Source organism: Pygocentrus nattereri, chromosome 24 (genome assembly GCF_015220715.1).
Source record: "Pygocentrus nattereri isolate fPygNat1 chromosome 24, fPygNat1.pri, whole genome shotgun sequence".
Classification (NCBI taxonomy): Eukaryota; Metazoa; Chordata; class Actinopteri; order Characiformes; family Serrasalmidae; genus Pygocentrus; species Pygocentrus nattereri.
The window spans coordinates 12,099,142-12,211,093 of record NC_051234.1 but is presented as its reverse complement, the minus strand read 5'-3'; the positions used below and the strand labels follow the sequence as shown (position 1 = coordinate 12,211,093).

The window sequence follows — 111,952 nt, the reverse complement described above, 5'->3', positions numbered from 1 at the left end:
GTCGCTGCATCCGAGGTTTAATCTAAAAACAACGCTTGTCCAAGAGTGTTAGGTTTATAAAATGGCAAACAAATAAAATACAACAAACTGCATACTTGGAGGTTAATTTTAGTTCATTTTAATTTAGATTTCATCGTACAGCACTTTCACCAACACTCACCTAGCTTGACTTGACAATGTTTGATATATTATCTAATTAATTAATATCATCATAGCCAGGTTTGGGCAAAATACTTTAAAAGGTAGTGATGGCTGAATACTAAGTACACTGTACTACATATATTTAGTTACCTACTAAGTTTCAATACATAAAAAAGTAATATATTTACAACCCCAATTCCAATGAAGTTGGGACGGTGTGTAAAACATTAATAAAAACAGAATGCGATGATTTGCAAATGCTTTTCAACCTAAATTCAATTGCATACACTACAAAGACAAGATATTTAATGTTCAAATAGATAAACTTTATTGTTTTTTATAAACTTTATTGTGTGAAAATATTCACGCATTTTGAATTTCATGCCTGCAACATGTTCCAAAGACGTTGGGACAGGGGCAACAAAAGACTAGGAAAGTTGAGGAATGCTCAAAAACCACCTCTTTGGAACATTCCACAGGTTAATTGGAAACAGGTGAGTGTCATGATTGGGTATAAAGGGAGCATCCCTGAAAGGCTCAGTCGTTCACAAGCAAGGATGGGGTGAGGTTCACGACTTTGTGAACAACTGCGTGAGCAAATAGTCCAACAGTTTAAGAAAAACATTTCTCAACATGCAATTGGAAGGAATTTAGGGATTTCATCATATATAGTCCATAATATCATCAAAAGATTCAGAGAATCTAGAGAAATCTCAAGTGGCAAGGTAGAAAACCAACATTGAATGCCTGTGACCTTCGATCCCTCAGTCGGCACTGCATTAAAAATCAACATCATTCTGTAATGGATATTACCACATGGGCTCAGGAACACTTCAGAAAACCACTGTCAGTGAACACAGTTTGTCGCTCCATCTACGAATGCAAGTTAAAACTGCCATGCAATGCGAAAACCAAATATCAACAACACCCAGAAACACTGCCGGCTTCTCTGGGCCCGAGCTCATCTGAGATGGACTGACACAAAGTGGAAAGGTGTCCTGTGGTCTGACGAGTCCACATTTCAAATTGTTTTTGGAAATCATGGACGTTGTGTCCTCCAGGCCAAAGAGGAAAAGGACTGTCCGGATTGTTATCAGTGCGAAGTTCAAAAGTCAGCATCTCTGATGGCTTTTGACAATGCCGAACCACATTCTGCACGTGTTACAACAGTGTGACTTCGTAGTAAAAGAGTGTGGGTACTAGACTGGCCTGCCTGCAGTCCAGACCTGTTTCCCATTGAAAATGTGCGGCACATTATGAAGCACAAAATACGACAACGGAGACCCTGGACTGTTGTATACCAAGCAAGAATGGGAAAGAATTCCACCTACAAAGCTTCAACAATTAGAGTCCTCAGTTCCCAAATGCTTATTGAGTGTTGTTAAAAAGGAAAGGTGATGTAACACAGTGGTAAACAAGCCCCTGTCCCAACGTCTTTGGAATGTGTTGCAGGCATCAAATTCAAAATGAGTGAATATTTGCAAAAAACAAAGTTTATCTGTTTGAACATTAAATATCTTGTCCTTGTAGTGTACTCAATTGAACATAGGTTGAAAAGGATTTGCAAATCATATTCTGTTATGTTTTAAACGTCCAAACTTCATTGGAATAGGGGTTGTAGAATACATTTATGCAAGGATCAGTTATTAATCTGCGTTACTGAGCTCTGCTAAATCCTGAGTAGACTGATAAATCAATGTGCTCAGTTATTATTCTGTATTACTGAGCTCTGCTAAAGCCTGAGTAGACTGATAAATCAATGTGATCGGGCAGTCGTGGGTTGGAGGTTGGGGAGCTGGCCCTCTCACTGGAAGGTTGCCGGTTCGATCCCCACTGCCGACGGTCCATGAGCAAGACACCTAACCCCTAACTGCTCCACGGGCGCCGTGGATAGGGCTGCCCACAGCTCCGGGCAAGAGTGCTCACTGTCCCCTAGTGTATGTGTATTCACTAGTGTGTATGTGGTGTTTCACTTCACGGATGGGTTAAATGCAGAGGTGGAATCTCCCCGTTTGTGGCATTAAAAAGTATCACTTAACTTAATCTGTTATTGATCTCTGCTAAAGCCTGAGTAGACTAATAACTTCCCCTTGTGATAGGTTATTAATCTCAGTGTTACTGAGGTCTGCTAAAGCCAGAATAGACTGATAAATCAATGTGATCTGTTATTAATCTGTGTTACTGAGCTCTGCTACAGCCTGAGTAGACTGATGAATCACTACATAACAGTACAAATGTAATAATTATTATAGTGTTTTCTATTAGCTGGGCTGATTTTGATGTAACTGATGTAAATCTGATCCAGTGTGCGCCTCACAATCACTAACAATGTACACAGAACAAACCCTCTCTGTGCAGTAAACGCCTCCACCCACAAACTAATCAACCCCTCAGATTAATTACAGCAGGAGAGAGTGCGTGTCCACATACACAGAACAATGAGTGCAGATAAAAGACCACGGTGCACATCTACGATCTAAAAAGCCTCCATTTTAATCAACATCTAAATAACAGGACGAACACAAAAGCCCTAACGGCACATAAAATCATAACACACAGCAGGGCAGAGTCATAACAATACTGCAATATGATAAAAAAAAAAAAAAAAAAAACATGTTCAGATCCAAATCTACTATTTAATCATTAAAAAAAGAAAAAAAATTATGAATTATCTACATGAATTATCTCTACAGGAATTAAACGGATAGTCCACCTAATTTCTGTCTACGCTCTCTGTCGCGCACAGATGATCACCACAGACAATTTTCAGAGAGTAAACTGCTGAGTCAGTAAACACTTAGAACAGATGTCAACAGGCAGGTGCTAAAAGTGTTTTGAGTTAGCGGTTTTCTAATTTCTAGGAAATATGCTGGGATTATCGTCTGTGGCGATATAGCGTTTGCTGCAGACACAGCAGGAAGAGATCAGGCTGAAAAACTCTGAACTATCACTTTAAGTTAGATCCAGAATAAACAGAAAGGTTCTCCGTCAGCACTTCGTTATAAACAACACGTATGGACTCAGCGCCGCGCCCTCGGCGGGACCGCTGAACTCATACGGACATATAAATAATGACATATCCTGAGGAAACAGCCAAGATGACTCTGACTCTAATGATGCAGCTTCAGCCTCACTAACGCTCCAGCACACCAACACACCTAATACACACACACAGAGAGAGAGAGAGAGAGAGAGAGAGAGAGAGAGAGAGAGAGAGAGAGAGAGAGAGAGAGAGAGAGAGAGAGAGAGAGAGAGAGAGAGAGAGAGAGAGAATGAGAGAATGAGAGAATATGAGAATATGAGAATATGTGTGTATATTAAAGACGAAAGTGGGGAGAAAAAAAAAAGTAAAAAGGAAAGAGAGGGGAAAAAGAGAAAAAGAAATGAGAGAAGAAATGAGAAAGCAACGAGGAGGGAAAGAAAGGGAATGTGAATGAAAGGCTGGGGAAGAGAAAGTAAAAAGAGAAAAAGTATCAATACAAGCGTGTATATTGATGAGAAACGGGGAGAAAAGAAAGAAAGAAAACGGATAAAGAGAGAGAGAGAATAAAGTAAAGAGAAAAATGGGAAAGGATATGAATGCAAGTGTGTATATTGAAGAGTAAGATGTGGACAAAAAGAAAAGGCTTAAAGAGAGAGGAAAGAGAATAAAGAGGAAGAAATGAAAAGAAAAATGAGAAGAAAGAGAAAAAGAAAGTAGAGGGAGAGAGACACAGATAGACATAAAAGAACAACAGAAATAGGAATAGACTATAACTGACAGTAACACCCACAACAAGGGGAGAAGCAGCTTAACCCCCTGAAGGGAGAAGACCCCCGGGGGTCCGCCGTAAGGCCAGAAAACCATATTAAAAGTCTTTCGCTGTAGTCTGGCTGTAATTAGGGAACCACAGTGTATGGTTGATATGGCAGCATCTTCTGCCGGTCATTAATCGCAAAAATCCATGATGGCTTCACGAAGCTTAGATTACCGTTCTCCATCAGAGCCTGAGAGAGCAAAAGAGCGAGAGTGCAAGCAAGAGAGAGCAAGGGTTATGTTACATACATACATACTCACATTATATATATATATATATATATATATATATATATATATATATATATATATATATAAAAACATGACATAATTGTTATACTTCATAGTTAAAACATGTCTGCTGTTAGCTAGAATACTAATATATATATATATATATATATATATATATATATATAAAATAATACATAAATACATACATACATACATACATACATGCAGGCATTAATATGGAGTTCTAACAGCTTCCACTCTTTTGGGAATCTTTCTACAAGATTTGAGAGTGTCTGTAGGAATTTCTGCCTGTTCATCCAGAAGAGCATTGGTGAGGTCAGACACTGATGCTGGATGAGAGGGTCTGGCTGACAATCTCTGTTCTAGTTCAGGTGTTGGATGGGGTTGAGGTCAGGGCTGTGTGAGGGCCAGTCAAGTTCTTCCACCCCAAACTCACCCACCCATGACTTTATGGGTGCCGTGTTGGTCACTGGGGCTCATGCTGGAACAGAAAAGGTCTTCCACAAGCTGTTCCACAAAGTTGGAAGAGTACAATTGTCCAAAATGTCTTGTTCTGCTGATGCAGTAAGACTTCCCATCACTGGAACTAAGGGTTATACACAAACCCCTGAAAAACAGCCCCATAGCATCATCCCTCCTTCACCAAACTTTACAGCTGGCACAGTGCAATTAGGGGGTAACATTCTCTTTGCATTCGCCAAACCCTGAAATGTATATAATTTTAATAATAATTAAGAGTAGATCTCTCAATCATTATTGTAAAATTGGCCTCTTTGCAGTGCTGATATCTGCAAACAGGCTGCAATATGCAAATGAGCCTGTGCGCTGTGAGCATTCTAACTAATCACAGATCAGCAGACTTGTTTTAACTATGAAGTGTAACAATTACATCATGTTTAGTCATCAACTAATCACATCAAAGTAATCACAACATAAACGTAATATGGAAAAGTTCAGTCATTTTCTCCAAAAGCTCCAAAGCGTTTTCCCCCCTGATTGCATGAACGCACAACTCTCAGCTAAACGCCACTGAATATAAAATAAAAATAAAAAAAAAAAAGAGTTCCTACATCCTCAAAAGAGTCGTCCCAACCCTGACTGGTGATGACAAACTGAACCTTCTCACTCATGTAGTCCTCCACAGCCCTGAGACAAGGGGGGGAGCGAGAGAGACAGACAGAAACAGAGCGAGATAAAGAGACAGAAACACAGAGAGAGAGAGAGAGAGAGAGAGAGAGAGAGAGAGAGAGAGAGAGAGAGAGAGAGAGAGAGAGAGAGAGAGAGAGAGAGAGAGAGAGAGAGAGAGAGAGAGAGACAAAAACAGAGTGAGATTAAATCAGATAAACTCTACACTTATTAAAAATTAATTAAAGAATCAAAAGACAAGCACTCAAAATAGAGATTAAGGATCTGAGACTTAAAGGGAAAGTCCTCCAATTAAAAAATTCTGCATGATTTTCTTACCCGTTAAAGGCAACGATGTAGCGCTGGAGTAGACGTCTCTGATTCTCTGGAAACTTCCCATACAGATAAAACCACTTCCCTGTCAGGAAATCTGACAGAGAAGATGGACACGGTCAGTGGAACGCCGTTTTATACTTAAGGACTCAAAAAATACAACAGCAGTGTTAAAATGTTTTATGCTGTTCTGTGCTCAGGAAATAAATGTATTCTTTTATATTAAAAATGTTTAAGCATTTATAAACTGATTTTGCTCAGATGCTCAAGATTAACTCAGGAACGCCCTCTGGTGTTTGATAAACCCAGAAGACACTACAGTGAGGCGATTCTCCACTCTGAACTCACTAAGGTGAAGAAGCTAACTTTTAACCCCCACCATCCAACCTAAAACCTGTTTATTTTAAAGGAGCAGTACAAATCCCTCCAAGCAGGAGCTGCTTCTTGTCAGCCTGGACTGTCCACGGCTGCGTCCATAACCCTGAAAGTTCCTGCTTTTTCCTACCAATTTTTCCTCCCCTCTGGGATTTTGTGAAATCTTACCAGCTGTCCGAATACTGGCACAGTCAAGACGCTTAAAACTTCAAGCGGAGGACACACAGGAGTACACTACCCAAGAACCTTTAGAGCGACAGCACCAAAGATACACCCAGAGATCTATATTTCAGACTCTGTGCTTTATTTGGGTTTATATAATTATGTATTGTGTTTTATACAAAATAAACTATAAATCTATGAAATATGAATGTATTAGAAATAAATATTTTAATCTATTTGAATAACATAAATAATAATAACTTAACTAGATCATTGGGAGATAAAGATAAATTATTGATTATATTAGGAGAGGGTACATCAGCACTGCAGCAAGATATGTGTACAAGTATCATTCACTCTGGGACAGTGAGTAACCACCACACCACAGTCTTTTCTTTTACTCACTGTTGTATATGCATATGGGTGATAGAGGTGTTTTTATCCTTTACTATTATACCCTTCTTAATTACAAAAACATATTCGATAATTAATCTACATACACATATCAAATATATCTTGTTGTATTATTATATATTAATATATGTAATATATATGTAATATATTTTTATATTATTGATATTATTGAGTTTTATATAGTTGATAATTAACCCATAACTTCTTAATTGTTGTATTGTTATATACGAATCTGTTTTTTAAATTTAATTTTACATAATATAATTTTTGTTGTGCTTGGACTACATAAATATAAATTTGTCATGTTAATAAAGCAAACTTGAACTAAACTAAATATGGAGCAGAAAACCACACAAACGTGAGCAGGCAGCTCTGTGTAGCAGCTTTCGAGCGAGTGTGATGATTGGCTCAGTTCATTAACACTCAGCATCAAATGTAATGACATTTAAAGGACCAATTTCCCTGATTTCTGCCTGTCCTCTCAGTTCCTCCAGCTCCTCGATCCATCTACACTCTTGCGGGGTTGGAGAGGAGCGGGACAAAGGGAGGGACAAGAGCAGCAGTAGGATCTGGGATTTCCGGAACATCCTCATCCCTGTGGAGCTGCAGTCAGGTGCTGCAGGAGTGAGTGAGAGTGCAGAGGAGGAGCTGATGGACAGACCTGGTAGTTCTGGGATGGGTTTATCTTCCTCCTCCTCAGCGTCCGTATTCTCGTCTGTAGATCCTCCATACGGGTCATTCTCTTTCTCTCCTGGCCCCTCACTCTTTCTCTCCTCCCGTCCTCCTCCTCTCTGTCTCACTCCTGCGCTCTCTCCTCTTTTCTTCTTCTGCATCTCCACCCTAAGAAGAGCCCAACACCTCAATCTCAAACAGATGCTAACAGGAAAACTCAATGAGAGAAACAAAAACATACTGCTTTAAAAGTAATGATAGTAATAGTAATAATAACAGTAATAATTATCATTTTAATAATAATAATAATAATAATAATAATAATAATAATAATAATAATAATAATAATAATAATGTAGTGCCTTTGCCAAGAACTTAAAGCACTTTTAAGCTTTCAGACTTGAGCTAGGAGATAGTTTCAACAGCTTTTTCATGCTGTTATAAAAACGACAGAAACCTCAGTTTATCAGATATAATAATAAATCAGATTATATTAATTCTGCACTATAAAAGAACTGCAGAAATGACTGCAGGTTATATTAATCCCAAGAAAAGAGAAAGACAGAGAAAAAAAGAGAAAGAAAGACAGAAAGAGAGAGAAGAAAAATGAGAAAGGAAAGAGAGAGCAAGAAAGAAAGAGAAAAGAGAGAGTCACAGGCTCGGTGGGAGAGCTAATACCCCATTGAAATCCTCCAGAGCTCAGACTCTAAACTCTACCTGCCGTCTGGCCAGAGAAACAATAACATTACTGTAATGTTATCTTTCACAGTGGAAGCAGAGCACAGCGGGTGACGAGGATCTGTCCAGAGCAGTTTTGGAGAGCAGTTTTGGAATTATCAATTAAACACAGCTCACAGTTCTGGCTGTGATCAATAAGAGCCCTAATTAATCAGATCTGATCAGTTTCAGTAATGATTAACAGCCCAGTTGCTCAGGGACCTCAATGCTATCTGATCAGAAACATCAAAGCACATATATTAGATCTATATCAGAGCATAATCCACTTGTAGATGCACAGACTTAAATGAAAGATGTAAATGGAGTCATTCATGGTGGTTTGGTGTGAAATGCTTTATTCTTTCTGCCTCACAGAAAGTTATTACATTTATGATAGTTTAGAGAACTTAAACTCCAATCATGGTGGAGGGATACATGCAGGGCACTGTGAGATAAAATAGTCCCCAAAACTTTTCAGATTTTCCACTATTTTCTATCATCAACATTCAGTATAAACGCAGAAGACTCGTGTAGGTTCACTGGTGGTTTTGGATGGTAAATAAAATGTCTATATTTGTGTTGTAATCATGGTGACTCATAGTTCCTATCACCACCACTGTAAAGATATCTGAGGCCTTGCTCAGTTGGTCAGCCCAAATCTGATTATGAGATTTAAGAAAATAAAAGCATTAAATATGATTTTTCCAAATCAGATACAAAATTAATTTGGCAGTGGTTTAAAATGCGACTCCAGTTGGATTTTTACAGATGTCTACTAGTACATTAACATATATTTACCTCCAAGATGGTAAAACTTTACTTCAATAAAATGGACATAAAATGTGGCTCCCAAAGTGGTTCGATTTTTGTTGAAACGGGACAAAATGGCTCTTCTTAACATTTGGGATGTGACCCCTAAAGTAGTCCAACAAAAGGATATTACTGTGATTGAAATGTCACAGATGTTCAGTCATTTCACTTTACTGATTCACCAGTGTTTATGATGTATTGCAGAGATATTAGAACTGCAATATGCAGTAATATAAGTCTTGATACTGATAATGCAGCCTCTTTACCTCCTGAGCTCATCCTCAGTGTCCATGCCTGACTCATCTTCATTATCTGTGGGGAGAAAACATGAGTGAGTGGATTACAGCGGTAGGGCAAGATGTAGTACAGTGTCAGAGCAGTTTATATGGTGTTTCAATCAGAATATCATAAATAGGCAGATATATGAAGAGTTTTGTTCTAAAATGCATTATAAACTGCTTTCAAGAATTTCTTATTTTTTAATGATACACGTTGTTGGCAGTTTTACATAAACAACAATTATCAGTGCTATATTTTGATTAATATTGCCTTTTTTAAAGAAATCAAATTGTGGTTGTAGTTATGCAGCAGATTTTATTCTTTAAAATAACTTATTACAGACCTCAGAACAGGCTGTAGGTTAGTTTCCAAGCATGGACTAGAGGGTAAGTCACCCTCATTTCAAAAAAGGTGGGGAAAATTTGGTTTACCATGATATCGGCCCTTTAAACAAAGCGTGCTTCAGGTTGGGGGGATTTTGGTTTACCTGGCAACATTGGCTGTGTGCGTGTTGTCTTGCAGACGGTTTGTTTGGCTGAATAAAGATCAGCCGGACGTTCAGCTCCACATTAACATAGAAATGAGGAACATGACCGAGTATGTTCAGTGTCGACTGCAGGACCACACACACACACACGCACACACACACATACACACAGACACAACATTATCAGCCCCGACCTAAAACACACTCCTCTCACACTATTCATTAAAACACACCCCCAACTGAAGTAAACACACTCAATATTAAATGTAGTAGTGACATTTCAAGAGATAAATTTGGTGAAAATCGTCCACAGTGGCCACCGCAGCCACGATTTGGGATGGAAAGTGCAAAATAATTGCTTGTTAAAATTACTGTCAGTCATTTTTTACCAACTTTTAAAGATTCCAGGATCTTTTACCTTCTATAAACAAGCTACAAAAACAACCTCAAAATATATGAATCATGTGCGAATCAACGAGACGGTAAAATTGCTCTCATATCCTGGGGAAAATAAGTTTTTGAAGCATGGAGCCTTTATGAAGTGCCTACTCGTTGTTCTCTATGGCTACAAATATGAAACCTTACTGTCCTGTCTCACAGTTACATCTCAGGATTGTAAAATTACAGAAAAGTTTGATTCTATGGGGTGAATTAGGCTGTCTGCTGTAAATTCCCAACCTATTGGTGATGCTAATGATGCACTACATTCACTTAAGACAGAAAGGTGGGCTAAATGTTCAGGGCAAATAATAGCTAAATAATGTTTTAACATGTTGTCTATTGTTTTCTGGAGTGAAGATGGTGTATTAATCAATCCGCCCTTCCATTTCTGTAATTTTTACTGAAATTTGTCCTGTGCAATCACCTGAACATTACAGACGGCTGAGGTAGTCCAGCATCACCCACCTCCTCTATGGAGAACTAATCACGTACGAACAAGACTTAAGCTGCACAAACACTCTGCTGTGAATTCACTGCTTTTGTCACTAAAATTACCCCTTACACACAACCTGCTCTTCATTCTACAGAAGAGTGTCCCCAACAAAAACAGCTTGCTTGATTTTAAAGGATTAAGAGACGCTGGAAAACGGTCAGGTAAAAATCAATTAAGACAAGAAAAATGTATGATATAGGCCCTTCAAATGACTACACACCTCCTCAAAATTCATAGGTTATGTAGAATCACAATTAAAAGCGAAAGCCATTGGCTTTTGACTTAAACGGTGAAATTTACATTCTTTAAACTGCAGAGGAAATTTTTTTTGTGATGCATCTAAATTTAACCGCTGTCGTCGTGAGTGAATCAGGACACCACTAGAACATCAAAAAGCACTTCAACCATTCCTCCTTCCTCCACTCATCCGTCCCTCCTCCACTCATCCCTCCTTTTGTCTGTCTTTCGTCCCATTGCATCACACGAGTGCTGAGCAGGTGGACGAGGGAACGGGCAGCCGTGGAACTCTCCCTTGGCCAGGCTAATCTCAGCAAGATAATGAACTGCATAAGCAAATTCTTCTGTTTTCTGTGCATCTGAGCACAATAGAGTGTTTGCAAACCATTTTCTGCCTCTTCGGGTTTAGAATGTGAGCTGAAGCAGCTCCGTCTAGCAGCTAGAGTAGGGTACTGCATGCTAGCTAACAACCTAGCAGAGTAAAATGCATCATGAATATCAGATGGAGATGTTCACTGCATACGGCCCTATTTCAATTTGTCCAAGTGGCCCTAAATTCAAAAACTATTCAGTGAACATTTATAGAGATTTAAGAATATGCATTATTATGCAACTGAACCATTCAAACCTTGCCGCTTCACCACCAGTTGCCCAGTTACACTATGCTGTTAGCTTCAGCAAGTGCAGTTTTAAATAGTTGTAATTCTTAAAAATGAGCTAATTCACTTAGAGGTGTACCACACTTTTATAACACCTTTTCCCCTTCCCATACTGATATTTGATCCTCACCGTGAGATGCAGCAAAACACTTTTGGAGCGATGCTGAGCCCAAATAGATACTCGATGAAATGAAGGATTAAAATATTCTTCATGTTCATATTTTCAGGTGTGAGGCTTTAAAAAAAACGTTCACGAAGTTTGAGTTTTACGTTATGTTCACGTCACGCCTGATTCTGAGTTTACTGGCTGGTTGTACAGCAGAAATCTGATTACTGTCTGACTCACGTAGACCTGGAGTTTCCCCATTATCTGATTACTCAAGTGCATGTGTTGGATTGGATTGCTACAAAATCTGGTTTTTCTACAGTTATCAGATTATTAAGTGCATGTAAATACACTCACTAATACTGACAGCATGAACGACTGTGATATTTACTGAACTGAGTCTGACTGAGATGCAGTGTGAGTGAACGAGACGCATGTTTTAGGCAAACGACTGAATAAATTCGGATGTGAAACCTGATAGCTAACAACAGCTAACTGCATGTTTAGCTATAAGTGGTATAAACAGTCGCTCATCAGTTGTTTGTTTTTTTTATCAAAATTATTTAAACATTAAATCTTGTTCTATTCTGGCAGAGTTGCTTCAACTATTTTTATTTTTAACTGTTTAAAATAAAGTTCACATTTAATCTGGTCTTTTTTGGCTGGTTTCCTTTGTTTTACCTTTTTATTTGTGTTTATTACTCTTTTTTAAACCCTTTGTTCTCTGTTCTAAGGCTCAGCTACTGCTCTGTTCTAAGGCTCAGTGTATCCAGACTTTAAATGAAGGCTGACTGATTGACTGATTGATTGATTTATGCTGACTCGATACCTCACCTCTCAAAAGAGCTAGAGCTAATGCACAAACGAACAGCCCTTTTAAAGGGGGGGTGACAGACGGGGGTGACAGACGGGGAGGGAGGTGCAGGTCAGCCACAGCAGGTCAAATCTGTACCTTGATCATCTGTCGATCCTCCGTATTCGTCCTCCACACTTGCTGCCTTTCTCTCTGGAGTTTTCTTTGGAGTGATCTGCCTTTTCTCTGGAGTCTTTGGGGAGGGAGAGACAGAGCGAGAGAGCAAGAGAGCGAGAGCGAGAGCGAGAGAGAGAGAGAGAGAGAGAGAGAGAAATAAGGATATGAGATCTGTTAACACACAAAGACTGTGTGACAGGAAGCCAACAACTATATGAGATGTTTCTATGGTAACATTGTGAGTTCAAGGCTGGATCTGTGTCTTAATTCAGAGCTCAAGATGCTGAGAAATTTTACAGCATCTATTACATATTACATACATATATAACTATTTAGTGTCCACTATGTATTATTCAGGATCTACTCTGAATTGTTCAGCATCTACTACAAATCATTCAGTGTCTATTATAAACTATTCAGTATTTAACATTTAATTATTTTTAATAATTAAATTACTATACATTTATTCAGTATGCTCTAAGAAACTAACATGCAAGTTCTTTGTTGGTGAGAAAGAACATCTGCTTCACTTAACCTTTACATTACTGCACATCATATATGTGTGTATAAAGACAAAGAAATAAAAATAAACACTTTTTTCTTCTCCTCATCGCTTCTGTCATCGTCTTCTGGGGTGCTCTCCTCCGAGCTGGACTCGGCACCGTCCATCAGATATCTGCAAAACAAAACATGGCGCGCACACACACACACACACACACACATTATATATACACTACATTGTGCATGTGTGTGTAGAAAAGAGCGAATGGAGGGAGAAAACCCAGAGAGCCCCTCGTTATTGTGTGACTGAGTGAGTGATTCATTCTCCACTTCAAAGCAAGTGTCTGCTTTAATTACTGACTACAGATCCAGCTTTTAAATACAGAATACATCACCATCACAATCATACTGACACAGAGAGAGAGAGAGAGAGAGAGAGAGAGAGAGAGAGAGAGAGAGAGAGAGAGAGAGAGAGAGAGAGAGAGAGAGAGAGAGAGAGAGAGAGAGAGAGAGAGAGAGACAGAATGATAGACATAGACAGGAAAAAAGGAAAACGCCTGCAGGCCCCTCTTTTCAATTAGGAAACAAATCCACAAGATTAACATCCCAATTAGAATCTGGACAAGGATATTTGACAGTGTAGTCCTGCCCATTGTGCTGTATGGTAGGGAAGTCTGGGGACCGCTCAGTCATTGTGACTACACTAGATGGGACAAGCATCCCACTGAAGTCCTGCATGCAGAATTTTGCAGAATGATTTTAAATGTCCAAAGAAAAACACCAACAAATGTATGCAGGGCTGAATTAGGCAGATTCCCTCTAATCATGAACACTTAAATTTTGAATGCACCTTAAATCAAGTCCCAAAACAACACTGCAGTTTCAGGCACTCCGATCTCAGGAGCTGAACCCTGAAAAGAGTCCCCTGTGTCAGCTGGTACAGAGATTGACCAGCTGACTGACCCACAACAACCCAACTCTCTGCCAGCACTGCTTGCCAAACACCAATCAGAATAAAGCAAATTATTAAACAAAGAGCAGAATTAGGTCAATACCCATAAATGATAAAAATACAAAAAAGAGCAATCAAATTTTGGACGCACTTAAAAAATAGCGACCCCGACTCATATCATTATAAAATTCTGCAGTGTCAGGAGTTGAGCAAAGACAACAGTCCCCTCACTCAGCTGGTCCTGAACTACACACTAATACTCACTAACACAAATTCACAGACACGAACACTCAACAGACTCAAAATCAGAAAAACACAACCAATCTGATCAGAATCAACCAAATTACAGAACATCTGAGAGAAAAAGACAGAGACTATTGAAAACCTCAAAGTAAAATGCAGTGATATCTGGCCCTAAAAAGACACTATAAAAGTACACTATGGCAGAGAACCTGAGCACAGTGACTGATGTGAGACCAAAGACCACCCTGACGAGGTACAGACTCAGTCAACACAGTCTAGCTGTCGAGACCGGCAGGCACAGGAGATCTTGGTTGCCTCAGGAACATGCCAGCAGTGCGAACTGAATAAAACAGAGACAGAGCTGCACTTCCTGACTGAATGTCTGAAATTCACTGAGATCCACAAAGGCTCGGACTCGCACCTCAGAGACCTGAGACTCGAGGCTCGGACTCGCACCTCAGAGACTTGAAACTTGAAATGTGCCTCGACCCCACAGCTACAGTGAGGAAATATAATATTACACCAAATGCGTTTGTGACTCAGAGCTGCAGTTGGAACAACCACGTCAGACAGAATCTCTAGCACGTCTGCATTCAGAATCAGAATAAACGCCCTCAGCCTGTGACTGACTCAGTCTGGCATACAGTAACTCAGAACTGGGCTCAGAGGAAACGGCACTGATCAGGGAATAGCCAATGACTTTCAGCACAGTTATCTACAAATAATCAATAAAAACACGATCGGAAAGAGCTGGAATACAATAGAGAGAGAAAGAGGCTCACTGCCCCCTCCTCCTCCTCCTCCTCCTGACGCTCAGTCCTTCATTACTCTACTTATTTTTTCTTTCGGTCTCAGATGCGTCTGAAATGACACCGTAATCAGGGGCCATTAGCAAAACAAACACTGTCATCAGCATTCTTGCTCTCAGTTGATCATAAAACTGCCTGAATTTTCCTTCACTTTCCATCATTAAAACATGTCATTTCTATGACATTTCTGCATTTGACTTTTTCCATTTAAGTCCCCTAATTAAATGTTTTATTGCGTATTTCTATTAGATTTTTAAAAATATTGTTTAACTAAAGTTAAATCATTATGAGAATCACAGGAAAACAGCTACATGACTGAAATAAAAAAAAGAATTGACTGAGGACTAAAATTTAATCAATATTGTCATCAGTTATATCATTTTGTTGATAAAATCTTGTGTATTTATTGATTTATGTATTTATTTATTTATTTGTGGAGAAAAAACATTGCACATATTTGCTAAAATACACACAATTCCTTTAAGTTTTAAAAATTCCACTCCAAAATTTAAATTTCCAGAAATACATTAATCTAATAACCTAATGAAGCAGCTCTGTGGTATGGTGGGGTCAGGGGTCACAAACCAAACATTAAAAAGAGCCATTTTGTCCTTTTGGCGAAAAATCACATAACCTAAGGAGCTACATTTGATGTTCATCTTTGCTGTAAATAAGTCTCAGTATGTAATATATAATATGTAATATATATATATATATATATATATATATATATATATATATATATATATATAAAACATATAATATATAAATATATAATATGTAATATACAAAAAACGCAGACTTATTTTGCCCCTCTTTAAACTTCAGCTCAGCTATAGCTGCGTTTCTCGCATCTCTGACAGGAAACTTTTCCACAAACATAGAACAGTTTCTTGTAAAATGTCTCTCAGAGTCGCTTCTCATTCACCAGCTTCTTGTTTGTGACTTTAGTGTTTGTCAGTTTCTCTTTGCAGATTAAAAATATCAGGAAACAAGCTGGACTGATTATAAACACAAATAACTCCATTTGTCTTGAAATTGTCAATGTTCTTAAATCTCTCTCTTTGCTGTTTCGTTAGCTACTAGCTAGGCGATATTGTCTGTGTTGCTATGGTGACCAACAGTCTGTGCTGATCTTCAGGGCTAAAGGGTGAATTAGCAGTCCTACATTAAATCCAGCATTTAAGACCATTATTGTTAAACTGTGTTGAACGATCAGCAGAGCTTTATTTTACTGTAAAGGAGGATTCTTTTATTTTTACCTACAAATCTAATTCTGCTGTAGAGTGGCAACAGGACAGTAAGAGCTGCAGGTTGCCAACCCCTGCTCTGGGTGAAGGTTGTAGAAAATAAATTCATTAAAGTCAGTATCAGTAGCAGTGCAGCGGCTGTACTGTTCGAGTTTGTCTGCTGATGTGGACAGTCACTCACCTTTTGTAAGAGATTTTCTGTTTCCTCTTGTGGCAGTCCAGCACCCACTCCTTCCGCACAATCAGACCCCCCGCTGCCTTCACCTGCCCGTATTTAGGGGTGTTAGCAAACGCACAGCTGCAGAAAACAGGAGAGAGAGTGATTCAAAATGTGCAACAATACAACAATTTGTATCAATACAACAGACTAATGTACAAATGAGACATGTTACTTAACACGTTAATCTAACTACGAATTTTCTTACAGCATTGTAAATGTGATTTTAAATGTCATTATTTTCTATAAATTAAGCACTTAGGCCTTTTTTGTCACCTGATGACTTGGGGCTTGAGTCCTGAATGTAGTTTGCAAGACTGCCAGTTTATAAGCTCTGCTCTATTGTGGTATTTCTGTACTTAAATGTAATTTAGTAGTTTAGTTTAATTTAAGAAATAATTCAATTTGCACTCTTTCAAATCAATCACACACACATATATATATATATATATATATATATATATATATATATATATATATCAAATATGTTTATGTACACACATAGTACATAAACAATATGCAAATAATATAAATGATGGGCAATATGAGTTGGGGGAGCTCCACCAATTTTTATACCTTACACATAATTACAGCGTTAAACTGTAAACAAAGAAAAACTTACTGAGTCAGCATTGTTCACAGTGGTGGTTATAGGAACCAGACATCTAAAAGCTCCCTCACAGAAAGTTCCTACATGAAATGGTTATGAATTCACTGCCTGATGACTGAGACACTGTATTTTGATAGTTTTGGGATAAGGTTTTGGCTTAAAACATTTTTATTATCCATAATTCATGGTGCAGAGTGCTGTGTGGCAAAATAGTCCTCAAAGAAAACGTATCATTTCAGTCCTTTCCACTATTTTCCATCATCAACACTCCATATAAACTCAGAAGACTCGTGTAGGTTTACTGGTGGTTTTGATTGTAAATAAAATGTCTATACTTGTGTTGTAGTCCTGGTGACCCCTGGCTCCCATCACCACCACCAAAGACATCTGAGTCTGTAATTTTCTCTACATTAAACCACTATTAATGATGTTGTGAACTGCACCAAAATTGGTGGAATTCCCCTTGAAGTATAGTTCAATATAATACAATATAATATAAAAAACACATTAGCAAAACATGTATATTAACATTGAGCGCTTTAGCATAAGCTCTCTGTCTCACACAGCAGGATTTCTTGCTTATACAGCTAATCTAATCTTGGAATTTGTCTCACGACGGTGGACCAGTTGTTATTGGGATGCATCACTACAGCAGCTTATGCTCATGTGTCCTACATGAGGTGTGTGGAGTCGGGGGTCCAGTCGGGTCGGTATTTTGCCCCCATGACCAGTGCCTTCTCCCTCAGCTCCCCACGAAACGGGTTCTGGAACCCACTCAGCACAAACACCACCCCCTCCAAGATCTTGTTAAGTGGAACCGTCTCTGCAGTTTTTGGCCGGGCTTTGGGTTTGGGTTTACTATCCGGCTTCTTCTCTGGAGTCTTCTGGTCAGAAAAGGCTGGAAAAAGACAAAAACAACCAGTCTATAGTAACTGCATACTATACAGAATCAACCGAAACCACAATACAAATATCCTTGATACACCTCCTTGTGCCAACCTGCCAGGGGGTAAGAAATATGTTCAGTGTTCAATGCGGAACATTAAGAATGGTCATATTTTCCTTTTTGTGTTTTGATTAAAAATGTGATGATTTTCTGTGTGAACAGCTGTTCAAAACAGTATTTGCTAGACATGTACTGGTTTTTGAGCTCAAAATGAGAGAAAATTGTTGAAAAACAGTCATGTAAACAAACATCTGGTAAAGTACAGGACTGTTTTGGTAGTGACAGAATGAAAGGTTCAATTACATATATATTTTTTTTTATTTAAGTTTAATACACACAAGGCATAACATAATGACCAGCTCCTTGTTTCTAAACTCCAGCAGCACTGCTGTGTCTGATCCACTAGTACCAGCACAATAACACACCACCCCCACGTCAGTGTTAGTGCAGTGCTGAGAAATGGCCCATCACTCAATAGTACCTGCTCTCTGAGGGTCCATGGGGGTCCTGACCAATGAAGGACAGGGTAAAAGGGGGCTAACAAAGTATGCAGAGAAACAGATGGACTACAGTCTGTAATTGTGGAACTAAAGTGCACCTATATAGTAAGTGGAGCTGATAAAATGGACAAGGAGCATGAACAAGGTCATAATGTTATGCCTGATCAGTGTGTGTGTGTGTGTGTGTGTGTGTGTGTGTGTGTGTAAAGTTTCAAAAAAATCTATGGTTTTTAACTTCATAACTAGCCGTCCTCTCCCCAGACTGTGAGTTAGAGACTGACCTGTTTTCTCCCTGGCCGTATTGGGGCTGGGTGTGTGTGCACTACTGGGTTTGGTTCTTGGTGTTCCTGAGCTGGCCTGTGAAGAACCCACTGGGCTCGGCTTCTTGGCTGGAGGAGCTGGAGAGTCCTGTCGTTCTTTACTGAACTCAAACTTCCTCTTAACCGGCGGCTGTTGGGAGGGAATATAGGACAACGGCTCTGCTCAGCTCCTGTTTCTAAACCTACTTTCAGCTCAACATCAGCAGGACAGAACTTGTAAATAACAAAGTAAACTATGTACATTTAGAATAAAACAGTAATCCTTCATATGTGACACGCATTTGCAGCATCAGCACAAAACCATCTTCCTTTACTTTACATAAAAAGGAAGGCTGAGCTCGCACTCCACACTCCTGCCCTCATTAGCCAGATGAGTTATGAGGGAGTGAAAATGGAAAACAGAGAAACAGAGCCCCCTACAGAACAGAAATCACACTGTAGCTCATCCCCCCCACAGCAGGACTGTTGGGTGGGTACCTGTGGTGAGCTGGTGGTCGGTGGGGTCGGGGTGGAGGACTCTGACTGGAGTGCAGCTGCTGCATAGCTCAGTTTGGCATTCTGAGGAGAAACTGAGGACAAAGGAGAATCAGACTATTACTGTTGCAGACACATCAGCATGATATATGTTACTATTACAGTCACAACTCAATAAACACTGTATTACTGTTAGAATAATTAAACATGGCATTTCTTACATTAAAACTTGCATTAAACATATTTTAACATTAATTTCATCATTAAACTAGGGCCACAAATAGCACTGGCTAAAATCTTACCACAATATATTGCTCCATAACATTCGACAAAGATAATTATTGATAATGATAATTAATGATAATTATATTGTGCGTTTTATGATGCTAAATTTTAAGTCTGAATGTTAAGTCATGATGAATAATTTAACAAATAAACTCATTATTATGAGAATCTTTGTCAAAATTATGAAATGTTCAATTATAGGTTTGAGATGGTAAGTCATATTTATGAGAAACTAAGTCATATTAAGAGCTGTAAAATCATTATTACATACTAAAGTTTCTACAATTATAAGACATTAAGAGATAATTATGAAATATGAAAAGTGATATGTGGGTGAGATGGTAAAAACATTACAATACTTTAAATGATTTACTTCAAGATATTTCTATTCATACTCTTTATTCAAACAATAGAAGCCATATCGCCCCCCTACACCTCCTGTACTGTATTACAGTCTGTCAGAATGACTGTGTGGATCATATGAACATTATAGAGGCTTTTTAAATGAAATAGTAGAAACCATATCACCCCCTACACTTCCTGTAGTGTATTACAGTCTGTCCGAGTGACTGTGTGGATCATATGAACATTATAGAGGCTTTTTAAATGAAACAGTGGCCATATCACCCCCTACACTTCCTGTAGTGTATTACCAGTTGGATGCTGAGAATGAGTGCAGGTGATTTTACCCTTCAGCCCTGGACTGCTTTTAGTCGTGGTGTCTCTGCTGAAAAAGAGGCTGCCAGGCTGAAGGCTGGGTCCAGAGGATGGACACTCATCTTTCACTCGGAACTGACCCAGTTTAGTCAGTTTCTACAACAAACAGAGACAGAGAGAGAGAGAGAGAGAGAGAGAGAGAGAGAGAGAGAGAGAGAGAGAGAGAGAGAGAGAGAGAGAGATTCAGAACTTAATCTTGTGGCTGAATATGGGCTCTATGTATAACAGCTGGAGATATGCTTTGTGTATGACAGCTAGAGATCGTTATATTGTATTATGTGGATGTGTAAGTGACACCAGTATGAGCATATATGCAGACAGAATGACTTACAGGCGGAGTGGCAGCAGGAGCTTCGCTGTTATCTGGCGGGGAGTGGAACTTTATAAAGGCTATTCCATACGCTATGGTCTAAGATTCAGAATCAGACAAATAACTCAAGTCACATTCTTATATTTACAGAATTCAGATCACAGAATATATGAGAGTGAGAGAGAGAGCGAGAGAGAGAGTGAGCGAGTGAGGGAAAGAGACCAACCTTACTGTACGGCTGACTGCATACGATCTTCACCCGGTCCCATCTCTCCTGAGCCTGGGCCTTCACCAGCTGCTGGGGGCCGAAGAAGCGAACTCTATTCATGTTGGTTCCTCCTCGACTCTCGGTGGGGGACATGAACGATGACGTCACCAACAGCACCTTCAGAGGGGGCAGACAGTGAGACCAAGAGCACAGACAAGTAATACTCCCAAATCTACAAGGCGGGAGGGCAAAGCCATACCTCAAAATCCTGGTCTTTGACGGATGTCGAGTGTCCAACCAGAACCTCAACGAAGGCGGATCCTTCATTTCCGATGTCTATACTGTGGACCTGCTCCTCTTTGTCAAACTAAAGGAATGAACAGTCAACACGAAGGAGCATATTGTCACTGTCCAAAGGAAAACAAGCGTCTCCAAAACAGCAACTTCACACGAGAGGGCAAAAACATCAACTTTCATGAAAGTTAAGAGATTCTATTCCAAGAAATTCTCAAGCATTTTTACTGAAATTTGCACGCAATGCTGAGCTCAAATGATGTGGAAAGGTAAAAATAAAGACGATCCAAGACAAATTAAATTACAACTGGGATGTTTTTTCAGCTTTATTTCTATATTTGAACTGCACGCATGGTACATTTTGAAACTTCGACAAAGCTCACATACTAGATGAATCTTATATTTTGGGGAAAAAATTTAATTGGCTTTTCTCTAATATGGGTCACGATACCATCCTGTAAAGCTGCTTTAAATGATTATTCCTACCCCCAATTCTGGGAAAAATGTGCGAAGCAGTAATGGCTACTTTCATAAAAAACTTGCATTACCATAAGAACCTTTATGAGGATGCATATGCATATATCTTTTTCAGTTTTTGTATGCCTATGTAGACAAAGCTGTTCATGAAATGCTTACTGCCTTACATTACACAAAAAATGTGTGATTGCAAGTTTGATGATGTTAGACATTAGAGAAAAAAAAATATTTTTAATTTAATTTTTTATAGAATTTTAGAGAATATATTCACATATTGTTTCTCATACCATCATTGTTATATTCAACAGCTTTACCAAAATCATTTTAAATCCACAGTGCAACAGTATCTATAGGACATATAGTACAGATGACTTAGTATTTTACACAATCATGCTATTAGTTTCTCATAATTATGACCCAATATCTCATAATTACTTCCTATCTCATAATAAGATGTTAACTTAATTATGAATAAGTCATAACTATGAGATGCTAAGTCATGATGAGATATAAGATGATAAGTTATAAGATGAGTCATAATTATAAGTATGCAAACCATATTTAGAGATGTTAAGTCATAATCATTAGAGGCAATTATTAGACACTTAGGCATAATTATGATAGTAAGTCATAACTATGAGTGAAAATTATGAGATATTAAGTCAAAGTTATGAGATGCTAGTGAGTTTTAATTACTAGACTATAAGTCTATGTCACATAAGATTTGTGAGATACTAAGTCATAATTATGGAAAACTCTTGACTTATAATGACTTTTCCAGTGGTGGAAACAGGCTTCCACAGTAGTCTCCAAACCTGTAAAATAACTGAGGTCTGCTTCTCTCCTGGTCTCGCAGCTTTCCATTTCCTGTAAGTGTCAGAGCTCAGCAGGTTGTCCGCCTTGTGAGTCTGTGCAAAAACATCAGGAGTTTCCCAAAAGATAAATCCCAGAGAAACGTTACAGGGCAGTTTTATAACTACCAACACACCCATTTTTCTGTCTGTTTACTCACAGAATCCTCGCTGCTGCAGGACACAACGTGTCTGAGTTTAATCTCAGGCATTCTGGCTCTCAGCTGATAATGACCTCAGCAAACCTTTGACAGAAAAACAGCTGTATTAGTCATGTGTGTAACCAGATAAAACAATGAAACCTGTCAAATCTGGACTTTAATTATCTATTGAGGGAAAGCTGGTCAAAATCTGCACATAAACAATGAAACTGAGACTAGTCTAAGAACCTGGCTCTCTTCACAGCTAAAATATCTTAGTATTTGAATTTGTCCGTTCCACCTTAAATGGTACAGCAGTTGCATTCTGCCGCCTGAAGCGCCGGTATGCAACTGCTGCACTATTTAAGGTGGAACGGACAAATTCAAATAAGAGGTTTGGAGTTGAAAGCCAACCGGGGTCATTTACTCTAAAGAGGCAACACAACTCTAATAAAATACAATATAGCCTATAACGCAGGGCAGAACATAGAGATAATGGAAACATGCAACTACAGCTAATCTAACGTTAAACAAAGCTAACGTTACAGCAGCACAAAACCCATTCATTTAAGTGACCATGCTAACATGCTAACTAGCCAACAGCAGCTAACAATAGGGACTATCATAACAAAGGGCTTAAAAGTACTCAATTAGCATTTAACAGCTGAAATTTCTACACACGTAGAGACGCGTGAGGCTCCAAATTTCACTTATAGTGCACTACAATAATGTAATAAAGTGAATTAAACTCCTTAAACCGCTAAAGGAGGGAAAATCAACACTCACAAGCCGTGGCGTCATATCCGTTTCTCCGCCGCGGTGGCGCTCCAATTCGCGCAGAATGACTAACTAGTGCACACTAACGGTTAAGGCGTAGAGCGCAATCGGAACAACGGAGATTCGTCGCCATCTAGTGGTGAGAGGCTGCAGTGCACGACAGCACTGGACACTCGAAAGAAATGAGATGGAACAAAAACAACAGTTAAAAGGAATTATAATGACTACAAAAAGCACAACTAACTGATTTACTTATTAATGATGGTAAATATGGATGCAGAAGCAGCATGATCGGAACTTCTGAGTTTAAAATTATGTTTCACAAAGCTTATAACACTGTGAAGGGCCCGTTTGCTGTATTTTTCCATATATGCACTATATGTACCGGAGAACTGGTGTACATTGTGAAACAATGAGTGCGTTTACACGCACTAAATAATCATTATTAGATTTCTGCATGATCTGAGTGATCAGATTATTAAGTGCATGTAAAAACACTCACTGTTTTATCGCCTTGACAAAGATGGGTCTTCAAGGGATGCTTAGTAAAGAAAACGGTTCAAACCCCACTTGCATGATTAAAGGATTCTTTAATGTGCTAAAAGTGGTTCTCAATAGATCCTTTTTGAAAAGGGTTCTATTAGCAACCAAAAACAGTTCTACTGTTGTTAGAAGCTTGACATATACTCTCGGAGATGGTTCCTCAAGCGTTCTTTTTTCTCAACGATAGTTCTTCAAGGGCTCTTTAGCAAAGAAAATCATTATGTATATTACCATGAACACTCAAAGATCCCCTTGCATGATTACAACATTATTTGCATTATGAAAATGTTCTTAAGGATGTGCTGTAGATGGTCCTATATAGAACCCCCCCTTTAAAAAATAAAAAAAAGGGTTCTGAATAGCTCCAAAAAGGGTTCTTCTATTGTTATGATGTCAAGCTTGTAACAGTAGGAGAACCCTATTGGGTAGTACATAGAACCCTTTTCTAATTTTCTAAGATTCAATTTAGAACCATCTACAGTATATTTTCCATCAATCAGAAGAACCCTTACACGATGCAAAGAACCCTTTGATCATGTGTTGTGAAACGGTTCTTCAGATTGATGGAGAGTTTGTTGCATATGACATTGTAAGCTTGACACTGTAATGATAGCAAGAACCCTTTTGGTGCTATATAGAACCATATACAACAATTTCCATCAATCTGAAGAACTGTTACACCATGCAGAGAACCATTTAATCAAGCAAAGGGTTCTTTGAGTGCTCATGGATAAGTAAGGAACCATTGTCTTTACTAAATAACCCTTGAAGAATCGTCTTCTTTCTACTGTATGAAACTCCAGCTAGGAAGCTTTGGTTTTCTGTGATGTGTCCCTTTAAACGCCAGTGGGCTTTATTGGAGAAGATGGTTGTGATGTCAGAGAGTCGTGTGATCTCTGCCTCCGAGAGGAACCGTGTTGAAAGTGATGTGAGGTTATCTGATGGCACGTTTGCGCTGACTCTGCCTTTTCACTCTCTTTCTCTCTGTTCCCTTTTCCTCTATGACTGTCAGGCTTCCAGTGAAAGACACAGAGAGAGAGACTGTATATAAACAGTAAGGCAGGGTCTCCTGCCCATGATTCTTCTCTTAGCTCCCCAGCCAACACATTCAGACTCACACACACACACAGACACACACACAACTTTACAGGTACATTTAACTTCAGTGAATCCTCCTGTTTGAGCACCACTGAGCTCACCTGTCCTCAGGGTCTTCAGGTGACAAGGATGATGATGATGATGATGATGATGATGAAGATCTGGTCCAGCTGGGTTCCTCCACAGCATTTGGCGGCGATGGCGTTGTCATGCGGATCTGTGATCATCTTGCTCTGCGTGCGCGGTGAGTGGCTTTAGTTAAACCACTTTAATCACGTTAATGTACAGCTGCATGCAAAAGTTTGTGCACCCCGGGGCCCTAATGTTAACATTGGAACTTCAGGGGTTATTTAGTAAAGACAATGGTTAATATTTAGAACCATGAACACCTAAGAACCCCTTGCATGGTGAAACGGTTCTTCAGACTGATGGCGAATGTGTTTTACATGGATCTATGTAGCACTAAAAAGGGTTCTGCTGTTGTGACAATGTCAAGCTTGTGTACAATAGCAGAACCATTTTTGGTCTTACATAGAGCTCTTTTCCAAAAGGTTCCACATAAAAGCGTATACAACACATTCCCAGTCAATCTGAAGAACCGTTTCACCATGCAGAGAACTATTTAACCACGGAAGGGGTTCTTTGAGTGTTCACGATTACATATAGAACCGTTTTCTTTACTACAGAACCCCTGAAGAACCATCTTTGTAAAGAGTGATACAGAGACGCACCTCTACACAGTTTAATGCAGAATTACTGTTTATTTCCATCCATCCATCCAACCATTTTCTAAGCCGCTTCTCCGTCAGGGTCGCGGGGGGGTGCTGGAGCCTATCCCAGCAGTCTTCGGGCGGAAGGCAGGATACACCCTGGACAGGTCGCCAGACCATCGCAGGGCAGACAGACAGACACAGACTGTTTATTTATTAGGAAAAAATATAAATATAGAATATATAAAAGGTGGCCTAATGGTACAAATTTATAATTCAATTTCTATTTATTTCTCAGAAAATAAATAGGAATCCTAATGAAAAGTGCTGTATTTGGTCTCCATAGAGGACGTGTTCACTTATTTACACATGAAAAATCAACAAAATATGACATTTGATGTCGGATATTTTACATGACTGCGTCTTAGTTATATATAATGTAGAAATAGTATAATTAATTATGTCAAAACTCATTTTTAGACCTTTATATATATATATATATATATATATATATATATATATATATATATATAGATAGATAGATAGATAGATAGATAGATAGATAGATAGATAGATAGATAGATAGATATTTGTATACAATATTTATAGTATTTTATGAACAATAAACTGTAATTATGTTTAGTAATGTTTTATTTTTTGAGCAGTTCTCGAACAAGTAAACAGAATGTTCTGCAGACAATACAACAATCTGAGCTTGCATGAGATCATATACTGTACAACTAATGTGGCTACACTCTTAAAGATGGTTCAAGGGTTCTTTAGTAAAGGGAATGGTTCCATACTGAACCATGAGAACTATAAAGAACCATCTTACATGCTAAAATGGTTCTCTGCATGATGAGTAGGTTCTTCAGATCGATGGAGTTATGATTCTATGTGGTAGCTAGCACCAAAAGGGTTCTTATATTGTTACAAGCTGGAACCGTAACTATAGCAGAACCCTATTTTGGCATGTGTCTAAAGAACCATTGCTGGGCTTTGGAGGGAGCACTGAAAGGAGGGGCTATATTTGTTTTGGGGATGCGGCTTTGGGAGGAGCACTGAAAGGAGGGGCTATTTGTTTGGGGCAGGGCTTTGGAGAGAACGCTGAAGGGAGGGGCTGTGTTTGTTTGGGGGCGGGACTTTGGAGCGACCATTGAATGAAGTGTCTGTATTTTGTGGGCGGGGCATTGGACAGAACAATTAAGGAAGTGTGTGTATTTTGGAGGCAGGGCTTTGATGGGACCACTGAAGGGAAGGGCTGCATTTGTTTGGGGGTGGGGCTTTGGAGGGAACACTGAAGGGAGGGGCTGTATCACATCTCTAAGTTTGCCTGTAAATCACTTCTGGTTTCTCCTGTGTTGTGTGCAGATGTTTGTTGCAGTGACTGGTCGGCTAACGTTCCCTCCTCTGTCAGTGGCGTGTCTGGGCTCTGTGTCCACATTCCCTGCAGCTTCACCTACCCTGGAGCGAAAGCACCGGCTGATAAGTTGACAGGGATTTGGTTCCAGGGCAACATGGAGCTTCAGGTTTATAACAGCAAGCACTGGGAGCTGGTGGACGTCCTGTTTCTGAATAGAACCAGACTGCTGGGTTCTCTGGACAGGAATGACTGCTCCCTGAAGATCGGCCTGCTGGGGTCCAGGGACGCCCACAAGTACACATTCCGAATTGAGATAGAAGGCCGAGACCAATACACATACAAGGACCAGCCTGTCACCCTCAGTGTTAGCGGTCAGTTTACAGTTTTTCTACCCCGGAAAACGAGGATGTGTCGTGTTAAGTTGTAGTGCCCACAAAAACAATGAGCACAGCACTCAGTACCACTGTACACAGTACAGTACACAGTAGTAGTTCCCAGTGTCTTCAGTGTTTAGAGGGAACATTGAAAGGGGGGGCTGTACTTCTTTGGGGGAGAGCTATTGGGGGAACACTGGAGGGAGGGGTGCTTTGTTTGGGGGAGGGGCTTTGGAGGCAACACTGTATCAATGCTCAGTATGTGCTAAAATAGCATATAAATAAAATGTTCAGGCTATTTTCAAAATAAAAGATCCAAAAATGTGGTGTATACACTCTTAAGGATTCTTTAGCAAAGAAAGTGGTTCTACGTAGAACCCTGAACACTGAAAGAACCCTTTGCGTGATTAAAGAGTACTTCGCATAGTGAAATGGTTTGCCCAATTGATGGAGAATGTGTTGTATATGGTTCTACACAGCACCAGGGTTCTGCTGTTGTTACAATACAAGTTTGTAACAATAGAACAACTAGTTTTGGTGCTCCATTGAACCATTTTCAAAAAAAGTTCAATATAGAACCATACATTACACATTCTCCATCAATCTGAAGAGCCATTTCACCACACAGAGAACCATTTAATCATGCAGACGATTTATGCACTGGGTGGAACCATTTTGCTTTTGCTCAAGAACCCTCAGAGAAGCATCTTTTTAAAAAGGTGTCCTATAGGATATGCATACATTTAAGCTATAACTAGCTACATTGACACTATGTTACTTGGCACAACCAGTTAAACTCTAGTAGCTTGTAAATTTGAACGTAGCGGCAGTTTATGTTCAAACGAGGGAGCGATCGAGCTTGTGATGTAACTGGCTGCTGATTTATGTTTGTTTTGAGTGGACTGAATTGTACATTCAAGCATATTTGTGTTTTCCTGTCTTTTCTGCTCCTGTAAATTCTAAAATTGTCCTCTTCCTCTGACAGACAGTCCCCAGGCTCCCTCCATGCACTGTCCCGGGGTCCTGGCCGAGGGAGTTGCCGTCTCTCTGGTGTGTGCTGTGGTACACAACTGCCCCGACACGGCTCCTGTGCTCCGATGGAACCCCGTTAAGGCCGAGGAGGCAGTAACTCAGTCGCAGGGCTGGCGACGGGTTGAGCAGGGCTGGCAGGAGAGAGCGGTGCTGAATCTGCTACCCTCTGCTGGAACTCATGGAGAACTGCTGCGCTGCTCCGCGGTGTTCCCAAATGGGCTGATTCAGCACGGGCCCGAGTGCAGGCTGGTGGTCAACTGTACGTCAAACCAGAGCTGGACGATATGATGCCATTTATTGTTATCGTGATAAATTATGTCAAATTGTATCACAATTTGCTTTGAATGTTCATAAACATGAACATTGGCTGTACTTCTGGGTGGATAGCACATCCAGTCAGCAGTAGGGAAAAGTATACACTCTCTGTTTTAAGACAATTAAAAGCCTTTTTTGTCATAACAAGTTTCGGGACCAACCTTCATCAAGAAGTCAAAACAGATCTCATGGACAACCTGACTCTGTCCTAAGGGGATTCCACCAACAGTAATCTTCCATTTGAACTTGATTTTGTGGCCTAGAAAAGGGTGCAAACTTATAAACACTCCAGCAGCTGGTGCTGTTTTGGCCCAAACTATTAATTGTCCCCAACATCAGGTTGTTGCTGAGTTTTTAAAGGTGTAATAAGACTACGTCATGACAATAAAGGCTTTCAAGCTATTTTAAAAAAGAGACTGCATTAGAGTTTTCCTGTATTTTTGATGTGTAATATGAATCATTTTATTAAAATATCTTAACCGCGTATCATCGTTTTTTAAAAAAAGTCAGCACCTCCACAACCCAGGAAGATAAGTGGCTTAGAAGAGGAATGAATGAATTCTGTAATTAATCATAAACATTTCATCGCCCAGACCTGAGCTCATTTTCTCACTTACCGTAAACATTTCTAATCTTTATAATCTCTGTTTCACTTCTCCGCTTCCAGATGCTCCCAAAAACGTGGTGTTGAACATCCTGTCACCACTGGGCTCGGTTTCAGAAGGTGGCACTGTGAATCTGTCCTGCCAGGCAGACAGTCATCCAGTGCCACACCTGTTCTCCTGGTTCCAGGGTCCGGAGGGCAGGGAGCAGCTGGTGAAGGATCAGAGAGGGCAGGAACTCTCAGTGGAGAAGATAGCAAGGGATGCTGGCCCTTTCTGGTGTGAAGTGGAGAACTCTATGGGTTCTACTCGCTCTCAGATGCTCACACTGAATGTTCTATGTAAGCACACACACACACACACACACACATTTTCTAAGGCGCTTCTCCCTCAGGGTCGCAGGGTGGGGGCTGGGGTGGTGGTGCTGGAGTCTCTCCCAGCGGTCATTGGGAAGGCAGGATACACCCTGGACAGGTCGCCAGTCTATCGCAGGACAGACAGACATACACAATCACACGCACACCTAGGGCAATGTAGCATGTCCAGTTGGACAAATTGCATGTCTTTGGACCGTGGGAGGAAACCAGAGAACCCGGAGGAAACCCACACAGACACGGGGAGAAAAGCAAACTCCACACAGAGAGGACCCCCGCCGGGGAATCAAACCCAGGCCCCCCCTTGCTGTGAGGCAACGCTACCCACCGTGCCGCCCTTTAAACACTAAATATTTAGAAATAATGAACATTGTAGTAGAGCCGCCACAAAAGTCGGTCACTCATCAGTGACATTGATTATTGAAAAAATTGGATGTATTATAATTTATAATGTTCATATGATCCCTCACAGTTATTCTGACAGACTGTAATATACTACAGGAAGTATAGGGGGCAATATGGCTTCTACTGTTTCATTTAAAAAGCCTCTATAATGTTCATATGATCCACACAGTCATTCTGACACTGTAATTACACTACAGTGCAGGGGTGGTATGACTTTTACTGTTTACTGTTAGTGTTCTATAACATATAACATCTTAGTTGAATGAAAAGTCCTATTTTGAATGACTTAATCGTCATTTACTACCTTGCTACATTATGGTGCATAAACTTTTCATCAATGCTTAGTTAATCATTATTAATATATAAATTAAAAACATTTATAATCATTAACTGGGCCCCAATCATAAAGTTTATAATGTATTCATGAAAATATACCACACTACTTGTTGCAATTAAAGTAATGATTAAAGTCATGAAGTAAGTGGTTTGTAATTCAAAAGACAGCACTTATTTATGCACAAGAAACAATTGAATAAGTATTAGTTGGTGATTAGTTGGTGAAGTAATTATTTATAAGAACCTGTCATTAAAAACTGGCACTGTTAGTTTTGTTTGTGTTTCATTCTTTTTATTTTTTTCAGATGAGCCAAAGATCATGAAGGAAAGCTGGTGCTCAGTGACCTCTGATCAGGAGGCGAAGCTAAACTGTGAATGTGTCGCTTATGGCAACCCACTGCCCTCCATATACTGGACTGTCTTACATTCAGATGGGTCGATAATTGGTGAGAGTTACTTTCTCAATGTGGGCTGGTTCAGAGGATCAATGAGAAATAACTGTCTATTAAACAGATTTCCTGTAAATCTCTCCACAAACATACAGAACTGACTGAGACTCTTTAAGGTAAATAACGAGTCTGCATGTATTTGCAGGTCACATAAACGTATCTCAGTCAGGAGGACATAAATCTGTGGTGAACCTCAGCGCTTCACCATCGTGGAACCACACAACCACAGAGCTGGTCATACTGTGCGTGGCTGAAAACAGCTTGGCGTCTACCTCCAGGGCTTTCACACTGACCCGCAACAGTAAGCTTCAAATCTACTATTACCTACTGCAGATCTGATATTCTGTATGTGTTGATATTCTGTATGAGTTATCCAGACATCCTTTATATTTAGTGAATTTGGGATGGAGTTTGGGATGAGTTGGAGAGATGAAGCAACTGAACATGTTAGAGATGAGTTGGAGTGATGGAACTCCTCAGACCGCCTTTAGTATGAGTCTTCCATCCAATACCTTGAAAAGCTCCATCACTGGGGACAATATGGAGTGATGAAGCAACGCTGAAAATGTTTGGGATAAATTGGATACATGGAGCTTGAGTGAATATGTTTGGAATGAGTTGGAATGATGGAGCTCCGCTGAACATGTTTAGGATGAGTTGAAGTGATGAAGCTCCACTGAACATGTTTGGAATGAGTTGGAGTGATGGAGCTCTACTGAACATGTTTGGGATGATTTGGAGTCATGGAGCTTCACTGAACATGTTTGGGATGAGTTGGAGTGATGGAGCTCTACTGAACATGTTTGGAATGAGTTGGAATGATGGAGCTCCACTGGACATACTTGGGACAAGTTGGAATGATGGCGCTCCACTGTACATGTTTGGGATTAATTGGAATGATGGAGCACCACTGAAAATGTTTAGGATGAGTTGGAATGATGGAGCTCCACTGGACATGTTTAGATGAGTTGGAGTGATGGAGCTCCACTGAACATGTTTGGGACGAGTTGGAGTGATGAAGCTCTATTGAACATGTTTGGGATGAGTTGGAGTGTTGGAGTTCCACTGGACATGTTTGGGATGAATTGGAATGATAGAGCTCCACTGAACATGTTTGGAGTGAGTTGCAGTGATGGAGATCCACTGAACATGGTTGGGATGAATTGGAATGATGGAACTCGACTAAACATGTTTGGGATGAGTTGGAGAGATGGAGCACTACTGAACATGTTTGAAATGAATTGGACTGATGGAGCTCCACTGAACATGTTTGGGATGAGTTGGAGTGATGAAGCTCTATTGAACATGTTAGGGATGAGTTGGAGTGTTGGAGCTCCACTGGATATGTTTGGGATGAGTTGGAGTGATGGAGCTCCACTGGACATATTTGGGATGAATTATAATGATGGAGCTCCACTGAACATGTTTGGGATGAATTGGAATGATGGAGCTCCACTGGACATGTTTGGGGTGAATTGGAATGATGGAACTCGACTAAACATGTTTGGGATGAGTTGGAGTGTTGGAGTTCCACTGGACATATTTGGGATGAATTATAACGATGGAGCTCCACTGAACATGTTTGGGATGAATTGGAATGATGGAGCTCTATTGAACATGTTTGGGATGAGTTGGAGTGTTGGAGTTCCACTGGACATGTTTGGGATGAATTGGAGTGATAGTGCTCTACTGAACATGCTTGAAATGATTTGGTATGATGGAACTCGACTAAACATGTTTGGGATGAGTTGGAGTGATGGAGCTCCACTGGACATATTTGGGATGAATTATCATGATGGAGCTCCTCTGAACATGTTTGGGATGAATTGGAATGATGGAGCTCCACTGGACATGTTTGTGATGAGTTGGAGTGATGAAGCTCTATTGAACATGTTTGGGATGAGTTGGAATGATGGAGCTCTACTGAACATGTTTGGAATGAGTTGGAGTGATGGAGCTCCAATGAACATGTTTGGGATGATTTGGAGTGATGGAGGTCCACTGAACATGTTTGGACTGAGTTGGAGTGATGGAGCTCCACTAAACATGTTTGAGATGAGTTGGAGTGATGGAGCTCTACTGAACATGTTTGAAATCAGTTGGAATGATGGAGCTCCACTGAACATGTTTGGGATGAGTTAGAGTGATGAAGCTTCACTGAACATGTTTGGGATGTGTTGGAGAGATGGAGGTCCACTGAACATGTTTGGAATGAATTGGAGTGATGGAGCTCCACTGGACATATTTGGGATGAATTATAATGATGGAGCTCCTCTGAACTTGTTTGGGATGAATTGGAATGATGGAGCTCCACTGGACATGTTTGTGATACATTGGAGTAATGGAGGTCCACTGAACATGTTTGGAATGAATTTCAGTGATGGAGCTCGACTGAACATATTTGGGATGAGTTGGAGTGATGAAGCTCTATTGAACATGTTTGGGATGAGTTGGAATGATGGAGCTCTACTGAACATGTTTGGGATACGTTGGAGTGATGGAGGTCCACTGAACATGTTTGGAATGAATTTCAGTGATGGAGCTCGACTGAACATGTTTAGGATGAGTTGGAGTGATGAAGCTCCACTGAACATGTTTGGGATGAGTTGGAGTGATGGAGCTCCAGTGAACATGTTTGGGATGATTTGGAGTGATGGAGGTCCACTGAACATGTTTGGACTGAGTTGGAGTGATGGAGCTCTACTGAACATGTTTGAAATCAGTTGGAATGATGGAGCTCCACTGAACATGTTTGGGATGAGCTGGAGTGCTGGAGCTCCACCAAATATGTTTGGGATGATTTGGAGTGATAGACCTCGACTGAACATGTTTGGAATGAGTTGGAGTGATTCCATTAAACACATTTGGGATGAGCTGGCATCATGTATATGATCTAGAACTGATCTGACCTCACCAACGTTCATTTTTGCGTGTCTGAATACTTTTGGATATATAGTGTAGATTAGGATGGATGGTTTGAGGGAAACCCCTTTTAGCATAGCATAGAACTTTACAATATGTGGAGGGTCCTTAAACTTTAACTCCTACAGTTTGACAATGTCGTGCACAACATCACAGGACATCATGCATGAAAGAGTAAATCTTGGGAGTGCTGCATGCTGCATACATCACTTATGCAGCCATTTAAGTGCATCTAGGTCGATGTTTATATTTAGAATTAGACAGGACTCTTATTGTGGTAGCATTATCATTCCTCCTGAAGGCTTTGGTGAGGAGTGTGCTGACAAAACAAGCAGTTATTTATTTATAGTAATTATTCTTTTTTTAATTCTGTTGCATTACTTGTGGCTAAATTACTGTCATGCACTGCAAATAAATTGTGTCTTGTTAAGTGAAATGATCTAAAATCAAGTTGATATTGCTATTTCTATATCTTTTTCTCATTTTGCGATTGCTGTTAAGCTCACTAGAAAATTATTTAACTTGTTTCTAGACACTTTTTACTTGTTTTCAATGATTTTACTCAGTCATTTTTTCTCAATATACTGCCAGATAACTTGGTGTGACTTATTTTAAACATATTTCTTCCAACAAGCAAAGTTATCTGTCAAATAATTTGAGACAATTTGACTTAAAACAAGTACAAAAAAGGTTAAATCATCTTATAACAAGTGTACAACAGTCTTACAATGAGAAATATTAGACTAGATACATTGAATAGATTTAAGATAACTTCACTTGCCAAGATATAAGTTTGCATCACGCAGAGTCTTTTAACATCATAATCATTCTGATCTGATTTTGTAGGGCCTATGTTGGGCAATTAGACAGTGTCAGGTGGGTGAAACAGATGGAGATATTTGGACTTCTGATACACAGCATCACTCCAGAAGACTTTTATTTTGAAGGCACCTTTATTTTGAAGAGTAAAGCAGATGTTTCTTCTTTGTTTGTGTGTTAATGTTCTCAGCCACATCAGAAGCTTCACCTGTGTCCAGTCACAGAAGCTTGTGGTCAGTGTGGGGTCCTCTGATGTGTTTGGGTTTGACCGTCATGGTCGTATTCATCGGCTTTTGGGTGCGCTCCCGCAGAGCTGGTAAGTACCCTGTGTAAGAGCTGGAGTCAAACCATTAGAGGAGTTTATCACAATTAGTCTCAATACTGGGCAGCTAATCATGATGAATGGCTTTGTTTGAATATACCATAAAATAATTATTAAGCAGTGCATTTTGTTATAGATATGTGGGCTAAATAAACTTCATCAGAAAGTATTTATTACCTTCAATAACTTGTTTTTTTGAGGTTTTGAACACAAAACCTGAAGAGGAAGATCATGTGATTTTCATCACAGACTGAACACAAATTTTTATCAAAAAACATCCAGTGAGAGCAACAGTGTCTGCATGTTCCAACTAATGAGTGTATATATTATACATATCATATGGCATAATGCCCAGATAATGTTTGAAGTTGGTTATTCTTATTTTCACTGAGTTACAGTTCACTAAATTTCTTTGCCTCTCTGGAACTCTGCCGTGGACAAGCATCTCAGCAAGGCCGCCTAAGGTGCACCTAAGTCAGATACAAAATAAAAAGATTCCTGCATCCGTATCTCCGGTTCACTGAAGGCTATCAATGCAGTCCAGGGCTCGTTGGAAGCTGCAATCAAGATGCAGAATACATCGGGTCCTGGGGAGTCCGGTACCCCCTAAGTAATTTTGAACACTGAATGTTTGGGATGAGTTGGAGAGATGGAGCACTACTGAACATGTTTGAAATGAATTGGACTGATGGAGCTCCACTGAACATGTTTGTGATGAATTGGAGTGATGAAGCTCTATTGAACATGTTTGGGATGAGTTGGAGTGTTGGAGGCTATCAATGCAGTCCAGGGCTCGTTGGAAGCTCCAATCAAGATGCAGAATACATCGGGTCCTGGGGAGTCCGGTACCCCCTAAGTAATTTTTTGGACCACCAAATGTGTCAAAATCAAAATTCTGGGGGTCCCTGAAAATAAACTTATTATGACGTTATGCTGTAATGCAAAACAGATGCTCAAATCCAGACTCAATGAAGCTGATTATTAATCTGCTTCCCCCACAATCAGCTTCTGTCTCTGATGATCTTAACTAACTAGAGCTGCAGCACTGCTCTGCCTCAGGGTGGCTCTGGAGCAGACTGGTTCACCCAGTTGGTCCTCCATAGCTTAGAAACTGTAACTCTGCCCAGATTCCTCTGAGAAACTTTACAATGTGCTGCAGCAGATCTGTAAATCTGAAAACTCGCCCAGTTTCCCAAGAGTTTGGAGTGAAGACTGACTCTTCGTCATTTCTCACAATGAACACAGAAGAGGAGACAAGGAAGATCTCAGTTAATGTGAGGAAGAGCTCAGAACCTTTCTAGAACAGAGACTGTACAGAAGAACAGCTGATAAAACAAAGATTTTAGCAGCGCTATGGTGAGAGAGTTAGCTGGAGTAGCCACACAACATGGGAGCCTCCAAAAACCAAACAGTATTTCACACACAGCCCACAACCACAGATTCAGGCCACAAAGCCAAAAACAGCACTGAAAGTGAAAAGGGGGAACAGAAACACACACACATATAAAAAACACTGCACAAGACACTAAAAAGCTTACAATAATTCATTTTGACTAAGATTTTTCAGAAAAGTTTTAAATGAATCGTGAAATTTTAAATTTCACCAAAATTCTGTTCTGTTTGCTGTAATGGTGAAAGTAGCCAAACTTTCTTTAACAAAACTCTTAAACTTAAAGCACTGAAGTACAACAACACATCACTGTCTGATCCCAATTACAAACACAGTGCCCACTGGTGGTGCTTTAAATAAACATTCCAGACAAACCCAGTGGAATTTGTACCATTTATAGGTACAATTCAGTGTGATGTAATATAGTATATAAATATGCCTGCATGAGCTTTTTACACAGAGACAAATAAAACCACACCAAGCTTTTTAATGTTTGAAAATGGCCTGAAAATTAGATTTGGTCAAAATATTTGTGCACACTGGAATTGTATTATAGTCTAATCAATTAAGCCACGTTTTCTCTGTAAATTTTAAAAGATTTTGGAAACTCCTGTTCTTTGAATTTATGCACGTGGATCATTGTATATCTAATCTCACAAATGTCTCCTGATTAATAATTGAAGAGTGGACACTGTACAGAGAAAGGATCTTTAAACACAGTAATGTAAATGACTGAAGGTCCAGTTATAAAAAATAAACTGTTGTTCTTGTTTGATTAGCGTGTCTGATGAAAATGGAGCCAATTCAGCCTGAGATGCTCTAAACTTCACTGTTGTGACCTGTTTGCACTGTGAGTACACAAACAGAATTAATATATTTAAAACTCAGTTTTAGTGATTCATAAACAGAAGTATGTCTGTATTATGTCTAACATTTGTGCATAAAAATGAAAATTGACATTGGCCAAAATGTAACAGTGCTTAGAGACTTAAATATGTAAATTTAATGATTAGTTATTAATGAGAATGTCAGTCTGATGTTATGATGTGTTTTTACAAAGCAACTGTGATATTTGAACACGCAAATACACCCATCAGGCATAACATTATGACCACCTCCTTGTTTCTACACTCATTGTCCATTTTATCAGCTCCACTTACTATATAGGTTCACTTTGTAGTTCTACAGTTACAGACTGTAGTCCATCTGTTTCTCTGCATACTTTGTTAGCCCCCTTTTACCCTCTGCTTCAGTGGTCTGAATGGACCTTCAGAGGTGTTTAAAAACTCCAGCAGCCCTGCTGTGTCTGATCCACTCGTACTAGCGCAACACACACTAAAACACCACCACCACGTCAGTGTTACTGCAGTACTGAGAATGATCCACCCACCAAATAGTACCTGCTCTGTGAGGGTCCAAGGGGGCAAACAGATGGACAAACAGATGGTCTGTAACTGTAGAACTACAAAATGCACCTATGTAGTAAGTGGAGCTGATAAAATGGACAATGAGTGTAGAAACAAGGCGGTGGTCATAATGTTATGCCTGATCAGTGTATATCAGAATACAACAGCACTCCAAATATAATAAATGCACATATTTTGTGTTTTCTGCATTTTTTATTGCACTTTATGATGTGGCAATAATTGTTTGTTACAGGAAACTCATCATAAGTTGCAACATAATGCCGACTGCTGCAGACAGAAGAATGTAATTATAAAAGAATTCTTTTATGCAAATTACACAAACAAAATGTAATTGAGCAATTTGAACTAACTGTTTCTACCTTTTCTCTCTTTTTGTAACATGAATAACACTGTTTGGAGACATTCTTTAAAAAATATAAAATAAAAACATTGATAATAATACAAAGTGTGTTTTTTTTCCAGTGTGATGAAATGTGAGATATGCTGTAAACATTGAAGCCATCCGAACACAGTCAATCAGCAAAGACATCTCTAGTTTTAGCACTGGAGCTACAAGGCTAATGTAGCTAACAAGTAATAGAATGCCCCACCAATTAGTGCTGTGCTGACTTCAGGCCTACATTGTCACTCTCTCTCAGAGACCCCTCTGTCTCAGCTGTCTTGGCTGATTGAGTTCATTCAGGGTGAGGGCTGTACATTAGATCAGATGGTTGTGTTCAGATGACCTCCACGTAGATGGCCGTGTCTGGATCGGTGATCTCAGGTGTGCGAATGTCTCTCACTCTCTGATCCACAGCATGGTCTCGGCCTCTCTCTCTCTGGGCTTTCAGTCTGCGGGCTCCTCTCCTCTGTCTCTTATAGGTCTGAAAGTGAAAGAGAGGCAGGTACTTCAGCCAGATGTGGGAACAAGTCACTCAGACCAGAGTGACTTTAGTTTGCACTAAAGTGTGTAGTGTTACTGTGGAAATGGGTGTAGTTAAATAATGGAAATGATTGTAGTGTAACCATAGAAAAGGGTGTAGTGTAGTGTAACCATGGAAATGGGTAGGATGTACCCATGTCAATGATGTAGAGTCACCATGGAAATGGGTATGATGTAACCATGGAAATTAGTGTAACCTTGGAGATAAGTGTAGCATAACAATGGAAATGAGTGTAGGATAACTGTGGAAATGAGTGTAGTGTACTTATCGAAGTAGGTGTAGTGTTACTTTTGAAATAAGTGTAGTGAAACCCCTGGAAATGGGTAGGATGTAACCATGTAAATGATATAGAGTAACCATGGAAATGGGTGTGATGTAACCATAGAGATAAGTGTAGTGTAGCCATGGAAATGTGTGTAGCATAATCATGGAAGTGGGTGTAGTGTATGCAAATGCAAATGGGCTTGGCACAACAATGTAAATTTATAAAATGTAATTAATAAATGTAAATTTATCAATTTAAAAAATATTTTCCCAATGTGAGCATTTGCATACCTGTTTGGTGCGGACGAAGCAAGGTGTGCAGTTCTGGTAAATGAGCTGGTAGCTGCCGTTGGTGTAGATGTTTGTGACCTCAGCGCAGTTGATGTAGAGCGGCAGGCGGTCCTGATAAACACTGTCCTCAAACACGGGGGGCCTGCAGCTCATCAGCCGCCGCCGTCTAACAAGATTAGGAGAAGTCAGAAATGGTCAGGATAACGTTTCTGTAGCAGCAGAGTGATCAGACTAGAGGAGCTCTTACCTTCCTGCTCTTCTGCAGTGGCACAGCAGCAGAACCAAGAGGAGGAGAAGGAGGAGGAAGAGGAAGACTACACACACCGCAGACATCAGCGTCCACAGACTGCCTACAGGACACATACATGTACACGATACATTCAGGCAAAGCGCTACTATGATAAATCACAACAAATCTGTAGTCAAAATGGACTGTAAAAATGATTGACAGTCACAGCTGGGCTACTTCTTCCATCACTCAACAAAACTCCTCAGGACAGTCTTAACAGTGGCAGTAGTGAATTAGTCAGAATTATTAGAGAGGTTCACAAGTGTTATTGGGAAGGTTCGAAATCAGATGCAGTTTTCATTTTACATCTTCAAGGGTGAATATTCCGTGGTTCCTCACAAAACACTGACATTGGGCTGTATTTCAGGGGTTGGTCTAGAACCCTTAGTTCCAGTGAAGGGAAATCTTAATGCTTCAGGAGAACAAGACATTTTGGACAATTGTACACTTCTAACTTTGTGGGAACAGTTTGGGGAAGAACCTTTACTGCTCCAGCCTGACTGAGCCTCAGTGCACAAAGCAGCTCCATAAAGTCATGGCTGGGTGAGTTTGGTGTGGAAGAACTTGACTGGCCCTCACAGAGTTCTGACCTCAACCCCATCCAACATTTGGGATGATGTAGAACAGAAACTGTGAGCCAGACCCTCTCGTCCAACACAAGTGTCTGACCTCACACTTCTTCTTAATGAATGGGTAGAAATTCCCACAGACACTCTCCAAAATCTTGTAGAGAGATTCCCAGAAGAGTGGAAGCTATTACTGCTGCAAAGGGGGGACCAACTCCATATTAATACGTATGAATTTAGAATGGGATTCATAAAAGCTCCCACAGGTGTGATGTGGAGGTGTCCCAATACTTTTGTCTATATTTAATCTATAGAACAAATAAATCATGCTCAGTGTGTAAACGCCTTTACAGCTCAATGACATAAGTAATAAAATCTAGAGGAAAAACTTTGCTGGCTACTGAGCTGAACCCTGGCTTTCTGTATTTGTAAGCACTCATTTTAACATGATTACAATGACATTAAATAACTTTAGAAAACAATGCTGACATCAGTTAGCTAATTATGTTAGCTTTTCTTTGATTCAGCTGGTATATTTGGTCAGAATGAAGAGGATTATACAACGCTTATGCCTGGGAACAAAACATTCAAAATGAACATGATTTATATTTATCTTTATATTAATATTCATCTTTACATGGAGTTTTAACTACTGTATTATGCAAGAGTTAGTTCCAGCCACGCAAGCTGATTGGTTGAGAAGCGTTCTAACTGTGCTGTTATTTCACTATAACATCACGGCTTTTTCACAAACACTGTATCACTGCACTGAGATGCCGTTGCTAAGGAATGACTTTGACAGCTGTAGGAGACGCTCAAGCACGCTTTTAGTTCTTACTTTGCCACAAACAGAAAATGGACAATTTTAAGATCACATTTGACCGACAGCCAATTTGACTCTAAAGTTGATACTACACTAAATTTACATTGTATAAAAACAATACAACACTTGAGGAGTGTGTTATCACCCATATTTATTTTGTTATAGTACCCTCTCGGGTTCTACTTCTTAAATATTTACTGTTATTTTACTTCCACTTCCATCTCACTGCAGGTCTGTTTAGATGAATTCTCAGTCATAATCATGCAAACACTCAAATAAACACTATTATAAGTGAGTTTGTTCAGACAAACACTCAGAGCTCAGACCCACCTTCCCCCGCCTGCAGCAGCGTGTGCGAGTCATTTCCGATGCTGTTGAAGGCGTAGCAGATGACAGTGAGGGGTACGAGCATCGGACCCTGGAGGGTTTCCTGCAGGGTGTGTGTGGAGTAAGTGTGTGCAGTGTGTGTGGACGAGGTGTTGTAGTCCTGCGGCGGGACGCTGCCGTTGACGCTCCAGGTGACGGCGGGACGGGGGTTGGAGTCCACAGTACACCTGCAGACCATCAGAAAACCGTCCCACTCACACGAGGAGGAGTGTTCCAGGATGGCAGGAGAGTCTGAGGATACACATATTCACAAATACTCATCAACAAGAGCCGCTATGGACTAAACAGTGGTCAGAAGGAATCTACATCTCCCAGCAACAGATTTCAAGTAAAACGAGAACCCATATCTTAGCATATCTTCCATGTTCTCTAAGAAGCAGCAGGTGCATCGTTCAAAACCATGGTCATGGCCCAAATGTTAAAAAGAGCCATTTTGTTCTTTCAACAAAATCAAACCACTTTGGGAGCCACAAAATTTTACGGCCATTTTACCTTCTTGGCTGTAAAAATGTCTCAGTACGTGCTGATGTACTAGTATATGCTAAAAATATAATATAGAATGCAGAACCATTTGTCACTGTGTTTGCACATTGTGAAATTAGACCTCTGCATTTAACCCATCCATGCAGTGAAACACCAACATACATGCACATTAGTGAACATACACACTAGGGGGCAGTGAGCACACTTGCCCGGAGCAGTGTGCAGCCCTATCCATGGCACCTGGGGAGCAATTGGGGGTTAGGTGCCTTACTCAAGGGCACTTCAGTCACAGACTGTCAGCTGAGGGGATTGAACCGTCAATCTTCCGGTCACAGGGCTGATTCCCTAACCTCCAGCTCACGACTGCCCCTGAATAAATATCAACAAATATAAACAGAAACACAGACTTACTTTGCTCCGCTTTAAGCTTTAGCTCAGCTATCGCCACTTTTCTCGGCAGGTAACTTTTCCTCAAAAGTAGAAGTCTCTCAACATTACATTTTTTTACAAGGCTGAAGTCGCATTTCATTCGCCAGCTTCCACCATAAATTGTGACTGAGGTGCCAAATTGTAACTACTGCACTTTTTAGGGTGGAACAGGACAATTTCAACAAGAAGCTGAGAATGAAAAACTGACTTGAGCTTCACGACTTTTTAGTGTTTCAGTTTTTCGTTGCAGATTAAACGTATCAGGAAACCAGCTGGAGTGATTATAAACACAAATCAGTCCATTTATCTCCAAATTTTCCATGTTTGTCTTAAATCTCTCTCTTTGCCGTTTCGTTAGCTACTAGCTGGGCGAGACTGTTGTCTGTGTTGCTATGGTGACCACTGATCTTCAGGGTTAAACAGTGTTGAACGATCAGCAGAGCTTTATTTTACTGTAAATGAGGATTGTTTTATTTTTACCTACATATCTAATTCATCTGTGGAGCCACAACAGGGCAGTAAAAGAGTCACATGTTGCTGACTGCTGTATTAGATAAACGCTCTGGTTATATCACGCACGTAAAATGTCAGATTCCAGAAAGAACAGTCCAGTTCCTAGGTTCCTTGGCACAGTCGGAACCCATTATGACAGGAAATCACCAACCTTTCACCCTGATGATCAGTGCAGACTGCTAGTCACCATAGCAACACACACAATGCCTAGCTAGTAACCAACAAAAAAAGGCAAAGAGAAGATTTAAGATGAGCATCGATAAGTTAGAGACAAATGGTTTTATGTGCAAAAAAGTTGCAAAGCCAAAGCGTCTTATTTAAATTTTGCTGTTCTACCTTAAATGATGCAGCAGTTATTCAAACAAGAAGCTGGTGAATGAGAAGTGACTTCCCCCTCATAAAAAGTCGAACGGTGAGAGACATTTTACAAGAAACTGTTCTACTTTTGAGGAAAGTAAATACAAGAAAAGCGGCTACAGCTGAGCTAAAGCTTAAAGCAGTGCAAAGTAAGTCTGTGTTTTGTTTATCTAATTTTTTGTCTATTCTAGAACATCAGCATATACTGAGACATACAAACCAAGATAGTAAAAGATGGTAAAATGTTACTCCAATGACATGGGCACAAAATGTTGCGGCTGCCAAGGTGGCTTGATTAATGCTGAAATAGGACAAAAACATTTGGCTTGCTGACCTCTGACCTAAGGCATTCAGTTTTAGATGTTTTTAGATGGTCACTGGAATTCAATAAATTTGACAAAAACACAATATTCTCAATGCTTATTGCTAGGCCGAGCTTGGTGATGGAACAACACCAGCACACTGTTACATTTACTGCTGAAAATTCCCCTCCCTGCCTGCAGAGGTCACCATCACCTGAACACTAGCCTAGACCTGAACCTGAGTTTAATCAGAGGACATTCTGTACAATATTTAAGCTCTGAGCTCTTAGCCACATGTTGTGAAGTCTTGTTTGGTGATCCTGTTTGCAATTCTGAGCAGGTCATGTTCTGTTGTTTTGGTATTTGCCTTTTCATTCTTGTTTGTCATTTATTGAACTTGCTCCTGTCTCCTACGTTATGTGAAGACCCGGGTTACACACACATTGCCTATTTTTGATAACATCTTGGACAACAATGAAACTCAGAAAGGGTCTCCTTGAACCTGTTTTGTTCAGAAGGAAAGATGCCTGTGCTGCCAGAGTAAGATCTTTGCCCAACTATTAAGGCGGTCCTGACTTCTGGACCCTCAATAATATCAAAAGTATATGGTAGATATTAGAGTAAATATCTGTCAGAATGACCATGTATATCATAAGAACATTTTGTTTTAAGTATGTGATGCATCAACCTTTTTCCAGAAGGAACATCTTTAACAACTAATCAACCTATCATTGCAGCCCAAGTGTAGACAACACTGTGTATTCCTTATGCAGACAGTCAGAAGGTACTGCATGTACTTATCACTCACACTGGACGTTGAGGTTGGTTAGAGGACTGCTGGCCTGGCCAAGGGCATTCCTTGCACTGCACTGGACCATCGTGTCCCGGGTGATGTTATAGATGCGGATGGTGGATGAGCGGCTGGACTGTTTGTGAGTAATGCCTGACTGTGTGTAAGTCCAGTGGTACTCAGAGACTGGTGGGTCAGCCTTGCATACACAGGCCAGCTGGGCGCTGCCCCCCTCCCTCACTACCACAGTGTGGACCTCCACAGACACATCTTTTGGTGGAACTGGAACAGAAAAAACATGAACCATGTTTTGCTCTTTTTCATCTCTCAACACTGAATTAAGCCGTTAAGAATACCTGGTACAGGTGGACTGAGACTAGAGCAAGAGGACCATCTGGTGGGAAACACTGTTCAAGTGTGAGGTCAAATTTACCGAAGCAGGAATTTTCAAACCTGCAGTTTCCACCTTGCTAGGCATCTGCCTTTGAAATCCATGTCACCAGCATAGCTATGTAGTTACTGATGCCTACGTTGTTACTATGGTAACCCGTGCAGATAGATTGGTAATGACTGGACACACAAATCTGATCTGATTCTGGGGCCGGATTCACGAAAGTGTTCCTAAGGAAAACTTAGGAAGGATCTTAAGACATACACTAAGAAGTTTGTGAAAAAGTTTTGAAATGCAGTTCTAATAAAACATTTAAGTTCTCAAATATTCCCTTAAGAAAGTCTTGTTTTCTTAAGAAAATTGTAATTGTTTTTGGACGTAGGCTATAGGTTGTCATATAACTATGTTAGGATGTTATGTAGATTATCAAAATCTTATTATATTTTATAGATTACCAGATTTTTAAAGTTTATTTTATCAATTAGACACTGGTTAGAAGTTACTGTTTAAGAGGTTTACCATCGGTTTGTGCAGTCTAAGACCCGTGTCAGGCCAGATCAGGCCCGCGACACAATCCGATCCAGCCTGCAAAAGTATTTTAATTTCCTGTTCATATTAACCTGTTTCACACTGGGCTGCACTACAGCCCCCAGCATGCACTGCAATGTAATGTGCACTCTGTTCTCTTCTACACCAACAACAGTCTATAAGACGGCGGTTACACCTCAATTCTACACGGTTCTACACAATTCCACACCTGTCATATTATCTAACACACCAGCTGCATTAAAAGCAAACGTCAGCACAGCAGCTCAGAAACTGAGCCCAAGTCTTAATGAACATGCAGCAAAGAAAGGACATCAGGAGTTTAGTTCAAGCAGGCAGGTAGGTTTAACAGACTGAACTCCCAGGGACGTTTACATTTAGAATATTTCAAGTCTTTAGGTAATATTTCAAGGTCTTCTACATGTGTCTGTAATTTATTGTTGACGTTTTTGCGAGAGGAGTTTAAGAAAGAGAGGAGTTTTTAAGAGTGGAGTGAAGAAAGAAATGAAGAAAATTCTGAGGAAGTGTTTTGAAGAAGAATAACTTCTTTCTTGATGCACTTTTGTAAATCCAGTCCTGGATTTGGGAAAAAACTCCAGTTTGCTTGCAGTCTGAACATCCCGCCAGAGCTGTGTTGCTCCTCTAAGGCACCTTAATAACTTCATGATTATGCATGTATTGTATTATTTTGGGAATGATAAATAAAATATTTTGACAATTTTAAGGCCGTTGCACCCTTAATGCATATGAATAAACATGAAAGTATGAAATGTTCAGTAAAAACAAAATTATGCACTTGGATGAAACTTTTTTGGAGTTCTGCCCTGTCATTCATGCTGCAGATGAATGTAAATGACTAAGACATCATTTTGTCTAAAAAAGTGAATTTCTGACATCAAACCTGCTGCATTTAATAAAGTGTGATGTGTAAACAGACTCACAGTTGACGTGGAGCTCAGTGGTAGCGGTGGTCTTCCTGCTTCCCGAGTAAAGGGCTTCACACCTGAGCCGAGGTTTCACCAGGTAAGAGGGGGTGAAGGAAAGGGATGACACCAGCAGGGACATCTGACCTTTGATCTTCACTGTGTCCATCACTCCATACACACTGCTGCCTTCCTTGCCACCCCTCTCCCACACCCACTGCAGCCGGGGGAGCTGGGAGGGGCAGCTGATCGGAACAGAGCAGTTTACCACTGCCACCTGCCCCACCGTTACTGCCGCAGGGGCAGAGATGACTGGACGCTCAGGGAAGTCTGCAGGAAGAGGAAAACATTGTCTGAGTTTAATCTCAAGTCTCTGAGGAGACTCATGATGGCCAGTCATGTTTCATGTAAAAACTTAAAGGGCCGTCCATGTTTCACAGGAAAAATGAAGGGCCTGTCATGTTCTATAAGAAACTTAAGGGCCATTGATGTTTCACAGGAAAAATGAAGGGCCTGTCATGTATCAGAGGAAAAAATAATGGCCAATCATGTATCACAGGAAAAATTAAGGGCCAATCATGAATCACAGGAAAAATTAAGGGCCAGTCATGAATCACAGGAAAAATTAAGGGCCAATCATGAATCACAGGAAAAATTAAAGGCCAGTCATGAATCACAGGAAAAATTAAGGGCCAATCATGTATTACAGGAAAAATTAAGGGCCAATCATGAATCCAGGAAAAAATTAAGGGCCAATCATGAATTACAGGAAAAATTAAGGGCCAATCATGAATCACAGGAAAAATTTAGGGCCAATCATGTATCACAGGAAAAATGAAGGGCCAATCATAAATCACAGGAAAAATGAAGGGCCAATCATGTATCACAGGAAAAATGAAGGGCCAATCATGTATCACAGGAAGAATTAAGGGCCAATCATGTATCAGAGGAAACATTAAGGGCCAATCATGAATGACAGGTAAAATTAAGGGCCAATCATGAATCCAGGAAAAAATTAAGGGCCAATCATGAATTACAGGAAAAATTAAGAGCCAATCATGTATCGTAGCAAAAACTAACGGCCAGTCATGAACCACAGGAAAAATGTACAAATCACCTATCTGAAGAAAAACAAGGGCCAATTATGTTTCACAGAAAAAAAGTAAGGGCCAAATATATTCCACTTAAAAAATAAGGGCTAATTGTATGTTCCATAGGAAAAAGTTAGGGTGAATCATATTTCACAGGAAAAATAAAGAGCCAATCATATTTCACAGGAAAAATTAAGGGCCAATCATGTATCACAGAAAAAAACTGAAGGCCAATCACGTTTCACAGGAATGTTTAAGTACAAATCATTTTTTACAGGAAAAATAAGGGGTCAATCATGAATTGTGTGTGAATTAGAGAGATAAAGTAACTCACAGGTGATGGTCAGTTTGGTGCTCCTGGTACTCCCCCATGATCCTCTCTTCTCCCTTAGCTGAATCTCGTATGTGGTGGGGTCTGCTGAGCTAATGTTAGCGATGGTCAGCGAGCAGTCGCCAGAGCTCAGGTCTCCAGCCAGAGCCACTCGGGTTTTAAGCTCCCTCTGACTCCTGCTGACAGGTTCTGTGGGGTTGCTGTTGAAGGCCGTTGACATCAGTAAGGTGGAACGAACCCTCAGCCTGACCTCTAATCCCAGGGTGGGGGAAGAAGAGCATGGCAGCAGAGCACATGACCCAGCCAGAGCAAACACCTTGTCTGGCATGGAGGGGGGCGGAGCACCACTACACACACACACTAACACACACAAACACACAGAGCAGGTTAGACTTGCAGTGTGGACAGATACAGTGTGATAGGATGCAATATGATCAGATACAATGTGATCAGATCCAACGTGATCAGATACAGTGTGATCAAATACAGCGCGATCAGATACAGTGTGATCAGATACAACATGATCAGATAAAGTGTAGACAGATACAGTGGGATGAAATACTGTGTGATGAAATACTGTGTGAACAGATACTGTGTGATGAGATACAGTGTGGTCAGATACAGTGTGGACAGATATAATATGGACAGATACAATGTGTTGATATACAGCGTGATCAGATACAGTGTAGACAAATGCAGTGTGACAAGAAACAGTGTGATCAGATACACTATGAACAGATACAGTGTGGACAGATATAGAGTGATCAGATACAGTGTGGACAGACACAGTGTTATGAGATACCATGAAGCTAGATATAATGTGGACAAATACAGTGTGATCAGATACAGATACAATGTGATAAGATACAGTGTAGATGGATACAGTGTGATCAGATATAGTGTGGACTGACATAGTGTGATCGGATACATTTTGATGAGGTAAGTAGACAGGCAGACAGACAGAAAGATAGACAGACAGATAGACAGGAAGACAGAGAGACAGGCAGATAGATAGATAGACAGACAGACAGATAGACAGATTTTAACTGAACTGCTAAAATAGCCACAGACTGTTAAATAATGGGCAGATCAGCAGATGAGAAGTGGAATCTCAGCATGTATGAGACACTATGACGAAGGTGTTTCACAACACTTAAATCAGGAACAAAGGGGACAAAACGACTGCCCAGCGCACATGGTCTCTGTCTCCTGACCATCCAACAGACAAACCAAGTATTTGTGGTGAGAACTTAATATCAGTAAACAACAGAATCACCAATAACAATACATTGGGTTATAGTTAACTTTACACATTTTTGCATCAGAGTAAAATATTCATTGGAATTATAAATCAGAAAGTAATATTAGGACGGCTTTATTGTAGCAGGTGTGACTTTGTTATTATTTCATATTTAAATATTTATTAGTTTAATGAAACTTTATGACCATCAGTTAGCATCATCTTTAGAAACCACATCTATTAGAGATATGGAACATCTCCAGGTGAGTGAAGAGAAGATGAGGTGATCCAAGAGTTCACCGGTGGAGAATATTATATTATTTATTAGCTGCTGACAGAATGCAGAGTGGACTTACCGAACACCACAGCAGAGATGAGCTTCATGCTGAGCTTTGTTCGTGTCTGCGCGTGAGATGCAGGGATTCAGTGACCTAAACACATGCTCGGTAATGGAAGATCCCCCCACCGCCAACCAAAGAGGAACTGAGTTTAAAAGCTTGGCTAGTTTCCTCTGTCTGATTCATCCCACCCCCACAATTCCCCTCAAGTCCCTCCATAGCATCAGTGGCTGAATTCACATTATAATCATACAGTCATTTTGGATCGCTGTCCACTTTATACGAAAACCATTACTTTGTGCTTTCACTTAGGACCCTCACAATTATTACATAATTACACCTTATCACAGTTATATGAACTGAATGTGATTACTTTTTCACAGCAAAACCTGTGAAAGCTGCAGCAAAGCAGGATTTCTCAGTTTAGCCAGATAAGCCTGTCCAATAAGAAAAGAGCCGAGGGACATTCCTACTGGACAATTCCCAACTTTGGGCTTAAGTTATTCATGTTGGGGGGGGAGTGTTATTATTTTATAGGGTCCAAAACTAAAATTACTGTGTTTTTTTTAACTAAAAAGAGTTTGATATGGGACATAAATGTTGTGAAAGTTTTAAAACATACCATTCACTCTCACTCCATGCAGTCCATATATGGAAAATATACTGCAAAAAAAGCCCATTTTCATGGGCCACCAATCACAACAGAGATCATTTACATATATGAATCTTAAAGGAACCAAAACAGTTTTTGCTTTGAAAAACAACACCAATGTCATAAATGGACCAGAGGGGAAACATAATATGCAAAAATAATGTAGGATATGAGCTCTTTAAATATTATGTAATTATATTACATTTATTTAATAAGTAAGTAAGTGATACTTTTTTGATCCCACAACTGGGGAAATTCTACCTCCAGATTTAACCCATCTGTGAAGTGAAACACCACATACACACTAGAGGGCAGTGAGCACTATATATATATTTTATATATACTATATATATATATAAAATCATATATTCAAGGGATATTTATTTATCTAATTTTTGCATCTGTAGTAGACTGTCCTCTCTTGGATCTGCCACAAAAAGGGCCCCCCAAAGCAGGACCCCTGGATGCTGTCCCCACTGGCTTGGTCAGTAATCCATTCCAGTATTTCTCAGCACACAAGAGACACTTACATGAAACTGGGCTTTTACAGATGATCTACAGTCTCTGGCTGTAAGCCAGCAAGGTGGAGCTACAGAGGAGGTGTTTCTGATAAACTGGCCAGGTTCTAATAAGGTGACCCAGTCCTGCACTCTACTAAATGCAGACCCGGTCAGAGTGTGTTGTGTAAGACTGCATGTGAGTGCGTATGAATCAGCCTCATGAGCATCATGCCTTCACTCAGTTCCTCTAAACCCCTTGGCTAGTTCCCCTCTAACGCTGTACCGTTGTTAAAGAGGCTCATCATGGAAAATTAACTTTTTTTAGAACTTAGATTGCTTAAAGAGTTCTCTGCAGGGTGAAATGGTTCTTTAGATTGATGGAGAATGTCCTGGATATGTTTCTATATAGAACCTTTTTGAAAAGGGTAGCAAAAAAGTAGCAAAAAAGGTTCTTCTATCTTTACAAGCTTGTCATCATAACAAGAGAAGAACCATTAATGGCACTAATGAGTTTTCAACCCTTTTAAAAAAGGCTCTATATAGAACCATATACAGCACATTCTCTATCAATCTGAAGAACCATTCGTTAAAGAGCCCATTTTAATGGATGATGTTTTTGTTTGTTTTTTTTTTTTTTAAAGTTCTATATAGAGTCATGAACAATTAAGGAACCATTTGCATGCTTAAATGGTTTTGTGCAAAGTGAAATGGTTCTTGTATGAGGTTCTGTATAGCACCAAAAAGGGTTCTACTATTGTTACAAGCTTGACATCATAATAATAGAAGAACCCTATGTAGAACCTATGTAGATTTTATGTAGAACTGTCAAGTGAAAGAAACAATTCACCATGCAAAGCACCATTTAAGCATGCAAATTATTTCAAAGTTCATAGTTCTATGTAGAACTATGGTCTTCACTAAAGAATCCTATGCAAGCATTATTAAAACCTGCCAGTCTATATAGCCCAAATATGGAAACTAATCTGCAAAAGGAGCCCATTTTAATTGTTTTTGTGATGTCACAAACATCCTCACATTTACAAATACCCATTCAGCATACAACAGTTTAGCCCCGCCCACTCATGGTGAAGTTATGGTGGGTTTCAGCCTGGATTGCTTTTTTGAATGAGGCACAATAGAGGACAGCCAATCAGAACAGAACTAGTTTGCATGTGTTAATTCTAAGGGGAAAAATAGTCACATAACATGAATGTATTATGAATTATGACTACTTTTGGTGCAGAATAAAGATTAGCACCTGACTGATTTCCTCATTAATCAAGATAAAATATGAACACATCAGGCTTTTTCTACAAGCAACATTGAATATGTTTTAAAATACGGGGCCCCCTGGTGGCATGGACCGCTTACAGAAAGAAACCACCCAGATACTTAAAATAGATTAGTAAGAAACATAGTTAAAGGCAGATTTATTGTGCTAATGTTTTTTCTGCTGTTTAAGAGCTTCACACGGCTGATAATATATTTTATTGGTTTTGTCACTGAGAGTGAACACAGACGAGACTCAACATTGAAATAAATACACATTAAATGACATAACTGTAGAAAGTTTAGAGTCTACATTGCAGACACTGAAGTATAAACACACTGAATTACTGCACAGCAGACTGACATGTTTTTCAGTCAGCTAATAATAATTATTACGATCCTTCATACAGGACATGTAAAAGTAATTAGCTTATATAAATCTGCCCTGCTTTGACTTTGGACTTTCCACAGGGAGAGAGAGAGAGAGAGAGAGAGAGAGAGAGAGAGAGAGCTGATAGTAGCTGATAGTAGCTGGTGGTTAAAGCTAAGACGTACAAACAGCTCTGTAAAGTAAAAGAAACGTCAACACAGGTAAGAACTTTTCCAGCTCCAGCTTGTCCTAATAAGTGACTGGACAATAGAAGAGTGTATGAGAAGTTTTAATTTAGCTCTGTGTGCATCTTTATTTAAAGTACTTCCAGCAGAAACAATGCATTTTCATTTAGATTTTGCATGTCTGTTCACTCAACTGCTGTACTCGGTGGTGTCCAGTCCTGGTTCTGATGTCCTGCACATGCTGGTGTTTTTCCTGCCCTGTCGCTGCTTTGCATTACTATAAGGAGTATCTTAATATCTATTATCAAATCAAACACTGTATTTCTTCTCCGAAGGTTAAACTGGGCCAGTTTGTCTAATCAGATTAGACGACACCTACAAAAAACTAGTATGAATGGATAAAAAACACTACATTGGAAGTCACTTCATTTCTCGCTATGCAGCGTCTGAACAAGGCCTGTCACAATTATTACATACTTGCTTGATTGCACTTATTGTAAACTGACTCCAGTCATTTTTCACAGACTTTAGATTTCTACAGCCATGTTACGCTACAACAAACTAAATGTGGATTGCACTGAACACAAGGCCCCACAAACAAACAAAATACACAATCTAACGTTCTGATTTCCATGTGAGGGGAGAGTAATCTTTCTTTATTTATTAGCTCTGCGCTAACTTTAATGTTTTTAGCATGAATGTTAGCAGAGTGAGTGTTTATATTCCCACTCTGGTGAGCAAAGAATGGCTCTGCTTAACTCAACACACCATTCTGTGTGACTAAATGTGTGTGTGAGTGTGTATGATTGTGTGTAAAGTATTGATTCTGCACGTCAGCCAATGTAGCTACAGTAAGCACAGCCAGCAGTTAAAGATCAGCCAATTTGCCCAATTAAGGTTTGTATTTAAAACAGTTTTAAAAAGTAGACAAAGAAAAGTAGTCAAGAAAAGGCAATTAAATCCTTAATTGCAATTATTTGTATGATAATTTGTCAGCTAAAATTGTGTAATTATGACAGCCTCTCAATTTAGTGCTCTACTGTAGGACAAAAGCTGAAGTGTATTATTTAGTTAGCCCTGCATAAGCTGTGATATAGACAGTCCCAATAAAGACATTATCCCTACCCCACTATAGACTATTCATTATAATGTGATAAATTTCCCACCTCTTCTAAAGCTACACTAGTTTTTTGCTGCGGCATGTAATCTTTAAGCAGTAGAAGACGAAAGGGAGTGTTTTATTGCAAATCACGGCTGTGATTTGGTCACCGTAGATCATCGCAGCCATCACTCTGTGAGCATTCTATTGCTTTTATACAACAGTTAAATGAATAAATTACGAAATTCATAAACTTGTCCCTGTTTAATATGTTTTAATGTTCGAAGTTCCTTCCACCAAATTATAGTTCTTTAACAAGCAGCTTGTCGCTATGTTAGAGTGGCGAGCTCCGCCCACTTGCTGCACAGCCGGCAATTTGTTGTCCAGCTCCACACAGACCAACTGACAGTTTGGGAATTTAATGTCTCATCTTCAGAGTCGGACCAAATCGGCTGTCAGTCAAATGTGATCTTTAAAGTGTCCATTTTCTGTTTGTGGCAAAGTAAGAAGTAAACCGTTCAAATGGTTTGTGCGTCTCCTACAGCTGTCAAAGTCGTTGCTTAGCAACGGTGTCTTAGTGGAGTGATACAGTGTTTGTGAACAACCTGTGATGGTATGATGAAATAACAGCATAGTTAGAACACCTCTAAACCAATCAGCTTGCATGGGTGGAACTAATTGATTTTCTTAGTATAAATAATATAAAAATCCTCTGCAGAGACACACCTCTGCACATTTTAATGCACAACTGGAAAAAATAAGCATAAAATATGACTTGTGCAAAAGTGAATTTTTCTCAATATTCAAGTAATAAATTGAAAGTCCATTAGTACCAGTCTATTAACCATATGGAGAACAACAGAAAACACCTAGCAACACCCTAGCAACCACCTAGCAACACCCTGGCAACCACTTGGGATAACAATGCAGCCACTTAGCAACACCTTGGGAACCACCTTTAATATTACAGTAAATGGTGAAACTATGTGCACCCCACATATATCGTGATGATAAAAGTAGAGTAGCAACTCCCTTTTAACCATGTGTACAGCTTAGCAACCACCTGCGATACCATAGCTACCATTTAGCAACATCCTAGTAACCATCCAGGATACTTTAGCAACCATACAGCAAAACTCTAGTAATCACCTGGAACAGTATTGCAACCACCATAGTAACCACCAAGGATGCCATAGCAACCATCCAAACAACACAGTAGTGACCACCTGGGATACTTTATCAACCAGCTATCAACACCAGATAATTGAATAAGCAGCTCAGTCAATTTTCTAGTTGAAATAGTAAAATTATTAATCGATCATGTATGCAAAAGGCACATTTTATCACATTTTAATTTGTCACTGTTGTATTAAAGCAGTATGTTACAGTGTTACAGTGTTACAGTGTTGTATGTTACAGTGATTTTGCCATGGTCAAAAATGTATTATTGATTTATTAACTCCTCCTCTACAGAGTAGGCAGGTTGCCATGGTTTCAGCCCAGGAGCTCCTGCACTCCCACCGGGAGGTCCTACTGGACTGGCTGAGTGTAAATCCCACCCCACTCCTGCGCTGGCTTGCAGACGCCGGCGTCCTGACAGCAGAACAGTACAGGGCTGTGCTTGAGCGCTCCCCCACCAACAAGGTGGCCAACGTCCTGGAGCAGGTGTGTGCGAATGAGCAGAACAGCCAAGGGTTCCTGCAGGTGCTGCAGCAGGTTCAGGGTTATTACTGCACACAGCTGCATGAGTGGATCCACCAGCACTGCACAGAAACACCACCAGAACCACCATCAGAACCACAACCCAACCCACCAGGAGGTGAGGGAACACAACACTGCAGCTACAGACTCACATTAAAGCAATAGTTTACATCAATTTTTCCCCCTTAACCCAAATATATACACCTTGTGCCTTGATGAATAAAAATGTTCCTGCACAGAACCTTTATTTCTTACAGTGGTACTGTGAAAAGGTCAGCGATCATCATTTATTTTATTTCCAGTCAAAACAGCTGTCTGTTAAATTCACACATTTAACAGCAAAGTCCACAGAACCCTCAACAGCTAACTCTAATCTCAGCTATTTAGTGTTCAGTGAGTCACTCTTCACCTTCATTCCAGCTTCCATTCTTTTCAGGAGACTCACTTTCAGTTCCTCAGAGAATCTGCAGACACACCTCCAAAGCTCAGTCTTAGAAGCTGGTTGATGATTTTCTGAAGTAATCAAACACATTCAGTGGTGTTGAGGTCTGGCCTCTGGGCTGGTCAGTCCATCGTTCAGCTTCTTTGTTTGATGTGTCCGTCTCCTTTTCTCAGTGAGGTTCTTCTTGAACAGCTACACATCCTTTCAGACCCACAGCGCTGAGTCATCTTCTCACAGTGGAAGGATGGACAGAAACACCTGTGGATGATTTCAGATCTGAAGCAGCTTGATTTTCTCCTTTCTCTCAAAGATGAAAGCTTTAAGTGCTGTTAATCTGATGGGGGCAGTTTTGGGCTCTACCAGCTCTTCCAGGTGGTTGTTAGGAGCTGCATGTTCTTTGTAGGTAACTCCAGTTTTGGAAACACCAGATCTTTGACTTTCTCCTTTCTTATACAAATGGAATATTTGACATCTAATCTCCTCACAAATATCTCCTGAAAAATCAATAACTTGTACCTAAAGACTGTTTTGATGGAAATTAAAGAAATGAAGGGCAGATTCTTACTCTGATGTTACTTGGGGTCTGAAGTTTACTTCTACAGTTTTAGTGGTAGAGCAACAAGGCTATTATGGTTAATATGTAAAGGAATGTCTGCTAACTGCAGGCACATGATTACATTTCAGATAACAAGTGTGTGATGATTTAGCCATGAGGTATAAACTTCCATTACTGCTAAAACTAAAAGAGCAAACTTCAGATGCCAAACATGTCTGGGGTGATTGAGCACATTTAGTACAAGGAGTGGATTTAGATTTTTCAGCACACTATCAAACACTTATCAGTTATTAGTAAATAATTAACCAAGAAATTTCAATTGCAGTGTTTGTTTGATCTCCCTGAGCTGTGAAAGGAACCTTAGCCCTCAACAGCTTTTCATCTTTTATGAGTTTATTCTCTGAGAGTTTGGCAGCAACTCAATGCCAGCATTAATGTGCTGATTAGTTATGATGTGTTTATATCAAACACAACATCAAAGATAATACCGAAGCCTGTCAGAGTTGGCAATTCTCTGTTTACAGCTTGATTGTTTCTTTATTGTTGTAGGAAAAAAGAAAACAAAAAGTCTATTGTCTAAGTGGTTTCCCAAAGGTAAATCTCAGGAGTTCACCTTACCTCAGAAGGACGAAGGTAATCAAATGAATAGCAAAATTAACTGCTTAACTGCACTTCAATATGCACAACATAAAAAGACAGCAGATTGACTTCAATTTATGAAGCTAAATATTCTTTGTAAATAACGTATTGTCTGATGTAATTATTCAAGCAGTAAACAACACGAAGAACCTGAAATCAGTCGGCATGAAAGGTGAGTTTCTAAAAGGATTCATTTGATAGTCATTCAAAGACTCAGGGAAGCTAAATCTGAGTTTTCTTTCTAATCAGGTTAATCTTGTTCTTGCACGCAAACAGTAAACATGCACTAAGTTCACCCTTCGAACAAAGTTCCACTGATCACCATATCTCTCTCCTCTCAATGTAAACTGGGTGGGCCCTATCTTGGTGACGCCTCTGTGAGCATTCCCCTGACAAATCACAAGGCTACATCTCTGGCCCCGCCCACACAGAACAGTTTCAGAGTCAGAGAAACTTAGTGAGCTAAAGCTAACCCAGCATATCCAAAAGCTAGCAAGCTAGCTCACCTGTCTGTCGCCTGTTCACTTGTTTATCAACACCAACATTGTTCACTCATCTGTTCATTCATTCACATGTTGCTCCGTGCGTCCATCTGAAAGCTTGCTCACCTTTTTTAGTCCAGTTAGCGTCATGTAAAAGCTGTACAATGATGTTAGTTCTGTCTATTTTAGCCTTATCTTTGATTGTTTTGCATGTAGAAAGTGCCGTTGGACTGCTGCTCAATTTCGTTGTACACTGTGCAATGACAATAAAGGCATCTTATCTTATCTATAAGGGGCGGAGCAATCTAGGAGTGCTGGACAGAGAGCTTTCAATCAAGCTTCTCTTTAGCCACACCCACACAGATCTCAGACTGGGCTGATTGGCAGCTTTTAAGCCGTGTTTCAAGTCAAGTCAAATTTTATTTATGCAGTGCTTTTTAAAACAGACGTTTTCCCAAAGCAGCTTTACAGAAAATCCAAGTTCGAGCTCCAAACCTTGAGAGGAACCAAGACTCAAAAGCAGAACCCATCCTCTTCTGGTCATATTTATCATATTTAACATATTCAACTGTCATATTTATATCTTATATTTTTCATCCAAGCATTGTTGGGTGTTAAATATAACATCATACAAGCACTTTTTATATTTTTCTCTGTGACTTTAAAAACAAGAGCTGACCCATCAGAACCGCACACAACACAACCAAAAATAACAATATACCATTCAAAACTTCCTTGCAATAACACATTTCCACCAGAGAGGTCTCTTATTTAGTTGGTGAGATGGTTGACATGTACCATCAAGGTAATTGTTTTTTGCTATGGTGCTAGTAACCTTGTCCAAAATTTGTTTAAAAATAGTCAATCTGACATGGACATGCTATGACCATTAATGAATGTAAAAACTCTCTTCTTTGGCAGCCTATTAAACACCAGTAGTTGACCAAAATCTGTTTATAATAGTCATGGTACAATAACAACGAGAAGTCATTGTACATATGTAATGTAATGTAAAATGATTTTTAATACTGAAATCGTGAATTTTCCACATCACCTTTGCCTGAGGTCACTACATATGTGGCAGATGGGGACTATGTTTAAAGAATGTTCCCTGAACTCCTAGTGGAAATTACATCATTTTAGAAATTATTTTATTCCGTTTTGACCCAAACCTAAATCATTATTAATTAATATTTTATAGATTTTGTTTATTGAAATATTTACACTTTTCTCAGCAAATAAACACATACCACACAAGTAAATAGATTTTGAAAATGTGTCTTGGGTGCCTAAGACTTTCACACAGTACAGTATGTCATGTACAATACAACATTGATTCAAAGGCCAAATGTTCACTAGAAATATCTCAGTTACATCACTAAGTGGTCCTGTATATAATTTGTTCTTTCTCTTTTTTTGTAGTCCCTCTAAATGCTCACAAGAACACTCTTCTCCGTCAGACTGAGAGACTCATGAGTTATTCTGAAGGAGAAGGACAGGACTCTAGCTCCCACGCCCACATCGACATCCGCTACACCGAGCTGTTTGTCACTGAAGATGACGAAGGGGTAACCCATGGCCAGCACGAATATTTCACACTTGCCAGCCGTCGGTCTCCAATCTACCCCCACCAGACCTGCAGATTAATCCAGCCCCGTGACCTACTAAACCCTGGATCTCAAACGGGATGTTCCCCACAGCGGGTGAAGGTAAAGGGCATCGCTGGGATTGGTAAAAGTGTGGCTATGCAGAGGCTTCTGTATGAATGGGCTTTGGGAAAACACCTCCAGAATTTCTCCTGTGTGTTTGACCTTCGTTTCCGTGAGCTCAATCTGATAGACGGCCCTATAAGCTTGCATGAGTTGCTAGCATCCCGATTCCTGTACCTGCAAGACATTCTGCTAGACTTGTTCAAGCACGCCAAATCTTTGCTCTTCATCCTGGATGGACTGGATGAGTTTAGACACCGTCTGGACTGGAATAGTAAAGACAGGGACTTAACTGTAGAATCAAAAATTCCTGTTCCAGAGCTGCTAGTTGCCCTAGTTGGAGGAAACCTCCTTCCGGAGTGCTCGGTCATCCTGACTACAAGACCATCCACAGATGCACCCAAGCGGTTCTTTCCACGTTGCTGCGTGGTCCTGGGGTTTCAAGAGAAGCATGTTGAAGAGTACACAATGAAATTCTACAAGGATCCTTTAGTGGCTGAGAAGGTCTTTAGCTACATAGTGAGGAATGACAACTTGTTTGCCTTGTCCTTCATTCCCCTCTATTGCTACATCATATGTTCTGCCCTAGCCGAGTTCTTCTCCACAGACCACAACAATGAGGAAGAGTCCCTCGACCTCAATCCCCCGAGAACAGTCAGTGAGGTTTACTACTTTTACCTCTACACCACCATAAAGCATCATGCACTGAAGGACAAAGCTGAGACAAACTCACGGCCACAGATTCTGGCGGTAGTGAAAGAGCAGCTCATGAACCTGGGAAGGATGGCGTATGAAAACCTGCTGAGGAACAGGATCCTGTTTGACAGGGAAGATTTGGAGAAATTTGGCCTTGATCCCCGAGGTATCCGGAGCACCTTCCTTAGTCAGATCCTTGTGTCCGTGAAGGAGGAGAAGGTGGAAATGTTTGCTTTCTTCCACTTGACAATCCAGGAGTACCTTGCTGCCTTATTCTGTGTGGTCAGCTTCTCCAGTTACACAGAAATCCTGACAGGACTTGATTACTGGTGTTTTGGAGAACTTCGACCACCGGCTGAGAACCCTCCCCTCACTCTCAACCCTTTGCCTGCTGGAGATGATCTAGAGTGTCCTCGTGTGGAGAACCTGCAGATGTTTACCCGATTCTTTTCTGGGCTGTTGAGGGCTCGGCTCTCAAGGCTACTAGAGGGGATGGTGGAAAACAGTTTTGGGGGTGATGATGGGGAATTGCCCTACCAGCTTGGTGATTGGTTTCAGTGCCAGTTTAAAAACAGGAATCTCCCCAATCAGATGACTCTGAACCTCCTCCACTGCCTGATGGAGCTGCACTTGCAGGAGACCACCGGCAGGGCAGCACCAGAGATTAGCAGGCTGAACCTGTTTAAGATGAAGCTGAGTGTGGTGGACTGTGCCGCTGTGCATTATGTACTGCAGTTCTCTAAACACCTCCTGAAGGAGCTAAACCTTGGCTACTCCAACATCGGTAACAAGGGCTTCAGCCGGCTCGGGCCAATCCTTCATCGCTGCGAGTCACTGTAGTGAGTGTATTTGGAGAATTCTCCAAAAAATATAACTCATTTCATTTCAACAAAAAGTGCCCAGTAAATGGCTGGTGTTTCAAATAAAGTGACCAGTGAATGGCAGGTTTTTCTAATAAAGGGAGCAGTGAATGGCAGGTGTTTCTAATGAGCTGGCAAGTAAATTGTAGATGTTTCTAATAAATTGGCCAGTGAGTCATAGGTGTTTCTATTAAAGTGGCCAGTGAGTGGTACATGTTTCTAATAAAGTGACCAGTTAGCAGAAGCACAAGGTGTGGATTTTAAATAATGTGGAGATGTAATGTTCTGTGTTTTTCCCTCCAGCATACGCTACAATTGCTTGGGGACAGATGCTGCAATCTTGGAGTCCACAGTTCTGAAGTCGGAGGACTGTCAGGTGAAAAAGCTCTTGTAAGTACACCTGTGTTGAGTTCCATAATTGATCCACTCAAGCAGAAACACTCACATTTGTGAGTATATTAGCTCTATATTGAGTTGGAATGTAATGGTACAATCAATCACTTATCTGGAGCCTGCGTTGTTCCTGTTATGTTCTTATCCAGCATGTGTGGGAATAAGTTGGGTCCAGAGGGTGCTCGGGTGTTGTGGGAAGCACTAGAACACAACAACAGTGTGGAAGAGGTTTATCTGGACATCACCGGCATCACAGAGTCAGGCACGGAGAACCTGGTCCAGTGCCTCAGCAAGAACACAGCACTGAAGAGTTTAACGTAAGACAGAGAGAGTGTGAGAGAACCCCATGGTAGCATAATAATTTAACAACACCTTCCTCACATCCAGTTCCAGTTTCAGACTGCAAGCCTTTATGAAAGAAATTGATTAATTGTGTCTGATGAGTTTGGAAAAGTAAACATACTGTGGCCATTCAAGACAGTAACTTCCTTTCTGCAGTTCACATTTCATATCACTGTTGTTGGAAGAAAATCTTGTATCTCCAAAATGGTAACTTTACAGGAGAAGGAAAAAACATACTTTACTTTTAATGTAAGCAGTGGCCCATTCACCATGAAATTTATATACAATGTAAAGGACAACAGGCTTTTTTAAATTATATCAAAAACTGAAAGATGGGGTTAATTGGTTAATGTAATTATTCTGCCTTCTCTGGTTTCTTTCTCTTTGCTTCTGCTATTGTTCTGTCTTTTTAAAGGCAGTGAAACAATAGATTCCATGCCGCCCCCTACACTTCCTGTAGCGTAGTGTGACATGATCTTGTGTTCTTGCAGTGTTGTGGGGAATGACCTTGGCGAGGTTGGCTGGGAGCGGCTAAGGGACCTGGGCCGGGTGAGGCCGGACCTCCGCATCATCAGCCACTTCGTGGATGACTTGGGGCTGCTGGAGGCCTACCTGGGCTGGGTGGAGGAGATGCGGGCAGACCATGACCAGATGGAGTCAGTGAAGAACGCAGATGCTCTCCAGTCTGTCCTGAAAGGCCTGTGGCTCAGCGAAGGAACCGGAGAGAACACAGTCAAAGCCAAAGAACTGGAGACCAAAATCCTGCAGCTGCTGGAGAACAGTGAACTGTCAGCATTGAGCGCAAAATGAGGAAACTACAAACTGAATTAACATTTCAGTCAAACTAATTTACATGGAAAAAAGAAATGACACAAGACAAAGGTTTCACTATCATTGTCAATTTGTACATGTGTATATTTTTTGTATCTGCAGCAGAAATAAACAAGTACAATTACACTATTGCAATAATTTCATTATTTCATCCATCCATCCATTTTCTAAGCCGCTTCTCCGTCAGGGTCGCGGGGGGTGCTGGAGCCTATCCCAGCAGTCTTCGGGCGGAAGGCAGGATACACCCTGGACAGGTCGCCAGTTCATTATTTCATATCCATAAAAATTACATCTATCTATCTATCTATCTATCTATCTATGTATATACAATTTCAGAAGTTTGGAATCACTTTCCACTGTAATAAATTTTTTTTAACATTTTTGTTATTTTATAGACAATAATTACTTATATAGTGTGGACTTAAATATCACTATTCATCAAAAGGTATTTTTAGAAGTTTTATTAATTTCTGTGAATTCTGTTATCCATCCATCCATCCATCCATCCATCCATCCATCCATCCATCCATCCATCTTCTAAGATGCTTATCTTTCTGGGCTGGGGACAGGCTGGTGGAGCCTTCCCCAGCGTTCATCGGGCAGAAGTCATGAAACACCCTAGACAGGTCACCCATCCATCACAGGACAGACACATAAATATATCCAATGAATTCTGTTCCAAAATATTCATTATATTTCCATTATATTAGTATTAACTCACCCATACAAATTGAATTCAGCTGTTCCAATCACTTCCATGGCCACCGGTGTATAAAACCAAGCACCTAGGCCTGCAGACTGCTTCTACAAATTTGTGAAATAATGTGTAATTCTCAGGAGCTCAGTGAATTGCAGCATGTCACCGTGATAGGATGACACCAGTAGTCGTGAAATTTCCTCGCTACTAAATATTCCACAGTTAACTGTTAGTGATATTATAACAAAGTAGAAGCGATTGGGAATGACGGCAACTCAGCCATGAGCAGTGGGCCACGTAAAAACGACTGTAGTAGGCCACGTAAAAAGAGTGAGGTCAGCGGATGCTGAGGCGCATAGTGTGCAGAGGTCGCCAACTTTCTGCAGACTCAATCACTGCAGACCTCCAAACTTCATGTGGCCTTCAGATCAGCTCAAGAACAGCGTAGAGAGCTTCATGGAACAGGTTTCCATGGCCAAGCAGCTGCATCCAAGCCTTACATCACCAAGCGCAATGCATCATGGAACGGGTTTCCAATGCGCAATGCAAAGTGTCGAATGCAGTGGTGTAAAGTGGCGCAACTGGACTCTAGAGCAGTGGAGATGTGTTCTCTGGAGTGATGAATCGTGCTTCTCCGTCTGGCAATCCGATGGACGAGTCTGGGTTTGGCGGTTGCCAGGAGAACAGTACTTGTCTGACTGCATTGTTCCAAGTGTAAAATTTGGTGGAGGGGTGATTATGGTGTGGGGTTGTTTGTCAGAAGCTGGGCTTGGCCCCTTAGTTAGAAGAAAGGCAAAAAATTCCCATGAACACACACCTAAGCCTTGTGGAAAGCCTTGCCAGAAGAGTTGAAGCTGTTATAGCTGCAAAGGGTGGGCCGACATCATATTAAACCCTATGGATTAAGAATGGGATGTCACCCAAGTTCATAACCGTGTGAAGGCAGACAAACAAATACTTTTGGCAATATAGTGTAAACATATAGAAATAAATGTACTGCAACCCTCGACATATGATGAATTCTGGATATTGATTCTTGATTCCTGAGGCTCTTCAATGTTCCCCATAACAGACCCAGGCAACAAATGTACACTGCACCTGATTAGGACCAAATGTAGCGCTGCATCCAGTCAATATCCACAAAGTAGAGCTGGCCCAGTGTCTTTTTGCACAGCGGCCCAACCCCGGAACTGATCCGTTTTATGGATCTGCGCCAAAACAGATTAAAAAACGGCCCAGATGAGCAAAGAACAGCAATACATCTGGCCCTGAATTGGTGCAGGTCTAAATATTATCTTTATATCTGGCCCAAATGTGGCACGGATCCAGTTCAGAAAAGGTCCAAGCTCAAGTTGATATAAGCAACTGTCTCTGGAACGGATCCGGCCCTGACTTGTTGCATGTGCACCGGCTCTATTCCAGAGTCAGTAACAGCTCCATATCCCACATAATTATTCATAAATCATTAATGAATATTTTCAAAAAAGGGAAATTCAAAAAGGGAAACATAAAACCAAATACCTCAAAAAAGGTTTATTGAATGTCATTACTTTTTCAACACAGCATCTTTTGAAAAATTAGCAACAATACAATGCCAGTACTGAGGAGTAGACTTATCAGCAAAAAATCCTGCCCTTAAAGAAGCAATAATTAGCTGATTTGTTATCAAAATAGGTTACAGGCCAGACAAAGTGTGATCCATAACCACCCCTATGAGGACAACAAAGCAGGACTTGTGTACCCTGCCCGGATCAGGGTTACCGGGGCCCCACCCTGGAGCCAGGCCTGGGGGAGGGGCTCGCCAGCGAGCGTCTGGTGGCCGGGCATTCACTCATGGTGCCCGGCTGGTCCCAGCCCGAAGGAGCTACATGAGTCCCCCCTCCCATCGACCCACCACCGATGGGGGGGGCAGTAGTAGGGGTGCGGTGCATTGTGGTTCGGGCAGTGTCCGAAGGCGTGGGCCTTGGCGTTCTGATCCTCGGTTGCTGAAATTTGTTTTTTGGAACTTGGAACGTTACCTCACTGGCGGGGAAGGAGCCCGAGTTGGTGCGCGAGGTTGAGAGATACCGGCTAGATATAGTCGGGCTCACCTCAACACACAGCTTGGGCTCTGGGTCCAATCTCCGTGAGAGGGGCTGGACTTTTTTCTTTTCTGGAGTTGCGCATGGTGAGAGGCGACGGGCAGGTGTGGGCTTTCTCATAGCCCCTCGACTCTGCGCCTGTATGTTGGGGTTTTCCCCGGTGGACGAGAGGGTAGCTTCCCTATGCCTTCGGGTTGGGGAACGGGTCCTGACTGTTGTCTGTGCTTATGCACCGAACAGCAGTTCAGAATACCCAGCCTTCATAGAGTCCTTGGAAGGGGTGCTTGAAAGTGCTCCTCCTGGAGACTCGATTGTCCTACTGGGGGACTTCAACGCTCACGTGGGCAATGACAGTAAGACCTGGAGGGGTGTGATTGGGAGGAATGGCCTCTCTGATCTGAACCCGAGTGGTGTTCAGTTTTTAGACTTCTGTGCAAACCACAGTTTGTCCATAACGAACACCATGTTTGAACACAAGGATGTCCATAAGTGCACATGGCATCAGGACACCCTAGGCCACAGTTCAATGATTGACTTTGTTGTCGTGTCATCGGACTTGCGGCCATGTGTACTGGACACTCGGGTAAAGAGAGGAGCTGAGCTATCAACTGATCACCACCTGGTGGTGAGTTGGATCAGGTGGTGGGGGAAGATGCCAGTCAGACCAGGCAAACCCAAACGTATAGTGAGGGTTTGCTGGGAACGTCTGGCAGAAGAACCTGTCAGATTGATCTTCAACTCACACCTCCGTCATTACTTCGACCAGATATTGGGGGAGGTGGGGGACATTGACTCAGAATGGGCCATGTTCCGCTCCTCCATTGTTGAAGCGGCTGACTGTAGCTGTGGTCGCAAGGTAGTTGGTGCCTGTCGGGGCGGTAATCCTCGAACCCGGTGGTGGACACCCCAGGTGAGAGATGCCGTCAAGCTGAAGAAGGAGTCCTACTGGACATGGTTGGCCTGTAGGACACCAGAGGCAGCTGGCAGGTATCGACAGGCCAAGCAATCTGCAGCTTCAGTCGTTGCCAAGGCAAAAACCCGGGTGTGGGAAGAGTTCGGTGAGGCCTTGGAAAGTGACTTTAAGTCGGCTCCGAAAAGATTCTGGCAAACCGTCAGGCAACTCAGAAGGGGAAAGCAGTGTGCCACTAGCACTGTATATAGTGGAGATGGTGTGCTGCTGACTTCGACTGAAGACGTCATTGGGCGGTGGAAGGAATACTTTGAGGACCTTCTCAATCCCACCAACACGTTCTCCAGTGAGGAGGCAGAGTCTGGGGACACGGGAATAGGCTTGTCCATTACTGAGGCCGAAGTCGCTAAGGTAGTTAAAAAGCTCCTTGGCGGCAGGGCTGCAGGGGTGGATGAGATCCGTCCCGAGTTCCTCAAGGCTCTGGATGTTGTGGGGCTGTCTTGGCTGACACGCCTTTTCAACATTGCGTGGACATCGGGGGTGGTGCCACTGGATTTGCAGACTGGGGTGGTGGTGCCTCTTTTTAAAAAGGGGGACCGGAGGGTGTGTTCCAACTACAGGGGAATCACACTCCTCAGCCTCCCTGGTAAGGTCTATGCAAGGGTACTGGAGAAGAGAGTCCGGCTTATAGTCAAACCTCGGATTCAGGAGGAGCAGTGCGGGTTCCGCCCTGGTCATGGAACACTGGACCAACTCTTTACCCTCTCCAGGATTCTGGAGGGTTCATGGGAGTTTGCCCAACCAGTCCACATGTGCTTTGTGGATTTGGAGAAGGCATTCGACTGTGTTCCCCGGGGTATTCTGTGGGAGGTGCTTCGGGAGTACGGGGTACATGGCTCTATGCTACGAGCCATTCAGGCCCTGTACAAACAAAGCAGGAGTTTGGTTCGCATGGCCGGCAGTAAGTCAGACTTTTTCCCAGTGAGAGTTGGACTCCGTCAGGGCTGCCCTTTGTCACCGATTCTATTCATAATTTTTATGGATAGAATTTCTAGGCGCAGTCAGGGGATGGAGGGTGTCCGGTTTGGTGACCTCAGGGTCACATCTCTGCTGTTTGCAGATGATGTGGTCCTATTGGGGACATCAGGCCGTGAACTTCAGCTTTCACTGGATCGGTTTGCAGCCGAGTGTGAAGCGGCCGGGATGAGGATCAGTACCTCAAAATCCGAGGCCATGGTTCTCACGCAGGAAAGGGTGGAGAGCCCTCTCTGGGTCGGGGATGAGCTCTTGCCTCAAGTGGAGGAGTTTAAGTATCTCGGGGTCTTGTTCACGAGTGATGGTACAAGGGAGCGGGAGATTGACAGGCGGATTGGTGCTGGGTCAGCAGTGATGCGGGCTCTTTACCGGTCTGTTGTGGTAAAGAAAGAGCTGAGCCATAAGGCAAGGCTCTCGATTTACTGGTCGATCTATGTTCCCACCCTCACCTATGGTCATGAGCTTTGGGTAATGACCGAAAGAACGAGATTGCGAATACAAGCGGCTGAAATGAGTTTCCTCCGCAAGGTGGCTGGACTCTCCCTTAGAGATAGGGTGAGAAGAAGACCCAGGACACGCTGGCGTGACTATATCGCCCAGCTGGCCTGGGAGCGCCTCGGAATCCCTCCCAGGGAGCTAGTGGAAGTGGCTGGGGAAAGGGAGGTCTGGGCTTCATTGCTCAGGATGCTGCCCCCGCAACCCGAACCCCGGAAAAGCGGAAGATGATGGATGGATGGATGGATGTTTTCAATTGCAATAAATTAACATAGTGGGCGGCATGGTGGCGCAGTGGGTAGTGCTGTCCCCTCACAGAAAGGAGGGCCTGTGTTCGATTCCCCGGCCGGGTGACCGGGGTCCTCTCTGTGTGGAGTTTGCATGTTCTCCCTGTGTCTGTGTGGGTTTCCTCCCACAGTCCAATTGGACATGCTAAATTGCCCCTAGGTGTGAGTGTCTGTCTGCCCTGCAATGGACTGGTGACCTGTCCAGGGTGTATCCTGCCTTCCGCCCGAAGACTGCTGGGATAGGCTCCAGCACCCCCCCGCGACCATGACGGAGAAGCGGCTTTGAAAGTGGATGGATGGATGGATGGATCAGATGGATCATAAAACAGACTTTTCAACACTGATAGAAAACTCTGGTCATGTCATCACAATAATAAAGGGTTGTAACTGCAATGGCAATTACAATTTCAGTGTACATCAAAAAATCTAAATAATGGCTAGATTGTTGAATTACTAAAATAATCACTAGTGACAGCCCTGTTTTAAATAAAGTTATTAATATGACTGATAGAGGAACAGTTAAGAACATAGGTCGTTGCACCACCCGTTGCATGGATTTGTTAAATTTCATCAGCAGCACACTTGATTCAGTTTAATGTAGGGTTGACTGATGCAGGTGATTGCTGCTGAAATACATGATAATAATGAGTACTGGCACTACTGTACAATTAAGAGTCAAATCAGCCAATATTTGCAGCCCACAGTTCTACTGGGGTCATGAGCTCTCAAAGGGTGAGGGAAAGAAGAATGGCGTGTTGGAGGCTGGCCCTGGCGGAGGGAGGTGTAGAAGGTTGGCCCTGGTGGGGAGAGGTATAGGATGCTGGCCCTGGCAGAGAGAGGTGTTCGAGGCTGGCTCTGACAGGGAGAGGTGTAGGAGACTGGCCATGGCGTGGAGAGGTGTAGGAGGCTGGCCCTGGCGGGGAGAGGTGTAGGAGGCTGGCCCTGGCAGGGAGAGGTGCAGGAGGCTGGCCCTGGCAGGATGAGGTGTAGGAGACTGGCCCTGGCGTGGAGAGGTGTAGGAGGCTGGCCCTGGCGGGGAGAGGTGTAGGAGGCTGGCCCTGGCAGGGAGAGGTGTAGGAGACTGGCCCTGGCGTGGAGAGGTGTAGGAGACTGGCCCTGGTGGGGAGAGGTGAAGGAGACTAGCCCTGGCAGGGAGAGGCATAGGAGGCTGGCCCTGGCAGGGAGGGAGAGGTGCAGGAGGCTGGCCCTGGCAGGGAGAGGTGTAGGAGACTGGCCCTGGCAGGGAGAGGTGTAGGAGACTGGCCCTGGCGGGGAGAGGTGTAGGAGACTGGCCCTGGCAGGGAGAGGTGTAGGAGACTGGCACTGGTGTGGAGAGGTGTAGGAGGCTGAGGGTTATTTTCCACACTTTGTTATTTCAGCAGTTTCAAGAAAAAAATAATTAAAAGCAACGTTACAATTTCTTTAGTGGTTGTGTTACTGTAGATTTTACAAATGCTTTTTAAGTAAAATATGATCCGACACTACAAAAAAGTAAATAAAAAAATAAGATGGTTAAACTAACGTTAGTGCTCGCACCGGCTAATACAGCTTAGCTAGCTAAGTGGTTGGGATAGTGTAGTGGTTAACACCTCTGCTTTCTACACTGTAGACTGGGGTTTAATCCCCACCTGGGTAAACACCCTACACTATACCAATAAGAGTCCTTGGGCAAGACTCCTAACACCGCCTTGGCCTACCTGTGTAAAATGATTAAATTGTAAGTCACTCTGGACAAGAGCGTCAGCCAAATGCCATAAATGTAAATGTAACGTTAGCTGGCTAGCTCCACACACCACGATATGTTAGGTTACATTTAGATTCTAGCTAATGGATGTTTCTTACATTAGTCACTCAAATTCACTTCTCTGATTTCTCTGTTTTTTTCCCCTAAAACAGGCACAAATATTAAAACTGCTCTTTTCATTTTCACATTTTCTAACAGTTGCCTCTCAGAGTCCAAGCTACCTGACTAGTTAATTAGCTAGTTAACATACACAGCCAGGTCAGGCAATGTAAGATTAAGAGTATGTCGTTATTAAACATAATTAAAGAGAAATCTCTAATGTCAATTTAGGCTGAAATTAGACAGATTGACTCACTAGCTAGTGAGTTGGCTGGATATTTTGGTTGGTGGACTATTCTCAGTCCAGCAGTGACACTGAGGCATTTAAAAACTCCAGCAACACTGCTGTGTCTGATCTACTCACTCGACCACCATGTCAGTGCTAATGTAGTGCTGAGAATGATCCACAGCCCAAATAATACCTGCTCTGTGAGGGTCCATGGGGGTCCTGAACACTGAAGAACAGGGTAAAAAGGGGCTAACAAAGTATGCAGAGAAACAGATGGACTACAGTCTGTAATTGTAGAACTACAAAGTGCACCTATGTAGTAAGTGGAGTTGATAAAATGGACAATGAGTGTAGAAACAAGGAGGTGGTCCTAATGTTATGCCTGATCAGTGTATATGTGTGGCCTTAAATTTTATTAGGTTCTGAGCACAGGGGGTAATCGTTCCTGCAGCTTTTCCACACAGACAAACTTGTAAAATTTATAGTAGGCACTGAATAATTCATAGTGGATACTGAAAAATTCATAGTGGATACTGAATAATTCATAGTAGATACTGAATACATTATAGTAGACATTGAATAATTTATAGTGAATACTGAGTAATTCATAGTGAATGCTGAATAATCCAGAGTGAATAATGAATAATTCAAAGTGGATACTGAATAATTCACAGTGCATACTGAGTAATTCATAGAGAGGACTGAGTAATTCATAGTGAATACTGAATGATCCATAGTGAATATTGAATAATTCATAGAGAATACTGAATATTTCATAGAGGATTCTAAATAATTCATATTAGATACTGAATAAATTATAGTGAATACTGAGTAATTCATAGTGAATGCTGAATAATCCATAGTGAATAATGAATAATTCATAGTGGATACTGAATAATTCATAGTGCATACTGAGTAATTCATAGAGAGGACTGAGTAATTCATAGTGAATACTGAATGATCCATAGTGAATATTGAATAATTCATAGAGGATACTGAATATTTCATAGAGGATTCTAAATAATTCATATTAGATACTGAATAAATTATAGTAGACACTGAATAATTCACAGAAGATACTGAATAATTCATAGTAGATACTGAATAAATTATAGTAGACACTAAATAATTTATAGTGAATACTGAGTAATTCATAGTGAATACTGAATAATCCATAGTGAAAACTGAATAATTCATAGGGGATATTGAATAATTCATAGTAGATACTGAATAAATTCTAGCAGACACTGAATAATGTATAGTGAATACTGAGTAATTCATAGTGAATACTGAATAATCCATAGTGAATACTAAATAATTCATAGAGGATACTGAATAATTCATAGTAGATACTGAAAAAATTATAGCAGACACTGAATAATTTATCATGAATACTGAGTAATTCATAGTAAATACTGAATATTCCATAGTGAATACAGAATAATTCATAGAGGATACTGAATAATTCATAGAGGATACTGAATAATTGACAGTAGATACTAAATAAATTATAGTAGACACTGAATAATTCATAGTGAATACTGAGTACTTAATAGTGAATACTGAATAATCCATAGTGAATACTGAATAATTCATAGTGCATACTGAGTAATTCATAGAGAATACTGAGTAATTCAAAATGAATACTGAATAATCCATAGTGAATACTAAATAATTCATAGAGGATACTGAATAATTCATAGTAGATACTGAATAAATTATAGCAGACACTGAATAATTTATAGTGAATACTGAGTAATTCATAGTAAATACTGAATATTCCATAGTGAATAATGAGTAATTCATAGAGGATGCTGAATAATTCATAGAGGATACTAAATAATTCATAGAAGATACTGAATAAATTATAGTAGATACTGAATAATTCATAGAGAATAGTGAATCATTGATAGAGGATACTGAATAATTCATAGTAGATACTGAATAAATTATAGTGAATACTAAGTAATTCATAGTGAATACTGAGTAATACATAGTGAATACTGAATAATCCATAGTGAATACTGAGTAATCCATAGAGGATACTGAATAATTGATAGTAGATACTGAATAAATTATAGTAGATACTGAATAATGTATAGTGAATACTGGGTAATTCATAGTGGATACTGAGTCATTTATAGTGGACACTGAATAATTCACAGTGCATATTGAGTAATTCATAATGGATACTGAATAAATCATAGTGAATAATGAATAATTCATGGTTGATACGAATAATTCATGGTTGATACTGAATAATTCATAGTGGATACTGAATACATTACAGTAGACACTGAATAATTTATAGTGAATACTGAGTTATTCATAGTGAATACTGAATAATCCATAGTAAATACTGAATAATTCGTAGTGGACACTGAATAATTCATAGTGCATACTGAGTAATTCCTAGTGAATACTGAGTAATTCATAGTGAATACTGAATAATCCATAGTGAATACTGAACAATTCATGGAGGATACTGAGTAATTCATAGTAGATACTGAATAATTCATGGTGGAAAGTAAATAATTCATAGCGAATACTAAATAATAGTGCGGGAGCCTATCCCAGCGGTCGTGAAGGAAATAATAAATTATTAATTTAAAATATTAATAAGCTGGAAAACAGAGAATTTTTATGGAAGCACAAAATTAGATAGTGATGATGATGATGGTGGTTGATGAAGCAGAAGCTGAAGCCACCAGTGAGCTCATGAGCAGCTCTCTGGAGGACACTGAGGAGAAATCTCTGGAAAAAATAAAAAACTAAAGCAAAGCTGATAAACAGATGTCATGATGATGCTTTCCCACCTGCCTTGTGTTTTTCTGGGCCCTCAGACCGTTTTAGTTTGGTCTGAACCAAAATAGCAGGTGTGAAAGGGGCCTCAGACCACAATCCAGATAAAAGGACTAAAATTTTACCTGATCAAACCGAACCGTGGTTTGGTCCATTTGCAGTATGAAAACACTGTTTTTGGATGGTTCGGACTTTCAGACCACCTACAGGAAGTTCAGTCAGGCTGTCGTCACCCATTAAACAACAGAAGAAGGAAAAGAACCAGAGGAGAATAAAATGAGCCACGGTTGCTCACAGGGAGGAGTATGGGAGACAAATCCAGAACCTCTTTTTGCCATTTCTTTTTCCAAACATCTACGCAAATATCATGCCAAAATTGAAAGTGAAATGAAAAACATACATTTTCACAGAGAAAACTGTGAAAATGTTATTCTGGCATTTATATCGAGATACACAATAGTTTTCTAAGTTATACAAACCAGTATATACACAACCAGGCTTGCGTTTGGTTTAATACCTTCTCTCTGAGGCCATTTGGTCTGATGTTCAGTTTCAGCAGATCTGAGATCTTGACAGGGGTTTTTCTCGAGATTCAAGGTCGTTTAGCTTCAGGAATGATGCCGTTCTGACTCTGAGGTCTGAGGATGTCCTGAAATGTACCCTGTAGCCCTGCCTAGTGTTAAGTAACATATATTTCCAGTTGGTCAGTTTGAAAACAAAAAAGCAAAGTGGTAAATGAAAAGTAAATCTCCAGCAGGTGGTGGCGATGTTTGTTTGTTTTTGCCTTTTTATTCTGACACTTCAAGCAAGTTGATGCCAAAAACTGAATCACAAACTGTCACTTTGCTGTTGATTTATCCATTTTGCATTTTCATTTAAATTTTGTCAGATACGCAACCGATTACTATGAAAAAGAAATTAAAACGTAAATATTGCATTTTGACTTTAGTTTTGACAAGTATTCTGCATTTCATGATGAAAAGCCAAAGTCAAAGTGAAGCTCAAATGACAAAAAGCAATTTTTAACTTATTTTTCTTTTTGTCACAAATTACTCAAGTGTTTATGTGAAAAATGAAATTCCTTTCAGGAACTTTTAATATGAGATGTAATATGTCTGAATTCATTCAAGATAATCTAGTGAGCATGCCCACTCCAGGTAAGGGGAAAGGACTTGCCCCAGGTGGAGGAGTTTAAGTATCTTGGGGTCTTGTTCACGAGTAATTGGAAGAGGGATTGTGAGATTGGCCGCAGGCTGGGACAGGTGGCAGCAATAATGCGGTCACTGTACCAGACTGTAGTGGTTGGAGTGAACTACCCAGCTAGTAAGGTTCACACGATGGCAGACAATGCTAATATTGTCAACCTGATTTTGGCAAATTTAGTAGTACTGTATAACTGTATCCAAAATGGTATTTGTAATGGTATATATATATATATATATATATATATATATATATATATATATATATATATATTATACCAACAACAACAATCAGTATCTTATATATTTATATATTTACAGACATAGGGAGAGAAAGACAGATGTTACTAGTAGTAATAGTAGGCTTTCTGGATGCACCACAGAGCTGCTGCCTCAGTGCTTCTCTGTGAATTAACATAATAAAAGTTAATTGCTGGCAAGAAGGAGGGGTGATGTCCTGAGGATCCTGAAATCTCAGTCATGCTAGTGTTAAAATGTCTTTATGGATCTGAATGGTACTTTCAGTGTTTCTGATTTCATATTTCTTTCTTTCCTCCCTCTTTCTGTCTGTACATATGTGTGGTGGAGTTCCAAGACTGACCTTCACTCAAGAAGCTCTTTATTACTTTCAGCCGCATCAACGCAGAGTCACCATCAAGACCAGGAGAAGGACCATCATCAACTTCCTTTCTGTCCTGCATCTCTCTGCCCCTCGGTTTCTCACCACATCGGGCAAAAATGCTTTTTTATAAGGCACGCGCGTCATAAACGCACGCGCATCATAAAGGCACACACCTCATGAACGGCACGTGCATCATAAACAGTAGTAAATGGAGCAAAATCGGACATGTGGAGAGATGAGCTGCAGAGATGTGAACCACAAAAAACTAACTCAGCATGAGAGCAACAGGTCAGTCAGAAGCAAATGCGCCTCGAATCACATGACCGTGCTAACACAGAGCCAGGCGGCTATATCCGTCGGTCAGAAAGTCGTCTCGGTAACCGAGAGATGACCAGCGGTGTTTTTCAAACCTTTGTATCGAGCGGACTTCATCAACGTCGATCATTTCGGCGTTTGCCTACAGAAAAGCTCCCTGCTTGTGCTAGCTAGCTTAGCCTGGTGCAGAAGCTAGCGCCTTAAACGAAGCGCAGAGGTGTTGTTCCTCCATCCTTCCGTTTGTGCTCGCTGTTTAAATGCTTCTAAACTGATCTCATTTAAATTAATAAATATAAAATAGACTCAAAGTGCTTTGCCACAGGTTTTATTGTCTATGTATGATATGTAGGATATGGAGCTCATTCCAGAGATGTTGACCCATCCCACCTTAGTTAACTCTTTTAATGTAAATACCCGAGATAGTTTAATATTACATAATTGCGCAAATTATGTCAGTATGATTTAATCTAAAATATTAGAGCTGAATTGAAGTTATACTTTTTTGTGTATATGACACTGCCCATCATTTCTTCTTGTCTGTGTCTGCAGGGATTCCTGCTCGTCATATGAGACACATTCCAGTGATGTTGACTATTGTTTCACCATCTATTAGGAAACTCCAGTCAGTCCAGTAGTGTGGTGAATCTGCTGTAAGTACATGATTTACTCAATCAGCTACTTCTTATCTGACTTCTTTCCACATTAAAATATCTTTATGGATCTGAATGGTACTTTCAGTGGTTCTGATTCCATATTTCTTCCTTTCCTCCTCTTTCTGTTTGTACGATTGTGTGATGGAGCTCCAAGACTGAAACTCACCCAGGAAGCTCTTTATTACCATCAGCCGCATCAGGTCTGAATCATATTTTGGACCAGGAGGAGGACCAGCTCTTAAATTGTCATGATAAGTGATGAAGTAAGATGATGCTTTTTCAGAAGTAAAAACATTAAACTGTGGAGGGAGGGGCTACTCCATGACCAGGACCGACAAACAATGAGCGACAAACTCTCCCACCTTACCGATCGGCCCTTCTTCCAACACTTTCTTTCAGTGTAAATAGTTAAGATAGTATAGGATTGGATAGCACAAATTTTGATAGGTGTGAATTAATATAAAATAGTGTAAGACACAGTGCGAGATGAAGACCTGACATGAAGTTATACTTTTTATGTATGTGACACAGTCCATCATCTCTTCTCATCTGTGTCTGCAGGGATTCCTGCTCGCCATATTTAGGCTACGGAGCTCATTCAACTGATGGTGACTATCGTTTCACCATCTATTAGGAAACTCCAGTCAGTCCAGTAGTGTGGTGACTGTGCTGGACTGACTGGCCTGTAAGTACATGATTTACTCAATCAGCTACTTCTTATCTGACTTCTTTCCCTATTAAAATGTCTTTATAGATCTGAATGGTACTTTCAGTGTTTCTGATTTCATATTTCTTTCTTTCCTCCCTCTTTCTGTCTGTACATATGTGTGATGGAGTTCCCTTTATTACTTTCAGCCGCATCAACGCAGAGTCACCATCAAGACCAGGAGAAGGACCGGCTTGTATACTGATAAATAAAAAGATGAAGATAAGACTTTTCTAAAAGTGAAAACATTAAACTCTGCAGGGCGGGATTACTCCACGACTAGCAACAACAAAAATGAGCTGTACCCTTTCCCACCTTACTTATCCTCCCTTCTTCCAACACTTTCTTTTAATGTAAATACCTAAGATAGTATAAGATTACATAACACAAATTATGACAGTGTGATTTAATATAAAATATTGGAAAATATAAAAAAGACACAGTACGAGATGAAGAGCTGAGTTGAACTTATACTTTTTCTGTGCATGACAGGGTCCATCATCTCTTATTGTCTGTGTCTGCAGAGCTACTCATGATTTTTAAGTTACGGAGCTCTTTCCAGTGATGTTGACCATCATTTCACCGTCTATTAGGAAACTCCAGTCAGTCCAGTAGTGTGGTGACTCTGCTGGACTGACTGGCCTGTAAGTACATTATTCACTTATTCAACTATTACTTATCTTACTGCTTTCCATATTAAAATGCCTTTATGGACCTGAACAGCATTTTAAGTGATCCTGGTTCCATATTTCTCTCTTTCCGCCCTCTTTCTAGGTTTCTAGAAAGTTAAATATATGATATGAGATGAAAAGCTGAATCCTGACAGGACTTGATTACTGGTGTTTTGGAGAACTTCGACCACCGGCTGAGAACCCTCCCCTCACTCTCAACCCTTTGCCTGCTGGAGATGATCTAGAGTGTCCTCGTGTGGAGAACCTGCAGATGTTTACCCGATTCTTTTCTGGGCTGTTGAGGGCTCGGCTCTCAAGGCTACTAGAGGGGATGGTGGAAAACAGTTTTGGGGGTGATGATGGGGAATTGCCCTACCAGCTTGGTGATTGGTTTCAGTGCCAGTTTAAAAACAGGAATCTCCCCAATCAGATGACTCTGAACCTCCTCCACTGCCTGATGGAGCTGCACTTGCAGGAGACCACCGGCAGGGCAGCACCAGAGATTAGCAGGCTGAACCTGTTTAAGATGAAGCTGAGTGTGGTGGACTGTGCCGCTGTGCATTATGTACTGCAGTTCTCTAAACACCTCCTGAAGGAGCTAAACCTTGGCTACTCCAACATCGGTAACAAGGGCTTCAGCCGGCTCGGGCCAATCCTTCATCGCTGCGAGTCACTGTAGTGAGTGTATTTGGAGAATTCTCCAAAAAATATAACTCATTTCATTTCAACAAAAAGTGCCCAGTAAATGGCTGGTGTTTCAAATAAAGTGACCAGTGAATGGCAGGTTTTTCTAATAAAGGGAGCAGTGAATGGCAGGTGTTTCTAATGAGCTGGCAAGTAAATTGTAGATGTTTCTAATAAATTGGCCAGTGAGTCATAGGTGTTTCTATTAAAGTGGCCAGTGAGTGGTACATGTTTCTAATAAAGTGACCAGTTAGCAGAAGCACAAGGTGTGGATTTTAAATAATGTGGAGATGTAATGTTCTGTGTTTTTCCCTCCAGCATACGCTACAATTGCTTGGGGACAGATGCTGCAATCTTGGAGTCCACAGTTCTGAAGTCGGAGGACTGTCAGGTGAAAAAGCTCTTGTAAGTACACCTGTGTTGAGTTCCATAATTGATCCACTCAAGCAGAAACACTCACATTTGTGAGTATATTAGCTCTATATTGAGTTGGAATGTAATGGTACAATCAATCACTTATCTGGAGCCTGCGTTGTTCCTGTTATGTTCTTATCCAGCATGTGTGGGAATAAGTTGGGTCCAGAGGGTGCTCGGGTGTTGTGGGAAGCACTAGAACACAACAACAGTGTGGAAGAGGTTTATCTGGACATCACCGGCATCACAGAGTCAGGCACGGAGAACCTGGTCCAGTGCCTCAGCAAGAACACAGCACTGAAGAGTTTAACGTAAGACAGAGAGAGTGTGAGAGAACCCCATGGTAGCATAATAATTTAACAACACCTTCCTCACATCCAGTTCCAGTTTCAGACTGCAAGCCTTTATGAAAGAAATTGATTAATTGTGTCTGATGAGTTTGGAAAAGTAAACATACTGTGGCCATTCAAGACAGTAACTTCCTTTCTGCAGTTCACATTTCATATCACTGTTGTTGGAAGAAAATCTTGTATCTCCAAAATGGTAACTTTACAGGAGAAGGAAAAAACATACTTTACTTTTAATGTAAGCAGTGGCCCATTCACCATGAAATTTATATACAATGTAAAGGACAACAGGCTTTTTTAAATTATATCAAAAACTGAAAGATGGGGTTAATTGGTTAATGTAATTATTCTGCCTTCTCTGGTTTCTTTCTCTTTGCTTCTGCTATTGTTCTGTCTTTTTAAAGGCAGTGAAACAATAGATTCCATGCCGCCCCCTACACTTCCTGTAGCGTAGTGTGACATGATCTTGTGTTCTTGCAGTGTTGTGGGGAATGACCTTGGCGAGGTTGGCTGGGAGCGGCTAAGGGACCTGGGCCGGGTGAGGCCGGACCTCCGCATCATCAGCCACTTCGTGGATGACTTGGGGCTGCTGGAGGCCTACCTGGGCTGGGTGGAGGAGATGCGGGCAGACCATGACCAGATGGAGTCAGTGAAGAACGCAGATGCTCTCCAGTCTGTCCTGAAAGGCCTGTGGCTCAGCGAAGGAACCGGAGAGAACACAGTCAAAGCCAAAGAACTGGAGACCAAAATCCTGCAGCTGCTGGAGAACAGTGAACTGTCAGCATTGAGCGCAAAATGAGGAAACTACAAACTGAATTAACATTTCAGTCAAACTAATTTACATGGAAAAAAGAAATGACACAAGACAAAGGTTTCACTATCATTGTCAATTTGTACATGTGTATATTTTTTGTATCTGCAGCAGAAATAAACAAGTACAATTACACTATTGCAATAATTTCATTATTTCATCCATCCATCCATTTTCTAAGCCGCTTCTCCGTCAGGGTCGCGGGGGGTGCTGGAGCCTATCCCAGCAGTCTTCGGGCGGAAGGCAGGATACACCCTGGACAGGTCGCCAGTTCATTATTTCATATCCATAAAAATTACATCTATCTATCTATCTATCTATCTATCTATCTATGTATATACAATTTCAGAAGTTTGGAATCACTTTCCACTGTAATAAATTTTTTTTAACATTTTTGTTATTTTATAGACAATAATTACTTATATAGTGTGGACTTAAATATCACTATTCATCAAAAGGTATTTTTAGAAGTTTTATTAATTTCTGTGAATTCTGTTATCCATCCATCCATCCATCCATCCATCCATCCATCCATCCATCTTCTAAGATGCTTATCTTTCTGGGCTGGGGACAGGCTGGTGGAGCCTTCCCCAGCGTTCATCGGGCAGAAGTCATGAAACACCCTAGACAGGTCACCCATCCATCACAGGACAGACACATAAATATATCCAATGAATTCTGTTCCAAAATATTCATTATATTTCCATTATATTAGTATTAACTCACCCATACAAATTGAATTCAGCTGTTCCAATCACTTCCCTGGCCACCGGTGTATAAAACCAAGCACCTAGGCCTGCAGACTGCTTCTACAAATTTGTGAAATAATGTGTAATTCTCAGGAGCTCAGTGAATTGCAGCATGTCACCGTGATAGGATGACACCAGTAGTCGTGAAATTTCCTCGCTACTAAATATTCCACAGTTAACTGTTAGTGATATTATAACAAAGTGGAAGCGATTGGGAATGACGGCAACTCAGCCATGAGCAGTGGGCCACGTAAAAACGACTGTAGTAGGCCACGTAAAAAGAGTGAGGTCAGCGGATGCTGAGGCGCATAGTGTGCAGAGGTCGCCAACTTTCTGCAGACTCAATCACTGCAGACCTCCAAACTTCATGTGGCCTTCAGATCAGCTCAAGAACAGCGTAGAGAGCTTCATGGAACAGGTTTCCATGGCCAAGCAGCTGCATCCAAGCCTTACATCACCAAGCGCAATGCATCATGGAACGGGTTTCCAATGCGCAATGCAAAGTGTCGAATGCAGTGGTGTAAAGTGGCGCAACTGGACTCTAGAGCAGTGGAGATGTGTTCTCTGGAGTGATGAATCGTGCTTCTCCGTCTGGCAATCCGATGGACGAGTCTGGGTTTGGCGGTTGCCAGGAGAACAGTACTTGTCTGACTGCATTGTTCCAAGTGTAAAATTTGGTGGAGGGGTGATTATGGTGTGGGGTTGTTTGTCAGAAGCTGGGCTTGGCCCCTTAGTTAGAAGAAAGGCAAAAAATTCCCATGAACACACACCTAAGCCTTGTGGAAAGCCTTGCCAGAAGAGTTGAAGCTGTTATAGCTGCAAAGGGTGGGCCGACATCATATTAAACCCTATGGATTAAGAATGGGATGTCACCCAAGTTCATAACCGTGTGAAGGCAGACAAACAAATACTTTTGGCAATATAGTGTAAACATATAGAAATAAATGTACTGCAACCCTCGACATATGATGAATTCTGGATATTGATTCTTGATTCCTGAGGCTCTTCAATGTTCCCCATAACAGACCCAGGCAACAAATGTACACTGCACCTGATTAGGACCAAATGTAGCGCTGCATCCAGTCAATATCCACAAAGTAGAGCTGGCCCAGTGTCTTTTTGCACAGCGGCCCAACCCCGGAACTGATCCGTTTTATGGATCTGCGCCAAAACAGATTAAAAAACGGCCCAGATGAGCAAAGAACAGCAATACATCTGGCCCTGAATTGGGGCAGGTCTAAATATTATCTTTATATCTGGCCCAAATGTGGCACGGATCCAGTTCAGAAAAGGTCCAAGCTCAAGTTGATATAAGCAACTGTCTCTGGAACGGATCCGGCCCTGACTTGTTGCATGTGCACCGGCTCTATTCCAGAGTCAGCAACAGCTCCATATCCCACATAATTATTCATAAATCATTAATGAATATTTTCAAAAAAGGGAAATTCAAAAAGGGAAACATAAAACCAAATACCTCAAAAAAGGTTTATTGAATGTCATTACTTTTTCAACACAGCATCTTTTGAAAAATTAGCAACAATACAATGCCAGTACTGAGGAGTAGACTTATCAGCAAAAAATCCTGCCCTTAAAGAAGCAATAATTAGCTGATTTGTTTTCAAAATAGGTTACAGGCCAGACAAAGTGTGATCCATAACCACCCCTATGAGGACAACAAAGCAGGACTTGTGTACCCTGCCCGGATCAGGGTTACCGGGGCCCCACCCTGGAGCCAGGCCTGGGGGAGGGGCTCGCCAGCGAGCGTCTGGTGGCCGGGCATTCACTCATGGTGCCCGGCCGGTCCCAGCCCGAAGGAGCTACATGAGTCCCCCCTCCCATCGACCCACCACCGATGGGGGGGGCAGTAGTAGGGGTGCGGTGCATTGTGGTTCGGGCAGTGTCCGAAGGCGTGGGCCTTGGCGTTCTGATCCTCGGTTGCTGAAATTTGTTTTTTGGAACTTGGAACGTTACCTCACTGGCGGGGAAGGAGCCCGAGTTGGTGCGCGAGGTTGAGAGATACCGGCTAGATATAGTCGGGCTCACCTCAACACACAGCTTGGGCTCTGGGTCCAATCTCCTTGAGAGGGGCTGGACTTTTTTCTTTTCTGGAGTTGCGCATGGTGAGAGGCGACGGGCAGGTGTGGGCTTTCTCATAGCCCCTCGACTCTGCGCCTGTATGTTGGGGTTTTCCCCGGTGGACGAGAGGGTAGCTTCCCTATGCCTTCGGGTTGGGGAACGGGTCCTGACTGTTGTCTGTGCTTATGCACCGAACAGCAGTTCAGAATACCCAGCCTTCATAGAGTCCTTGGAAGGGGTGCTTGAAAGTGCTCCTCCTGGAGACTCGATTGTCCTACTGGGGGACTTCAACGCTCACGTGGGCAATGACAGTAAGACCTGGAGGGGTGTGATTGGGAGGAATGGCCTCTCTGATCTGAACCCGAGTGGTGTTCAGTTTTTAGACTTCTGTGCAAACCACAGTTTGTCCATAACGAACACCATGTTTGAACACAAGGATGTCCATAAGTGCACATGGCACCAGGACACCCTAGGCCACAGTTCAATGATTGACTTTGTTGTCGTGTCATCGGACTTGCGGCCATGTGTACTGGACACTCGGGTAAAGAGAGGAGCTGAGCTATCAACTGATCACCACCTGGTGGTGAGTTGGATCAGGTGGTGGGGGAAGATGCCAGTCAGACCAGGCAAACCCAAACGTATAGTGAGGGTTTGCTGGGAACGTCTGGCAGAAGAACCTGTCAGATTGATCTTCAACTCACACCTCCGTCATTACTTCGACCAGATATTGGGGGAGGTGGGGGACATTGACTCAGAATGGGCCATGTTCCGCTCCTCCATTGTTGAAGCGGCTGACTGTAGCTGTGGTCGCAAGGTAGTTGGTGCCTGTCGGGGCGGTAATCCTCGAACCCGGTGGTGGACACCCCAGGTGAGAGATGCCGTCAAGCTGAAGAAGGAGTCCTACTGGACATGGTTGGCCTGTAGGACACCAGAGGCAGCTGGCAGGTATCGACAGGCCAAGCAATCTGCAGCTTCAGTCGTTGCCAAGGCAAAAACCCGGGTGTGGGAAGAGTTCGGTGAGGCCTTGGAAAGTGACTTTAAGTCGGCTCCGAAAAGATTCTGGCAAACCGTCAGGCAACTCAGAAGGGGAAAGCAGTGTGCCACTAGCACTGTATATAGTGGAGATGGTGTGCTGCTGACTTCGACTGAAGACGTCATTGGGCGGTGGAAGGAATACTTTGAGGACCTTCTCAATCCCACCAACACGTTCTCCAGTGAGGAGGCAGAGTCTGGGGACACGGGAATAGGCTTGTCCATTACTGAGGCCGAAGTCGCTAAGGTAGTTAAAAAGCTCCTTGGCGGCAGGGCTGCAGGGGTGGATGAGATCCGTCCCGAGTTCCTCAAGGCTCTGGATGTTGTGGGGCTGTCTTGGCTGACACGCCTTTTCAACATTGCGTGGACATCGGGGGTGGTGCCACTGGATTTGCAGACTGGGGTGGTGGTGCCTCTTTTTAAAAAGGGGGACCGGAGGGTGTGTTCCAACTACAGGGGAATCACACTCCTCAGCCTCCCTGGTAAGGTCTATGCAAGGGTACTGGAGAAGAGAGTCCGGCTTATAGTCAAACCTCGGATTCAGGAGGAGCAGTGCGGGTTCCGCCCTGGTCATGGAACACTGGACCAACTCTTTACCCTCTCCAGGATTCTGGAGGGTTCATGGGAGTTTGCCCAACCAGTCCACATGTGCTTTGTGGATTTGGAGAAGGCATTCGACTGTGTTCCCCGGGGTATTCTGTGGGAGGTGCTTCGGGAGTACGGGGTACATGGCTCTATGCTATGAGCCATTCAGGCCCTGTACAAACAAAGCAGGAGTTTGGTTCGCATGGCCGGCAGTAAGTCAGACTTTTTCCCAGTGAGAGTTGGACTCCGTCAGGGCTGCCCTTTGTCACCGATTCTATTCATAATTTTTATGGATAGAATTTCTAGGCGCAGTCAGGGGATGGAGGGTGTCCGGTTTGGTGACCTCAGGGTCACATCTCTGCTGTTTGCAGATGATGTGGTCCTATTGGGGACATCAGGCCGTGAACTTCAGCTTTCACTGGATCGGTTTGCAGCCGAGTGTGAAGCGGCCGGGATGAGGATCAGTACCTCAAAATCCGAGGCCATGGTTCTCACGCAGGAAAGGGTGGAGAGCCCTCTCTGGGTCGGGGATGAGCTCTTGCCTCAAGTGGAGGAGTTTAAGTATCTCGGGTCTTGTTCACGAGTGATGGTACAAGGGAGCGGGAGATTGACAGGCGGATTGGTGCTGGGTCAGCAGTGATGCGGGCTCTTTACCGGTCTGTTGTGGTAAAGAAAGAGCTGAGCCATAAGGCAAGGCTCTCGATTTACTGGTCGATCTATGTTCCCACCCTCACCTATGGTCATGAGCTTTGGGTAATGACCGAAAGAACGAGATTGCGAATACAAGCGGCTGAAATGAGTTTCCTCCGCAAGGTGGCTGGACTCTCCCTTAGAGATAGGGTGAGAAGAAGACCCAGGACACGCTGGCGTGACTATATCGCCCAGCTGGCCTGGGAGCGCCTCGGAATCCCTCCCAGGGAGCTAGTGGAAGTGGCTGGGGAAAGGGAGGTCTGGGCTTCATTGCTCAGGATGCTGCCCCCGCGACCCGAACCCCGGAAAAGCGGAAGATGATGGATGGATGGATGGATGGATGTTTTCAATTGCAATAAATTAACATAGTGGGCGGCATGGTGGCGCAGTGGGTAGTGCTGTCCCCTCACAGAAAGGAGGGCCTGTGTTCGATTCCCCGGCCGGGTGACCGGGGTCCTCTCTGTGTGGAGTTTGCATGTTCTCCCTGTGTCTGTGTGGGTTTCCTCCCACAGTCCAATTGGACATGCTAAATTGCCCCTAGGTGTGAGTGTCTGTCTGCCCTGCAATGGACTGGTGACCTGTCCAGGGTGTATCCTGCCTTCCGCCCGAAGACTGCTGGGATAGGCTCCAGCACCCCCCCGCGACCATGACGGAGAAGCGGCTTTGAAAGTGGATGGATGGATGGATGGATCAGATGGATCATAAAACAGACTTTTCAACACTGATAGAAAACTCTGGTCATGTCATCACAATAATAAAGGGTTGTAACTGCAATGGCAATTACAATTTCAGTGTACATCAAAAAATCTAAATAATGGCTAGATTGTTGAATTACTAAAATAATCACTAGTGACAGCCCTGTTTTAAATAAAGTTATTAATATGACTGATAGAGGAACAGTTAAGAACATAGGTCGTTGCACCACCCGTTGCATGGATTTGTTAAATTTCATCAGCAGCACACTTGATTCAGTTTAATGTAGGGTTGACTGATGCAGGTGATTGCTGCTGAAATACATGATAATAATGAGTACTGGCACTACTGTACAATTAAGAGTCAAATCAGCCAATATTTGCAGCCCACAGTTCTACTGGGGTCATGAGCTCTCAAAGGGTGAGGGAAAGAAGAATGGCGTGTTGGAGGCTGGCCCTGGCGGAGGGAGGTGTAGAAGGTTGGCCCTGGTGGGGAGAGGTATAGGATGCTGGCCCTGGCAGAGAGAGGTGTTCGAGGCTGGCTCTGACAGGGAGAGGTGTAGGAGACTGGCCATGGCGTGGAGAGGTGTAGGAGGCTGGCCCTGGCGGGGAGAGGTGTAGGAGGCTGGCCCTGGCAGGGAGAGGTGCAGGAGGCTGGCCCTGGCAGGATGAGGTGTAGGAGACTGGCCATGGCGTGGAGAGGTGTAGGAGGCTGGCCCTGGCGGGGAGAGGTGTAGGAGGCTGGCCCTGGCAGGGAGAGGTGTAGGAGACTGGCCCTGGCGTGGAGAGGTGTAGGAGACTGGCCCTGGTGGGGAGAGGTGAAGGAGACTAGCCCTGGCAGGGAGAGGCATAGGAGGCTGGCCCTGGCAGGGAGGGAGAGGTGCAGGAGGCTGGCCCTGGCAGGGAGAGGTGTAGGAGACTGGCCCTGGCAGGGAGAGGTGTAGGAGACTGGCCCTGGCGGGGAGAGGTGTAGGAGACTGGCCCTGGCAGGGAGAGGTGTAGGAGACTGGCACTGGTGTGGAGAGGTGTAGGAGGCTGAGGGTTATTTTCCACACTTTGTTATTTCAGCAGTTTCAAGAAAAAAATAATTAAAAGCAACGTTACAATTTCTTTAGTGGTTGTGTTACTGTAGATTTTACAAATGCTTTTTAAGTAAAATATGATCCGACACTACAAAAAAGTAAATAAAAAAATAAGATGGTTAAACTAACGTTAGTGCTCGCACCGGCTAATACAGCTTAGCTAGCTAAGTGGTTGGGATAGTGTAGTGGTTAACACCTCTGCTTTCTACACTGTAGACTGGGGTTTAATCCCCACCTGGGTAAACACCCTACACTATACCAATAAGAGTCCTTGGGCAAGACTCCTAACACCGCCTTGGCCTACCTGTGTAAAATGATTAAATTGTAAGTCACTCTGGACAAGAGCGTCAGCCAAATGCCATAAATGTAAATGTAACGTTAGCTGGCTAGCTCCACACACCACGATATGTTAGGTTACATTTAGATTCTAGCTAATGGATGTTTCTTACATTAGTCACTCAAATTCACTTCTCTGATTTCTCTGTTTTTTTCCCCTAAAACAGGCACAAATATTAAAACTGCTCTTTTCATTTTCACATTTTCTAACAGTTGCCTCTCAGAGTCCAAGCTACCTGACTAGTTAATTAGCTAGTTAACATACACAGCCAGGTCAGGCAATGTAAGATTAAGAGTATGTCGTTATTAAACATAATTAAAGAGAAATCTCTAATGTCAATTTAGGCTGAAATTAGACAGATTGACTCACTAGCTAGTGAGTTGGCTGGATATTTTGGTTGGTGGACTATTCTCAGTCCAGCAGTGACACTGAGGCATTTAAAAACTCCAGCAACACTGCTGTGTCTGATCTACTCACTCGACCACCATGTCAGTGCTAATGTAGTGCTGAGAATGATCCACAGCCCAAATAATACCTGCTCTGTGAGGGTCCATGGGGGTCCTGAACACTGAAGAACAGGGTAAAAAGGGGCTAACAAAGTATGCAGAGAAACAGATGGACTACAGTCTGTAATTGTAGAACTACAAAGTGCACCTATGTAGTAAGTGGAGTTGATAAAATGGACAATGAGTGTAGAAAACAAGGAGGTGGTCCTAATGTTATGCCTGATCAGTGTATATGTGTGGCCTTAAATTTTATTAGGTTCTGAGCACAGGGGGTAATCGTTCCTGCAGCTTTTCACACAGACAAACTTGTAAAATTTATAGTAGGCACTGAATAATTCATAGTGGATACTGAAAAATTCATAGTGGATACTGATAATTCATAGTAGATACTGAATACATTATAGTAGACATTGAATAATTTATAGTGAATACTGAGTAATTCATAGTGAATGCTGAATAATCCATAGTGAATAATGAATAATTCAAAGTGGATACTGAATAATTCACAGTGCATACTGAGTAATTCATAGAGAGGACTGAGTAATTCATAGTGAATACTGAATGATCCATAGTGAATATTGAATAATTCATAGAGAATACTGAATATTTCATAGAGGATTCTAAATAATTCATATTAGATACTGAATAAATTATAGTGAATACTGAGTAATTCATAGTGAATGCTGAATAATCCATAGTGAATAATGAATAATTCATAGTGGATACTGAATAATTCATAGTGCATACTGAGTAATTCATAGAGAGGACTGAGTAATTCATAGTGAATACTGAATGATCCATAGTGAATATTGAATAATTCATAGAGGATACTGAATATTTCATAGAGGATTCTAAATAATTCATATTAGATACTGAATAAATTATAGTAGACACTGAATAATTCACAGAAGATACTGAATAATTCATAGTAGATACTGAATAAATTATAGTAGACACTAAATAATTTATAGTGAATACTGAGTAATTCATAGTGAATACTGAATAATCCATAGTGAAAACTGAATAATTCATAGGGGATATTGAATAATTCATAGTAGATACTGAATAAATTCTAGCAGACACTGAATAATGTATAGTGAATACTGAGTAATTCATAGTGAATACTGAATAATCCATAGTGAATACTAAATAATTCATAGAGGATACTGAAATAATTCATAGTAGATACTGAAAAAATTATAGCAGACACTGAATAATTTATCATGAATACTGAGTAATTCATAGTAAATACTGAATATTCCATAGTGAATACAGAATAATTCATAGAGGATACTGAATAATTCATAGAGGATACTGAATAATTGACAGTAGATACTAAATAAATTATAGTAGACACTGAATAATTCATAGTGAATACTGAGTACTTAATAGTGAATACTGAATAATCCATAGTGAATACTGAATAATTCATAGTGCATACTGAGTAATTCATAGAGAATACTGAGTAATTCAAAATGAATACTGAATAATCCATAGTGAATACTAAATAATTCATAGAGGATACTGAATAATTCATAGTAGATACTGAATAAATTATAGCAGACACTGAATAATTTATAGTGAATACTGAGTAATTCATAGTAAATACTGAATATTCCATAGTGAATAATGAGTAATTCATAGAGGATGCTGAATAATTCATAGAGGATACTAAATAATTCATAGAAGATACTGAATAAATTATAGTAGATACTGAATAATTCATAGAGAATAGTGAATCATTGATAGAGGATACTGAATAATTCATAGTAGATACTGAATAAATTATAGTGAATACTAAGTAATTCATAGTGAATACTGAGTAATACATAGTGAATACTGAATAATCCATAGTGAATACTGAGTAATCCATAGAGGATACTGAATAATTGATAGTAGATACTGAATAAATTATAGTAGATACTGAATAATGTATAGTGAATACTGGGTAATTCATAGTGGATACTGAGTCATTTATAGTGGACACTGAATAATTCACAGTGCATACTGAGTAATTCATAATGGATACTGAATAAATCATAGTGAATAATGAATAATTCATGGTTGATACGAATAATTCATGGTTGATACTGAATAATTCATAGTGGATACTGAATACATTACAGTAGACACTGAATAATTTATAGTGAATACTGAGTTATTCATAGTGAATACTGAATAATCCATAGTAAATACTGAATAATTCGTAGTGGACACTGAATAATTCATAGTGCATACTGAGTAATTCCTAGTGAATACTGAGTAATTCATAGTGAATACTGAATAATCCATAGTGAATACTGAACAATTCATGGAGGATACTGAGTAATTCATAGTAGATACTGAATAATTCATGGTGGAAAGTAAATAATTCATAGCGAATACTAAATAATAGTGCGGGAGCCTATCCCAGCGGTCGTGAAGGAAATAATAAATTATTAATTTAAAATATTAATAAGCTGGAAAACAGAGAATTTTTATGGAAGCACAAAATTAGATAGTGATGATGATGATGGTGGTTGATGAAGCAGAAGCTGAAGCCACCAGTGAGCTCATGAGCAGCTCTCTGGAGGACACTGAGGAGAAATCTCTGGAAAAAATAAAAAACTAAAGCAAAGCTGATAAACAGATGTCATGATGATGCTTTCCCACCTGCCTTGTGTTTTTCTGGGCCCTCAGACCGTTTTAGTTTGGTCTGAACCAAAATAGCAGGTGTGAAAGGGGCCTCAGACCACAATCCAGATAAAAGGACTAAAATTTTACCTGATCAAACCGAACCGTGGTTTGGTCCATTTGCAGTGATGAAAACACTGTTTTTGGATGGTTCGGACTTTCAGACCACCTACAGGAAGTTCAGTCAGGCTGTCGTCACCCATTAAACAACAGAAGAAGGAAAGAACCAGAGGAGAATAAATGAGCCACGGTTGCTCACAGGGAGGAGTATGGGAGACAAATCCAGAACCTCTTTTTGCCATTTCTTTTTCCAAACATCTACGCAAATATCATGCCAAAATTGAAAGTGAAATGAAAAACATACATTTTCACAGAGAAAACTGTGAAAATGTTATTCTGGCATTTATATCGAGATACACAATAGTTTTCTAAGTTATACAAACCAGTATATACACAACCAGGCTTGCGTTTGGTTTAATACCTTCTCTCTGAGGCCATTTGGTCTGATGTTCAGTTTCAGCAGATCTGAGATCTTGACAGGGGTTTTTCTCGAGATTCAAGGTCGTTTAGCTTCAGGAATGATGCCGTTCTGACTCTGAGGTCTGAGGATGTCCTGAAATGTACCCTGTAGCCCTGCCTAGTGTTAAGTAACATATATTTCCAGTTGGTCAGTTTGAAAACAAAAAAGCAAAGTGGTAAATGAAAAGTAAATCTCCAGCAGGTGGTGGCGATGTTGTTTGTTTTTGCCTTTTTATTCTGACACTTCAAGCAAGTTGATGCAAAACTGAATCACAACTGTCACTTTGCTGTTGATTTATCCATTTTGCATTTTCATTTAAATTTTGTCAGATACGCAACCGATTACTATGAAAAGAAATTAAAACAGTAAATATTGCATTTGACTTTAGTTTTGACAAGTATTCTGCATTTCATGATGAAAAGCCAAAGTCAAAGTGAAGCTCAAATGACAAAAAGCAATTTTTAACTTATTTTTCTTTTTGTCACAAATTACTCAAGTGTTTATGTGAAAAATGAAATTCCTTTCAGGAACTTTTAATATGAGATGTAATATGTCTGAATTCATTCAAGATAATCTAGTGAGCATGCCCACTCAGGTAAGGGGAAAGGACTTGCCCCAGGTGGAGGAGTTTAAGTATCTTGGGGTCTTGTTCACGAGTAATTGAAGAGGGATGTGAGATTGGCCGCAGGGCTGGGACAGGTGGCAGCAATAATGCGGTCACTGTACCAGACTGTAGTGGTTGGAGTGAACTACCCAGCTAGTAAGGTTCACACGATGGCAGACAATGCTAATATTGTCAACCTGATTTTGGCAAATTTAGTAGTACTGTATAACTGTATCCAAAAATGGTATTTGTAATGGTATATATATATATATATATATATATATATATATATATATATATATATATATTATACCAACAACAACAATCAGTATCTTATATATTTATATATTTACAGACATAGGGAGAGAAAGACAGATGTTACTAGTAGTAATAGTAGGCTTTCTGGATGCACCACAGAGCTGCTGCCTCAGTGCTTCTCTGTGAATTAACATAATAAAAGTTAATTGCTGGCAAGAAGGAGGGGTGATGTCCTGAGGATCCTGAAATCTCAGTCATGCTAGTGTTAAAATGTCTTTATGGATCTGAATGGTACTTTCAGTGTTTCTGATTTCATATTTCTTTCTTTCCTCCCTCTTTCTGTCTGTACATATGTGTGGTGGAGTTCCAAGACTGACCTTCACTCAAGAAGCTCTTTATTACTTTCAGCCGCATCAACGCAGAGTCACCATCAAGACCAGGAGAAGGACCATCATCAACTTCCTTTCTGTCCTGCATCTCTCTGCCCCTCGGTTTCTCACCACATCGGGCAAAAATGCTTTTTTATAAGGCACGCGCGTCATAAACGCACGCGCATCATAAAGGCACACACCTCATGAACGGCACGTGCATCATAAACAGTAGTAAATGGAGCAAAATCGGACATGTGGAGAGATGAGCTGCAGAGATGTGAACCACAAAAAACTAACTCAGCATGAGAGCAACAGGTCAGTCAGAAGCAAATGCGCCTCGAATCACCTGACCGTGCTAACACAGAGCCAGGCGGCTATATCCGTCGGTCAGAAAGTCGTCTCGGTAACCGAGAGATGACCAGCGGTGTTTTTCAAACCTTTGTATCGAGCGGACTTCATCAACGTCGATCATTTCGGCGTTTGCCTACAGAAAAGCTCCCTGCTTGTGCTAGCTAGCTTAGCCTGGTGCAGAAGCTAGCGCCTTAAACGAAGCGCAGAGGTGTTGTTCCTCCATCCTTCCGTTTGTGCTCGCTGTTTAAATGCTTCTAAACTGATCTCATTTAAATTAATAAATATAAAATAGACTCAAAGTGCTTTTGCCACAGGTTTTATTGTCTATGTATGATATGTAGGATATGGAGCTCATTCCAGAGATGTTGACCCATCCCACCTTAGTTAACTCTTTTAATGTAAATACCCGAGATAGTTTAATATTACATAATTGCGCAAATTATGTCAGTATGATTTAATCTAAAATATTAGAGCTGAATTGAAGTTATACTTTTTTGTGTATATGACACTGCCCATCATTTCTTCTTGTCTGTGTCTGCAGGGATTCCTGCTCGTCATATGAGACACATTCCAGTGATGTTGACTATTGTTTCACCATCTATTAGGAAACTCCAGTCAGTCCAGTAGTGTGGTGAATCTGCTGTAAGTACATGATTTACTCAATCAGCTACTTCTTATCTGACTTCTTTCCACATTAAAATATCTTTATGGATCTGAATGGTACTTTCAGTGGTTCTGATTCCATATTTCTTCCTTTCCCTCCTCTTTCTGTTTGTACGATTGTGTGATGGAGCTCCAAGACTGAAACTCACCCAGGAAGCTCTTTATTACCATCAGCCGCATCAGGTCTGAATCATATTTTGGACCAGGAGGAGGACCAGCTCTTAAATTGTCATGATAAGTGATGAAGTAAGATGATGCTTTTTCAGAAGTAAAAACATTAAACTGTGGAGGGAGGGGCTACTCCATGACCAGGACCGACAAACAATGAGCGACAAACTCTCCCACCTTACCGATCGGCCCTTCTTCCAACACTTTCTTTCAGTGTAAATAGTTAAGATAGTATAGGATTGGATAGCACAAATTTTGATAGGTGTGAATTAATATAAAATAGTGTAAGACACAGTGCGAGATGAAGACCTGACATGAAGTTATACTTTTTATGTATGTGACACAGTCCATCATCTCTTCTCATCTGTGTCTGCAGGGATTCCTGCTCGCCATATTTAGGCTACGGAGCTCATTCAACTGATGGTGACTATCGTTTCACCATCTATTAGGAAACTCCAGTCAGTCCAGTAGTGTGGTGACTGTGCTGGACTGACTGGCCTGTAAGTACATGATTTACTCAATCAGCTACTTCTTATCTGACTTCTTTCCCTATTAAAATGTCTTTATAGATCTGAATGGTACTTTCAGTGTTTCTGATTTCATATTTCTTTCTTTCCTCCCTCTTTCTGTCTGTACATATGTGTGATGGAGTTCCCTTTATTACTTTCAGCCGCATCAACGCAGAGTCACCATCAAGACCAGGAGAAGGACCGGCTTGTATACTGATAAATAAAAAGATGAAGATAAGACTTTTCTAAAAGTGAAACATTAAACTCTGCAGGGCGGGATTACTCCACGACTAGCAACAACAAAAATGAGCTGTACCCTTTCCCACCTTACTTATCCTCCCTTCTTCCAACACTTTCTTTTAATGTAAATACCTAAGATAGTATAAGATTACATAACACAAATTATGACAGTGTGATTTAATATAAAATATTGGAAAATATAAAAAAGACACAGTACGAGATGAAGAGCTGAGTTGAACTTATACTTTTTCTGTGCATGACAGGGTCCATCATCTCTTATTGTCTGTGTCTGCAGAGCTACTCATGATTTTTAAGTTACGGAGCTCTTTCCAGTGATGTTGACCATCATTTCACCGTCTATTAGGAACTCCAGTCAGTCCAGTAGTGTGGTGACTCTGCTGGACTGACTGGCCTGTAAGTACATTATTCACTTATTCAACTATTACTTATCTTACTGCTTTCCATATTAAAATGCCTTTATGGACCTGAACAGCATTTTAAGTGATCCTGGTTCCATATTTCTCTCTTTCCGCCCTCTTTCTAGGTTTCTAGAAAGTTAAATATATGATATGAGATGAAAAGCTGAATCCTGACAGGACTTGATTACTGGTGTTTTGGAGAACTTCGACCACCGGCTGAGAACCCTCCCCTCACTCTCAACCCTTTGCCTGCTGGAGATGATCTAGAGTGTCCTCGTGTGGAGAACCTGCAGATGTTTACCCGATTCTTTTCTGGGCTGTTGAGGGCTCGGCTCTCAAGGCTACTAGAGGGGATGGTGGAAAACAGTTTTGGGGGTGATGATGGGGAATTGCCCTACCAGCTTGGTGATTGGTTTCAGTGCCAGTTTAAAAACAGGAATCTCCCCAATCAGATGACTCTGAACCTCCTCCACTGCCTGATGGAGCTGCACTTGCAGGAGACCACCGGCAGGGCAGCACCAGAGATTAGCAGGCTGAACCTGTTTAAGATGAAGCTGAGTGTGGTGGACTGTGCCGCTGTGCATTATGTACTGCAGTTCTCTAAACACCTCCTGAAGGAGCTAAACCTTGGCTACTCCAACATCGGTAACAAGGGCTTCAGCCGGCTCGGGCCAATCCTTCATCGCTGCGAGTCACTGTAGTGAGTGTATTTGGAGAATTCTCCAAAAAATATAACTCATTTCATTTCAACAAAAGTGCCCAGTAAATGGCTGGTGTTTCAAATAAAGTGACCAGTGAATGGCAGGTTTTTCTAATAAAGGGAGCAGTGAATGGCAGGTGTTTCTAATGAGCTGGCAAGTAAATTGTAGATGTTTCTAATAAATTGGCCAGTGAGTCATAGGTGTTTCTATTAAAGTGGCCAGTGAGTGGTACATGTTTCTAATAAAGTGACCAGTTAGCAGAAGCACAAGGTGTGGATTTTAAATAATGTGGAGATGTAATGTTCTGTGTTTTCCCTCCAGCATACGCTACAATTGCTTGGGGACAGATGCTGCAATCTTGGAGTCCACAGTTCTGAAGTCGGAGGACTGTCAGGTGAAAAAGCTCTTGTAAGTACACCTGTGTTGAGTTCCATAATTGATCCACTCAAGCAGAAACACTCACATTTGTGAGTATATTAGCTCTATATTGAGTTGGAATGTAATGGTACAATCAATCACTTATCTGGAGCCTGCGTTGTTCCTGTTATGTTCTTATCCAGCATGTGTGGGAATAAGTTGGGTCCAGAGGGTGCTCGGGTGTTGTGGGAAGCACTAGAACACAACAACAGTGTGGAAGAGGTTTATCTGGACATCACCGGCATCACAGAGTCAGGCACGGAGAACCTGGTCCAGTGCCTCAGCAAGAACACAGCACTGAAGAGTTTAACGTAAGACAGAGAGAGTGTGAGAGAACCCATGGTAGCATAATAATTTAACAACACCTTCCTCACATCCAGTTCCAGTTTCAGACTGCAAGCCTTTATGAAAGAAATTGATTAATTGTGTCTGATGAGTTTGGAAAAGTAAACATACTGTGGCCATTCAAGACAGTAACTTCCTTTCTGCAGTTCACATTTCATATCACTGTTGTTGGAAGAAAATCTTGTATCTCCAAAATGGTAACTTTACAGGAGAAGGAAAAAAACATACTTTACTTTTAATGTAAGCAGTGGCCCATTCACCATGAAATTTATATACAATGTAAAGGACAACAGGCTTTTTTAAATTATATCAAAAACTGAAAGATGGGGTTAATTGGTTAAATGTAATTATTCTGCCTTCTCTGGTTTCTTTCTCTTTGCTTCTGCTATTGTTCTGTCTTTTTAAAGGCAGTGAAACAATAGATTCCATGCCGCCCCCTACACTTCCTGTAGCGTAGTGTGACATGATCTTGTGTTCTTGCAGTGTTGTGGGGAATGACCTTGGCGAGGTTGGCTGGGAGCGGCTAAGGGACCTGGGCCGGGTGAGGCCGGACCTCCGCATCATCAGCCACTTCGTGGATGACTTGGGGCTGCTGGAGGCCTACCTGGGCTGGGTGGAGGAGATGCGGGCAGACCATGACCAGATGGAGTCAGTGAAGAACGCAGATGCTCTCCAGTCTGTCCTGAAAGGCCTGTGGCTCAGCGAAGGAACCGGAGAGAACACAGTCAAAGCCAAAGAACTGGAGACCAAAATCCTGCAGCTGCTGGAGAACAGTGAACTGTCAGCATTGAGCGCAAAATGAGGAAACTACAAACTGAATTAACATTTCAGTCAAACTAATTTACATGGAAAAAAGAAATGACACAAGACAAAGGTTTCACTATCATTGTCAATTTGTACATGTGTATATTTTTTGTATCTGCAGCAGAAATAAACAAGTACAATTACACTATTGCAATAATTTCATTATTTCATCCATCCATCCATTTTCTAAGCCGCTTCTCCGTCAGGGTCGCGGGGGGTGCTGGAGCCTATCCCAGCAGTCTTCGGGCGGAAGGCAGGATACACCCTGGACAGGTCGCCAGTTCATTATTTCATATCCATAAAAATTACATCTATCTATCTATCTATCTATCTATCTATCTATGTATATACAATTTCAGAAGTTTGGAATCACTTTCCACTGTAATAAATTTTTTTTAACATTTTTGTTATTTTATAGACAATAATTACTTATATAGTGTGGACTTAAATATCACTATTCATCAAAAGGTATTTTTAGAAGTTTTATTAATTTCTGTGAATTCTGTTATCCATCCATCCATCCATCCATCCATCCATCCATCCATCCATCTTCTAAGATGCTTATCTTTCTGGGCTGGGGACAGGCTGGTGGAGCCTTCCCCAGCGTTCATCGGGCAGAAGTCATGAAACACCCTAGACAGGTCACCCATCCATCACAGGACAGACACATAAATATATCCAATGAATTCTGTTCCAAAATATTCATTATATTTCCATTATATTAGTATTAACTCACCCATACAAATTGAATTCAGCTGTTCCAATCACTTCCCTGGCCACCGGTGTATAAAACCAAGCACCTAGGCCTGCAGACTGCTTCTACAAATTTGTGAAATAATGTGTAATTCTCAGGAGCTCAGTGAATTGCAGCATGTCACCGTGATAGGATGACACCAGTAGTCGTGAAATTTCCTCGCTACTAAATATTCCACAGTTAACTGTTAGTGATATTATAACAAAGTGGAAGCGATTGGGAATGACGGCAACTCAGCCATGAGCAGTGGGCCACGTAAAAAACGACTGTAGTAGGCCACGTAAAAAGAGTGAGGTCAGCGGATGCTGAGGCGCATAGTGTGCAGAGGTCGCCAACTTTCTGCAGACTCAATCACTGCAGACCTCCAAACTTCATGTGGCCTTCAGATCAGCTCAAGAACAGCGTAGAGAGCTTCATGGAACAGGTTTCCATGGCCAAGCAGCTGCATCCAAGCCTTACATCACCAAGCGCAATGCATCATGGAACGGGTTTCCAATGCGCAATGCAAAGTGTCGAATGCAGTGGTGTAAAGTGGCGCAACTGGACTCTAGAGCAGTGGAGATGTGTTCTCTGGAGTGATGAATCGTGCTTCTCCGTCTGGCAATCCGATGGACGAGTCTGGGTTTGGCGGTTGCCAGGAGAACAGTACTTGTCTGACTGCATTGTTCCAAGTGTAAAATTTGGTGGAGGGGTGATTATGGTGTGGGGTTGTTTGTCAGAAGCTGGGCTTGGCCCCTTAGTTAGAAGAAAGGCAAAAAATTCCCATGAACACACACCTAAGCCTTGTGGAAAGCCTTGCCAGAAGAGTTGAAGCTGTTATAGCTGCAAAGGGTGGGCCGACATCATATTAAACCCTATGGATTAAGAATGGGATGTCACCCAAGTTCATAACCGTGTGAAGGCAGACAAACAAATACTTTTGGCAATATAGTGTAAACATATAGAAATAAATGTACTGCAACCCTCGACATATGATGAATTCTGGATATTGATTCTTGATTCCTGAGGCTCTTCAATGTTCCCCATAACAGACCCAGGCAACAAATGTACACTGCACCTGATTAGGACCAAATGTAGCGCTGCATCCAGTCAATATCCACAAAGTAGAGCTGGCCCAGTGTCTTTTTGCACAGCGGCCCAACCCCGGAACTGATCCGTTTTATGGATCTGCGCCAAAACAGATTAAAAAACGGCCCAGATGAGCAAAGAACAGCAATACATCTGGCCCTGAATTGGGGCAGGTCTAAATATTATCTTTATATCTGGCCCAAATGTGGCACGGATCCAGTTCAGAAAAGGTCCAAGCTCAAGTTGATATAAGCAACTGTCTCTGGAACGGATCCGGCCCTGACTTGTTGCATGTGCACCGGCTCTATTCCAGAGTCAGCAACAGCTCCATATCCCACATAATTATTCATAAATCATTAATGAATATTTTCAAAAAAGGGAAATTCAAAAAGGGAAACATAAAACCAAATACCTCAAAAAAGGTTTATTGAATGTCATTACTTTTTCAACACAGCATCTTTTGAAAAATTAGCAACAATACAATGCCAGTACTGAGGAGTAGACTTATCAGCAAAAAATCCTGCCCTTAAAGAAGCAATAATTAGCTGATTTGTTTTCAAAATAGGTTACAGGCCAGACAAAGTGTGATCCATAACCACCCCTATGAGGACAACAAAGCAGGACTTGTGTACCCTGCCCGGATCAGGGTTACCGGGGCCCCACCCTGGAGCCAGGCCTGGGGGAGGGGCTCGCCAGCGAGCGTCTGGTGGCCGGGCATTCACTCATGGTGCCCGGCCGGTCCCAGCCCGAAGGAGCTACATGAGTCCCCCCTCCCATCGACCCACCACCGATGGGGGGGGCAGTAGTAGGGGTGCGGTGCATTGTGGTTCGGGCAGTGTCCGAAGGCGTGGGCCTTGGCGTTCTGATCCTCGGTTGCTGAAATTTGTTTTTTGGAACTTGGAACGTTACCTCACTGGCGGGGAAGGAGCCCGAGTTGGTGCGCGAGGTTGAGAGATACCGGCTAGATATAGTCGGGCTCACCTCAACACACAGCTTGGGCTCTGGGTCCAATCTCCTTGAGAGGGGCTGGACTTTTTTCTTTTCTGGAGTTGCGCATGGTGAGAGGCGACGGGCAGGTGTGGGCTTTCTCATAGCCCCTCGACTCTGCGCCTGTATGTTGGGGTTTTCCCCGGTGGACGAGAGGGTAGCTTCCCTATGCCTTCGGGTTGGGGAACGGGTCCTGACTGTTGTCTGTGCTTATGCACCGAACAGCAGTTCAGAATACCCAGCCTTCATAGAGTCCTTGGAAGGGGTGCTTGAAAGTGCTCCTCCTGGAGACTCGATTGTCCTACTGGGGGACTTCAACGCTCACGTGGGCAATGACAGTAAGACCTGGAGGGGTGTGATTGGGAGGAATGGCCTCTCTGATCTGAACCCGAGTGGTGTTCAGTTTTTAGACTTCTGTGCAAACCACAGTTTGTCCATAACGAACACCATGTTTGAACACAAGGATGTCCATAAGTGCACATGGCACCAGGACACCCTAGGCCACAGTTCAATGATTGACTTTGTTGTCGTGTCATCGGACTTGCGGCCATGTGTACTGGACACTCGGGTAAAGAGAGGAGCTGAGCTATCAACTGATCACCACCTGGTGGTGAGTTGGATCAGGTGGTGGGGGAAGATGCCAGTCAGACCAGGCAAACCCAAACGTATAGTGAGGGTTTGCTGGGAACGTCTGGCAGAAGAACCTGTCAGATTGATCTTCAACTCACACCTCCGTCATTACTTCGACCAGATATTGGGGGAGGTGGGGGACATTGACTCAGAATGGGCCATGTTCCGCTCCTCCATTGTTGAAGCGGCTGACTGTAGCTGTGGTCGCAAGGTAGTTGGTGCCTGTCGGGGCGGTAATCCTCGAACCCGGTGGTGGACACCCCAGGTGAGAGATGCCGTCAAGCTGAAGAAGGAGTCCTACTGGACATGGTTGGCCTGTAGGACACCAGAGGCAGCTGGCAGGTATCGACAGGCCAAGCAATCTGCAGCTTCAGTCGTTGCCAAGGCAAAAACCCGGGTGTGGGAAGAGTTCGGTGAGGCCTTGGAAAGTGACTTTAAGTCGGCTCCGAAAAGATTCTGGCAAACCGTCAGGCAACTCAGAAGGGGAAAGCAGTGTGCCACTAGCACTGTATATAGTGGAGATGGTGTGCTGCTGACTTCGACTGAAGACGTCATTGGGCGGTGGAAGGAATACTTTGAGGACCTTCTCAATCCCACCAACACGTTCTCCAGTGAGGAGGCAGAGTCTGGGGACACGGGAATAGGCTTGTCCATTACTGAGGCCGAAGTCGCTAAGGTAGTTAAAAAGCTCCTTGGCGGCAGGGCTGCAGGGGTGGATGAGATCCGTCCCGAGTTCCTCAAGGCTCTGGATGTTGTGGGGCTGTCTTGGCTGACACGCCTTTTCAACATTGCGTGGACATCGGGGGTGGTGCCACTGGATTTGCAGACTGGGGTGGTGGTGCCTCTTTTTAAAAAGGGGGACCGGAGGGTGTGTTCCAACTACAGGGGAATCACACTCCTCAGCCTCCCTGGTAAGGTCTATGCAAGGGTACTGGAGAAGAGAGTCCGGCTTATAGTCAAACCTCGGATTCAGGAGGAGCAGTGCGGGTTCCGCCCTGGTCATGGAACACTGGACCAACTCTTTACCCTCTCCAGGATTCTGGAGGGTTCATGGGAGTTTGCCCAACCAGTCCACATGTGCTTTGTGGATTTGGAGAAGGCATTCGACTGTGTTCCCCGGGGTATTCTGTGGGAGGTGCTTCGGGAGTACGGGGTACATGGCTCTATGCTATGAGCCATTCAGGCCCTGTACAAACAAAGCAGGAGTTTGGTTCGCATGGCCGGCAGTAAGTCAGACTTTTTCCCAGTGAGAGTTGGACTCCGTCAGGGCTGCCCTTTGTCACCGATTCTATTCATAATTTTTATGGATAGAATTTCTAGGCGCAGTCAGGGGATGGAGGGTGTCCGGTTTGGTGACCTCAGGGTCACATCTCTGCTGTTTGCAGATGATGTGGTCCTATTGGGGACATCAGGCCGTGAACTTCAGCTTTCACTGGATCGGTTTGCAGCCGAGTGTGAAGCGGCCGGGATGAGGATCAGTACCTCAAAATCCGAGGCCATGGTTCTCACGCAGGAAAGGGTGGAGAGCCCTCTCTGGGTCGGGGATGAGCTCTTGCCTCAAGTGGAGGAGTTTAAGTATCTCGGGGTCTTGTTCACGAGTGATGGTACAAGGGAGCGGGAGATTGACAGGCGGATTGGTGCTGGGTCAGCAGTGATGCGGGCTCTTTACCGGTCTGTTGTGGTAAAGAAAGAGCTGAGCCATAAGGCAAGGCTCTCGATTTACTGGTCGATCTATGTTCCCACCCTCACCTATGGTCATGAGCTTTGGGTAATGACCGAAAGAACGAGATTGCGAATACAAGCGGCTGAAATGAGTTTCCTCCGCAAGGTGGCTGGACTCTCCCTTAGAGATAGGGTGAGAAGAAGACCCAGGACACGCTGGCGTGACTATATCGCCCAGCTGGCCTGGGAGCGCCTCGGAATCCCTCCCAGGGAGCTAGTGGAAGTGGCTGGGGAAAGGGAGGTCTGGGCTTCATTGCTCAGGATGCTGCCCCCGCGACCCGAACCCCGGAAAAGCGGAAGATGATGGATGGATGGATGGATGGATGTTTTCAATTGCAATAAATTAACATAGTGGGCGGCATGGTGGCGCAGTGGGTAGTGCTGTCCCCTCACAGAAAGGAGGGCCTGTGTTCGATTCCCCGGCCGGGTGACCGGGGTCCTCTCTGTGTGGAGTTTGCATGTTCTCCCTGTGTCTGTGTGGGTTTCCTCCCACAGTCCAATTGGACATGCTAAATTGCCCCTAGGTGTGAGTGTCTGTCTGCCCTGCAATGGACTGGTGACCTGTCCAGGGTGTATCCTGCCTTCCGCCCGAAGACTGCTGGGATAGGCTCCAGCACCCCCCCGCGACCATGACGGAGAAGCGGCTTTGAAAGTGGATGGATGGATGGATGGATCAGATGGATCATAAAACAGACTTTTCAACACTGATAGAAAACTCTGGTCATGTCATCACAATAATAAAGGGTTGTAACTGCAATGGCAATTACAATTTCAGTGTACATCAAAAAATCTAAATAATGGCTAGATTGTTGAATTACTAAAATAATCACTAGTGACAGCCCTGTTTTAAATAAAGTTATTAATATGACTGATAGAGGAACAGTTAAGAACATAGGTCGTTGCACCACCCGTTGCATGGATTTGTTAAATTTCATCAGCAGCACACTTGATTCAGTTTAATGTAGGGTTGACTGATGCAGGTGATTGCTGCTGAAATACATGATAATAATGAGTACTGGCACTACTGTACAATTAAGAGTCAAATCAGCCAATATTTGCAGCCCACAGTTCTACTGGGGTCATGAGCTCTCAAAGGGTGAGGGAAAGAAGAATGGCGTGTTGGAGGCTGGCCCTGGCGGAGGGAGGTGTAGAAGGTTGGCCCTGGTGGGGAGAGGTATAGGAGGCTGGCCCTGGCAGAGAGAGGTGTAGGAGGCTGGCCCTGGCAGGGAGAGGTGTAGGAGACTGGCCATGGCGTGGAGAGGTGTAGGAGGCTGGCCCTGGCGGGGAGAGGTGTAGGAGGCTGGCCCTGGCAGGGAGAGGTGCAGGAGGCTGGCCCTGGCAGGGAGAGGTGTAGGAGACTGGCCCTGGCGTGGAGAGGTGTAGGAGGCTGGCCCTGGCGGGGAGAGGTGTAGGAGGCTGGCCCTGGCAGGGAGAGGTGTAGGAGACTGGCCCTGGCGTGGAGAGGTGTAGGAGACTGGCCCTGGTGGGGAGAGGTGAAGGAGACTAGCCCTGGCAGGGAGAGGCATAGGAGGCTGGCCCTGGCAGGGAGGGAGTGGTGCAGGAGGCTGGCCCTGGCAGGGAGAGGTGTAGGAGACTGGCCCTGGCAGGGAGAGGTGTAGGAGACTGGCCCTGGCGGGGAGAGGTGTAGGAGACTGGCCCTGGCAGGGAGAGGTGTAGGAGACTGGCACTGGTGTGGAGAGGTGTAGGAGGCTGAGGGTTATTTTCCACACTTTGTTATTTCAGCAGTTTCAAGAAAAAAATAATTAAAAGCAACGTTACAATTTCTTTAGTGGTTGTGTTACTGTAGATTTTACAAATGCTTTTTAAGTAAAATATGATCCGACACTACAAAAAAGTAAATAAAAAAATAAGATGGTTAAACTAACGTTAGTGCTCGCACCGGCTAATACAGCTTAGCTAGCTAAGTGGTTGGGATAGTGTAGTGGTTAACACCTCTGCTTTCTACACTGTAGACTGGGGTTTAATCCCCACCTGGGTAAACACCCTACACTATACCAATAAGAGTCCTTGGGCAAGACTCCTAACACCGCCTTGGCCTACCTGTGTAAAATGATTAAATTGTAAGTCACTCTGGACAAGAGCGTCAGCCAAATGCCATAAATGTAAATGTAACGTTAGCTGGCTAGCTCCACACACCACGATATGTTAGGTTACATTTAGATTCTAGCTAATGGATGTTTCTTACATTAGTCACTCAAATTCACTTCTCTGATTTCTCTGTTTTTTTCCCCTAAAACAGGCACAAATATTAAAACTGCTCTTTTCATTTTCACATTTTCTAACAGTTGCCTCTCAGAGTCCAAGCTACCTGACTAGTTAATTAGCTAGTTAACATACACAGCCAGGTCAGGCAATGTAAGATTAAGAGTATGTCGTTATTAAACATAATTAAAGAGAAATCTCTAATGTCAATTTAGGCTGAAATTAGACAGATTGACTCACTAGCTAGTGAGTTGGCTGGATATTTTGGTTGGTGGACTATTCTCAGTCCAGCAGTGACACTGAGGCATTTAAAAACTCCAGCAACACTGCTGTGTCTGATCTACTCACTCGACCACCATGTCAGTGCTAATGTAGTGCTGAGAATGATCCACAGCCCAAATAATACCTGCTCTGTGAGGGTCCATGGGGGTCCTGAACACTGAAGAACAGGGTAAAAAGGGGCTAACAAAGTATGCAGAGAAACAGATGGACTACAGTCTGTAATTGTAGAACTACAAAGTGCACCTATGTAGTAAGTGGAGTTGATAAAATGGACAATGAGTGTAGAAACAAGGAGGTGGTCCTAATGTTATGCCTGATCAGTGTATATGTGTGGCCTTAAATTTTATTAGGTTCTGAGCACAGGGGGTAATCGTTCCTGCAGCTTTTCCACACAGACAAACTTGTAAAATTTATAGTAGGCACTGAATAATTCATAGTGGATACTGAAAAATTCATAGTGGATACTGAATAATTCATAGTAGATACTGAATACATTATAGTAGACATTGAATAATTTATAGTGAATACTGAGTAATTCATAGTGAATGCTGAATAATCCATAGTGAATAATGAATAATTCAAAGTGGATACTGAATAATTCACAGTGCATACTGAGTAATTCATAGAGAGGACTGAGTAATTCATAGTGAATACTGAATGATCCATAGTGAATATTGAATAATTCATAGAGAATACTGAATATTTCATAGAGGATTCTAAATAATTCATATTAGATACTGAATAAATTATAGTGAATACTGAGTAATTCATAGTGAATGCTGAATAATCCATAGTGAATAATGAATAATTCATAGTGGATACTGAATAATTCATAGTGCATACTGAGTAATTCATAGAGAGGACTGAGTAATTCATAGTGAATACTGAATGATCCATAGTGAATATTGAATAATTCATAGAGGATACTGAATATTTCATAGAGGATTCTAAATAATTCATATTAGATACTGAATAAATTATAGTAGACACTGAATAATTCACAGAAGATACTGAATAATTCATAGTAGATACTGAATAAATTATAGTAGACACTAAATAATTTATAGTGAATACTGAGTAATTCATAGTGAATACTGAATAATCCATAGTGAAAACTGAATAATTCATAGGGGATATTGAATAATTCATAGTAGATACTGAATAAATTCTAGCAGACACTGAATAATGTATAGTGAATACTGAGTAATTCATAGTGAATACTGAATAATCCATAGTGAATACTAAATAATTCATAGAGGATACTGAAAAATTCATAGTAGATACTGAAAAAATTATAGCAGACACTGAATAATTTATCATGAATACTGAGTAATTCATAGTAAATACTGAATATTCCATAGTGAATACAGAATAATTCATAGAGGATACTGAATAATTCATAGAGGATACTGAATAATTGACAGTAGATACTAAATAAATTATAGTAGACACTGAATAATTCATAGTGAATACTGAGTACTTAATAGTGAATACTGAATAATCCATAGTGAATACTGAATAATTCATAGTGCATACTGAGTAATTCATAGAGAATACTGAGTAATTCAAAATGAATACTGAATAATCCATAGTGAATACTAAATAATTCATAGAGGATACTGAATAATTCATAGTAGATACTGAATAAATTATAGCAGACACTGAATAATTTATAGTGAATACTGAGTAATTCATAGTAAATACTGAATATTCCATAGTGAATAATGAGTAATTCATAGAGGATGCTGAATAATTCATAGAGGATACTAAATAATTCATAGAAGATACTGAATAAATTATAGTAGATACTGAATAATTCATAGAGAATAGTGAATCATTGATAGAGGATACTGAATAATTCATAGTAGATACTGAATAAATTATAGTGAATACTAAGTAATTCATAGTGAATACTGAGTAATACATAGTGAATACTGAATAATCCATAGTGAATACTGAGTAATCCATAGAGGATACTGAATAATTGATAGTAGATACTGAATAAATTATAGTAGATACTGAATAATGTATAGTGAATACTGGGTAATTCATAGTGGATACTGAGTCATTTATAGTGGACACTGAATAATTCACAGTGCATACTGAGTAATTCATAATGGATACTGAATAAATCATAGTGAATAATGAATAATTCATGGTTGATACGAATAATTCATGGTTGATACTGAATAATTCATAGTGGATACTGAATACATTACAGTAGACACTGAATAATTTATAGTGAATACTGAGTTATTCATAGTGAATACTGAATAATCCATAGTAAATACTGAATAATTCGTAGTGGACACTGAATAATTCATAGTGCATACTGAGTAATTCCTAGTGAATACTGAGTAATTCATAGTGAATACTGAATAATCCATAGTGAATACTGAACAATTCATGGAGGATACTGAGTAATTCATAGTAGATACTGAATAATTCATGGTGGAAAGTAAATAATTCATAGCGAATACTAAATAATAGTGCGGGAGCCTATCCCAGCGGTCGTGAAGGAAATAATAAATTATTAATTTAAAATATTAATAAGCTGGAAAACAGAGAATTTTTATGGAAGCACAAAATTAGATAGTGATGATGATGATGGTGGTTGATGAAGCAGAAGCTGAAGCCACCAGTGAGCTCATGAGCAGCTCTCTGGAGGACACTGAGGAGAAATCTCTGGAAAAAATAAAAAACTAAAGCAAAGCTGATAAACAGATGTCATGATGATGCTTTCCCACCTGCCTTGTGTTTTTCTGGGCCCTCAGACCGTTTTAGTTTGGTCTGAACCAAAATAGCAGGTGTGAAAGGGGCCTCAGACCACAATCCAGATAAAAGGACTAAAATTTTACCTGATCAAACCGAACCGTGGTTTGGTCCATTTGCAGTGTGAAAACACTGTTTTTGGATGGTTCGGACTTTCAGACCACCTACAGGAAGTTCAGTCAGGCTGTCGTCACCCATTAAACAACAGAAGAAGGAAAAGAACCAGAGGAGAATAAAATGAGCCACGGTTGCTCACAGGGAGGAGTATGGGAGACAAATCCAGAACCTCTTTTTGCCATTTCTTTTTCCAAACATCTACGCAAATATCATGCCAAAATTGAAAGTGAAATGAAAAACATACATTTTCACAGAGAAAACTGTGAAAATGTTATTCTGGCATTTATATCGAGATACACAATAGTTTTCTAAGTTATACAAACCAGTATATACACAACCAGGCTTGCGTTTGGTTTAATACCTTCTCTCTGAGGCCATTTGGTCTGATGTTCAGTTTCAGCAGATCTGAGATCTTGACAGGGGTTTTTCTCGAGATTCAAGGTCGTTTAGCTTCAGGAATGATGCCGTTCTGACTCTGAGGTCTGAGGATGTCCTGAAATGTACCCTGTAGCCCTGCCTAGTGTTAAGTAACATATATTTCCAGTTGGTCAGTTTGAAAACAAAAAAGCAAAGTGGTAAATGAAAAGTAAATCTCCAGCAGGTGGTGGCGATGTTTGTTTGTTTTTGCCTTTTTATTCTGACACTTCAAGCAAGTTGATGCCAAAAACTGAATCACAAACTGTCACTTTGCTGTTGATTTATCCATTTTGCATTTTCATTTAAATTTTGTCAGATACGCAACCGATTACTATGAAAAAGAAATTAAAACATAAATATTGCATTTTGACTTTAGTTTTGACAAGTATTCTGCATTTCATGATGAAAAGCCAAAGTCAAAGTGAAGCTCAAATGACAAAAAGCAATTTTTAACTTATTTTTCTTTTTGTCACAAATTACTCAAGTGTTTATGTGAAAAATGAAATTCCTTTCAGGAACTTTTAATATGAGATGTAATATGTCTGAATTCATTCAAGATAATCTAGTGAGCATGCCCACTCCAGGTAAGGGGAAAGGACTTGCCCCAGGTGGAGGAGTTTAAGTATCTTGGGGTCTTGTTCACGAGTAATTGGAAGAGGGATTGTGAGATTGGCCGCAGGCTGGGACAGGTGGCAGCAATAATGCGGTCACTGTACCAGACTGTAGTGGTTGGAGTGAACTACCCAGCTAGTAAGGTTCACACGATGGCAGACAATGCTAATATTGTCAACCTGATTTTGGCAAATTTAGTAGTACTGTATAACTGTATCCAAAAATGGTATTTGTAATGGTATATATATATATATATATATATATATATATATATATATATATATATATATTATACCAACAACAACAATCAGTATCTTATATATTTATATATTTACAGACATAGGGAGAGAAAGACAGATGTTACTAGTAGTAATAGTAGGCTTTCTGGATGCACCACAGAGCTGCTGCCTCAGTGCTTCTCTGTGAATTAACATAATAAAAGTTAATTGCTGGCAAGAAGGAGGGGTGATGTCCTGAGGATCCTGAAATCTCAGTCATGCTAGTGTTAAAATGTCTTTATGGATCTGAATGGTACTTTCAGTGTTTCTGATTTCATATTTCTTTCTTTCCTCCCTCTTTCTGTCTGTACATATGTGTGGTGGAGTTCCAAGACTGACCTTCACTCAAGAAGCTCTTTATTACTTTCAGCCGCATCAACACAGAGTCACCATCAAGACCAGGAGAAGGACCATCATCAACTTCCTTTCTGTCCTGCATCTCTCTGCCCCTCGGTTTCTCACCACATCGGGCAAAAATGCTTTTTTATAAGGCACGCGCGTCATAAACGCACGCGCATCATAAAGGCACACACCTCATGAACGGCACGTGCATCATAAACAGTAGTAAATGGAGCAAAATCGGACATGTGGAGAGATGAGCTGCAGAGATGTGAACCACAAAAAACTAACTCAGCATGAGAGCAACAGGTCAGTCAGAAACAAATGCGCCTCGAATCACATGACCGTGCTAACACAGAGCCAGGCGGCTATATCCGTCGGTCAGAAAGTCGTCTCGGTAACCGAGAGATGACCAGCGGTGTTTTTCAAACCTTTGTATCGAGCGGACTTCATCAACGTCGATCATTTCGGCGTTTGCCTACAGAAAAGCTCCCTGCTTGTGCTAGCTAGCTTAGCCTGGTGCAGAAGCTAGCGCCTTAAACGAAGCGCAGAGGTGTTGTTCCTCCATCCTTCCGTTTGTGCTCGCTGTTTAAATGCTTCTAAACTGATCTCATTTAAATTAATAAATATAAAATAGACTCAAAGTGCTTTGCCACAGGTTTTATTGTCTATGTATGATATGTAGGATATGGAGCTCATTCCAGAGATGTTGACCCATCCCACCTTAGTTAACTCTTTTAATGTAAATACCCGAGATAGTTTAATATTACATAATTGCGCAAATTATGTCAGTATGATTTAATCTAAAATATTAGAGCTGAATTGAAGTTATACTTTTTTGTGTATATGACACTGCCCATCATTTCTTCTTGTCTGTGTCTGCAGGGATTCCTGCTCGTCATATGAGACACATTCCAGTGATGTTGACTATTGTTTCACCATCTATTAGGAAACTCCAGTCAGTCCAGTAGTGTGGTGAATCTGCTGTAAGTACATGATTTACTCAATCAGCTACTTCTTATCTGACTTCTTTCCACATTAAAATATCTTTATGGATCTGAATGGTACTTTCAGTGGTTCTGATTCCATATTTCTTCCTTTCCTCCTCTTTCTGTTTGTACGATTGTGTGATGGAGCTCCAAGACTGAAACTCACCCAGGAAGCTCTTTATTACCATCAGCCGCATCAGGTCTGAATCATATTTTGGACCAGGAGGAGGACCAGCTCTTAAATTGTCATGATAAGTGATGAAGTAAGATGATGCTTTTTCAGAAGTAAAAACATTAAACTGTGGAGGGAGGGGCTACTCCATGACCAGGACCGACAAACAATGAGCGACAAACTCTCCCACCTTACCGATCGGCCCTTCTTCCAACACTTTCTTTCAGTGTAAATAGTTAAGATAGTATAGGATTGGATAGCACAAATTTTGATAGGTGTGAATTAATATAAAATAGTGTAAGACACAGTGCGAGATGAAGACCTGACATGAAGTTATACTTTTTATGTATGTGACACAGTCCATCATCTCTTCTCATCTGTGTCTGCAGGGATTCCTGCTCGCCATATTTAGGCTACGGAGCTCATTCAACTGATGGTGACTATCGTTTCACCATCTATTAGGAAACTCCAGTCAGTCCAGTAGTGTGGTGACTGTGCTGGACTGACTGGCCTGTAAGTACATGATTTACTCAATCAGCTACTTCTTATCTGACTTCTTTCCCTATTAAAATGTCTTTATAGATCTGAATGGTACTTTCAGTGTTTCTGATTTCATATTTCTTTCTTTCCTCCCTCTTTCTGTCTGTACATATGTGTGATGGAGTTCCCTTTATTACTTTCAGCCGCATCAACGCAGAGTCACCATCAAGACCAGGAGAAGGACCGGCTTGTATACTGATAAATAAAAAGATGAAGATAAGACTTTTCTAAAAGTGAAAACATTAAACTCTGCAGGGCGGGATTACTCCACGACTAGCAACAACAAAAATGAGCTGTACCCTTTCCCACCTTACTTATCCTCCCTTCTTCCAACACTTTCTTTTAATGTAAATACCTAAGATAGTATAAGATTACATAACACAAATTATGACAGTGTGATTTAATATAAAATATTGGAAAATATAAAAAAGACACAGTACGAGATGAAGAGCTGAGTTGAACTTATACTTTTTCTGTGCATGACAGGGTCCATCATCTCTTATTGTCTGTGTCTGCAGAGCTACTCATGATTTTTAAGTTACGGAGCTCTTTCCAGTGATGTTGACCATCATTTCACCGTCTATTAGGAAACTCCAGTCAGTCCAGTAGTGTGGTGACTCTGCTGGACTGACTGGCCTGTAAGTACATTATTCACTTATTCAACTATTACTTATCTTACTGCTTTCCATATTAAAATGCCTTTATGGACCTGAACAGCATTTTAAGTGATCCTGGTTCCATATTTCTCTCTTTCCGCCCTCTTTCTAGGTTTCTAGAAAGTTAAATATATGATATGAGATGAAAAGCTGATTTGAAGCTAAATTTCCTTTGGGATCAATAAAGTATCTATCTATCTATCTATCTATCTATCTATCTATCTGTCTATCTGTCTATCTGTCTGTCTGTCTGTCTGTCTATCTATCTATCTATCTATCTATCTGTCTATCTGTCTGTCTATCTGTCTATCTATCTATCTGTCTGTCTGTCTGTCTATCTATCTATCTGTCTGTCTGTCTATCTATCTATCTATCTATCTATCTATCTATCTATCTATCTATCTATCTATCACATTTTGTGTATGTGACACAGTCCATCATCTCTTCTTGTCTGTGTCTGCAGGGATTCCTGCCCGCAATATTTAGGCTACGGAGCTCATTCCACTGATGTTGGCCATCATTTAACCATCTATTAGGAATCTCCAGTCAGTCCAGTAGTGTGGTGACTCTGCTGGACAGACTGGCCTGTAAGTACATGATTTACTCAAACAGTTATTTCTTATCTGACTGCTTTCCCTATTAACACTAGAATGACTAAAGCTACGAAAATTTTCGTAAGCCCCCATGTAGCCCACTCCCCTGCTGTGAAGCGATTAATGCCTCTTGTCTTGGTAATGATAAGGAATGCGTTGGAAGCACCAAGCCCCATGCTCACAGAAAGCTCCTACAGCTCCCAAAGCACCTAACGTGACAAAACTGCAAGGTGAACTTGAAGTTACAACCCGAGTTATATGTTATCGATTCTACAGCGCGACGGAAAAATTTGTAGAATCTTGTTTCAGAAGTTATAATTAAAGGGCGCGTAATAGCGACGGATAGAGCAGTGGCGATTTCTCTAAGACTGCAAGGGAAGCTCAGCTTTCCCTAAAATGTCAAACATTAAATGGTCAAATATGTACAGTTCTGTTAACATTTCATTGACTACAAATGCGTTAGAATACGTAAATCCTGAAGACGAGTTCGTTCAGAATCAGCTACTTATCACGTAGCATCAATGCATTTGCCCATAGAAGCTGAGCGTCTTAAACTCGCCGGTCATTGGATAAATGCCATGATTTTGTCCCGCCCCCGGACGCTGAGCGTCTCTGGGGGTGAATGGAGCTGTGAGTGGGCGGGTCTGGACGCGGAGCTTCTGCAAGATCATTCGATCATTCGAAAGGTTGAATCCCGTTTTGATTGACAGATATTTTGACCTATTAACATCGAAAGACAAACTGCAACCCATTTCTTGGTGTTTGCTTGGTGAAATTGCTTGACCATTTCCATTGTTCATTGTGTGAATGTAACACACTCATAGTATTTCCTTGTTTCAGTTTAACATAATTTCAACATTTCCTTGTTGGAGTTTAATTTCGTTTCGTTAGTTCGTTCAGTCAGTCGTTCATACTGTTGAGCCAAAAGGCGGAGCTCTCTGTTTACCAGTCGGTCTACATCCCGACTCTCACCTATGGTCATGAGCTGTGGGTAATGACCGAAAGAACGAGATCACGAATACAAGCGGCCGAAATGAGCTTTCTTCGCACGGTGGCGGGCTACACTCTATTTGATAGGGTGAGGAGCTCGGTCATCCGGGAGGAGCTCAGAGTATAGCCGCTACTCCTCCACATTGAGAGGAGCCAGCTGTGGTGGTTCAGGCATCTGATCCGGATGCCCCCTGGACGCCTCCCTGTGGGGGTGTTCCAGGCACGGCCTACCGGGACTAGACCAGAAAAATAAAAAACTATTCTCCTTTTTAAATATATGAAATAAAAAAAAGATTCACTTTAACAGAGTTAACCAGCAGGAGAGTATTCAGTCTGCACCTGATGTGGGTTCAGCACGAGCTCTGGTAAAAACACAATCAG

The 111,952-nt window shown here is 41.4% G+C and overlaps 5 protein-coding genes across 8 annotated transcripts; 3 read left to right on the top strand and 2 right to left on the bottom strand.

Annotated features, from left to right (window-relative positions):
* Positions 1-3,496: 3,496 nt before the first annotated feature.
* On the bottom strand, positions 3,497-23,396 carry xrcc1 (X-ray repair complementing defective repair in Chinese hamster cells 1). Of its 2 annotated transcripts, none has more exons than XM_017703922.2 (18): positions 23,360-23,396; positions 22,595-22,678; positions 22,398-22,490; positions 21,071-21,178; positions 20,830-20,988; positions 20,625-20,702; positions 20,266-20,389; positions 19,295-19,386; positions 18,779-18,947; positions 17,727-17,949; positions 16,406-16,522; positions 13,064-13,145; positions 12,452-12,545; positions 9,064-9,109; positions 7,260-7,438; positions 5,654-5,744; positions 5,260-5,335; positions 3,497-4,128 (listed from the first exon to the last, which is right to left on the bottom strand). In XM_017703922.2, exons 2-18 carry the CDS (start codon positions 22,643-22,645, stop codon positions 4,021-4,023), a joined length of 1,890 nt encoding a protein of 629 aa, XP_017559411.2. In that variant the 5' UTR covers positions 22,646-22,678; positions 23,360-23,396; the 3' UTR covers positions 3,497-4,020. The 2 variants fall into 2 exon arrangements, with proteins under 2 accessions (XP_017559411.2, XP_017559412.2); XM_017703923.2 differs by lacking the exon at positions 23,360-23,396 and adding an exon at positions 23,255-23,311.
* A 1,555-nt stretch (positions 23,397-24,951) lies between these two features.
* On the top strand, positions 24,952-38,202 carry LOC108431041 (sialic acid-binding Ig-like lectin 13). The gene is made up of 9 exons (XM_017703921.2): positions 24,952-25,235; positions 27,073-27,435; positions 28,424-28,729; positions 29,453-29,728; positions 30,808-30,948; positions 31,097-31,252; positions 34,883-35,008; positions 37,184-37,254; positions 38,064-38,202. Exons 1-8 carry the CDS (start codon positions 25,121-25,123, stop codon positions 37,225-37,227), a joined length of 1,527 nt encoding a protein of 508 aa, XP_017559410.1. The 5' UTR covers positions 24,952-25,120; the 3' UTR covers positions 37,228-37,254; positions 38,064-38,202.
* Positions 38,004-49,248, bottom strand: LOC108431040 (myelin-associated glycoprotein). Its single transcript, XM_017703920.2, has 8 exons — positions 49,127-49,248; positions 47,534-47,890; positions 46,127-46,438; positions 44,267-44,530; positions 41,318-41,605; positions 39,557-39,659; positions 39,310-39,475; positions 38,004-38,694 (listed from the first exon to the last, which is right to left on the bottom strand). Exons 1-8 carry the CDS (start codon positions 49,152-49,154, stop codon positions 38,548-38,550), a joined length of 1,665 nt encoding a protein of 554 aa, XP_017559409.1. The 5' UTR covers positions 49,155-49,248; the 3' UTR covers positions 38,004-38,547.
* A 2,788-nt stretch (positions 49,249-52,036) lies between these two features.
* LOC108431007 (nucleotide-binding oligomerization domain-containing protein 2-like) lies at positions 52,037-78,773 on the top strand. 3 transcript variants are annotated; one of them, XM_037533840.1, is made up of 9 exons: positions 52,037-52,120; positions 54,657-55,002; positions 56,432-56,515; positions 56,652-56,693; positions 58,426-59,737; positions 76,551-77,060; positions 77,385-77,471; positions 77,624-77,791; positions 78,308-78,773. In XM_037533840.1, the coding sequence occupies exons 2-9, from the start codon at positions 54,672-54,674 to the stop codon at positions 78,624-78,626; spliced, it is 2,853 nt and encodes a 950-aa protein (XP_037389737.1). In that variant the 5' UTR covers positions 52,037-52,120; positions 54,657-54,671; the 3' UTR covers positions 78,627-78,773. The 3 variants fall into 3 exon arrangements, with proteins under 3 accessions (XP_037389737.1, XP_017559357.1, XP_017559356.1); XM_017703868.2 differs by lacking the exons at positions 76,551-77,060; positions 77,385-77,471; positions 77,624-77,791; positions 78,308-78,773 and adding exons at positions 60,572-60,658; positions 60,811-60,978; positions 61,495-61,960 and having other exon boundaries at positions 56,655-56,693; positions 58,426-60,247; XM_017703867.2 differs by lacking the exons at positions 76,551-77,060; positions 77,385-77,471; positions 77,624-77,791; positions 78,308-78,773 and adding exons at positions 60,572-60,658; positions 60,811-60,978; positions 61,495-61,960 and having other exon boundaries at positions 58,426-60,247.
* Positions 78,774-93,335: 14,562 nt separating this feature from the next.
* Positions 93,336-95,575, top strand: LOC119262391 (NLR family CARD domain-containing protein 3-like). Its single transcript, XM_037534206.1, has 4 exons — positions 93,336-93,863; positions 94,186-94,272; positions 94,425-94,592; positions 95,110-95,575. The coding sequence occupies exons 1-4, from the start codon at positions 93,457-93,459 to the stop codon at positions 95,426-95,428; spliced, it is 981 nt and encodes a 326-aa protein (XP_037390103.1). The 5' UTR covers positions 93,336-93,456; the 3' UTR covers positions 95,429-95,575.
* The last annotated feature ends 16,377 nt before the right edge of the window (positions 95,576-111,952 follow it).

What these genes read in the sequence shown, in the direction of transcription:
- xrcc1 (XM_017703922.2), bottom strand. Translation starts at nt 22,645, where the DNA reads ATGCCTGAGATTAAACTCAGACACGTTGTGTCCTGCAGCAGCGAGGAT. An exon ending in AAGCAGTCCAGGGCTGAAGG is followed by an intron (nt 19,387 to 20,265) that starts GTAAAATCACCT and finishes CTTTGTCCTCAG; the next exon opens with TTTCTCCTCAGAATGCCAAA. An exon ending in GGGACGACTCTTTTGAGGAT is followed by an intron (nt 4,129 to 5,259) that starts GTAGGAACTCTT and finishes TTGCTCTCTCAG; the next exon opens with GCTCTGATGGAGAACGGTAA.
- LOC108431041 (XM_017703921.2), top strand. Translation starts at nt 25,121, where the DNA reads ATGATGATGATGATGATGATGATGATGAAGATCTGGTCCAGCTGGGTT. An exon ending in CATCTTGCTCTGCGTGCGCG is followed by an intron (nt 25,236 to 27,072) that starts GTGAGTGGCTTT and finishes TGTTGTGTGCAG; the next exon opens with ATGTTTGTTGCAGTGACTGG. An exon ending in TGTCACCCTCAGTGTTAGCG is followed by an intron (nt 27,436 to 28,423) that starts GTCAGTTTACAG and finishes TTCCTCTGACAG; the next exon opens with ACAGTCCCCAGGCTCCCTCC.
- LOC108431040 (XM_017703920.2), bottom strand. Translation starts at nt 49,154, where the DNA reads ATGAAGCTCATCTCTGCTGTGGTGTTCG. An exon ending in CACCAAACTGACCATCACCT is followed by an intron (nt 46,439 to 47,533) that starts GTGAGTTACTTT and finishes CTCTTCCTGCAG; the next exon opens with ACTTCCCTGAGCGTCCAGTC. An exon ending in CACTGAGCTCCACGTCAACT is followed by an intron (nt 44,531 to 46,126) that starts GTGAGTCTGTTT and finishes TTTCTGTTCCAG; the next exon opens with TTCCACCAAAAGATGTGTCT.
- LOC108431007 (XM_037533840.1), top strand. Translation starts at nt 54,672, where the DNA reads ATGGTTTCAGCCCAGGAGCTCCTGCACTCCCACCGGGAGGTCCTACTG. An exon ending in ACAACCCAACCCACCAGGAG is followed by an intron (nt 55,003 to 56,431) that starts GTGAGGGAACAC and finishes TTATTGTTGTAG; the next exon opens with GAAAAAAGAAAACAAAAAGT. An exon ending in ACAGCACTGAAGAGTTTAAC is followed by an intron (nt 77,792 to 78,307) that starts GTAAGACAGAGA and finishes GTGTTCTTGCAG; the next exon opens with TGTTGTGGGGAATGACCTTG.
- LOC119262391 (XM_037534206.1), top strand. Translation starts at nt 93,457, where the DNA reads ATGTTTACCCGATTCTTTTCTGGGCTGTTGAGGGCTCGGCTCTCAAGG. An exon ending in TGTCAGGTGAAAAAGCTCTT is followed by an intron (nt 94,273 to 94,424) that starts GTAAGTACACCT and finishes GTTCTTATCCAG; the next exon opens with CATGTGTGGGAATAAGTTGG. An exon ending in ACAGCACTGAAGAGTTTAAC is followed by an intron (nt 94,593 to 95,109) that starts GTAAGACAGAGA and finishes GTGTTCTTGCAG; the next exon opens with TGTTGTGGGGAATGACCTTG.